This window comes from Homo sapiens, chromosome 2, assembly GCF_000001405.40.
Source record: "Homo sapiens chromosome 2, GRCh38.p14 Primary Assembly".
Lineage (NCBI taxonomy): Eukaryota > Metazoa > Chordata > Mammalia > Primates > Hominidae > Homo > Homo sapiens.
In genome coordinates this window covers 186,422,990-186,567,168 of record NC_000002.12, presented here as the reverse complement: position 1 = coordinate 186,567,168, position 144,179 = coordinate 186,422,990, and the positions used below count along the sequence as shown (strand labels likewise).

At 37.7% G+C, this 144,179-nt stretch overlaps 2 protein-coding genes, 2 long non-coding RNA genes and 1 pseudogene across 5 annotated transcripts, besides 4 other annotated features; 2 read left to right on the top strand and 3 right to left on the bottom strand.

Annotated features, from left to right (window-relative positions):
* Positions 7,139 to 7,188: a silencer, noted in NCBI's record as "silent region_12167". NCBI's record gives its function as "represses an Ori minimal core promoter by ATAC-STARR-seq in GM12878 lymphoblastoid cells {active_cell/tissue: GM12878}" and the evidence as "EXISTENCE:reporter gene assay evidence [ECO:0000049][PMID:35858748]".
* Positions 24,154 to 24,661: an enhancer, noted in NCBI's record as "H3K27ac hESC enhancer chr2:187407235-187407742 (GRCh37/hg19 assembly coordinates)". NCBI's record gives its function as "activates a minimal SCP1, AML or CMV promoter by ChIP-STARR-seq in primed H9 embryonic stem cells {active_cell/tissue: H9 hESC(primed)}" and the evidence as "EXISTENCE:reporter gene assay evidence [ECO:0000049][PMID:30033119]".
* Positions 24,662 to 25,171: an enhancer, noted in NCBI's record as "H3K27ac hESC enhancer chr2:187406725-187407234 (GRCh37/hg19 assembly coordinates)". NCBI's record gives its function as "activates a minimal SCP1, AML or CMV promoter by ChIP-STARR-seq in primed H9 embryonic stem cells {active_cell/tissue: H9 hESC(primed)}" and the evidence as "EXISTENCE:reporter gene assay evidence [ECO:0000049][PMID:30033119]".
* LOC107985784 (uncharacterized) lies at positions 30,842 to 44,023 on the bottom strand. Of its 2 annotated transcripts, none has more exons than XR_007087454.1 (2): positions 43,679 to 44,023; positions 30,842 to 32,008 (listed from the first exon to the last, which is right to left on the bottom strand). It is a non-coding gene; the product is annotated as an uncharacterized LOC107985784 (long non-coding RNA). The 2 variants fall into 2 exon arrangements; XR_001739148.2 differs by lacking the exon at positions 30,842 to 32,008 and adding an exon at positions 32,185 to 32,617.
* Positions 44,024 to 45,569: 1,546 nt separating this feature from the next.
* Positions 45,570 to 46,088, bottom strand: LOC124907920 (uncharacterized). Its single transcript, XM_047446761.1, has one exon. The coding sequence runs from the start codon at positions 45,990 to 45,992 to the stop codon at positions 45,585 to 45,587; it is 408 nt and encodes a 135-aa protein (XP_047302717.1). The 5' UTR covers positions 45,993 to 46,088; the 3' UTR covers positions 45,570 to 45,584.
* Positions 46,089 to 57,807: 11,719 nt separating this feature from the next.
* ZC3H15 (zinc finger CCCH-type containing 15) lies at positions 57,808 to 80,909 on the bottom strand. The gene is made up of 10 exons (NM_018471.3): positions 80,712 to 80,909; positions 71,835 to 71,936; positions 66,876 to 66,987; positions 65,744 to 65,896; positions 64,582 to 64,673; positions 62,955 to 63,137; positions 61,572 to 61,718; positions 61,328 to 61,429; positions 60,333 to 60,456; positions 57,808 to 58,626 (listed from the first exon to the last, which is right to left on the bottom strand). Exons 1-10 carry the CDS (start codon positions 80,784 to 80,786, stop codon positions 58,436 to 58,438), a joined length of 1,281 nt encoding a protein of 426 aa, NP_060941.2. The 5' UTR covers positions 80,787 to 80,909; the 3' UTR covers positions 57,808 to 58,435.
* Positions 78,000 to 78,613, top strand: DPRXP1 (divergent-paired related homeobox pseudogene 1; annotated as a pseudogene).
* Positions 80,800 to 81,279: an enhancer, noted in NCBI's record as "active region_16843". NCBI's record gives its function as "activates an Ori minimal core promoter by ATAC-STARR-seq in GM12878 lymphoblastoid cells {active_cell/tissue: GM12878}" and the evidence as "EXISTENCE:reporter gene assay evidence [ECO:0000049][PMID:35858748]".
* Positions 81,169 to 111,167, top strand: LOC105373785 (uncharacterized). Its single transcript, XR_001739147.3, has 2 exons — positions 81,169 to 81,369; positions 110,318 to 111,167. It is a non-coding gene; the product is annotated as an uncharacterized LOC105373785 (long non-coding RNA).
* Positions 111,168 to 144,179: the final 33,012 nt, after the last annotated feature.

Genomic DNA, 144,179 nt, shown 5'->3' with positions numbered 1-144,179 from the left:
AGGTGGATCATTTGTGGTCAGGAGTTTGAGACCAGCCTGGCCAACATGGTGAAACACCATCTCTACTAAAAATACAAAAAAAATTAGCCAGGCATGGTGGTGGGCACCTGTGATTCAGCTACTCTGGAGGCTGAGGCAGGAGAATCACTTGAACCCAGAGGTGGAAGTTTCAGTGAGCCGAGATCGCGCCACTGCACTCCACCCTGGGCGACAGAGAGAGACTCCATCTCAAAAAAAAAAAAAAGATTTAAATCGTTAATCCATTTTGATTTGATTTTTTATATGGTGAGAAATAGGGGTCTAGTTTAATTCTTCTGCATAAGGATATCCAGTTTTTCCAGCACCATTTATTGAAGAGACTGTCTTTTCCCCAATGTATGTTCTTGGTACCTTTGTTGAAAATGAGTTCAGTGTAGATGAATGGACTTATTTCTGGGTTCTTTTTTTTCTCTATCCTGTTGTATTGGTCTGTATGTCTGCTACTATGTCAGTATTATGCTGTTTGGGTTGCTATGTAATATAATTTGAAGCCAGGTAATGTGATTCCTCCAGTTTTTTTCCTTTTGCTCAGGATGGCTTTGGCTATTCTGGGTCTTTTGTGGTTCCATATAAATTTTAGAATGATTTTTTCTATTTTTATGAAGACTATCATTGGTAATTTGATAGGGATTGCACTGAATCTGTAGATTGTTTTAGGTAGTATGGACATTTTCATAATATTGATTCTTCCAATTCATGAATATGGAATATCTTTCCAATTTTTATGGGTCCTCTTCACGTCCATGTTTTATGGTTTTTATTGTAGAAATCTTTAACTTCTTTGGTTAAGTTTATTCTTAGGTATTTTATTTTATTTGTAGCTATTATAAATGAGATTATTTTCTTGATTTCTTTTTCAGAATGTTTGCTGTTGGCATATAGAAATGCTACTGATTTTTGTATGTTGATTTTGTGTCCTGCAACTTTCCTAAATTTGTTTATGAATTCTAATAGTTTTTGGTGGAGTCTTTAGGTTTTTCCAAATATTAAGATCATATCATCTACAAACAAGGATAATTTGACTTCTTGCTTTCCAATTTGGATGCCCTTTATATCTTTTTCTTGTCTGATTGTTCTAGTTAGGGCTTCCAGTGTTGAATAACAATGGTGACAGTAGGCACCCTTTTCTTGTTCCAGGTTTTAGAGGAAAAGCTTTTAATTTTTTCCCCAATTAGTATAATATTAGTTGTGGGTCTGTCATATATAGCTTTTATTGTGTTGAAGTATGTTCTTCTATAACCAGCTTTTTGAGGGTTTTTATCATGAAGAGATGCTGAATTTTATCAAATGCTTTTTCAGCATCAATTGAAATGATCATGTGATTTTTGTCCTTCATTCTGTTGATTTGATGCATCGCATTGATTGATTTGTATATGTTGAACCATCCTTGGATCCCTGGAATAATTCCCATTTGGTCATGATGAACGATCTTTTTTAATGTGTTGTTGAATTCAGTTTGCTAGTAGTTTGCTGAGGATTTTTGCATTAATGTTCATAAAGATATTGGCTTGTAGGTTTCCTTTTTTGGTTGTGTGTTTGGTTTTGGTATCATAGTAACAATGGCCTCATAAGTGAATTTGGAAATATTCCCTCCTCCTCTATATTTTTAGGATAGTTTGAGTAGTATTGGTATTAGTTCTTCTTTAAATGTTTGGTAAAATTCAGCAGTGAAGCCACTGGATCCTGGACTTTTCTTTGCTAGGAGACTTTTATTACAGCTTCAATCTCATTACTTGTTACCGTTTTGTTCAGATTTTGGATTTCTTCATGGTTCAATATTGGTAGGTTGTGTGTGTCTAGAAATTTATCCATTTCTTTTAGGTTTTCCATTTCATTGGCATATAGCTGTTCATAGTAGCTTCTAACGATTCTTTGAATTTCTGCGGTATTAGTTGTAGTATCTTCTTTTTCTTCTCTGAATGTATGTATTTGGGTCTTCTCTCTCTTTTTCTCAGTCTGGATAAAGGTTTGTCAACTTTGTTTATCTTTTCAAAAAACCAACTGTTCACTTCATCGACATTTTCCATTGTTTTCTTCATTTCAATTTCATTTATTTCTGCTCTGATCTTTATTTTTTTTTTCTTCTACTTTTAGGGTTTGGTTTGCTCTTGCATTTTTCATTCTTTAAGATGCATAGTGAGGTTGTTTATTTGACATTTTTCTACTTTTTTGATGTGGGTGCTTATAGCTATAAACTTTCCTCTTAGTACTGCTTTCACTGTATCCCATAGGTTTTTGTATACTCTATTAGCATTATCATTTTTTCAAGGAAAAAAAATTTGAGACAGGATCTTGCCCATGCTGGAATGCAGTGAGTGGCAAGATCATGGTTCACTGCAGTCTCACTCTCCTGAGCTCAAGTGATCCTCCCTCCCCAGCCTCCCAAGTAGCTGGGACTACAGGAACAAACCAGCATGCCCACCTAATTTATTTTATTTTAGTAGAGGTGAGGCCTCGGTATGTTGCCCAGCCTTCAAGAAATTTTTTAATTTCCTTCTTAATTTCTTCACTGACCCACTGATCATTTGGAAGCATATTGTTTAATTTCCATGTGTTTGTATAGTTTCCCAAATTAATATTGTTATGGACTTCTAGTTTTATTTCATTGTGGTATAAAATATTTGATATAATTTCACTTTTTAAAATTTTTTAAGGCTTGTTTTGTGACTTAAAGTATGGTCTATCCTTGAGGATGATCCATATGTTCAGGAGAAAAATGTGTATTCTGCAGCCATTGGATGAAATGTTCTGTAAATATCTATTAGGTCCATTTGGTCTATAGAGCAGATTAAGTCCAATGATTCTTTGTTGATTTTCTGTCTGGATGATCTGTCCAATGTTAAAGTGAGGTGTTGAGGTCTTCAGCTATTATTGTATGGGTGTCATCTCTCTCTTAAGCTCTAATAATATTTGCTTTATATATCTGGGTGCTCCAGTGTTGGGTGCATATATATTTACAATTGTTATATCCTCTGGCTGAATCAACCCTTTTATCATTATTGTAATACCTTGTCTCTTTTTATGGTCTTTGTCTTGAAATCTATTTTGTCTTATATAAATACAGTGACTTCTGCTCTTTTTTGGTTTCCATTTGCATGGAATATCTTTTTCCATCCCTTTATTTTCAATCTATTATGTTTTTATAGGTGAAGTGTGTTTCTTTTGGCAACAGGTCATTGAGTTTTGTTTTTTCATCCATTCAGCCACTCTATATCTTGTGACTGGAGAGTGTAGTCCATGTATATTAAATGTTATTATTGATAAGTAAGGCCTTACTGTTGCCATTTTGTTATTTGTTATTTTGGTTGTTTTGTGGTCTTCTCTTCTTCCTTCTTTTGCTCTTTCCCATCTTCCTTTTGGTGAAGGTGAGTTTCTCTGTTGGTATGTTCTAATTTCTTGCTTGGTATTTGTTGTATGTTTTTTGATTTGAGGTTATCATGAGGCTTGCAAATGTCTTGTAACCCGTTATTTTAAACTGTTGACAACTTAACCTTGATTACATAAACAAACAAAATAACAAGCAAAGAGAAAACACTTTACCTTTGTCCTCCCATTTTTAAACTTTTTGTTGTTTCTCTTTGCATCTTATTATACTATCTATGTATTTAAATGTTTTTGTAGTTATTATATTTTTATAGGTTCATATTTGAGTCTTCCTACTCAAGGTATGAGCAGTTTACACATCACAATTACAGTGTTATAATATTCTGTATTTGCCTGAAGGCTTACTGTTACCAGTAAGTGTTGTATCTTCAGATAATTTCTTATTAGTTGCTAATGTCTTTTTCTTTCAGATTGAAGAACTCTCTTTAGCTTTTCTTGTAGGATAGGTCTGGTATTGAGAAAATCCCTCAGCTTTTGTTTGTCTGAGAAAGTCTTTATTTCTCCTTTATGTTTGAAGCATATTTTTGCTGGATATAATAACCTAGAATAAAAGTTTTTTTTTCCTTCAGCACTTTTAATATGTCATGCCACTCTCTCCTGGCCTGTAAGGTTTTCACTGAGAAGTGTGCTGCCACAACTATTGGAGTTTTTTGGTATGTTATTTGCTTCTTTTCTCTTGCTGCTTTTAAAATCCTTGTTTTTTCTTTCTTTTTTTTTTTTCTTTTTCTTTTTTTTTTTGATATGGGGCTTCACTCTTCTTGCTCAGGCTGGAGTGCTGTGGCACAATCTTGGCTCACTGCAACCTCTGCCTCCCTGGTTCAAGTGATTCTCCTGCCTCAGCCTCCCAAGTGGCTGGGATTATAGGTACCTGCCACCATACCTGGCTAGTTTTTTGTATTTGTAGTAGAAATGGGGTTTCACCATGTTGGCCAGGCTGGTCTCAAACTCCTGACTTCAGGTGATCCACTCATCTTGGCCCCCCAAAGTGTTGGATTACAGGCATGAGCCACCTCGCCCCGCCTAAAATCCTTTCTTTATCCTTGATCTTTCAGAGTATAATTATTAAATTTCTTGAGATAATCCTATGTGGGTTAAATCTGCTTGGTGTTCTACAACCTTCAGGTACTTGAATATTGATGTCTTTCTCTAGGTTCAGAATGCCCCCTGTTATTATTTCTTTTAATAAACTTTCTACTCTAATTTCTCTCTACCTCCTCTTTAAGGCTAATATCTCTTAGATTGCCCTTTAGAGGCTATTTTCTTGATCCTCTAGGCATGCTTCATTCTTTTTTATTCTTTATTCTATTGTCTCCTCTGACTGTATTTTCAAATAGCCTGTCTTCAAGTTCAGTAATTCTCTCTTCCGCTTGATCAATCCCACTGTTGAAAGACTGACCTCAACAGTTGATGCATTCTTATTTGTCAACTGAATTTTTCAGCTTCAGAATTTCTGCTTCATTTTTTAAAGTTATTCCAATCTCTTGGTTAAATTTATCTGCTAGAACTCTGAATTCCTTCTCTGTGTTATCTTGAATTTCACTGAGCTTCCTCAAAACACCTATTTTGAATTCTCTCTGTGAAAGGTCACATATTTCTGGCTCTCTGGGGTTTGTCACTGGTGCCTTGTTTAGTTTGTTTGGTGAGGTCATGTTTTCCTGTATGGTCTTGATGCTCGTGGATGTTCTTCAGTGTGTGAGCATTGAAGAGTTAGGTATTTACTCTAATCTTCGCAGTCTGGGCTTATTTGCTCCTGTCTTTCTTGTGAAGGCTTTTGAAGTATTCACAGAGAATTGAATGTTGTAACGTAAGTCTTTAGTCACTGCAGCCGTATGTGCATTAGGACACACCCCAAAGCTAGTAACACCCTGACTCTTGTAAGCTTGCAAAAATATTGCCTTAGTGGTCTTGGGTAAAACCCATGAAAATTCTCTTAATTACCAGGCAGAGACCCTTGTTCACTTCCCTTACTTTCCCCTAAATAAACAGTCTCTCTGGGCTGAACTTCCTGGAGTCGGGGGAGGGGTAACACAATCATTCCTGTGGCCATCACTGCTGTGTCTGTGCTGGGTCATACCTGAAGCCAGCACAGTACTGGGTCTCGCCCAAGGGCTGTGGTAACTATTGCCTGGCTACCACTGATGTTTATTCAAGGCCCTAGGGGTCTTTAATCTGCACATGTCACAATTCAGTTATCTTTTTTCAAAATCTAAGTTTCCACACACAGCACTGAGATAATTCAGTTTTAATAATGACCTCTTTGAGTGCTGTATCATATTTGGAGGAGAGGAGACACAATCTGCCCTGACTAGGAAACACTTAGAGATACAGCACACTCATTTGATCACATCTTACTACCCGGCATCAACCACATAATTCCCACATTTTATTATTCTATGTGTTCAGTAACATTTTGAATACATTATGGAAGACCCATAAGGGAACATAATGAAAAGTGTGGGAAGAACAACATGTAGAATTAAATGCATGGAGATTCTGTGAACGAAGAGATAAGTACCTGTAAAATAATGCTAATCTGTGAGAAGGGCAAAACAACAAATTTGTCATTAATAACAACCTTTGTGGTTCCTTGCACTGGAAACTATATTATTTGAAAATGATATAGTTACTAAATGTCCAATACAGCAAACCTCATAAAAATGTTTGAAATTAAAAATCTAGCTCCATGACATGAATTTGGTCCAAAGTAATGGTGTTTCTGTGATGTGGTTATTGACAATACCATAGAGCAATAAACCTGACCAAATGCTTTCTCATTCTCCATCATTGTTTGGTTTGCACTAATCATCTATAAATTGCCTGTTTGTCAGAAATGGTAGAATAGTTAGGGAGGAAAAGAAGAGAGCTAACTGGAGCAGGATCCCCATTTTTTAAAGCAGTAAATACCTTCAGTTCTCTTCTTAAACATCACCTCCATGTCTCAATGTTCCATCTCCAACCCAGACTCCTACTCCAGTCATGCAAATAACCATACAAAACAAATGACAAATAGATCAGAAGTTTAATTGAAAAACAAGACATGTGTCATTCATTGTCACAGCCACTGATGGATCTGTTCACTTAATAATTCACAAAAAATCTTTCTGTTGACCTTACCAATTTCAACACGTTTTTGGTTATAACTTGTTAATTTCCCATAGAAAAGCAAGGATTTTATTTTACCTCAACATGTGATTTTTAGTGATATGCTCCCTCCAAAGAGACTTCACCACATCAAAAGGGTGACGTTTTCCTATGGAATTCATTAGTTCAGGTTTTATTTTATTATTTATTTATTTATTTATTTATTTATTTATTTATTTTTATTTTTTGAGACAGGGTCTCACTCTGTTGCCCAGGCTGGAGTGCAGTGGTACAAATACAGCTCACTGCAGCTTCGACCTCCTGGCTCAAGCATTCCTCCCACCTCAGCCTCTGGAGTAGCTGGGACCACAGGTATGTGCCACCAAGCCTGGTTAATTTTTTTAAAGTTTTGTAGAGATGAGATCCATGTTGCCCAGACTGGTCTTGAAATCCTGGGCTCGAGTAGTCTCCCACCTCAGCCTCCCAAAGTGGTGGGATTACAGGCGTGAGCCACTACCCCCAGCCTAGATTTTGATCAGTAGGAAGCTAGTGTGTCTTGATGTTCAGAAAATACAGCATGTGACTGACAAAGCTGAGTTTAGAGCTCTAGTTCTGTCACTTTCTAGTTGAATGACCTCAAGCAAGTTACTCAACCTTTCAGTGATTATGGTTTTCTTTTTCGGTTGTTCTATCTGGTCCTTTTTAAAATCCACCTGCTCTTTTTTCATTGTAATTATGTTCCATATGTTTCTCTTCCTTCATTCATGTGTTTACATATTTTCAAAATATTTATTTAATAACTTATTTCATATTATTCTGTTTTCTACATTCTTGGATGTACTAATTTCCCCCAGTTACAGTATCTGCTGGCTCTTGCTTATGACACATTATTTCCTTGTGTGTCTTAGAATTCATCAGGGTTTTGCTTCTCTTAGAAGAAATTCTTGTTGCCTTATTTATAGAAGTGATTTTCAGAATGCTCTTTCATTTGTTTCTACCAGGCATCCCTGATAATCACTGCTCCACAACTCAATAGTTCAGGCAGAGATGTTTCCTTGCTCCCTTCTGGGGACCTATATGCAGACTTTTTCTAGTTCTCCTTTCACTGATGGTGGGGACCTTTGTGAGACTTGGTTTATATACAGGTCTCAGTTTCAAATCTTTAACTTGTCTCTTGTTTCTTTTGAGTTTTAAAGTCCAAATCCCTAAATGTTAAGGCCTATTTCTTCTTAATGCCCAGAAGTTTCCCATTCCTTTTTGCAAGCTCACCTTGGTATTTACAATATAATTTATTTTATCTTGTTTAACAGTTCTAAGTAATGGTAGGAAGGGTTCTTTATTAGTTTAGGCCACCACACCCCCAGAACCATTTTCTTATCTCTGCATATATGAAATACAGAATATGATGGCATGTACCACACATAGTTTTGGTAAGGTTAAATAAGATAGAGATTTACATGCTTAGGGAAATGTCAAGTACATAATTAACTGCATAATAAATGTCAGTCTTTATTGTCTGGATGCTATCACTGGTATTGTTAGGGTTCTCTTGGAACTCATCTCTGACACAGCTCTTAATATTTTATTAGATCAACAATTTGTTGGGTCTGCTACGACTCACCAAATTAACTTGGCAATGATCTCTCTACTAGATGTAACAGGAATTCTGGTTGTCATGGTTGGCTCTTAGCAAACTGGAGAGACCTGGAGGGTTAGGATCTACCAGTATGCCTCACCTTGTAAAGGTGACAAATTGAGAATAAGCAAAACTAATCACTAAGAGATGGAGGAGAGTTAGTAAAAAACTAGTAAGATTCATTGCTAATTAGGGCCAGTTTTTAGTTTCCAGAATAAAGGGACAGATATCAGAAGCTAAAGTTGGATACTGCAAACTTTGTCTAATGAAGGCCAGTTATCCAAAGCCCAGAATCAAAGCTGAGTCATACTTAGGGAGTAGAGGAAGAAGCTTTCAAAGTATGAAGTATAAATGATGGCCTAATAGGACACGCAGCTTAAGTACTAAAGGAATTTCATCTGGAAACAAGGCAAAGTAGAGTGTGAAATGGGGATAGCCCCTGAGAAGTAGTTTTGAACAAGTAGGAAAAGTGGGATATGGACTTCCAAAATATGACAACAGTGAAAGCTCCCTGCAAAGGATGATGCCTAGAGTTAGATACCTGGAAGTCCAGGAACTTCAGGTACCTAAGACACCCAAGCAAAATTTATCCAAGTAAATAAAACACACCACATGAATTCTTAGGGAGAATACCTGATGTTATATAGGAATATCTCATCTTATTGGGCTTCATTTATTGCACTTCACATATATTGCATTTTTTACAAATTTAAGGTTTGTGGCAACCCTGCATCCAGCAAGTCTATCAGTGCTACTTTTCCAACAGCATTTGTTCATTTTGCAATATTCTTGCAAAATTTCAAACCTTTCCATTATTATTATATCAGTTATGATGATCTGTGATCAGTGATCTTTGATGCTACTATCATGATTGTTTAGAGGCACTAAGAACCCTGCCCATATAAGTGATCTTTGATGGTACTATCATAAATGTTTAGAGGGACTAAGAACCCTGACCATATAACACTGTGTGTGTTCTGACTACTCCACCAACTGGCCATTTCCCCACCTCTTTCCCTCTGCTAGGGCCTCCCTATTTCCTGAGACACAACAATATTGAAATCAGGCCAATTAATAACCCTACAGTGGCCTTCAAGCGTTCAAGTGAAAGGTAGAGTCCCATGTCTTTCACTTTAAATCAAAAGGTAGACATGATTAAGCTTAGTGAGGGAGGCATGACAAAAGCTGAGACAGGCCGAAAACTAGGACTCTTGCTGAACAGTTAGCCAAGTTGTGAATGCAAAGGAAACGTTATTGGAGAAAATAAGAAGTGCTACTCCAGTGAACACATAAATGATAAAGTGAAACAGCCTTATTGCTGATATTGAGAAAGTTTTCATCATCTGGATGGAAGACCAAACAGCCATACTATTTCCTTAAACCAAGTCTAATACAGAAGAAGGTACCAACTCTCTTCAATTATATGAAGGCTGAGAGAAGTGAGGAAACTGCAGAAGAAAATTTGAAGCTAGCACAGGTTGGTTCATGAGGTTTAAGGAAAGAAGCCATCTCCATAACATAAAGTGCAAGGTGAAGCAACGAGTGCTGATGTAGAAGCTATGGCAAGTTATCCAGAAGATCTAGCTAAGATGATTGAGGAAGGTGGCCACACTAAACAACAGATTTTCCATGTAGAAGAAACAGCCTTATATTGGAAGAAGATGCCATCTGGGACTTATTATGTCATCTAGGACTTATTATAGCTATTATCTAAAGAGAAGAAATTAATTACTGGCTTCAAAGAACTGGCTGACTGTCTTGTAGGTGTGATTGCAGCTAGTGACTTCAAGTTGAAGCTAATGCTCATTTACTATATCAAAAATCCCAAGGCCCATAAAAATTATGTTAAATCTACTCTGCCTGTGTTCTGTAAATGGAAGAACAAAGCCTGGATGACAGCACATCTGTTTATGGCATGGTTTACCGAATATTTAAAGCCTATTGTTAACACATACTGCTCAGAAAGGGTATCTTTCAAAAGATTACTGCTCAGTGACAATGCGATCAGTTATCCAAGGGCTCTGATGGAGATGTACAAGGAGATGAATGTTATTTTCATGCCTGCTGACACAACATACATTCTGTAACCCATGGATCAAGGAGTAATTTTTACTTTCAAGTCTTATTATTTAAGAAATACATTTTGTAAGGCTATAGCTGCCATAAGTAGTGATTCCTCTAATAGATCTGGGTAAAGTAAATTGAAAACCTTCTGGAAAGGAGTCACCATTCTAGATGCCATTAAGAACATTTATGATTCATGGGAGGAGAGCAAGATATCAACATTAACAGCATTTTGGAAGAAGTTGATTCTATCCTTCATGTATGACTTTGAGGGGTTCAAGACTTCAGTAGAGGAAGTAACTGCAGATGTGGTAAAAATAGAAGAAATTTGAAGTGAAGCCTGAAGATATGACTGAAATACTACAATCTCATGATAAAACTTGAATGGATGAGGAGTTGCTTCTTATGAATGAGTAAAGAAAGTGGTTTCTTGAGATGGAACCAAGATATATATGTATGTATGTATATATATATATATATATATATATATATATATATATATATATATATATATATATCCTGCAAAATAATTTAACAGAAAGAAAGAAAGAAAAGGGTGGGGCAGAGGGAGGGAGGGAGAAAGAGAGGAAGGAAGGAGGGAGGGAGGCAGTGGGGGAGACAGAGGGAGGGAGAAAGGGAGGGAAGAAGGAATAGAGGGAGGGAGGAAGGAATGGAAGGAAGGAAGAAAGGAAGGAAGGAGAAAAGAAAGAAGGAAGGAGAAAAAGATATATGTTTCATATATATATTATAGAATATATATATCAGATATATTATAGAATGTAGAATATATCAGAATTTTATATGATATATATATTACATCAAATATAGAATGAAGAACTGGATAATCTTAGTTGAAACAAACATATGCCTTGCTTCAGGGGTGTTACAGTAAGATCAGAAACAGGGACATAAATGAGACCTATTTCTTTAAAACAGAAATCAAATTAATTCCATTTCATTCTTAAAATGTTGAAATCCTAAACATAGTTTTTGATGTCCTACACGATCCTACAAACCTTGATGCCTGTGTCATAGCCACACTGTCCTTCTCTAGAACCTCGACTTTGCTGTGTCCTCTTCTCTCACAGGGCCCCTCCTCATCTAGGAAATGTCTAAACTCCTGCAGGTCTACCCTTCAAGGAAAGCTGCCCTGGCCTCCCTCACTGGGCTACTTCTTCTCTCTCAGGTCCTTATAGATAGGACCATCAGTCTCTCTTTTGAAACACTTGTCTCAATTGTAAATCAACACTCCTTTGTATAATATATACTTTAATAGTATAAGTTCCATTAAGGCAGGCACACTGATCTTTTTTGCCAGTGAGGCTGCAGGCACCTGACTCATGGGTTCTTGAGAAGAAAGAGCATTGACTCAATGATTGGAGAGAAAGGGAAATTCCTTAACGTCTAGCTCCTGAGTTAGCCTCTGTTTGCCTAAGATAAAATTTACCACACTTACAAGTTATGTGAGACAAAAACAAAACAGAAAAACAAAAACAAAAACAAAACCCCTCAAACACAAACAAGCTTAAGAAAGAAATTTCTTGGCTTACGTAACTGAAAAATGCAGAAGCAGGAAGGGCTTGGCTTCTGTCTATCTCTTGACTCAACTTTAATCTCCATATTACCATCTATGTGAGATATGCTCAGGCTTCATTCTACGACTCCTTGTGGTGATGAGAGAGCTGCAAAAGCCTCATATTCACAATCTTTCTGGTTTGAGTCCAGCAGGAAAGGAGTCTGCTACCTTGATGCCTCTAACAGTGTGAGTCTCGTTACTATGATTGGCCTGCTTGTGAGTTAGTAATGAGCACCGTATAAAATGATACTCTGTTTGGCCATGTCTGTATCACATAATATGCTTCAGAGCTAGAAGTGGAATTAGCTGCCTAGGAAATTAGCTGCATAGACTGAGAGTGCATAGGGAGTTAATTCCCACGCATAAGTTGTACGCAGATATTGGATAAGTTTACTGCACTTCCCATTATTTTATCTTGCCATGCATTGCAGGCATCACTGAAATGCTGCTACATTACACAGTGGGAATCTTGAGAAAACATACCCTTGCTTTGCCATTAGGTGTGAAATTCCCTTATGGGTAAAACGGTGCTAGTAATTGTTCCACACTCCAGTTTAGATATCTCTGCAGTACTGGGCTATGCTACTTATTTTGTACATAACCCAGACTGATTTTTAGCGTTCATCTTTATATATACATTTGTCCTAGTGCCTCATTATACTGCAAGCTGCTGTAAGGCAAGGGTCTAGCTGGGTTCCTCATGAAATGTCAGTATGAATAAGTGATTTTGTTCAATGATTCATTCACTTAAGGGCTCTGTTTCCAGTCAGATCTGACACAGTCAGAAACATTTGAGCTTCCAGTAGCTTTCAAACAGGAATTATAATTCTTTTTGGCAAGTGTGAAATCATCATAACTCATGTTCTTTAGAAACATATTTTGAACAACATCCTGCTGACTGGAAACATGTATATAATCCCTCAACAGAGCAATTGCTCATTCAACACTGACATTTTACATGGAAACCAAATTTCAAGTAATTAAGTTTGACTGTTTACCAGTGTGTTTTTAGCAGATAGGCCTATGCTATTACACTTTTGAACACAGACAATATTTTCAGAACAGGAAAATATTTTTTTCTTTCATTTTTATTTTTTAAGTTTAAATGTTTTATTTTAGCTTGTAAACAAAATCTTTGAACATAGGAATAAAATCATATACAAGGGGAAAATCTGTCAATTACGCTAGTGGTGATTTATCTACCTTTAAAAATTATACAAAAATGAATAGTTCAAATCAATAGCATGATTTTACAAACCTAAAACATTCTATGGTGATAGATCATTACCTAATCTTTATGAAATTAATCTGTGTTACAAAAACAAAATTCCATTAAATTTATTTTTTAAACTTTTATTTTAAGTTCAGGGGTATATATGTAGGTTTGTTACATAGGTAAACTTGTGTTATGGGGTTTGCTGTACAGATTATTTTGTCACCCAGGTACTAAGCCCAGTACCCGATAGTTATTTTTTTTTCTGATACTCTCCTTCCTTCAAGGAGCACCCCCCAACAGTGTCTGTTGTTCCCCTCCTTGTGTCCATGTGTTCTCATCATTTAGCTCCCACTTGTAAGTGAGAACATGTGGTATTTAGGTTTCTGTTCCTCCATTATTTTGCTGAGGATAATGGCCTCCAGTTCCATCTACGTTCCTGCAAAAGACATGATCTCATTCTTTTTTGTGGCTGCATAGGATTCCATGGTGTATATGTACCACATTTTCCTTATCCTATCTGTCATTGATGGGCATTTAGGTTGATTATATGTCTTGGCTATTGTGAATAGTGTTGCAATGAACATTCACGTGCATGTATCTTTATGGTAGAATGATTTATATACCTGTGGGTGTATACCTAGTAATGGGATTTCTGGGTCAAAGGGCATTTCTGTCTTTAGGTCTTTGAGGAATCACCACAGTCTTCCACAATGATTGAACTAACTTATACTCCCACTGGCAGTGTATAAGTGTTCCCTTTTCTCCAAAACCTTGCCAGCATCTGTTATTTTTTGACTTTTAAATAAAAGCCCTTCCCACTGGTGTGAGATGGTACCTCATTGTGGCTTTGATTTGCGTTTCTCTAGTGATCAGTGATGTTGAGCTTTTTTTTTTCATATGCTTGTTGGTTGCATGTATGTGTTCTTTTGAGAAATGTCTGTTCATGTCCTTTGCCCACTTTTTAATGGGGTTGTTTATTTTTTGCTTGTAAATTTGTCTAAGTTCCTTATAGATGCTTGATATTAGACCTATGTCAGATGCATAGTTTGCACACATTTTCTCCCATTCTGTAGATTGTCTGCTTACTCTATTGGTAGTTTTTTTTGCTGTGCAGAAGCTCTTAAGTTTAATTAGATTCTATTTGTCAAGTTTTGCTCTTGTTTCAATTGCTTTTGGTGTCTTTGTCATGAAATCTGTGCCAGGACCTATGTCCAAAATGGTGTTGCCTAGGTTGTCTTCTAGGGTTTCTACAGTGTTGGGGGTTGCATTGAAGTCTTTTATCCCTCTTGTGAACTCACCAATTTAAATGTTGAGAAGTATCTATTTAAATCTGAGGCACTGAACCTGAGCTCTGATCCTGAAGGCAGGTGTGTGTGTGTGTGTGTGTGTGTGTGTGTGTGTGTGTGTGTGTGTTTGACAGGGAGAGAGAACACAGAGAGACAGAACGACGAAAATTGGCCAGCTGTCTGAAAAACATGGAATTTGGGGGATACAAGAAAGTGCCAAGGGGCAAAAACCAGGGTCCAACCCAGGCATGAGTTTAAGAGAAATAAGCAGAGAGGCTGAACCGGCAAGTAAAATAGGAAACATTATTATTATTATTATTACTAATATCTATATAACAATTACCATGCACTAAGCACTATATAAGTGCGTTATAAAGAAAAATGTATTCTCTTTCTTTTTAAGACTACAGCTTTAATGAAGGTAGAAACTATAATTATTTTATGTAGGTCCCTTGTTCAATAAATATGCATGAATAATAATGACACGGGATTTGCCAAAATAAAGTGAATGGAACAAGGGATGAAGGGTTGGGGGCAGACCAGGAGACATTCCCTGAGCAGCCAAGTAAAATTCCTAACTTTTTATGGGGTGTCCAAGGCCCTGGCTGTGGCTGAGGAGGGGCTCTTAAAGTGTAGCAAGGCATATTGGATTCTGCCCCGATTTTATCCAAATTCCAAAGATAATTTAAACTTTTCATTAAAGTAGCTATCAAAATGCAACTGAATGACTGTGGCACTATAAAAATGTCTGTGTGTGTTGCTCTCCCCACCCTATCCTGCTTCCCCTACTCTACCCCACCCTACCCTACCCTACCCTAGTCAGGGTACTCTGGGATTTCTAAAGTGCATGTAATCACATATCGTCAACTTGCACCAGTGCTGGGGGGATTTATTATCTCATGTTAGACATGTGTGAGGGTGAATTTCTGGAGCTTTGTACTGGTAGTAGCTAACGTACTTAGCAACCGCCCTCAGTAACTGACTATCGCATGTACCTATTTCTTTTCATAATACGTCGCTTTTGATTAGTGCTGACTCAGTGTGTCCCAAGAGACAATCATTTCAGTCTTCCAGGCCTGAATTTAATCATCAAGGGATTTTTAAAATTCCTGTGTTAATACCTTCATTCCACACAGCCTCTACCATGTTTTCTTAGCTAAGCAAAGAGTCTTAGTAGTAAACTGAACTTTTTAGAAAATAAAACCAACACTACATGGGTTGGGGAATGAGCGAGGCATCTGTAGACAAGAGAATTTTATCACTTAAAATAAATACACATTTTATGATGGAAAAACAGTCAATGAAAAATAGAACTGGAGGATACTATTTGTTACTTGCAGAAGGCTATCTAGATTCTGGAAAGCAATCTGGGGTTTTCATTAATGATGCAACTGTCTAAGGTTTGACCGCACAATAACAGACATTCTTAATCTGAAAACTGTCAAAGCAATAATAACCTATTTATGACAAAGAGAAACCTTGAGTTATTGAAATTTCTGGGGGCAGGTAAGAGGTGTGTGGGCTGGGGAGGTTTATACAGCACAGACATTTGAAAAGGGTCATTAATATTTTTCAGCTTACAATGGTTCTAGAGGAAGACTGTTTTTGAATTCACACTTACTAGCTGTGTGAACTTGGATAAATTTTAAAGTCTTTATCAAAGTTTATTTTGCTGTAAAGTGAAGATATAATAATATAGTACATGTTTCGTCTTTATAGGTGTGATAATTGAGTTAATACAATGAAAAGGCTTAGAAAGATGCCCTAACTCACTGTAAAATTATGTTGCCACCGTCACTCTCAGCATTATTATATTAATGTACATCTCTAGATTAAATCACTTTTTATCTATTCCTTGTTCCATAAATCTGGTTGGGTGTTAGTTGAAGATAGGCTGTCCTTTCAGCTTTCACCATCTTCATCAAGGCCAATCCTCATGTTTCTATATGGAGGGACTTCAGCTGGACCAATACCTCAGATCTCTCTTCCCTGTCACTCACTTCTCTTCTGGAAGAGGGGTGACTTATTTGATTGGTGGGTTTGGGAGAAGGAACTGGGCTGTGTGGTCAGTGGATCTGTCATTGTGCCGATCAGGTACATTCTGGTCTGGGTCTCCACTAGGCAGTCAGGCCTGGTCCTTGGGGAAGACTTTGGCCTGTCTAGCTCTTCCGTGACAGGGTGGATGATAAGCCTACTATTTTAGAGTTACAATATCAAGTCATTTAATCACATTTTCCAACTGAGTCTTTTTTTATCAATAATAAAGCTGATATTTCTCTATAAATCTGACTTCAATATGTTTTCCTCAGTTGGGTTTGACCTAGAAGAAAAATAATATTTTATTTATTGGGTTTCCAAATTTTCAAAACCTATTGTGTGTAAGGTTCTGAGAGGTTACTACAGATAATACACTAATGACTAAGACATCATCTCTTGCTTATAGAGGTTGCTATCTAGTAAAATGTATGATGACTTTTCATAAATACCTATAACACAAGATGAATAATTAAAACAAGAAAAGCAAAACAAAGTGTTATGAAAAATTCAAAGAGAGGAGAAATGACTGCCATGCAGAGGCATCAAGAAAAAACTAAAGAGGGGATGAAGAGAGGTTGATTAATGGGTACAAAATTACAGTAGTGGTTCGGTGGGGTGGCTCACTCCTGTAATCTCAGCACTTTGGGTGGCCAAACAGGGAGGATCACTTGCGGCCAGGAATTCGGGACCAGCCTGGTCAACATAGCGAGATCCCATCTCTACAAAGAGTTAAAAAAAAAATTAGCCAGGCATGGTGGTGCATGAGTACAGTCCCAGCTGCTTTGGGAGGCTGAGGCAGGAGGATCCCTTGAGCCCAGGAGGTTGAGGCTGCAGTGAGCCATGATTGTGCCACTGCCTGGGTGACAGTGAGAACTTGTCTCAAGAAAAAAGAAAAAAATACAGGTAGATAGAAAAAATAAGACCTAGTGTTTGATAAGTAAGTAGAGTGGTGATAGTCAACAATAATCTACTGTATATTTCAAAATAGCTAGCAGAGAATAATTTGAATTTTCCCAGCATAAAGAGAAGATAGAAGTTTAAGGTAATGGATATCCCAATTACCCTCATTCAATTATTACAAATTATATGGATGTATCTAAATATCATATATACCTTGAAAGTATGTACATCTATTAGGTATCAATTTGAAAAAAGAAAAAAACTCATGGAAGAGATGATGCTATGGTTTGAATGTGTCCCCCAAAGTTTATGTGTTGGAAACTTAAACCCCAATGCAGCAGTACTGAGAGTTGGGGCTTTTAAAAGTAATTAGGTCATGAGGGATCTGCCCTCAGGAATGAATTAATGTCATTATCCTGGAAGTGTGGGCTTACTATAAAAGTAAGTTCAATCCCCTCTTTGTCTTTCTGGCCCTCTCTTTGCCTTTCTGCCATGGGATGATACAGCAAGAAAGTCCTCTCAAGATGCCAGCCCCTGAATCTAGGACTTCCCAGCCTCTGCAACCATGATCCAATAAATTTATATTCATTATAAATGACCCAATTTGTGGTATTGTTATAGCAGCACAGAACAGACTAAAACAGATAATATTTAATATGGGGTGGGAGAAGCAAAGTGCAATGCCACGAAGGCAGAAAAGCATGAGTATATATGTTAGGGGAGGGAGGGTAGTGGGGAGATAGTTGTGGAGAAACAGTTTATTCTGGCTGAAATTTAGAATATAAGTAAGGCAGTAAGGAAGAGGCTGGACATTTTTGGGCCATATAATAGAAAGCCACAGAAAGATTTTGAACAGGGAACTAACTTTAGAGTTGCGTTTAATGGATACTAACCAGGGAATGGTATATGACACAGATTCAATTAAAAGGTTGGGTGATGAGAGTAATTGGTGTAAAGTAGAGATTCAGTTCCCTAATTCTAAACCATGATATATCAGAATAAAGCACATAAAAAAGATTTATTTTAGAGGAATATATTAGTCAGTGTTCTCCAGAAAAACAACACAACCAGTAGGATATGTGTCTATCTATCTATCTGTTTACAGATATATGTCTCCTACTTCTTTCTCACACATTTATACACACATAATTATGGAGGCTGAGAAGGTCCAAAAACTGAAGACTCAGGAAAACTGGTGGTATAATTCAGTCCAAGTCTGGAAGTCTGAGAACCAGGAGAGTTGATGGTGTAAATCCTAGTCCAAGGACCACAGAACATGAGATGTCCAGCTCAAGCAGACCGGCAGGAAGCAAAAGAGAAAATTCCTCCTTCCTCCACATTTTGTTCTATTCAGACTCTCAGTGGATTGGATGATGCACAGCCACATTGGGAAGGGCAATCTACTTTACTGAGTCTGCCGATTTAAATGGTAATTTAATCTGGAAACTCTTTCACAAACACATCCAGAAGTAATGCCTCCTCTGTGCATCCTATGGCCAGTCAGGATGACATATAAACTTAACCAACACAAGTGATAAGACAATTAGCTCAGACTTGGATATTGAGTTTGAAATGCCAATGGGACATTCAAATGAATAACTCTAGACACTTCTGGCTCCATTCTATCCTTCTAGTGGTGGAGAAATAGACTGTAACTCTTTGTGGCAAGAATTGCAAATAATTTCTTTTTGCCATTTTTAATATCTACCACACAAATTCTGCGATTTATTTGCTCTACAACCTAGAACATTTAATTTAACCTTTCTTAGCCTGAGTTTCCTACTGTGTCAAAAGGAAAACCTCATAGATTTCTGAAGGTTAGATAACACATGTACTTACCTTGTACAGGTCCTGGAATGCGGTAGGTGCTAAGAAATGGTAACTATGACCATCGTCATCATCCTTACTGAGACAGGTTCAAATACTGTCTCCATCACTTACTAGCTATGTGATATTTAATCTCTCTAAACATTGGCTTGCTCATCTTCAAAATTAGGATAATAAGAATAACTACTACAATGGTTGTTGTAACGCTTTGTGAGAAATCTTTGTATAGAACCTCTTAAAAGGCTAGTACAAGTAACTCCCACATAAAATTGTTGTGAAGATTTAATAAATTCTTAAATATAAAGCATTTAGCCTGATGGCTGGCATATATTCCAAGATTCAATAAATGTTAGCTATCATTGCTATAATTACTACTACTACAATTATATTAGATAGATAATTGACTGTCACTTCTCCATTCACTATGGGTTCTTTAAAGAATCTTGTCAGTACCTATCTCACCTAGAAAACTGGATATTAGATAGCTAGATATAGCTATTTTAAAATATAAACTGAAGATATATAGAGGGTAGTTTTCCATGTGTATCAGGAACTTAGGGGTGTCTGGGTTTTAAGTATATCTATATTTCAAATTTAGTTTAAATGAATTTAATTTATTTCTTGTAGATACAGGGTCTCACTGTGTTGCCCAGGCTGGTCTTAGACTGCTGGGCTTAAGCAAATCACATACCTTGGCCTTCCAAAGTGCTGGGATTACAGACATGAGCCCCTGCACACAACCTTAGGTACATTTAGAATGGTATGCATATAGATACTTAAGAATCTTGAGGGCGTATAGGGGGAAAGGTGCACTGATGAGCCTTACTTGATGTCTGTGCTTTGCAGATGGAAGAAGGAAGAGAAGACAGGAAAGAACACATAAGGAAAGATTAGTGATCCAGAAGTAGATCCGGAATGATACCAGTCACAGTACCAAGGAAGGAAGAAATTAAAAGAAACAGGGGAGTGTTCAACAATGCTGAGTGGTACACAAAGGCCTGAGAAAAACTGTAGGCTTTGCCAATTATGGGGTAATTGGTGACCTTTGAGAGAATAGTTTTAGAAAGAGAACCAAGGGTGGAGTTAAAATTCCAAGGATCTGAGGAATGAGTGGGTGGTAGGAAAAATGGAAGCTATGATGGTAGCCTACTTTTTAAAGATGTTTTCCAAAGAAGAGAAGAAACAACAGAGGGCAGTAACTTGAGAGGGCAGCAAGTCAAAGGAAGGATATTTATAAGGAGAGAGAATATTTTTAGAAACTCAAACAGAGAGCAAATTAAAACACCATCAAGAGAGGCCCTTGGTGGAATAAGATCCTAAAGGAAGTGAAGAAGAATGGGAACAGAGCCCAGGTTGAACCTCGTAAAGGGAGGACTTCCATCATCATTAGAGGCATGAGTAAAGGAAAGGGGCGAACAGACTAAAATTAACAAGATATACTGAGATGGAGAGAATGAAGCTGCACAAAGTCTACATCTGATATCTTGAATCTTACTGGGAAATGAGAAAGTGATTGGTATATTCTGAGAAATTACCAGAAATAGGGTGGGAGCTGAAGGACAGGAGGGCTACATGGAAGGTTGAGAGTTGACTGTACCTGAATATAATAATTTCTGGGCAGTAATGAGAGCTTAGTTAAAATTAGACATATTAATTGCTGTAGACGCAGCATATTCATTTTCCCTAAGAATGTTAAATGTCCAGAAAGTGACAGTAGAGAAAGCATATTTTCTTTATATTGAGCTTAAAAATGCTAAGACAGGAATGAGAGAAAAGAAAAATGGCAAGGGATGCTGTGAGGCGGTGAAGAGTGTATTACTGTCAGGAATTAGCATATTATTTACATTAAAAATAAACTCAGAGAAGGGAGGATAAGCTGAAGAAAAGAGAGAGTTCAAGACACAAACAAACACCATTAGGATTAAAAACAAGTTCAGTGATGATGAAGAAATGGAGGATTTGAAGTTGAAGTCAGCCTGTGGATTTCCAGAGATCAAAATCTTGGAAGTGAAACCACATCAAGTGAGTCTGGGTAGGTCTTGCCTACAGGTGTAAGTCTGCTTCAGGAAGTCCAGAAAGCAGTGAGGAAAGACTGTTAGGAATACGACCCAGTGCTTACAGACATCAGCTTTGCAGTCAGAATCCCAGCTCTACCACTTTCTAGTTGGGTGACTCTGTGCAAGTTCCGAAACTTTTCCATGTCTGATCCTCATCCATACAATGAAGGTCACATTATTTCCTGGCTTTTAGAACTGATGTGAGGATTAAATGGGATAATGTATGTAAAGCGTCTCACATTTGACACCTAATAAGGGCTCAAAATATAGTTTTTATTATCTAGTGTTACTTTCAGTATCTTCATGATTCATATGTCAGTGTTTATCCAAGGGAGAGTGACATGGATTAAGGTGCAGAGGAAGACTGTGAATGGGGCATAAAAGTCTATGAAGAAGGTATCAGGTTTAGAGGTTAGTGGATGACTGGGCAAAGAAGGCTAGAAACCTAATAAAAATGCCTGCAACAGACATTGATGACCTTAAAAAAGGAAATCCTTTTTAGGTAGAACAGAGTAGAACGGCTCCCAAGTTTAGTGCCATTGGATTAATGATATCCTGAAAGACTCAGATTCTTTCTCTGCTTGTTTGCTGGTCCTCTTAAGGCTATGTTCCGTCACGCTCTCCATATTATGCCTGCAGTTTTAGATATCCTTAGGGAACAAGTTTTGGGGATCATTAGTGGATTCCTCTAGAATGTGAGGGTGCTAGCACCTATTTATTTATTTCAGTTTGGAGAATAAAGCAGCAGAGAAGTATTATTCCATATTTTGTTATACAAATGATGCTGCAGTTAGCAGCCTTATAAATACTTCATTATGCATATGTGAAGTATTTTCTAGGATGAATAGGAAGACATAGAATTGCTTCCAAAGAGCACACATTTTAAACATTGTAGATACTTACAAATGGCATTATCACTTTACACTCTCACTAGCAGTATATTAAAAAAACTAAGGATTACCCACTTCCTACTCATATTTTGATAATATCAAACTTTTAAATATTTGCTAATCTGGTACACAAAAAACCATGTCTCATTGTTTTTTCAATGCGCATTTTTCTGGTTACAAATGGGGCTGAGTATCTTTTCAAATGTTTGTGGATCATTTGCATTTAATTTTTAATGAATTTCCTCTTCATCACTTTTGCTTGTTTTTCTATTGGATTGCTTACGTTTTCTTAATTTGTAGAAATTCTTCATATAGTCTGAATACTAATCCTTTGATTGCTATTTTCGTCTATCCTTTGCTTTAGCTTTGTTGAAGATGTCTCCAAGAAGGGAAACAACTTTTAATTTACAAGTAGGAAACAACTTTTAATTTGCACAAAACTTTTTGTCCTCTTGGATTCTTAGGCTGTTTAACTGGCAGTAACTGGTTGTTTGATTTCCAGAGTCTACTTTGCTCAAAGTCAATTACAGGAAGCTCTTTATACAGTGTCATTTAAAGGATAAGGAGAGAAAGCCTGAACTGCTAAAATATACTTCAACCCAGGAGTCTGATGCCATGACTGGAATTCCCCAGATTAGTCATTCCTGAGGGACTTTCTGGAATGTGAGATTTTAACTGGGTGAAGGGTATTATTATCTTGTTGAAACAGGATGTTAGCCTATCAACACATTAACAATGATTATGTTCTTCAATGAAATGTTTTTCCTTTTTTTTTTAACTGAGTAGAGAAAGAACAGAGCAGGAATGAGATGTACAGATAAAGTAAGCAAAGTTTGAAACACAGCACAGGGCCCTGTTATTTGAAGAACTATTACGGAAGGCTCTGGGCAATGAGGAGGCAGTTTCAGGGCAAAATTTCTCTGTTTTAGGAAGAAAGAAGGGAGACTAAAAAGAAAGATGACCAAAATAAACTTTGAGTTTTCTCCCCTCAGCCTGGAATTCTTTTAATCCTCTAATACTCAGGTTACAATATCAAAATATAGTGGTTTTCCACTTAAATTAGATGTGCGTTTGATTATTCCCTTATTAAAGCAAACTTAAGCAGTTCTGCAGCTATGAGTCAACAGATCCTTTCAAACATTCCTCACAAAAGTCCTGTGATAGAGGAAAGTCATTTAAGATTTAAAATGAGAGAATTACAAAGAAAGTGGCATAAAAGACTTGTCCTTTGCCATGTGTTAAGTTGCAAGTATTATTCTAACTTTGTAAGTGGTTTTAGTCTCTGAGAGAAAAATATTTAATGAAAGCAGATGTTGATGAGTCACATTTAAGCTCTTATAGTTTAAAACACATTTTTTTTTTTTGTATATGGAGTTGTTGCTTGGAAGGTGGCTGGATAAAGTCCTCAACCCACACACTAAATGATGAATTTTCTTGTGTTGTCAGTACCAAAGAAGTTGGACTAGAGAGTCTGTAGGAACACTTCCAAATCTTGTATCCTACACTTTGTCAAAGGAGATTTATGGCTGGGCGCGGTAACTCATGCCTGTAATCCCAGCACTGTGGGAGGCCAAGGCAGATGGATTACCTGAAGTCAGGAGTTCAAGACTAGCCCGTCCAACGTAGTGAAATCCTGTCTCTACTAAAATTACAAAATTAGCCAAGGGTGGTGGTGCATGCCTATAATCCCAGCTACTTGGGAGGCTGAGGCAGGAGAATCGCTTGAACCCGAGAGGCGGAGGTTGCAGTGACCCGAGATTGCGCCACTGAACTCCAGCCTGGGCAACAAGAGCAAAACTCTGTCTCAAATTAAAAGAAAAAAAAAAAAAAGAGCCGGATACGGTGGCTTATGCCTGTAATCCCAGAACTTTGGGAGGCCAAGGCGGGCAGATCACAAGGTCAGAAGATCGAGACCATCCTGGCTAACACGGTGAAACCCCGTCTCTACTAAAAATACAAAAAATTAGCCGGGTGTGGTGGCGGGCACCTGTAGTCCCAGCTGCTTGGGAGGAGGCAGGAGAATGGAATGAATCCAGAAGGCGGATGTTGCAGTGAGCCGAGATCGCGCCACTGCACTCCAGCCTGGGTGGCAGAGCGACACTCCGTCTCAAAAAAGAAAAAAAAAAAAGATTTATGCCTTTTTTCCTTTTGCCCTAGTTATGTAGCCATGAAATGATGTAACCATGAGATGATGTAGCCACATGATGAAATAGCCCCCAACTCTTTTCTCCTGCGGCTACTTCTTTAAGTCACTGTTCAGACATTCACAGTGAAGAAGTTAGGGAGAAGAAGAAAATTTTCAAATTGTGAGTGTGAGAGAAATATTGATTTATTATTTAATAAATATTTACAGATTGGTTAGCATGTCTGAGACTAACCACAGGTGGACAGACTAACCAAATAATCATAAACACAATCTCAGACAAAGTTAAGTACTATGAAGTGTCCTTATAACAAAGGACTTAGGAGTCAAAGAAAACCTTCTCTCAGGAAGGACCAACATCTGTGCTAAGATCTGAAGGAGGAGCAGGGGTTAAAAAATGAAAGAGTAGGCCAGGCGCCGTGGCTTACACCTGTAATCCCAGCACTTTGGGAGGCCAAGGCGGGTGGATCACTTGAGGTTAGGAGTTCAAGACTAGCCTGCCCAACATGGTGAAACCCCGTCTCTACTAAAAATACAAAAATTAGATGGGTGTGGTGGTGCATGCCTGTAATCCCAGCTACTTGGGAGGTTGAGGTAGGAGAATTGCTTGAGCCCGGGAGGCAGAGGTTGCAGTGAGTCGAGATCTCGCCACTTAACTCCAGCCTGGGTGAGAGCAAAACTCTGTCTCAAAAAAAAGAAAAAAAAAAGGGTGAAAGAGTGGGTGAGTTGGCAATGGCAAGAGCATTCCAGGCAGAACAACAAGCATTCATAGGGCTCCTGATACAGGAGACAGCATAGTGTGTTCAGGTAACTTGGAGAAAGGGTGATGCAACCCCAAGGTAGTTAGGAGGATTTGGTAATGACTCGGATAACTGGAGATAGTTCCCTCTCAGATTCTTTGCTACTTTCTTCCTGTCTCTCCCTCTCTCCTAACGGAAAACAAACACTTCAGCCAGGCATTGTTTTAAGCACTTTATACATATTAACTCAACCCTAACTCAACACAAACCAACCAGTATATGTCAGAGAATATGAACTCAAGATCTTACCTGAGGCATCTCTGCTTTGTCTTTTTCACCCCTCAAACACTGAGCTATCCTTAAGATAACAAGAGAGTTTCTATAGGGACAAACCCAAGGCATTTAGTTTTTGTAGGGACAAGCCCAGGATTATTTGCGAGAAGGCCAAAAAAAACCCACACAAGAAAAAAAAGAAAAAAAAAGGTAAAAAAGGATGTAGGTATGCAAATGTGTTTTAGTCATGCTGAATCCCAAGGCAAGCTACACTTAGGAAGAAAACTACAAAAATACTATAATCCATTCATGTGTTATTTATTTAATTGTGATGTATAATATTTGAGTGTATATTCTGTCAAGTATGGTCCTAAAAATCTTATAATGTGTATGTTTGGTTAATCCTGACACCCAAACCTATTATGCCAATTTTACAAAGGAGAAACCAAGAGAAAATTCCAAGGATGCACAGCTAGTGGTAGTGAAGAAAGGTGGGAGCTGATTCTGAATAGTCTGGCTGCAGAACCATGCTTTTAAGCACTAGACTTCGTTTGCTCATTTGTATGACCAAAAAATGCCTTGTTACCTCATAAAAAGATTATCTTCTCTCTTCTCTAAAAGAGGGCCTTATGATATTTTAGGAAATGAAGATCTTCTTGACAAATATGAGAGTCACTGAATTAACAAGAAAATAGAGAAACTCTGATGGAACTCTGTAAAAGCAGCACACACTGAAACTGCACTTTCTTTGACAAAAGATTGCAAATAAGAATATGGAAGTAATTTTGTGGCCAGTGAACACGGAACACTTAAGTTATGCAGCAAGCCGCCATGTAACTCTAGACTTCTGAAACTGGTAGTACGAAAACAGCTCTAAGGCTGATTTTGAGCAGGGATTATAGTCAATCCTGCAACACTAAACCAATTACAGCAGAAAAAACCGAGACTATTTTCAACAAAGTTGCAGAATTTTCTGATTTGCATTAAGTGTTTGTCATTTTCTTGGCATGTTTCTCCTTTCATCATTGAAGTATGAGAGATTATGTGTTTAAAGTCTGCCTCTTTCTCATTTGGGTTTGAATAAAATTCCACAGTGTTCTTTTGGATGAAGGGGGTTCCCTAAAGTTAAAAGGAGTTTCCTCCACTTTTATTGAGATCTAAAGAAGCAGACTTGCAGTTCATCATTCACCAAAGAAGCAAAAACCAAAAAACTATAACTAGACATATCATATTCAAACTGCAGAAAATCAAAAGTTTAAAAAGAAGTCTTGAAATAAGCCAGAGGAAAAAATTACCTTACTTATAGAGGAGCAAAGATAAGAGCTACATCTGACTGCTCAAAAACCATGCAAGCAGAGTGGAGTAAATATTTAAAGTGTTGAGAGAAAAAAAACCTCACTGACCTAGAACTGAATACTCTGCAAAATTATTCTCCAAAAGTGAAGGAGAAATACTGTCTCAGACAAACAGAGTTGAGGGAATTTGTTGCTAGAAGCTCTGCCATGCAAGAAATGTTAAAAGAAGTTATTTAGAAAAGAAGGAAAATGATATGTCAGAAGCTGAGATATAAATAAAGAAAAGAACATCAAGAAAGCCGGGTGCAGTGACTCATGCCTGTAATTCCAGCACTTTGGGAGGTCAAGGCAGGCGGATCACCTGAGGTCAGGAGTTCAAGACCAGCCTGGCCAATATGGAGAAACCCCGTCTCTACAAAAATACAAAATTTAGCTGGGCATGATGGCGGATGCCTGTAATCCCAGCTACTTGGGAGGCTGAGGTGGGAAAATCGCTTGAACCCGGGAAGCAGAGGTTGCAGTGAGCTGAGTTCACATCATTGCACTCTAGCCTGGGTGACAGTGAGACTCCATCTCAAAAAAAAAAAAAAAAAGAAAAAGAAAAAGAAAAAAACATCAAGAAGGAATAAATATAGTTAAAACTTTCATTTTCCTTATTCTTAATTGAGCTAACAAATATGGTTTGTTCAAAATAACAATAGTAATAATGTATTCAATTATGTAGCAAATCAAATCCAACAATGTATTAAAGGAAATTATAGACCATAACCAAAGAGAATTTATCCTAGAAATACAAGGCTGGTTCAACATTTGGAAATCAATTAATATAATCCATTACATCAACATACTAAGGAAGAAAAGTCACGTGATTATATCAGTAGATGCTGAAAAAGCATTTGACAAAATTCAACACTCACTCATAATAAAAACTTTTAAGGCTGGGCGTGGTGGCTCACGCCTGTAATCCCAGCACTTTGGGAGGCCGAGGTGGGCAGATCACGAGGTCAGGAGTTTGAGACCAACCTGACCAACATGGTGAAACTCCGTCTCTACTAAACATACAAAAATTAGCCAGGCATGGTGGCATGTGCCTGTAATCCCAGCTACTCAGGAGGCTGAGGCAGGAGAATTGCTTGAACCCAGGAGGCAGAGGTTGCAGTGAGCTGAGATCATGCCACTGCACTCCAGCCTGGGCAAGAGAATGAGACTTCATCTCAAAACAAAACAAAACAAACAAACAAAAAAACTTTTAGCAAAAAGGCAACAGAGAGGAGCTTCCTCAAATTGATAAGACTATCTACAAAACACTTATAGTTAACATCATACTTAATAGTGAGAAACTAGAAGCTTTCCCACTAAGATCAGAAACAAGGTAAAGATGTCCCCTCTCACCATTCCTTTTCAGTACCATACTGGAAGGTTCTACCAAAACAATAAGACAGGAAGAGGAAACAAAAGGTATTATGATTAAAAGGAAGAAATAAAACTGTCTTTGTTTGCAGATGACATGAATGTCTAGGGAGAAAATCCAAAAGAATCAACAAACCTCCTCCCTACTCCTGGAACTAATAGGTAATTATAGCAATGTTGCAGGACAAAAGGTTAATATATAAAAGTCAATTAGTTTCCTACATAACAGTAATTAATAAGTGGAATTTGAAATGAAGAACACAATACCAGCTGGGCACAATGGCTCATGCCTGTAATCCCAGCAGTTTGGGAGGCCAGGGTGGGTGGATTGCCTGAGGTCAGGAGTTTGAGACCAGCCTGGCCAACATGGTGAAAGCCTGTCTCTACTAAAATACAAAAATTAGCCAGATGAGGTGGCAGGCACCTGTAAACCCAGCTACTAGGGAGGCTGAGGGCAGGAGAATTGCTTGAACGCAGGAGACAGAGGTGGCAGTAAGCTGAGATCGCACCACTGCACTCCAGCCTGTGCAACAACAACAACAACAAAATAAAAATAGAAACAAAATAAAATAAAAACACAATACCATTTACATTGGCACCCCAAAAATGAAACACGTAGGAATATATCTAACAAAATATGCACAAGATCTGTATAAGGAAAGCTATAAAACTTTGATGAAATCAAAGAACTAAATAAATAGACATTCCATGTTCACAGAAAGGAAGATTCAATATGCCAAGATGTCAATTCTTCTCAACTTAATCTATAAGTTAAATGCAATGCCAATCAAAATCCCAGCAGAAGATTTTCTGGATATTGATAAACTGACCCTAGAGTTATATGAAGAGGCAAAAGACCCAGAATGGCCAACATAATGTTAAAGGAGAAGAACAAAGAGCACTGATTATAAACGACTTCAAGATTTACTACAAACCTAGAGTAATCTAGGCAGTGTGGTACTGGTGAAAGAATAGATAAATAGATCATTGAGATGGAAGAGAAAGTCCAGAAATAGACCCACATACATATTTTTACATTGCCAACTAGTTTTTGACAAAGAAGCAAAGGCAGTAAATAGCGCAAAGATAGTCTTTTCAATAAATGGTGCAATAAATGGTTCAATAAATTTATTTTATTTAATACATAAATAAAATATCTGGAGAGCCACATGCAAATATATACATATATATGTGTATATATATATATATATACACACACTGACCTTTAACCCTTCACAAAAGTTAGATCAAAGTAGATCATATGCCAAACATAAAATGTGAAACTATAAAAGTCTTAGATGATAATGTAAGAGAAAACCTAGATTACCTTGGGTATGGTAATAACTTTTTAGATGCAACACTAAAGGTACAATCCATGAAAAGAGAATGGTAAGCTGGACGGCACAAAAATCTTCTGCTTTATGAAATACACTGTCAAGAGAATGAGAAGAGAAGCCACAAGAATGTGGAGCAACAGGAACTCCCATTCGCTGCTGGTGAGAATGAAAAATGGTACATCCACTTTGAAGACAGCTTGGCAATTTCTTATAAAACTAAACATATCATATGATCCAGCAATTGTGTTCCTTTGTATTTACCCAAATGAGTTAAAAACTTATGTGGGAGGCTGAGGCAGGAGAATGGCGTGAACCTGGGAGGCGGAGCTTGCAGTGAGCCGAGATGTCGCCACTGCCTTCCAGCCTGGGTGACAGAGTGAGACTCCGTCTCAAAAAAAAAAAAAAAAAAAAACAAAAACAGAAACTTATGTGCACACAGAAACTTGCACATGGATGTTTATAGTAGCGTCATTCTTAATTCCCAAAACTTGGAATTTTGACATTGGAACCACAATGTCCCTCAGTAGGTGAATGGATGAATAACCTGTGGTGCATCCAGACAATGGAATATTATTCAATGCCAAAAAGAAATGAGCTATCAAGTTATAAAATGACATGAAGGAAACTTAAATGTGTATTACTAAGTGAAAGAAGTCAATCTAAAAAGGTTACGTACTTTATGATTCCAAGTATATGACATTCTGGGAAAGGCAAAACTATGAAAACAATAAAAGGATCAGTGGTTGCCAGGAGTTAGGTGAGAAAGACGGATAAATAGGAGAAGCGCAGAGGATTTTTAGGGAAGTAAAACTACTCTGTGTGATACAATAATGATGGATACATGTCATTATACACTTGGCTGGGCATGGTGGCTTATGCCTGTACTTTGAGAGGTCAAGGTGGGAGGATCCCTTGAGGCCAGGAGTTCAAGACCAGCTTCAGCAACATGGTGACACGACCCCATCTCTACAAAAAATGGAAAAAAAAAGTTATCTGGGCATGGTGGCATGTGCCTGTAGTCCCAGTTACTCGGGAGGCTGAGGTGGATCTCTTGAGCTCAAGAGTTCAAAGCGGCAGTGAGCCACGATTGTGCCACTGCACTGCAGGGTGGGTGAAAGAAAAATACCGTTTCAAAAACAGACAACCCCCCCAAAACCCCATGTAATTATACATTTGTTCAAACCCATAGAATATACACCAAGTGTGGACCCTAATGTAACCTATGGACTTTGGGGTGATAATATGTCGATATAGCTTCATGGATTGTAACATATGTACCACTCTGGTGCAGGGTTTTGATAGTGGAGAAGGCTGCACATATGTGGGCTTAGCAGGGAGGTATATGAGAAATCTCTGTAGCTTCCACTTAATTTTGCTGTAAATCTAGAACTGATCTGAAAAATAAGGTCTGTTAAAAATAAAACAAAACCAGAAACAAACAAAACAAAACAAAGAGCCTTCCTGGACCTCACATCCCTTCCAGTCACCATCTCATTTTTCTGCTCCATCTTACAGAAAAATTCAAGAGTTGCCTATGCTAACTAGTTGTCTTTATTTCCTCTCTTCCCATTCCCTCTTGAGTCTGTTCCCACCAGGCTTTTGCCCTCACGATTCCACTGAAATGTGGGCAATTCTCAGTCCTCATTTTACTTGAAATGTCAGTAGCTTTGACACCATGATGCTTCATCTTTCCTGATCCACTTAACTTCACTTGATTCCTGGGACACTCATTTACCTCCTCCATTATGGGCCACTCTTTCTCAATTTCCTTTGTTGGTGTCCCGTGATGTCCCTAAATGCTAAGTATCAGAGTGCTTCTACCTCAGTCCTTGGTCTTCTTTTCTCCATCTACACTTACTTTCTTGGTGATCTCATTCAGTCTCGTGGTTTTAAATCCTATTAAGAACTGAGGACACATAAATTCCAAATACCTCATTTACTGGGTTGTAGTGAAGATTAAATGAATTAATGTTGATTAGGCACTTAAAACTGCCTGGAACAGAGTAAGTACTTTATATAATCAGCTATAAACTTGTAAGCTGTCTAATAGGCACCGCAAGTGTCACAAGTACAAAATCAAGCTTCCAATTGTTCTCCCTTAAACTCCCCCTCCTGCAGACTTTTCTCACATACCTTATTATTGCTTCCCATCATATTCCACATCTAGTCTATGAGAAAATCCTAGTGGTTCTACTTTCAAAATATACACGGAATTCAAATTCTTCCCAATAACTTCATTACTACATCCTTATCCAAGGTATAACTATTTTCCACCTGTTTTATTGCAAATGTACTAACAAGTCTCCCTGCTTTCTCTTGTTTTTCTGTGGTCCAGTTTAACATGGTACCCAGAGTAATTCTTATAAAATGTGAAATCATGTGACTCCTTTTCCAAAATCCTCAAATCTTACTCAGGGCCATAGCCAATATCCATGCAATGCCCTATAGGGCCCTATGTTAACTGGCCTTTTGATCTTTCTCTGATCTCATGTCCTGCCACTCTGTGTGATCACTCTGCTTCTGTCACACTAGCCTTCTTGCTAGTGTATTTGCCACTAGTGTGTTATATTAGGTTGGTGCAAAAGTAATTGCTCTTCTTGCCATCACTTTTAATGGCAAAAATATTATATTAGTGTGTAATATATCATATCAAGTATACTCCTTCCTCCATTACCTTTGCATTTGATTGTTCTTCCCACAAGATAATCTGCCCAAATATCTGCTCATCCTCTCTTGCTTTCTCCAGTGTCTCTCTCGAAGAATTTTCCTCTCTCTCCTGCATCATAAGGGCCACGAGGGGACAACCCAGCCTGTGCACTAAGCAAAAACTACAAAATCAGGTTCTTAATGAGATCTTCTGAGCATAGATCAAGACTTGCCTATTGATAGATTCAGTTACAGGAGGCAATCATGCCCTTTAGAGTTTATTATAATATTCAGCAAGTTCTTCAAACTTGGGAGGTCATATACATGAAAAATATCATTATTAGTAGTATATTTTAATCATAATTTATTGTTATTTTAATGTGGTAGAATTGTATAATGATTCATATTAGAAAGAAACATGTAATTTGTGTAAATAGAGGATAGAGAAATTCATGGCTTAATCTTTTCTTCTGGAAACATGATTATATTGTACAACATCAAAAGAAGTGAAAGAAGAGAAGGGAAGGAGATAAAGAAAAGGGTGCAGAAAGTTATGAACAATCAGGCTTTGTGCTAAGTGCTTCAAATACATTTTCTTCTTCAAAACTCAGCATCCCCAGGGCGAGTCTTTTTCTCCTCATTTTACAGATGAGGATGGTCAGAAGGTTACGGTCATCCAGCTATTAAGGGGGAAGAGTCAGGATTTGTGACTAGGGTTGTGTTACTCCAAAACCCATCCTCTTGCCATTTTACCATCCTGGGTTTGGTCTTTAAATTTTCCTACAATAAATAAGTATTGTTTATTGAGTCAGTGAGTGAAAGAAACCAAGACGAAAAAAGAGTTCTTTTCAGTCTGCAAATGTCAAGGGTGATAATATGTAGCTGTGTTCTTACCATCCAGCTTAAAATCTTGCAACTTAGGCTTTCATAAAAATATGAGGAAGGGAAGAAATTTTTCATCAGCACTTAGAATGTATTAAAGAACTATGAAATGTTACTGCACACAGTTACAATATCCCACCTCTTTCCTGGAATCCATTCTATGATGGAGAAGTATATGAATCAACTATAAATAGAATGCATTAACTCATCTGTTCTTGCCAGAAGCAGTGAAATTTAGTATCTAGGGTAAGGGGAGGTTTAAGGGTCTCCCTGAACTTACTTTTCAGTGGGCAAAGAATTTTGAAATAGTGTATGTCTAAGAAACTATGATTATTCACTGTATTATGATTCAGATTTTGGCTTAAACTGTATCATATTAGAAATATTTCAAGAAAAACAATGTGATATTGTCTCTGGAGAGATTAACCTTAAGCTACAGGAAAAAAAATCTAGTTAATTCATTCAAGTCAACATTGTTTACTAAGTGCCTATTTGTACTTTGAACTCAGCTGGATACTATGTACAAAGAGAGCATGGTGTACTCAAACTATTTCATAGTCCTAGAAATCCTTCAGGGACCCCTCTCCTTTTGTGAGCTCCCAGGCAATTCAAAAGCTACTTGGGATGAGTTATATCCTGGGCACAAAGAAGTAACTTAAGTTGGCCAGCTCCACTCCTTCACAGAGCAAATAGAATTGAAATAAGGGCAGGGTGTTCTTTTTCAGTTCTTTGCCTAACCAACCTAAATATAATCCTTTAAATATCTTCTAAAATAGTTTGTCTTACACATTAATTATTTTTTGAATCTATATCAAAATACATATTTCCAGTACTTAGAGATACTTAGAAATGGATACAATAATTTCCCAATAATTCTTCTGGATACATGTGTGTTTAAAAAGTCAACATTCTGTTTTTTTATTGGGACAGGTGATCTGTAAGGTTTATTGTTGACATTCTAGTTACTTTAAGTTTGATAGCCATGTTTTCCTTTTAGATTCAATGTTTAAGTCATTTGTTGCTGAAACTGTCCTCACCTCCATTCAATTTTTGTGCTGTGTCAAGAACATGTTGTAATCTATATATATCTTTTGCCTTTTGTTTCTGTTCTCTCAAGAATTTGCAATAATAATTACTCTCCATTTGGGGCCATTAGTGTGTTACTGTGCTACCCTTTCATATAATAAGGAAGTTGTTCATGGTGTTGTATCATACAGTTAGGAGTTTCCAAGAAAAGGTTTATTCAATTCCAAATCAACCACACCTTTCAATACACACATACAGCAGTGTCTGTACGTAGATGGGAAAAAGACTTGGAAAACAAGACTACAGTACTCTTGCAGGAGAAGGAAGATGACACACTGGCTATGAATTCTTACTTCTGAGGCCAAAAGGGCCCTTCTGCCTGCACTTTTATACTCTCCAATCCACTTTGGGCTTTTGAGGGTCCAGGTTCAAGAAACCCTTATCAGTTCTGGCAGCCTTGCCTTGCTTGTATGGTTTCTGGAGTTTGGGTGGGGCATCTATGCTTGTTGTGAATGTGAGGCAATTTTCAGGGACTCTAATAAGCAAGGAATTATGACTACTACATAATTTTATTCTTTAACAGTTATGGGGCATACTACTTTTGTCAGTTTGTGGTCTGTGCATAAGTTGGGCAGCATCCATGGAAGAGTATAAAGAGCAAGAAAAAATGTTTCTCTCTCCTTACATACAATATGTTGCGATACATTTTCAAACATGTAACCCCAAAACATATTTATGGGAACATCTTCCACTCGAGTGGGAAATATTAAGCTCCAATATTATTTTGCTATTCTTCAGAAAGAAAAGCCTAAGGTAATGGTTGAAAGACCTAGACAGTTGATAGAAATTAATTTGGAATTGAGGTAAACACTGGAAATATGTTTTTTCATTTTCATGTTGAATATATGAAATGATTAAATAGTAAATTTTCTAGGCCAGGTGTGGTGGCTCACACCTGTAATCCCAGCACTTTGGGAGGCCGAGGTGGCAGATCACTTGAACCCAGGAGATCAAGACCAACCTGGACAACATGGTGAAATGCTGTTTCTACAAAAAAATACAAAAATTAGCCAGGTGTGGTGGCACAAGCCTGTAAGTCCCAGCTACTTAGGAGGCTAAGGTGGGAGGATCACCTGAGCCCAGGAGGTTGAGGGTTGAGGCTGCAGTGAACTGTAATCATGCCACTCCGGCCTTGGTGACAGCAAGACAGCCTCTCTCTCTCTCTCTGTCTCTCTCTCTCTCTCTCTCTCTCACACACACACACACACACACACACACACACACACACACACACACACACACCATTTTCTACGTTAATACTGGACATGTATAGCTTACTCTGTTGTTTTAAATTTTTCATTTATCATGTAAATTAGACAGTATTGTTTAATTCTTTCCTCTGGGTTATCTAAGTCAATAAATATAAGATAATTTGGTCAATGTAGTTAAATCTAACTTTTGTTCTATGTTTGGCTAATGCCTATCAAATTATAAGCATATTAGACCAAGACATTATTAATAACTATTATATTTGAAAGTTATTGATGAGCAATTCATTCAGATTCAGAGGAAGCTAGGGAAGGTGGGATATATAAGCAAGGAGAACATCATTTTGGGGTTAAAAATCTGGGCCTTTTTGATGGCATAATAGTCAATAAAATTAACTCAGTTATTGCTTGGGTTTGATGAAATTGATTGCTAAAGATCACCATTTCTGGCAACATTGAGGACTCAGTAATGGCAGGGGCTTCTTAGCCACTATCATATTTTAAGAAGCAGGAGCTGACTAGCTTTGTTGTGTGAGCTATTTCTTGAAATAGCTCAGGAATGAGCTCTACTATAGTCTTCATTCCCCTGCACAATCCACCTCAGAACCTCTTATCTTACTCTCTAGCTTTATCTAAAGGAAAACTGTATGACATTTATTTATCTTTAAAAGCCTTAGCAGCATCTAATAATTTGATCATTTTGGAAGAATGCCAAGCCAAAAACATTCCTTTAATTTTAGCAATAATTATTTGACTGTGAAAGCTTGGAGTTTTGAAACTCTTAATTATTGTTTCCTTAGGTCTAGAATGTTTACAACTACTAAATCAGAAATCTCTTACCACTCCTTCTTAGCTTCATGTTCCAACTATACTGAACTAGTTTCAGGGCCTTTACATAGCTGAGCTCACACTCCTGTACCTCTGCTAATGCTGCTCAAACACCAACCTTCACTTACTCATTTGGGCAATTTTAACTTGCACTTCAAGTTTTAGTTAGTGTTATTCCATCTTGCTCCTGCTTTGCTTAGATGCTCCTCTCACATGCTCTCATAGCACACATGCATATCTCTATCGCACAGTATTAAAACCATTTGGTTTTCTGTCTTCCTCATTAGGCCAGGGCTTCCTGGAGACAGGATTTTTTTCCCCCCGTTATCCCCAGTACCCAGCACAGTGCTTGGCATATAATAGCTGCACAAGAGTTTGTTGAATAAATGAAAGAAATAAGTTGAGATCTTAACAAAGGAACAAAACTGTAGAGATTTGACTACTTTTTCCTTCCATGTTTGAAAACAACAACAACAACAACAAAAACAAACTAGAGTCATTGCTAAGTAGACACAGCACTCAAATGGCCAGTTTCCATACTGATCTCTGCTCCTAAAATTATTTCAAGTAAATTACTCTCTGTAGCAACAAGTTCTCCATGTGAAGCAAGCACGCTAGCTTCACACCATTAACGTTATGTATAATGGCAGTACATTATTGATGGGGCACTTTGATCATTCTAATTAAAAAGTTCTAGTTATTAGAACTGCTGTAAGGATGTCACACTGAGAAAGAAGGAATGAGTACATATAGGAATGTAACAAATTCATTTAATGGCTAAGCGGCCTGCTTTAGAAGTTCACTGGTGTCATTGCACAATCCTTTTTGTCACAGAGTTTGGTATTCATTTTGAATGGATCTGTTATGCCTTGGTCCAATTAATTCATCTTGCAGATCCATTGCCCAAAAATGAGTTGCTGAATAGACTCAAATATTCTTCTAACTAAATCACCGTAATGTTGATTTTTATATTGGTAATTATACTAGCCTCACTGTATTCAAGCTTAGGTTAGGGATAAAGAGCTACTCATAAATAATGCCCTTAGCAAAGCTCTTAAGACAAATCAGGATTGGAATTCTGCTTCTGATGCTTACTGGCTCTGCACCTTGGGTAATCTTCTTAACTTTTCTGGGCCTCATTTACCTTTTATGTAAAATGGGCATAACAGTACTCAGATCATAGGGTTATTGTGAGGAATACATGAGATTATCACGTAAAGAATTTAGCATGATGCCTGGGACACAGTAAGTGCTCAATAGACATAAATTGCTCTCCTCCTCTCTTCTTCCTCCTCCTCCACGTCATCACTACTACTGCTCCTTATATGACTGTTATTTTTCCTCAATTCCATTGGGTTTGAGCTCCAAGTAAAGGAAAATCAAATCTAAACTTAATAATTAACAAAATCCAAATTTAAAAAAGCCCTCAAAGTACTTTAAATATCCAGTAATTAATTATAATATCTCATTTGTATAATTATATTTACAATAAAATGCAAATTTAAATATATATTCCTTATATTCATGCTATATAAATATTTTAGAAATTTAGGCATAGTCCCATGAATGTTTCTGCCATTCAACTTATTAAAATGATGTCAATACAGTTTTTAAGATAGGAAAGTAATGCTATAATGTAGAACAAAAAAATTCCCAATCACAATGGAGAAAAAATATTAACTGAGTGTTTATGAGTTGTGGGATTTGGTGACTTTTCTTTTTTATACTCTATATTTTTCAAATTTTATATAACAAAACATTTTAAGCTTTTAATACATTTTTAGGCAGTAAACATATTCATCTTTTCGCATATATATGCAAATATTACACAAATATAATTTTGTATTTTAGAATACATACTCCTTATAAAAATGGTATGAACCAAATAGGCATGTGTAAAACAGAAAGTTAATTCAACAATTCAACATATGAAAATCAATCAGTGTAATACACCACACGTTAACAGAATGAAGGATAAAAACCACATGATCATCTTGATTGATGCAGAAGCCTTAAAATTTTTTTTTTTGAGATAGGGTATCACTTTGTCACTCAGGCTGGGGTGCAGTGACGCTGTCAGCTCGCTGTAACCTCAAACTCCTGGGCTCAAGCAAAGAGAAAAATTTTGATCAAATTCAATACCCTTTAATGATAAAAATAGTCAACAAAATAGGAATAGGTGAAACACAGTACTGAAAATTATAGCCACAGCAGTTAGACAAGAAAAAGAAATAAAAGGCATCCATATTGGAAAGGAAGAAGTAAAATTATTTCTATTCACAGATGACATGCTCTTGTATTTAGAAAACCATAAAGACACCACCAGAAAGACCTGTTAATAATTTCAGCAAATTTGCAGGATATAAAATCAACATATAAAAGCCAGCTACATTTCTTTCTTTCTTTCTTCCTTTTTTTTTTTTATTTTTTGAGACAAAGTTTCGCTCTTTTTGCCCAGGCTGGAGTGCAATGGCATGATCTCGGCTCATCGCAACCTCTGCCTCCCAGGTTCAAGTGATTCTCCTGCCTCAGCCTCCCGAGTAGCTGGGATTACAGGCATGCGCCACCACGCCCAGCTAATTTTGTGTTTTTAGTAGAGATGGGGTTTCTCCATGTTGGTCAGGTTGGTCTCGAACTCCCCATCTCAGGTGATTCGCCCGCCTCGGCCTCCCAAAGTGCTGGGATTACAGGCATGAGCCACCATGCCCGGCCTGCCAGCTGCAATTCTATACTCTAATAATAACCAGTCCAAAGAGGAAATTTAAAAACAAATCCCATTTGCTGTATCATCAAAAAGTATAGAATACTAAGGAATAAACTTAACCAAGGAGGTGAAAGACTTGAACACTCAAAGTTATAAAATATAGCTAAAAGAAAGCAAAAAGATACAAATAAATGGAGAGACATCCATGCACGTGGATTGAAAAACTTTAATTTTGTTAAAATGTCCATACTATCCAAAGCCATTTACAGATTCAATGCAGTATTTATCATAATCCCAGTGGCAAGTTGGGTGTTGTAGCATTTGCCTTAGTCCTAAATTCTTGGAAGGCTGAAGTGGGAGGATCACTCAAGCCCGAGTTCGAGGCCAGCCTGGGGAACAGAGTGAAATCCTGCCACTAAAAACCAAAAAAATCCCAAAGGAATATTTTTGAAGAAACAGAAAAAAAAAATCTTAAAATTCATATGGAATCTCAAGGGACCCCAAATAGCCAAAATAATCTTGAAAAAGAACAAATTTGGAGGATCCCACTTCCAGATTTTAAAACCTACTTCAAAGCAACAGTAATCAAGATGATGTGGTACTGGCATAAACAGATATATAGACCAATGGAACATAATAGCCCAGAAATAAACCCTTGTGTATATGGCCAAATGATTTTTGACAACGGTGCCAAGACTACATAATGGGGAAAGGACAGTCTCTTCAACAAATGGTGTTGGGAGGACTGGATAACCATATGCAAAGAATGAAGTTGGACCCTTACCTTACACTATATGCAAAAATTAATTCAAAAGCGATTAAAGACCTACATAAGACCTAAAACTATACAACTCCTAGAAGAAAACATAGGTGAGAAGCTTCAGGACACTGGATTTGGCAAAGATTTCTTGGATATGACATCCAAAGCATACATAAAAAAACCAAAAACAGACAAATGTGTCTATATCAAATGTAAAAAAATTGTGCATCAAAGGAAATAACTGAGAGCAAAAAGGCAAGCTATGGAATGGGAGAAAATATTGCAAATCATATATTGGATAATGGGCTGATATACAGAAAATAAAAGGAATGTTTACAACTCAACAACAAAAACCAAATAACTCAATTAAAACATGGGCAAAAGACTTGAATAGGCAATTCTCTAAAGATATATAAATGACCAACAAGCATATGAAAATATGCTTGACATCACTAATTGAGAGAAATGCAAATCAAAACCACACTGAGATATAACCTCACACCCCTTAGGATGGTCACTATCAACAGAAAATAACAAGTGTTGGGGAGGATGTGGAGAAATTGGAGCCCTTGTGCACTGTTGTAGGGAGCGTAAAGTGGTACAGCCATTATAAAAAACAATAAAAAATTAAAAATAGAATCCTCAAAAAATGAAAAATAGAATGTGATCCAGCAAATCCACTTGTGGGTATATATCAAAAAGAATTCAAAGCAGGCTCTGGAAGAGAAATTTGCACACCCATGTTCACTGCAGCATTATTCACAATAGCCAAGAGGTGGAAGCAATCCAAATGTTGGAGAGATGAGTGGATAGAGAAAACATGGTATATACAAGCAATGAAATACTATGCAGCCTTAAAAAAGAAGGAAATACTGTCACATAGAACAACGTGGATGAATCTCAAGGACATTATACTGGCAAAACAAGCCAGTCACAAAAGGACAAATACTGTATTACTCCACTTATGTGAAATATCTAATGTAGTCAAAATCATAGAAATGAAAAGTAGAAACGTAGTTGCTAAGGGATTGCGGGGAGGAGAAAAATTAGGGTTTTATGAGTTTGGAGTTTCAATTTTGTAAGACGAAAAAGTTTTAGAGATCTGTTGCACAACAACGTGAATATACTTAACACTACTGAACAGTACATTTAGAAATGGTTAAGGTGGTAAATTTGTTAGATGTCTTTTACAATAGAAAAACCTGAAAACAACAACAAAAACATGACAATCAAATTCTCTATAGTTAGACCTCTTCTGCCCTATAAACACCAAAGACGACTACTGTTAACAGGCCTGTAACTTCTAGATCTTCAGAAAAAAAGAACATACCAGACACACATACACACTATACACTCACCTGGCTTGAATGCAGTGGCACATTCTTGGCTCAGTGTAGCTTGAACCTCCCAGGCTAAACGATCCTCCAACCTCAGCTTCCTGAGTAGCTGGGACCAAAATAAGCTGGCTTATTTTGTTTATTTTTTGTAGGGATGAACTCACTATGTTGCCCAGGCAGGTCTTGACCTCCTAAGCTCTAGTGAACCTCCTGCTTCAGCCTCCAAAGTGCTGGGATATTACTCTGTTGCCAAGGCTGGAGTGCAGAGATGCAATCAACACACTGTAACCTTAAATTCCTGGACTCAAGTGACTCTCCTGCCTCAGCCTCCCAAGTAGCTGGGACCACAGGCATGAAACACCACATCTGGCTTTTTTTTTTTTTTTTTTTTTTTTTTGTAGAGACAAGGTCTCACTACGTTACCCAGGCTGGTCTCAAACTTCTGGCCTCAAGTGATCCTCTTGCCGTGGCCTCCCGAAGTGCTGGGATTATGGGTGTGAGCTACCACACACAGCCATACTTGTCTTAAAAAAAAAAAAAAGGCCAGACACAGTGGCTCACACCTGTAATCCTAGCACTTTGGGAGGCTGAGGCGGGCGGATTGCCTGAGTTCAGGAGTTTGAGAACAGCCTGGGCAACACGGTGAAACCCTCTCTACCAAAATACAAAAAAATTAGCTGAGTGTGGTGACGTGCACCTGTAGTCCCAGTTACTCAGGAGGCTGAGGCAGGAGAATTGCTTGAACCCGGAGGCGGAGGTTGCAGTGAGCCGAGATCGTGCCACTGCACTCCACCCTGGGCGACAGAGCGAGACTTCGTCTCCAAAAAAAAAAAAAAAAAAAAGAAACGCTCAACAGAACATCATGGTCATCTTTCCATGTCAGTACATGGAAAAATCTTTTCTCATTCTTGTAAACGGCTGTGTAGTATTTTACTGTATGGATGTACTATATTTGGCAAAGGCAGTACTGTAAGTCTCAGAGTCTTAATATTTCCAAAGGAATGGTCCCTTTGATGAAAAAATTTTAACAAATATTAAAAATATTAATTAAAAAATTAAGTTAACGAATATTCTTTGCTTAAATGTACAGCACTAAGGGAGAGGGCACCATCAAAGAATGACAGAATGCCTGCCCTTGAGGAAACAACATTCTTATTACAAGAGCCAAGATACACACATAAACAAGGTAGAAACAGATTCTTAATTGCCATGTGAATTTTGAATCCCGTTTTGGGGAATCAAAGTCTTCATGGGAATACATCTTCAAAACATTCAAGGATAGGAAGGATTTAGGAATGTGAACACTGTCAAAAGGGATGTGAGAGAGAATATTTCATAAAGTAGGAACACATAGACATAGAAAACTACAGTGTATGGGCTTGGCGTGGTGGTTCATGCCTGTAATCTCAGCACTTTGGGAGGCCGAGGAGGGCGGATGACTTGAGGCCAGGAGTTTGAGACCAGCCTGACCAACACAGCGAAAACCATATCTCTACTAAAAATACAAATATTAGCTGGCTGTGGTGGCAAGTGCCTGTAATCCCAGCTACTTGGGAGGCTGAGGCACAAGAATTGCTTGAATCCGGGAGTTGGGGGTTGCACTGAGCTGTGATTGTGCCACTGCACTCCAGCATGGGTGACGGAATGAGTCTGTCTCAGAAAACAAAACAAAGCAAAACAAACAACCCTACAGTGTATGTGATAATAGCTACTAATACCTCAGTGCCTATGTACTAAGTACTTGCTGCTAAGTACTTATATACCAGCCTACTTTCTTTACATATAATACCCCATTACAGCTTCACAACTGAGGAAGAGACATTTTAATCCCTACCTTACTAATGAGGTAACTCAGGATCAAAAAAGTTAAGCATTACATTGTGAGTTACTTGACTAAAGAAATAAGAAAGTAGGAGAGGGAAGCTGGGGCCACCAGAGGAGAGTTTGAAGATTAGGCCTAAATATTTAGATTGTATTTGGTAGGCAATTTAGAGCCATTAAAGAATTATGAAGTGGGAGACCTCATGATTAAAACTATGCTTAAGAAGATAAATCCAGCAATGCTTTGGATGGATCGGTTACAGGAAGGGAAGGAAAGGAAACAGGTTAAATTAATTACAAGTACAGTGAACATATGCCCAAGTTTGCAGAGGACAGTTCCAATGTATACCAGTTGTCTAATGTAAGTACTAAAAGAGTTTTCTTCACTCTCCATAGTGTCCCTTCCACACTCAAAAAATGTTTCAGTTTGGAAGATAAATTACATGTGACTAATTATGAAAGGAGATGAGAGCCTGAGTAATACAGGATAGTGGCCATGTGAATAGAAAAGAGGATGAATGTAGGAGAAATCTTGGTTTGGCAAAATAACCAATAGATATTTTTTAGTCCACTTGGCTGGATAATAAAATCTTAATAACAGGGGGAAAAAAAGAAAGAAAAAGGAGGAAAAGATTTAGGAAAGAAAACAACAACTTTAGTATGGAATGTGAAGAACTGGCAGGATATTCACGTTGAGCTGTGCAGTAAGTAGCTTACTGGACATGTGAGGCTGAAGATACAGTTGTTCATATGGAAGCAATTATTTAAATCATGAAAGTGAATGAGATTGCCAAGGGATAGAGAATAATCAAAGATGGGAAAGGAACACTTCTTTAGAAAAACCCTCAAAGTGTAAATACCAAATGAGGTTAAAGACAGTTCTATAATTACTTAATCATCTTGAGCCCAGTGAAAATTACCAACGGCCCACATGGAATGCTGTGTTTGAAAGGAGCTGGCCGGGATACCAAAGGGCAACTTCACAGTGTGCTTCCTGCTTATCATTTCATGACATTTTCATCACCATTTTTCTTGTGAATGTGAACTCCTGAGGGTCATGTTATAAATGTATTCTTAGTTCAAGACTAGATGGATTGATACAAGAAGGTAAATACAGCAGTAATTGATGTGGGCCACTCAAGTGTCTACATTTTCTGTCACTTTCCTGTACATTAGCACATCTGTAATAATATTATCGTTTCCCACATAACTTACCTTAGACTGTCAAGCTGAGGGTTCTCCCTCATCAGTGATGACATGAAGACTGAAAAACAGAATTTATCTCGGTATTATCAATGTACTCACAACAACACGGTACATTGCCAAGTCACTTAGTGTTCACACGAGAAAGCCCATGACTTACTGTTTCATTTATATAGAGATGTAACTCTCACCCAGGAAAGGCAAAGTACACCTTAAAATTACTATATGGAATTGATCTATAAAAGTATTTTGAATTTAATGGCTGCTGTGAATGAGAAAAAAGTGCATTTAAAAAATTCAGGCCAGGCTCGGTGGCTCATGCCAGCACTTTGGGAAGCTGAGGCAGGCAGAGCACTTGAGGCCAGGAGTTCGAAACTAGCCTGGCCAACGTGGCGAAACCCCATCTTTACTAAAAATGCAAAAATTAGTCAAGTGGGGCCGCATGCCTGTAGTCCCAGCTACTTGGAAGGCTGAGGAACGAGAATCGCTTGAACCCAGGAGGCAGAGGTTGCAGTGAGCCGAAGACTCCGCCACTGCACTCCAGCCTGGGTGACAGAGCAAGACTCCATCTAAAGAAAAAAAAATTAAAATTGTATAAGGCAAATTCATATACTTTTGCTCAGAAAACAAAGCCATATGGAAGCACATCCAAAACAAAACTTCACTTAACTGTCCGGGAAGTTGAAATTAAGCAGTAGGAGTACTGGCATGCCTTCTGTGCTTGTCTCTCTTTTTAAAATAACTTTGATGCTTCAGTAAGTACCAGTAACATCCATAATTTACTACAGTCCAACAGAAAACACTGACTTTGCAATTATTTACCTATTTTTTTCCCCTCATTTAACAAAATTCTTTTTTTTCAGTGGAAAAACAGTTTTAAAGTAGACTACATATTTCCCCATGTATCTGAATACAAATGGTTCAGCCCACTGGGGTTACATTAATAAAGCAGTATAATGAATCTTTTCAAGCAACTCCAATACGTTCCAAACCTTAAAACTACTGTCAAAAAGACATAGTGCAGTAACTCAACTATAACTCTCTGAGAAGCAGACAATGTGTTTTTAATACCTGCTTGGAAGAGAAATATGTATGTATACTACAGTTAAGAAATCAGATTCTTTTTTTTAATAGAGAAAGAAAAGTGGGCCCAGGGGACCGGTGCTCAGCATAGGGAGGACCCGCACCGGCACCGGTCTCTGAGTTCCCTCAGTATTTATTGATCATTATCTCGACCATCTCGGAGAGGGGGATGTGGCAGGACAGTAGGGTAATAGTGGGGACAGGGTCAGCAGGAAAACAAGTGAACAAATGTCTCTGTGTCATAAACAAGGTTAAGAAAAAGGTGCTGTGCTTTGATACGCACATACATAAACATCTCGGTGCATTAAAGAGCAATATTGCTGCCAGCATGTCTCACCTCCAGCCCTAAGGCGGTTTTCTCCTATCTCAGTAGATGGAACATACAATCGGGTTTTACACTGAGACATTCCATTGCCCAGGGGATGAGCAGGAGACAGATGTCTTCCTCTTTTACTAATCCTCCTCAGCACAGACCCTTTACGGGTGTTGGGCTTGGGGACGGTCAGGTCTTTTCCTTCCCAGGAGGCCATATTTCAGACTATCACATGGAGAGAAACCTTGGACAATACCTGGCTTTCCTAGGCAGAGGTCCCTTCGGCCTTCCACTGTGTTTTGTGTCCCTGGGTACTTGAGATTAGGGAGTGGTGATGACTTTTAACGAGCATACTGCCTTCAAGCATTTGTTTAACAAAGCACATCCTGCACAGCCCTAAATCCATTAAATCTTGACACAGCACATGTTTCTGCGAGCACAGGGTTGGGGGTAGGGTTACAGATTAACAGCATCTCAAGACAAAATTTTACTTGGTACAGAACAAAATGGAGTCTCTTATGTTTACTTCTTTCTACATAGACACAGTAACAGTCTGATATCTCTTTCTTTTCCCCACATTTCCCCCTTCTTTTCGACAAAACCACCGTTGTCATCATGGCTCGTTCTCGATGGTCGCTCTCTTCGGAGCTGCTGGGTACACCTGCAGACACTGTTGATACAGTCTTCAAAGCTGCAAGCAGCATGTTCTCTGGAGTTTGTGTCACCTTTGTGTTCTCTAGGCTTTTTTTTAGCTAACTGTGTCAGCTTCTTTAATTGTGCCCATGTCGGCGGCTCCGCCTTCTTGGTGGATGGCAACTTCATCTGTTCTTCTGACATCACCATTCTGTTCATCTTGTGAGCCGATGGTGCTCGACTGCGGTGTCTCTGTCTCCGTGGAGGTGCTTTTCTTTGCATCTCCGACGGGTTCATTGTAGAACTTCAAATGTCACAAGGCTGACTGTAGACGTACTCGGGAATCTCGTCGACTTGTCCTCAATGATCATGCTCGAGCATACCTTCAACCTAGAGAAAAGCACCCACGTTGGGCACCAGATGAAGGGGTGGCCTGCCCCTCCACACCTGTGGGTGTTTCCAGTCGGGTGGGACGAGAGACTGAGAAAAGAAAGAGACACAAAGTATAGAGAAAGAAAAGTGGGCCCAGGGGACCGGCGCTCAGCATACGGAGGACCCGTGCCACCAAGAATTCAGATTATTTGCCAACATTGTGAAATGAATTCATGCAGTTGTGAGAATATGCAAAATGTAGAATTTATTACTCATCAATGCAAGCAATTTTTTCCAGGTTGGCACTGGGCCTTTCAAATGTAAAACTGATAATTTTTAATATGGTCACACGAAGCTTGTTATTTCAGTGATAAGCTGTGGAGAGTTGATAGTTGACTCTAGCTAAAATCTTGCCAGACACTATGTTGTTTGACATTAGCTAAATGATTATACCAATGATGTGTTCAGGGCTTGAGGCAAAACAAAATGTCATCTTATTATTTTCCTTGAATTTCTAGAGCTTAGTTTTTAAAGTTTAGATTTTGAACAAGTTGTCATTTAAAAATGTTTTCCCTGTTTTTACAGTAGTCTTCAGTATGTGGACAAGTAAATGAACCAAGGAAACAAAAGTGGTCAAACGTGTCTCAATATTTCTTGAGCTCTAATATCCAATTTAAAGCAATAGTTTTAATCTGAACACCTGAAAATAAAAATGAGACATAATGATATATCTGTATCTTTTCTGAGGTCATCCACTGAATATTTCAGCTCCTATAAAGTTCTATAGGGTTTTAAATGATTTGTTAGTAGTTACTGTGGCTTCAACATAAAAGCAACATATTTAGGGGAATCACTTTAAACAGTGAAGTCAAAGGAAACATGTATTACAACAAAAACACTCTTTATGCAATTCAATAGACCTCTTTATTAATTTCTCCTACAGTTCTTGACGTTTATATTACATCTGTTATTTTAGTGAGATTTTAATATTTCATACTCCATTCATATATAAAGAATTTCTACTCAAATGCTTAAAGTATCATTCATGTTGGCCATTAAAAAAGAATCTTATTAGAAAAATCAGATTATTCTTTTCAGGTTGTCTTAAACCTTAAGTTTCTCAATATTAGCAAAGCTATTTCTGTCAAAAGTAGAGTAATGTTGATTAAAAACATAAGCTACCTGGGTAAACATGAGGATCTAGCTGTGAGGAATTAGCTGGGGGTTCTGTAGTACTCAATGCCTATTTTAGAAAAAGGATCCAATCAATAACCTCAACTGCTAGGTTAAGGAACAAAAGCAAATTAAACCCCATGTAAGCAGAAGAAAAGAAATAAAGATCAGAGGGGAAATCAGTGAAACAGCAAATTTATAGAGAAAAATCAGTGAAACCATAAGCTGGTTCTTTGGGTTGATCGAAAGTTGACAATTACTTTTGCACCAACCTATATAAATTTCAAGCTTTAACAGCAGAAGGGTCAATTTCTATGTTTAATCAAAAATAACTGTCTATGGGACTATTGAGCTGGTTTCAACAGCATTATCCTGATACAAAAACTACAGATTAATTCATCAATTATGAACATAGAAACAAGTACGCTAAGTTTTATCAAATCAAATCCAACAATATATAAAAAGAAAATGTATCAGGATCAAGTGGGGTTTATCCTAGGAATTCAGGCTGTTTTCACCATATTAATAAGTTTTTAAAAAAGCCATTTGATCATCTCAGTAGATTGAGAAAAAGATTTGACAAAATCCAAAATCCATTCTTGATTAAAACAAAATACAAAGCAACCCCCCACTAAGTCTCAGTAAACTAGGAACAGAAAAAAAACTTCCTCAGTGCATTTATGATATACAGCTAACGTCATTACTTAATCATGCAAGACTGAATGCTTTCCACTTAAGATCACAAACAAGGCAAGAATGTTTGCTCTCATCACCAGCACAGTACGGCAGAATTTGACCAACTTTTTCTGTCAGTCTCTGTGGCAACTACACAACTCTGCCATTGTAGCATGAAAGCAGGTATAGACAGTGCATAAAGAATAAAACTGTCTATAAGTTCGCTGACTCATGCAATAACATAAGACAAAGAAATAAAATGTATTCAGATTGGAAAGAAAGAAAATCATCTTCATTTACAGAGGAGTTTGTCTATGTAGAAGACAATGTTGTGAAATCAACAAAAAAGCTACTAGAATAAGTGAGTTTAGCAAGGTAGCATGATAAAATTAAAATGCAAAAGTCAGCTGTATTTCTATATACTAACAACAAACAATTGTGAACTGAAATTTAAAAAACCATTTATTGCTGAAGTGATTTTAAAAGACCTAAATACATGAATATACATATGGGTCAGAAGGCTCAATATTAACATTGAGACATTGTATTAGTCCGTTTTCATACTGCTATAAAGAACTGCCTCAGACTGGGTAATTTATAAAGGAGAGATTTAATTGACTCACAGTTCAGCAAGGCTTGGGGGCCTTAGGAAACTTACAATTCTGGCAGACGGCAAAGGGGAAACCTTCTTCACAGGGCGGCAGGAAGGAGAAGTGCCCAGTGATGAGGGAAGGGCCCCTTATAAAACCACCAGAGCTCACGAGAACTCACTCACTATCACAAGAACAGCATGGAGGAAACTGCCCCATTATTCAATTACCTCCATCTGTTCTCTCCCTTGACACGTGGGGATTATGGAGATTACAATTCAAGATGAGATTTTGGGTGGCAACACAGCCAAACTACATCAGATGTCAACTCCATAAATCTGATCTACAGATTTAATGCAAACTCAATAAAAATTCCTGCAGTTTCTTTTGGTAGAAATCAATAGCTGATTCTAAAATGTACACTGAAATGCAAAGAATCCAGAATAGCCAAAGTCACTCTGAAAAAGATTAAGAAAGTTGAGGACTCATTCTGTCAGATTTCAAGACTTAATTATTATAAGGTTGTAGCCATTAAGACAGTATGGTGTTAGTGTAAAGATGGACAAATAGAAAAATGAATCAAAACAGAATTAAAAAAACAAAGCACCATTGACTGATAATCAGTTGGTTTTTGACAAAGGTGCAAAGATAATGTAGGATAGTCCTTTCAACAAATGGTTCTAGAACAATTGGATTTTTACCACAAGGAAAAAAGTGAACTTTGATCCAAACTTTGATTACATACAAAATTTAACCCCAATGGATTACAGATCTAAATTAAAACTGACCACATCCACTGAGGGTGTGGAACAATTGGAACTTTTTTTGACACAGGGTCTCACTCTGTTGCTCAGGCTGGAGTGCAGTGGTGCAATCTTGTCTCACTGCAATCTCCACCTCCTAATTCAATTGCTGTGCCTCAGCCCCACCCGGAGTAGCTGGGATTACAGGTGCACCACCACACTTGGCTAATTTTTTGTATTTTTGGTAGAGATGGGGTTTTGCCATGTTGGCCAGGCGGGTCTCGAACTCCTGGCTTCATGTGATCCACTCACCTTGGCCTCCCAAAGTGCTGAGATTACAGGCGTGAGCCACTGCACCCAGCCTGGAACTCTTACAAACTGCCACTGGGAATATAAAATAGCACAACCACTTTGTAGAACACTAGAAATTTCTTAAAAACTTAAAACATATGAATCAGACATTCCACTCCTGTAATTTACCCAAAAGAAATGAAACCATATGTTCATACAAAGATTTGTATGTGAATATTCATATTAACTTTATTTGTAGTAGCTCCAAATTGGAAACAACACAAGTCCATCAACAAGTGAATGGACAGTGTCAGATCCATACAAAATACTACTACTAAGCAATTTACAGGAATGTACTGATATCTGCAATAACATAGATACATCTCCAAATAATTATGCTGAGTAGAAGTAAAATGAAAAGTACATATTATATGATTCCATTTATATAAAATCATTAAAAAACTATAAACTAATCTATGGTGACCAGTGCTTGTCTGGAGTTGGTGGGTGGTTGGTGTTTGGGGAGGAAAGGATTACAAAGGAGCATCTTTTGGGAGGGATGAATATGTAGATTATATCTTGTTACGATTTCACAATAAATATATTTGTCAAACACCAAATTGTACACTTTGAATATGTATAGTTTATTGTGTCAAATATACCTTAAAGCTGTTTAAAAAGTTTAGTAAAGATCTATGAAAAGCTATTTTGTTTCACCAGAGGAATTAATCAAACATATCTCTCAATTTACCTCTTTGAAATTTGGTTTTACACTTTTAGATGTTAATAAGTCACTATATAAGCTCCCATTTTGAAAAAGAAAAATATATTTCACTTAAAACTGTGGCCAAAATTTCCATGTAAAAACCATTGCAAAACAAATCCAAAATATTGTTCTGTTTCTCATAGAGGGCTCATTCTCATTTCTACAGTCAAGTATGTTGATGCTCATTTACTTATGCAATTAAGCCAGATATAAAAATGTAGGTGCAAGTATAAACCTGTTAGCCGCCCTTAAGTTTGTTATCTAGGCCTCTGAAATCCTATTGGCTCACTTTAATATTTTTCCTATGCTTTTACTGTTTGCCTCTGGACAAGTTCTGGCAGTGAATTTTATGTTTGGTCTTCTGATCTTCAACTATCAAAGGGAAGAGATGAAAAAGATGGACAATCTTTTCAAAACTGTTAGCAGTAGGCAATTCTGTTTAAGAATGAGCAGTAATACATTACATTATACATTTAAGAATCTTATTGAAACCTTAAAAAAATTATATTTTTATTTGACTTCCAATAAACTAGTTAGCGTTCTAGGCAGCATACAAAGTTTCTGTTAAATTTTAATGGGTGTTATTTCTAATAAAAACTATGTAAATATAGATAAAATAGAGACAAGCTTAAGATGACTGACCACAAAATACTATTTTTAAATGCTAACAGGTTAAATCCATTCAGGAAAACTTAAATTCTACTTTTGCTGTTTCTTACTCCCTGAATGGCACTTTTTTTGCTGGGGGCAGGGAGTAGCAGTAGATAGTTGCCATTGTCTCTACCTCCTCATACTAATTCTTTTTAATTAAAATGTCCAGTAATGCTCTGAAAATCATTTTTGGAACATTTAACTATTCAGTAAAAAGATTAAAAATGACTTAATAAGTATACTTTTCTAAATGTAATAAAAATTATATTCTACACTGTACTTTCATAGCACTTCTAGTTTAACATGAAAAATTTCAGGGTGCTTGCTGAAATGACAAAGCACTTTGGTATGGCTATCCTATGCTAAAATTCTTTCCTTTGAAAATTCAAACTCAGTATTTCTAAAAAATCAGCAAAAGAAGTACACTATCTGGTATTCTCTCTTCAACAGAAGTTCACCTTATTTAATCTTGTATTTCTTCGTATAATTGTACAGATTACATAATCAAACTGGGGGGGGGGATGACATCTGAACAAGGAATATTTGGCTCTTAATTTTTAGGATTTTATTGTAGTTTATCCCTTATTAGCGATAGTTGATTGAAATTAATTGCCAAATGCCTCTCTGGTGAGTCATATTCCGCAATTTTGAAATAGGGAGGTCAGCTAACTCTGTGTGGAAGGGAACTGTGCTACCTTTTAAAAGTGTTATATTTTACATTAATGCATTCAGAGTGATTTAAAAGGCATTCAACATGATTATTCAATATCAAGAATATTTTGTTATCTCTAGCTATAGAAGTCTTTGAGATTCTCCCTTTCTTTTACATGCACATGACACTCACATGTAAAGAGTGAAAAGTACATTTATGTACTTGCCCAGAAGAAACCTTTGATTTTGTGCAAATGGATTATCAAGAGAACTGATTCTTTAAATGATATTCACTTGTTCCTTGCATTCCTGTATTTTTAGATAGTATTATTTTTGTACAGTAGCATGCTGTATATGAACACAGAGGTATATAATCATTAGCATGCTATAGAACTATGTTACTGTGAATCCCCCCACAGCCTTTTAAACATTATGAGGTGGTAGTTCACTTTTTCTCATCTTCTTATAGACAACTCATATGTGTTAATACTTCTGTCTCTTCTAATATTGATTCTGCTTTCGTTTTTTTAATAAAGGGTAAACCTTCACCCTTTATACAAATTTTTTTTTTTTTTTTTTTTTTTTGAGACGGAGTCTCGCTCTGTCGCCCAGGCCGGACTGCGGACTGCAGTGGCGCAATCTCGGCTCACTGCAAGCTCCACTTCCTGGGTTCACGCCATTCTCCTGCCTCAGCCTCCCGAGTAGCTGGGACTACAGGCGCCCGCCACCGCGCCCGGCTAATTTTTTGTATTTTTAGTAGAGACGGGGTTTCACCTTGTTAGCCAGGATGGTCTCGATCTCCTGACCTCATGATCCACCCGCCTCGGCCTCCCAAAGTGCTGGGATTACAGGCGTGAGCCAGGGCGCCCGGCCAAATTTTTTTTTTTTCTTTTTTTTTGAGATGGAGTCTCACACTGTCACCCAGGCTGGAGTGCAGTGATGCAATCATGGCTCACTGCAACCTCGAACTCTTGGGCTCAAGCAATCCCAAAGTGCTGGGATTACAGGCATGTGCCACTGCATTGGCTTCACCTATCATACCATTTGGATTGTTATACATGTCATCAATCAACAACTACCTAATAAACCTGCCAATTAAATAATTCTTAGTTGTTATCCCTAATGTGAATTAAATATATACAAATATTTAAATATAATAATTAAAGAGAACTATTTGCTGCCAAAAACCTTCTTGGAAGAGAGAACAGGGGTGGGAGTGGTGTGGGTGTCAAGGTATAGATGGAATCTCCTGTACATAAGGCATATCATACATCTAAGAGTCCTTAAAAGCTGCATTTTAGATAGTTGAGGCTTTGCCCTTCCATTTAGAAGGTTGCTCTGGGAAAAAGTATTAAAAAAGACCAAGTAATTTAAAAATGGCCATGATTAGCTTGAACTTGATTATATACTTCTTCTTAGTCCTAGTTTTTCTTAAAACTAGACTGAAGATATCAGTGGTATCTGACAGGCTGACGATATCAGTGATTAAGTTTCTTCCCTACAGGTGTAGAAATAGGTCTGGAGTGTAAAATAATAATTAACCACAAATATACACAATTATCTATTCAATCAAAAAAAATTTTTTTTAAGTAAATTAAAATTTTTCTTTTCCTTCTAAGGTGAGTCATTAGTGCAATAAGTGTAGGAATAGATAATAATTCCAAACATATCTGAAGAAAATGGTCCATGGAGTGAATCACCAATGTAGTTAATTAGTCTGTATACAACTGACAATGTATCTCCACAAATTATCTAGTTTTTCAATGAAATATTCTCAAAATCAATTTATCAAAGAAGATTTAATCATCCCCTTCCCTGCTTTTTTTTAAAGAGATAAGGTCTCAACTATGTGCCCAGGTTGGAGTGCAGTGGCTGGTCACAGATGCAATCACAGTGCACTGCAGGCTCAAACTCCTGGGACCAAGTGATCCTCCCGCCTTTGAATCCAGAATACCTGGAACTACAAGCACATGTGATTGCACCTGGCAGATTTAGTTACTAAAATTTTTACTTTCAGTACCTATTCAGCACCGTGTAAAAATTCAGGAATGAAGATTCCTAACACATTGGATTCTACTTCTCATGCATTACATTTCTCTTTTAAGTGAAATATGTCCAATATATACAATAATGCACAATCATGAAGTGATCCATATAATTACTATATTATATACTATACTTCTAACTTGAGAGGTTTTAAATACTTTTAATTATAAATTCTTTGATATATTTCCATACATGCTGTAAAAACAAGGTAATTCAAAATACGTAATCATCAGTTAAATATGGTAACATAAAAAAATTCTTAAGTCATATTGATGATCTTTGTCACTGAAATATACAGTTTCCTAAGACTTAGATAAAAATATAGTTTAAAGGAGTCACAGGTGAAATGAAACACATTTGGAATGAAGCTGATATACGGTCCTTTGAAAACACCCTAGAGATTAATTGGCAAAAAAAAGTAGTTAGTATTTCATTGTCTTTTGGTTTATAATATAAGGCTAACTACATAGGAATCAGGAAACTAAGTCCTGATGCTTAAGTCCCATAAGGACTAGTTAATTTTACATGTATCTGTTTGAAAACCAGATCAGCTGTAACAGAAATGTATGCCTCTGGGGACTGAGTACAAAATAACCACCTTTGTCTGAAAAATGTCCATCATATTATCTTCACAAAGAAAATCTTTATTAAAAAAAAAACTCACTCAATGAAACTGAATGTAAAATACTGGAAAGTCTAATTGAAAAGGCATCTTTGTTAATGGTCAGGAACTTACTAGTTCTGCCTTATATAGTTGTGATTTTCTCATTCTAACATGTATACTCAAATCAGGCTGAGACCATGTCTTAAACTGTCATATAGTTCATGCAATCTATAGTGCCCAATACAAGTGCTGTACATGTGGCAAAGCACACAATATTAATGAAATTAATGAAAACGAATCTCCTTTTCTTTCGACATTAACAAAGAGTAACAATCAAAAAATACAACATTAAAAGGAGAAAATGTGAAAATACATTTTGTACTATTATTTCATTTGGGTTTGTTTCTAAAGTACTATAAAATTTTGCAGATGTTGTCAGATTCTAGTTAGAGTTCAGCTTCTCGTAATTTCTACTAATTGAAAAGTAAAGTGTTATCTTTATTCTCAGAGAACACCTATCATCAGTAAGATATATGCTTAAAAATAGAGACAAAAACCCAAAACACAAGATTTTGGGAGTTTATCCTCTCATCTGGTATGCCTTGAAACGAATTTATTACAACATATACCTGAGTTCATATGATATGAATGGTGTGCTAAGTACCTAGAAGCATTAACATAATATTGTATGTGGATATATATATGTATCAGCATCACAGTCTTATACTTAGGTAGAAATCTCTTCTGTGATTCTGAAAGTTCTTTATACAAAGTTAACTACCCAGAACAAGAAGAGAACTCATATAATAATTCTACTAATTATCTGTATGAACGTCTGCCGTAAGTTCCCTTTGTCCACTTTATGTGTTAAAACCTGATAGATGCAATGCTTTCTCAATGATCTGATCCTGTAATCTCACTGCTATCACATTCTGAATCACTTAACGGTCAGCGCTGAATAATACACATTAGAAATATATTGTACCATTATACAATTTATATCAGTCCATTTATATCAGTATGATGGGCTTACAGCATCTGATATACCATCTGTGCAAAAATAAGGTAAAATTCACAATGTAACTTCAGTCATGCACCGCTTAACTAAGGGATATGTTCTGAGAAACACATTGTTAGGTGATTTCAGTTGTGTGAACATCATAGTTACATAAACCTAGATGGTAAAGCCTACCATCTACCACTATATGAAATATATGAAATAACCTATTTTCCTAGGCTGCAAACCTGTACAGCATGTTACTGTACTGAATACTGCAGGCAATTATGACACAATGGTATTTGTGCATCTAAACATAGAAAAGGTAAGGTAAAAATACAGGTACTATAATCTTATGGGACCCCTTTGTATATGTAGTTCAGAGGCAACTGAAACTTCGTTACGTGACACATGACTGTATTTTAAATTTAGAAAGATTCTGGCAAACATGGGATCACTATAGGCTGTAATGGTTATTTATATATAAATGGGTTTGGAAAAGTAGAGCCAATTTCAGATTAACTGTACCAATACTGAGTAACTATACTGAGAATACAAAAATTATTTCTTTAAACCTCTGAAATGTACTATAATTTTAGAAGCAGATTTATTTTTGTACTTTGATTGTCTCAGATTAAAATACTTTTGCATTCTCTGTGCACGTATTGTCTTAATAATGGAAGAAATTTCAGGGCAAGGTAGAGGAAGGCCACCCAGTAATTAAAGACTTGCAGGTATAAAAAATTACCTCCACATTGAACCATTTTGCTTTATATCTATACACTTACTAAAAAACACCTTGACTTTTGAGATCACATTATTTGCTGTAAGATAATACTGTTTTAAACACACCTAAAGTCTTTCAGCATCCTTTTGTTTATATGGCCCTACTTTATATACAGGATAAAAAAAAAAGCCCCCAAACTTAAGGTCGAAAGCAAGGGTGTCCAATCTTTTGACTTCCCTGGGCCACACTGGAAGAACTGTCTTGGGCCACACATAAAATATACTAACACTAGCGATAGCTGAGATTAAAAAAAAAATTGCAAAAAAAAAATATCTCATGTTTTAATTAAGTTTACAAATTTGTGTTGGGCCACATTCAAAGTCATTCTGGGTGGTATGTGGCACACGGGCCTCAGGTTGGAAAAGCTTGGTCTGAAGTAAATGAATTCTAACTTTTATTTATAAGATAAATTCTTAGAAAATGTTTTAGATGACTTCAAAATAGAAAAAAGGTTTAAGCTCTTTAGACTATTCTGAAAATGTTTCATTATTAAATAATGCAGTAAGTACCATTTAAACTTTCACAAAAAAATGGAACAAATCTTTCATGAATAAACTTTAAAACTCAAGCTTTTTAAAAAAATATATAAAGTATATATAGGAAGTATTTAAGTACACTTTCATTGTAGCTGGAAATAAACTTGGCTCCTGATGTTCTATATTTAAAAACTGTCAGTTGTATAGTACTAGTACTAAACAGCTAGGAAGTCAATTTCTTTATCAACTTTGATGTTATCATTTGACAAGATTTGCAATCATAAATTTCTTAGGCTTTACAACTTAGAAGTACGTTAGTGATCATTCAGTCTTTTTTTTTTTTTTTTGAGATAGAGTCTTGCTCTGTCGCCCAGGCTGGAGTGCAGTGGCATGATCTTGGCTCACTGCAACCTCTGCCTCCTGGGTTCAGGCGATTCCCTTGCCTCAGCCTCTTGAGTAGCTGGGATTACAGGCATGCACCACCATGCCCGGATAATTTTTGTATTTTTAGTAGAGATGGGGTTTTGCCATGTTGGCCAGGCTGGTCTTGAACTCCTGACCTCAAGTGATCCGCCTGCCTTGGCCTCCCAAAGTGCTGGGATTACAGGTGTGAGCCACCATGCCCGGCCAGATCATTGAGTCTTAACCTTAATACGCAAATAAAGAAACTAAGATTCAGAGATTTAAAAATCATATAATTTATCGGAGGCAGAAATGAGATTAGGGTCCAGCTCACCTGACATTTTAGTGCTGTTATCTTAGTTGCCTTAAAATCCATTTATATTCGCAAATAACAAAAGCAACATATTATTTGAAAATACAAAACATAACAATAAAAAAGGTGTAGCTAGTACTAAATATGTCATTAGCAAATTGTGTCCATTTTAAATGTATTATCACCCTAATTTTTCAGGGGCTCTTAGTGCCAAAGACCCTCAGCCCAAAGTTTTCTGGTGAATTTGTTTATACTTACAGTAGTATGTACTATTTTAACACCATGAATCTCAACAAACAATTCTTAAGCATTACTTGATTCAACTGCAGGTGATATTTAATTTGGTTGATGTTGTATCAATTCAGAAGTTACTCTTTTATATAACATCTCCTAAAGTCTCTTTTTGGAAGCTTAGTATTTGTGTTATTAAACTCATTGTAGTACTGTCAAGTACTCTAGATGCTTCTGTAGTAAATATTAAGAAAACATGCCTATGTGATATTATAACAGGTATTTAAAATTCTCAAGCTAGAAATGTTAAATTTTTCATAGAAAAACTTAAAAAAAGGCCCATATTTGGATTTTAATGTATGATGGTCTTTATTTACAACTTTATTGGCAAAAAAGAAAAGGGAAACTTTTAAACAATTTAACACAGGGCATTGTAGCTGATCCTGTCAGATAAAAGAAGTTCCATTTTAAATGTCCATCTAATTGTCCAAAGATACACAATACTGAATCTGCATACGCAGTTTCCTTTATGAAGTACAGTGCTCATGTTTTAGGCAGTCTTCTAAACATACAAATACAGAGGAAATTAAATCACTCATTAAAAACTGTGTCAAATGAAGGGTATTTTAAATATAAGTTTGTTGTTTCTGGTAATAGCACATGCCCAAATGAAAACCAAAAGATGGAAAGGCAGATACACTTCTTACTTGGGTGGACAGTTACAACATCAATCATTTTCTGCAATGACCATTATATTTTCAATTTATCATGAACTACTCTGAACTTACTATGAGATGTAGCCAAAGTCAGAAGAGAAGATGTAGGGACAAGATGCCTTTTTTGCAGGAGGTTAACTCCTCCAGAATCAGCATAGGAAATAAACATCCTGTTGATTCTAGGTGGAAAGAAATTAATGTAGTCAATTTCAACTCGTGCTGAGCTGACTTAATTTTTTCAGCGATGTGTTTGGTGTCATTCTTCTAAATCAAGTGTATTTAATTCTTCTTCTAGTTCATCCAAATCCTCTCCAGTGAAAAGATTTTCATCAACAGGAACAGCATCAATGGCTCCATTTTCCGTTCCCTCCCTCTCGTTGTCCTCTTCCAAGTCACTTCTTTCACCATTTTCAGCCCTACCTCCAGAAGCTTCACTTAATTTGTTTTCTAAATATAAAAACTGGAATCAGTAAGGCGTAGAAGCAGAAAACACCATTCCACATTAGCAATAGACAACATAGACTGATACTACACTTCCTCTTTTCCTTTTCTCCATGAAAGCCATTTCCCCAGAATTACTCCAGCAAGAACTGATCATTCTTTTCTGAGCTTATCTGTGCCAATTATCTATACCTACTATAAAATACTGTTTTTCACTGTAGCCATTTGACTACTTAATGGTTTATACATTTGAGGGCAGGATCAATCTTCTACACCTCTGTGTTCCCTACATGACCTAGCAATTAGATTTTAAATAGTCAATTTCCATATAATATTTTATTTGACTAAATGGTTATGGAAACCAAAAAAATGTTTGTAATATAAGCAGCTACTTGGCTTTTGGTTTTGCAAATAGTATTTAAATCATGCTGTTGTAATGCTGTGATTGTGACAGCAGAAAATCTTCATCATGTAATCAAATTGTTAAAAAAAAACATAGTGCTATACAGCTACTTTTTCTTATAGGTTATAAATAACTGAGAGAAAAAAAATGCTGCCTTTTCTTGTTCAATGCCATTGACAATTACACAGACATTTTTTAACAGCCTAATTTAGATTTTAGTTATTTCAAACATCTCTGATGACAAAGTCTTGGGAATTTTATAATCTCTGAATTATTTGCAGTTGTGCCTATTGTCACCAAAGCCCCTACTTCTACAAAGAGCAAGTCAATCTGAATACTGGCAAGATAGTGGTTTGCTAACACTCTCAGATCTTGGGAGGGCAAGCTGGTTTTTCAAGTTACAGCTTGTGTGCTTTTATTGTAAAAATAATGTTCAGCCTTTTCTGTCTCAGCTTTTGCCTTAATGGGCATTTCTTCTGCTGTTTTCTCCCAGAGCAAGCATGCCAAACTTTTACCCCTTTCTTCAAGTACCTAACTCAAGGCACAATTAGACATAAATTATACCAACAATCCTAGACAGCCTTCCCTCCATTCTCATACCTAACTCATTATTTATACTTTCATGTATTGCTTCTATAACTAATCTTTTATCATCAACTTCTCCTCCTTACCAGATCCTCTTCCTCTGAGCTACAGATACATTTAGGTTTTCCATATCCTAAAAAGCCCTTCCCATGACCATGTCTTCCCTCTAAACATTAAGAGAGAGAGGACTGTATTCATTTTTCTTCTCACCGTTATCATTGCAGTCTCAATGAAACTGGCACCCTATTCCTATAACCAATTACAACCAGTAACTTATTTATATTCTTTTTCATCCTACTTGCTTCTTTGGAAACTTGTTTCTTGATTTTTCTCTGACCTTCTCAATGTCTTTCCTAAGCATTTCTTCTTTTACTTACCCCATAACACTGATGTTCTGTAGGGTGTTCATGTCTACACAATATCCTAGACAGTGCACTTTTGATAATCAAAAAATCTCAAACTCATGAGGTCCCGAAGTGAACTCATTGACTTTAACTCCAAGCTCATTTTTGTCTCCTTCTAGTTTCCATTAATGATTTTAATATACACCCAGCTGCTCATGTCTACAGCCTTTCACTATTTATTACTGCTTTTATTTATGGTCAAACCACACATTTATGTTACCAATCTGGTACCTGCACACATCTAAGTTTGCCAAGCCTGGTATAACCCCCTTTAGATAACTTCCTAGTTCTTAAAATTAGGCAAAAGTTAGCATACTTACCATCTTTATCTGAAGTATATGTGCTGAATCTTTCAAGACTGGCTACAGTAATACCTGTTTCATCTACATCTCTTGGGATGTACAGGCTTAAATCTATGTCATTTACACTCACTGAATCATCAACCTTTAACAACATATAGAAAAGAAAGTTGTTACAAATAAGAACAGTTTTCTTTTACTCCTGACATTTATCTTAATGAGCCAAAATTATCACTGATCCAAGTGAAAACAAAAGACCAATTACTGGCCAGGTGTGGAGGCTCACACCTGTAATCCCAACACTTTGGGAGGTCGAGGTGGAGGATCACCTGGGCTTAGGAGTTTGAGACCAGCCTGAGCAACAAAGCCAGACCTTGTCTCTATAAAAAACAAAAACAAAAGATCTATTTTCAAAATTATTTTTTCTAAACTTCGTTTAAAAAGAATAGCAAGGTGGTATATGAAACTTCTTCCTCTGCCATCACATTTTTATATATAGAGTACAATTTTTTTCTTTCAACCCAGAGGCCAGAATTTTGTAAGTACACAAAAAATCAACAGTAAGTTATCTGTTATTACTAAATCTGTCAACAACCAAATGACTGTGCTATTGTCTCATGCTCCCTACACTGCAGTTTTAAATTAGTGCACTTGTCCCATAACTTTTAAGCATAAAATATTAACCAAAAAATAACTCTCTCTTTTAGAGGGAGGACAAAACATACTTTTTACAGGTAATACATATAGCACTCAACCACATACTAGGCACTGTCCTAAGCTGTATAAAGAACTACTAATTCATGAACTCGATTAATTCTCACAAACTATGATGTAGAGATAATCATTATGTCCATATTAGATGAGGGTGGAGGCCTAGATTAATTTCCCATGGTTGGAGTAAGGATTTGAACCCAGGCACTGTGGCTCTGATGTTGGTGGCTCTTAACCATGTTGTGGTATTTTCTATTGTTTCTTTCAATTAACATAAGGAGATGAGGCACAAAGCTTCCTCTTACCTCATCACCACCTGTTCCCTGGGTGTAGCGGGTATCATCTGCTTCCTCATCATCATCATTGACCAGTTCAGGACGAAATTCAAACACTTCACGACCACTGATCTATTGAGACACACAAATATATCAACTCAGGACAAAAATCTAAACATTCCTTGTCACTGATGAAATAGAAACAAAATCTTGCATGACACAGAAATTGAAAATGGAAGAATAAAGAATCAGTTTGGGTGAGCCTGAGACATACCACTAGTGCTTTCCCTGCTTTGAAGTCAGCTTTCCTTCTTTCCATATCTTGTTCAAGTTTATCAATCTTTTCTTGTCTTTTCCTTTTCTTCCAGGCAAGAAAAGATTCTAGAGTGATTTTGGTAACATTTGGACCTAGGGCAGAACGCTGCAATGGTAAAGAATTAATTTTTTTTCCACAGAAGTCACCTCAAATAGTGCTTAGTTGCAGTTATCTCTTAATGTGATTAATTCCTTGCCCATGACTATCCTGAAGATATTACATTGGAATAAGCTAATTTATGTATTTTTTTACTTTACGTGGCAATGAGCAAAATGAGTATCCAGAGATACAAACACTAAAAATATATTATTCTGAGCTAGATTTCTTCTCACCATTGAAGATGAGTAACTTGTCATAAGAAATTGTTTTAACATGAATCAATTGCTGAAAATAATAAATATATTATAAAAAGCACCATAACAATATCCAAGTTTCATTTGTGTTCCTGAGAAGATGAGAAATAAAACTAAACAAACAAACAAACAAACAAACACCTACTCCTCAGGGCCAATAATCAAATAATAAATATATAGAACAAAAAATTTGCTGAACACTTGCCAGGTATTAAATGCTTTACACACACTATGCACTGATCCCCACAAATAGGTGAACAAAGGGTAATGGGGAATTTACCAAAGATGAATAGCTAACAAGTGTCAGAACCAGTATACAAACCATCTCAAATATACCTGATTCTGAAGTCTACATTTTCTATTATAGTGTGTTATATCCTGAGTGAGACACTAAATAATAAGGCAAAATGGATATAGTTTTTAATATGCAACCCTAAATCTAATGTTTCTAATAATCTCAAAATTTTCATAGAATAAAACTGTGTTTTGTACGGAGCCAAAGACAAGTAGCTGAATATCCTCTTCAGACTCATTCCCTTCTATAAGCAGAGTGAGTGTTTTGAGTCCAGAGCTGATAAAACATATAATTTAAAAACTAGAGTGTTGTCTTCTTCCGTACATATGCTAATAACTAATATACTAGTGAAAAAAGATATCAGGGCGAAAAATCTAAAACTATAAAAATTCAACCAATCTGAGAACTAAGCATTTTTAGTAACTCAATCTTACAGAAATAATTTGATAAGCCATTAGCTAGTACTTAAAAGACTGTTTCACAATCCTAAAATTAATGTCATGATTGGCTAATGTTTATGGCTAGGTTAACATTTTACACATACAAGAATAATTAAAGTAGGGCAACTTTGGGAATAGATCACAATATTTTTTTTTTCCTTTCATAAAAGGCTATTGCCCCAAGTGGTAAGTATTAGAATTTCACAATAAATACTGCTTTCAGTTTTTATGGTAGGAAAAGGATACCAGTTACCTCTCTCTCAATTAGATCTTCTAATGAAATTTCATCTTCTTTCTCTTCTTTCTTTTTATCTTTTTTCAACACAAATCCAGGAGGAAGTGCATGACGATACATGCAAATATCACCCCCTCCAGGGCATACCCAAAACCAGCCATACTTGTTGTTTTCAATAGCTTCCAGGAAATGCTTGCACACCTATAGAGACAATATTATTCACAAGCGGTGGCTCAGTGTAGGCCATTTCCAAGGTAAATGCCTGAGTATATGGAACAAGTATACACACAAGTACGTTATATTACACAAGTACATTCTATTCATTTCTGCACATAAGGGTGCTCTGTCTAGCCTCTATTCTGTGCAGAAATGCAACAGAAGTTTATCTTAAAATATGTAGAACAATGGCAAATTCCCTTAAAGGGGAATCTATACAGTTTTCATTTGTTCTAAATTCTAAATCATACGAAAATGACTTACTTGTTTCAGTTACCCTTTGTAAATGTACGCCCCCGAATCAGAATATACAATTAGCTATAAAAAATAAAATCAGGCCAGGCGTTGTGGCTTACACCTATAATCCCAGCACTTTGGGAGGCCGAGGCGGGCGGATCACCTGCTGAGGTCAGGAGTTCAAGACCAGCCTGGCTAACATGGTGAACCTCCACTTCTACTAAAAATACAAAAAATTAGCTGGCCGTGGTGGCACATGCCTGTAACCCCAGCTACTTGGGAGGCTGACGCAGGAGAATCTCTTGAACCCGGAAAGCAGAGGTTGCAGTGAGCTAAGATTGCGCCACTGCACTCCAGCTTGGGCAACAAGAGCAAAACTCCGCCTCAAAAATAAAATAAATAGAATAAATGATTTTCTTTGGTTTGATCTTTCCTAAATAAAAATGAATCACAAGCAGTATACAGGAGCAAGGTACAAAAGGAACACAAAGAGAGTGACCCTTCACAACATGGATAGAAGATACAATTGTATTTAAGCCTCAAGTATTAAGCTTTGCAAGTAAGAGAAAATTAACAAACAGTATCCGCCCCCAAAAACAAACATAACAGATGTGTATGAATGTAGTATTTAGAATTATTCTAGCACAGCAAGACTTTTTACTGTAACTTCACTATAAATATAGACATAAATGCAAAGTTTGAGACATCAAGAACCAATTTTTAAAGGTACATTTCCTGGAATTAGAGCCACTACCTACCAAAAATTCATTTTGGAATTCATATGTAGAAATATTTTAAACCTTAAAATTTAAAAATCTATCCCTATTAAAACTAAATACATTATTAAGTGGGTTAGTTTAACAGGCCTCCTTCCACTCTGTGCAAAAAAATAGGGATTTTTGTCTGGATATGTAATTTTGTTTATCCATATTTGAGAACGTTCACCTCAGAAAATGGCATTTAAAGGACTTCAGTAACATAGTTTTATTCTTGTTCAGCTATTTCTGAACAAGAATCTATAAAATCTAACTTGTAAATTCCAAAAATAAAGCTTCGTGTACCTTATCTTGATGAAATCAAATTTTCCAGTAACTTACAGAATAATCTAATAGAAAATAGCAGCAAATACCTTGCCACATAATTCTCCCTAATGATAAATATCACAGCAACTCAATTCAAGAAAAGGACATACTATTTGAGTTTTTGGTTTTTTCTTTTCCGCCTCACCGTGCTTCTTGTTCACTACTTCTTCCAGCTTTTTCTCATCCCAATTATCCATAGTATCTAAATAAAGAAATGAAGATTAAATACTGTAATCTTATCTACTACTCCCACAACACATATCTCCTTAGACACTAATGCTGTGTTATAAGACTCATGGCTTAACACATTTTTCTTTTTCTTTTTGTTGAGACGGGGTCTCACTGTTGCTCAGGATGGAGTGTGATAGCATGATCACGGCCTACTGAAGCCCTAACCTCCCTCAATCAGCCTTGATTGACTGAGCTCGATCAATTCCTCCTGCCTTAGCCTCCCAAGCAGCTGGGTCTACAGGTATGCAACACAATGCCTGGCTAATTTTTCTATTTTTTTGTAGAGATGGGGTCTCATTATGTTGCCTATGCTGGTCTTGAACTCTTGGGCTCAAGTGATTCTTCCTGCCTTGGCCTCCCAAAGTGCTGGGATTATAGGCATGAGCCACTGCTCCTGGCCTCACGGTTTTCTTAAAACACCAAAGGCAGAAATAAATAGTTTTAAGATTATTCACCAAGGCCGGAGCAGTGGCTCATGCCTGTAATCCCAGCACTTTGAGAGGCCAGCGTGGGCAGATCACGAAGTCAGGAGATCAAGACCATCCTGGCCAACATGGTGAAACCCCATCTCTACTAAAAATACAAAAATGAGCTGGGCGTGGCGGCACGACCCTGTAGACCCAGCTACTTGGGAGGCTGAGGCAGGAGAATTGCTTGAACCTGGGAGATGGAGACTGCAGTGAGCTGAGATCGTGCCACTGCACTCCAGTCTGGGCGACAGAGCCAAGACTCCGTCTCAAAAAAAAAAAAGAAAATTATTCACCAAAGCTTCCTAAGTACTTTGGATAAATGAGCAGGTAGTACTGAAGGAAAGGGTGACAGACAATTCCAAAATAAATCACTGTTTTTTAAAGTATCTTCATTTACTTAAAGGGCATATTATGGTAATTTTCAGATTTTATAAAAAATAATAAACCCAATTAATTATTTTTTATAAACAGTCTATTAAGATTGAAATGTTCTTCAATTTAATAAATATCTTAGTAGCAAACCGAAAGTATTCAACATTTATTTTTAAGAGAGTGTTTTTAAAAAAATTACCTTTTTCAAGTTCTTCATCTCTTGCATCAATGTAAACACTTCGCTTTTCACATTTTCTCTCCAGAGTCAAGTCATGGGAGAACTTACACTTATCTCCTTTAGTACACTGTCCTTGCTTGAAGAATGCACATACTACAGACTTGGGATCTGCACCTATGTCAAATGGCATATGGTATTTGTATTATAATCTGCCAGGCTGTAAAGTATAGATTCTACCTGAAATATGATGAATTTTGGTTAACTTATTTTCCATTCACTGATGTGAGAGGAAAACGGCACTTATGGGTGATTAGCAAGACATTTCTTTAAAGTTCTTTTTGTAGCATTTATGTCTACTTTTGTTTCTTTTATTCTGACTATGAAAGGTGGCAGAGAGTGGGAAACCAAACAAGAACATAGGCTATTTCACAGGCTTTGTCTAGTTGATGTCAATAGGGCAAGAGGCAAAAAGGAGGCCAGGCATGGTGGCTCACACCTGTAATTCCAGCACTCTGGGAGGCCGAGGCAGACAGATAACGAGGTCAGGAGATCGAGCCCATCCTGGCCAACATGATGAAATCCCGTCTCTATTAAAAATACAAAAACTAGCTGGGCGTGGTAGTGCGTGCCTGTAATCCCAGCTACCTGGGAGGCTGAGGCAGGACAATGGCTTGAACCAGACAGTCGGAGGTTGCAGTGAGCTGAGATGGTGCCACTGCACTCCAGCCTGGTGACAGAGCAACAATCCATCTCAAAAAAACAAAAACAAAAACAAAAACAAAAAAAGGCAAAAAAGAAATGAACATACATGACAGAACAGTGCCAAAAACTTGGGACGTACAGTTTATTCAACTATGGCTTTGCTTACCTACTACCAAAGACTGAATGTTATAAATCAATTAGCAGTCTATTAAATTACTAATTTTGCCTTAAGTGTGGGGTGCATGGCTGCAGTTCAGCTGTACAATGACACAGATGTGAACATATACAGAGGAATCATAAGCAACCCACTGACATAGGTAATTTTGATGGAGTAACATTTTCATTCAGACATAACTGTCTCATTATCTAAAGAAAATAAACATCAAAATAAATAGTTTTTAGCATAAACTACATTTGATAAAAAATCACACTTCTGAAATTTTAAGTTTACCTTTACTTATTTTTTGAGCAGCAACTACAGGTTTGAACAGCTCATTTAGCTCCTGCAATTCTTTCTTCTTGTCATCCTTCTTCAATTTCTTTTCAGCTTCACTCTGTGCTACCTATAATATTCCCAGGTTTAAAATGTAAATTTGATTGTTTACAAAATTGTTTTTACTACAAAGTTAGCATTACCATAACAAGACACTTGCATATTTACAGTCCTTACCTTTTAACATCAGTGTTATAATGGCCTTACAGAGTCTATTCAATGTTGTGGTTAAACTATTAAACAAAATTGTAATGATGGTACCATGCCTAGTTAAAAGCAAAAGCTTACAGCAACAAGCATTTATTAAGCACTTACTACATGCTCAGCATTTTTAGCAAATAGTTTTCACCTGCAATATTCTTCTGTGAAAACAACCCACTCCCCAGAAACGTACAGGTTCATTTTGAAGATGAGACAAGCAAACATCCTGAAATGTACAGTCCCACATGATAATGAATTATACCACCCCAAAAACCTATATAGTGCCCTCATGGAAAAACACTGGGTTAGGTCAATGTAGGATATTAAACAAAACAATTCAAAACAAAACATGACATATAACATAGTTCCAGGCACACGATTTACATACCTAATATGATTAGAGGATTCATCCAAACATTTATACGTCAGGTCCTATGTTAGATGACAGAGAATACAATGAAAAGACAAAGATGCTTATTTAAAGAAGCTCAGAATCTAGCAGGATGACAGACATGTCAACAACTGTAACATAGTACATAGTGCTCTGGGAACAAAGAATGCCCATATACCTGAGAAAACTAAATTGAGCCAATAACCTTATGGATGAGTTTTTCTTGATGGGCAAGAAAAGAAATACAGAAAGAGCCAGCCAATGCAAAGTTACAGGGACTAGAGGAATAAAGTATGAGAAACATCAGTAAGATGCTTAGATTGCATCAGTAGCTTGAACAGAGTTCTCTCAACTGTTTAAAGTAACCCAATAACAAGGTCAGGTCACATTTTATAAAATATCAAGAGGGCAAGTTTTGTAGAGGATGGATTGGGAATCCAAGAATAAAGGCAAGAGGCTGCTGCAACTGCTGTACACAATAAAACACAAGAGCTTAAAATGAGCATTACTGGTAAGGATGGAGAAAAGGAGACAGAGCTGATAGGACTGACTGAACATGAAGTATAAAGGGGGAGGAATCTAGGATTATCATGTATATGGTTAGTGCCGTTAAACAAGACAGGGAATACAGGAGGAACAGGTTTCAGGGTAAGAGGTGAAGATGAGCTTAGTTTTAGACATACAGAGTGCAAGATGCTTACAAAGCATCTGGGTAGAGCTCTTTTGAAGGCAGATAGACATGCATATTGATTCCACTGAAATCAGAGAGGGTCTGCTTTGAGATAAAGACTTTAGAAATAGCAGCTTACAGGTAACAATTAAAACTTTGGGTATATGGTACTTAAGGAGAGCATAAAAAAGTGGCAAGAGTAAAGGACACTTCCTTGAAGAAAATCAACATAAAATGGGACAAAAGAACCTAAAAAGTCCAATAAAAAGACCTAGAAACATCAAAGAAGCAGGTAGAAAACCAGGACAAAATGTGTTCAAGAAAGAGGAAATTTTAGGAAAGGAATGGCCAAATGCTATAATTAGGTCAAAGACATCCCAAATCCTGAATATGACTCTATATGGTGGATGTGTTTAAACACAAAAAATGTTTTGAAAGAAAAAATTTAAGTCGCTTAATTTTTAATAGAAGTATCCTTTGCTCATCAGGCCCATCTCAAACATTTGTGGGGCAATGTTTGAGCAAGAATACAATGGAGGTCTACAAGCCATTTATCTAAATATTTAAAATTAGAAATCAAGTTCATGATGAATAAAATATGGTCTGTAACCCTACTCGACAAATATACCTTATGACCTGGAAGGACAGGTTCAAATTTAAAATGCTCAGACTCCATGGAGTTCCACACTGAAGCATGGCAGCAACACAAGAGTTAGCCCTGGGCTCTTTTTTCTCCTCTTCCCACCCCGTTTCATTCCATTTTGGGTGTAGGGGGAGGTAAAGGTGCAAGAAGGAAGGAAAGGGTATGGATGCAGGCTCTGTTCAAACCCTTAGCGTACACTGTTCTCTTGGCTACCTCAGACATATTGGTAGCACAATGGACAGAGATGGGCATGGTGGAGAGGCCTTTGTAGGCAGATAAACCAGGGTCAGAATGTTGTAGGAAGAGATGTTGCAAAATCTGGGTGGGTACATCCCCTTGGCTTCAGTGACTCCTTACCTGAGGGGAGACAGCAGTCTGGAGAAGACACATGTATCGCAGGGCCTAGACCAGGATACCCCCTGTCCAGCTCTAAGAGCAGCACTACTGCTCATTTCCGATGTTATATATGATGGGTAGGTACCCCATGTTCACAGATAAGTCCAGTTATCCACGCAAGTATCAAAAATATAGTATTAAATATACTATCAAAGCTAACTACCAGCACACACATTTCATAACTTTCCCAGGTTTATGAATTCTGATATCACCACTCAAAACACTTTCCACTAGAAGAAAAAGTTGGGGAAGAGAAAGCAGGATTGAAAAAGGGGCTAAGTGAAGAAAGTGAGTTCTTCTTACATATTGATATCTATATTCACCAGAAAATTTACATTATTTTCTTATTTAACCACCAGAAGAATCCAACAAAGAATAACTGCACTTCCACAGTACAGATAAAGACCAGGGTTGCTATTTAAGGATCATGTAACAAAAAAGATAGGAAGATTCACACCCAAGTCTATCTCACTGCAAGGTCTCAGCTGATCTGCCCGCCCCGGCCTCCCAAAGTGCTGGGATTACAGGCGTGAGCTCTAAACATTAATTTTTATTAAACCGGGCTATTAAGTTAGCAGTTTGGAAGAGCAATAGTTTTAGATTCTAGAATCAAGCTGGGAAAATGGATGTGAAAGGAAAGTGTTGGGTCACTGATTTGCAGACAGCATGAGCAAGAGAAATTTACTTATCTCACAAATACATATTAGCAGATTTTTAAAAAATCTGTAAACACATGAGAAATTCTTTCTTCTCTCCTACATTACAAAAATGTGTTTCCAGAAGTTAATGAAAAGGAGATAAAAATGGTGGAAAAATGTACTTTAAAAATAAAGATCCATGTCTATGAAATCTTTACAAGTGAGAGGTCTAAAGAACCTGAAAAAAAAAGGGGCTACATTTTTTTCAAATGAGTTGCCAATGGATAAACTCATTTTAAAATTCGTATGAAAGAATAAATGCCTAAGAACAACCAGGAAAAATAGAAAAGGTATACCATTTTGGGGAAAAGACTTGCCTTGAGACTTTAATGTACAGTCAAGCACAGAATTAATGACATTTAGGTCAATGAGGGACCACATATGACAGTAATCCTGTAAGGTTATAATACCATATTTTTACTCTATCTTTTCTATGTTCAGACACAAATCATTACTAATGTGTTACAACTGCCTACAGTATTCAGTACAGTAACATGCTGTATAAGTTAGAAGCCTTGGATCAATAGGCTATACCATATAGCCTAGGTGTGTAGTAGGCTGTAATATCTAGGTTTGTGTAAGTACACTCTATGATATTTGCACAATGACTAAATCGCCTAACGACACATTTCTCAGATTGTATCCACATCACTAAACAATGTATGACTATGACTGTAGGATAATAGTGGTATTTCAGTTGGATAAATGATGCTGGTGTAAGCAGCTATTCATTTAAAAGAAAACAAACTTAGTCTGGGCATGGTGGCTCACGTGTGTAATCCTAGCACTTTGGGAGGCCAAGGCAGGCGGATTGTGAGGCCACCCTGGGTGACACGGCGAAATCCCGTCTCTACAAAAAATACAAAAATTAGCTAGGTGTGGTGTCATGCGCCTGTAGTCCCAGCTACTTAGGAGGATGAGGCAGGTGGATGGCTTGAACCCAGGAGGCAGAGGCCGCAGTGAGCCAAGATCACACCATTGTATTCCTGCCTGGGCAACAGAGTGAGAACTTTAAGATATATAAAATAAATTCATATGACATAGACTATAAAAATAAAATAATTACAAATGATCTAGGAAAAACATGCAGAATCCAGTGGCAGGGGAGACCTTATAACCATATTTTTAAAAAGCTAGCAACATATCTAGCAATATTAAACTCTATATATACATGTAAGTTAAAAATTGGTGCATGGCAAAACATAACTGAAATATCACCAATTATCTGCAATGCAGACAAAAGGTATCTCATAAATTGACAAGAAAAAGACAACCAATAAAGCAAATAATTTCAATAGGGAAGTCATAGAAGTGCAAACCCAAACAGCTAACAAGTATACAAAAGATACTCTCCAGTAGCGAGGGAAACAATGTAACAATAAGATATCACTTTATACTTATCAGATTGTAACACATTAAAAAGAACTTTAGTATCTATTGCTCATGTACTACAAATGAAAATGTGAAGTACTACAGCCTCTATGGAAAGTGATCTGGCAAATTTATAATGTTAAAATTAGAAATCCATTTCCCTTGATCTGGAGTCTGTTACCAGCTAATTTATGCCACAGAAATAAAAGCATAAACACATGTAAGAACTCCTGTATTTCTACAGGTGGTCTTAGTGTCAGAAAGCTGGAAACAAAGTGATCACTTATGAACAGTGAAATAGATGAATATAACACACCTGTACTGTAGAACGGCATGCAATCATTATTAGAATAAATGAGAGTTATATCAAAATGGCTTGGACAATATCCAAGAGGTACTGCTGGTAAGGAAGGCCAAGGTGCAAAAACATTTCAAGTAGGATTCTGTTTTGAAATACAATTATATAATAATACCAGACATTTTATCTGAAACAGAGGCTATATTAATATTACATTTATAAAAAGATATGGACATTTAAATTACTTACCTGACGTGGATTTTGTTGACCAAATTTAACTTGATGTGTGACAGCCTTGATAAACTTCTGTTGCTTTGCTCCTTTCTTATTCTTCAAACCGAAAGTTTTGTCCTACATGAGAAAGAGCACAGAAATATCTTAGCAATTTATGTTACCATATATATCCTCCAATGATATCTAAAAATCATTATTTTTATTGATAATTATTCTTTACTAATATAAAAACATGCAAAACACTAAACATCAAGTCAAGGCAATATATGACCTTAAATCATCACCCAGATTCTTTACAATTCAATATGTACTCAACATTATCATCATTAAACCTGTTATTCTATGAAGCTTTTTAAATTTTATTATTTTTATATATATTTTTTATTATACTTTAAGTTCTAGGGTACATGTGTACAACGTGCAGGTTTGTTACATATGTATACATGTGCCATGTTGGTGTGCTGCACCCATTAACTCGTCATTTACATTAGGTACATCTCCTAATGCTATCCCTCCCCTCCGCCACCCCACAACAGGCCCCGGTGTGTGATGTTCCCCTTCCTGTGTCCAAGTGTTCTCATTGTTCGATTCCCACCTATGAGTGAGAACATGAGGTGTTTGGTTTTTTGTCCTTGCGATAGTTTGCTAAGAATGATGGTTTCCAGTTTCTATGAAGCTTTTTCTAAAGCATATTTTGGATATCAGTTCTATGGGATGTGCAAAGTTCTTATATTGGGATAAGAAGTCCTGTAGTTAAATACATTTAGGAAAATGCTTGATTAAAAGGATTCTTAATTCTTAAGCACAAGGTATCTTACAGCCCTTATCAGAGGGAATATAATAATATGCAGCACCTCCAAATCATCCTTTGTAGCAGAATCCATTTTTACTCAGAGTATCTTGAGAGGTTATACGATACTGAACACATTTTTGGGACTACTACATAAGAAGAGGAAGATACATTCAGTTCTGGACTGGTTTTTTAGTTAATAAATGTTATCCTCTCAAAAACAATTAAATTTAATAAAGAAATCAAACTACTGAAATGTATACATTCCTAGTTATTGCTAAGATGGAAATACTAAAAGTATGTAAATTAAAAGCAACATTTTCTTTAAATCTGGAATATTAATACAGTAACTTGGTAATATTCAATATAACAGCAGCTATCACTTATGGAATGCTCATTATGTGCTAAGCACTAATGGTGATCCTTGGCTATCTACTCATATTTAGTAAGTATGCAGTATGGGGTTGGGGGGAGAAAAACATTAAAAAAAATAAGTATGCAGTACAAAAACATATAGAAGCCATTGCACAAGTATGAGCAAGCGTGTGTGTGGAGGGGAGCAGTGGTCTGTAGTGGGCTGAATTTTGGAATGTCCCCCAAAATTCAAGTCCACCTGACCATAAATTTGACTTTATTTGGACGTAGGTCTTCACAGATGTAATGAGTTAAGATGACATCATACTAGATTAAGGTAGGCCCTAGATCCAATAACTGGTGCCTTAATAAGGACCACACAGGCACAAAGTGAAGGAAATGTGAAGACAGAGTGACACTGCTATATAAGCCAAAGAATGCCAAGGATTGACAGATGCCACCAGAAACTAGGACAAGGCAAGGAAGAATTCTTCCCTACAGTCTTCAGAGGGAGGGAGCATGGCCCTGCTGACACTAATTTCAGACTTCTAGCCTCCAGATCTCTGAGAGAATAAATTTCTGTTGTTTTAAGTGACCCAGTTTGTAGTCATGTTACAGCAGTTCTAAGAAACTCATATAGCAGGCTTGACTAGTGAGCTTCTCCCTAAGGTGAATGTGTGACAAGCCTGACAAGAAACCAAATGCTAATATCTGAAATATTTTTTCTGGGTCTTTTCTGGTTCTCTGGAGAAAGATCCTCCAGCTGGGAGGGCAATAAGTCTAACTGTAAACAAGAGAAAAGAGCAGGTAGAAGGGGTCTCAGTTTACTGTACAGACTTACTAGCTTCCATTTTCAGGCTCACATCCCACCTCCTCTGTGCTTAGTGTTCCAGAAGCAGAGAGGCCTGTTCTCTGCCACCTCCCACCTCCAAGAAGACCCCTCCTGTTTCTTGCAGAGGTAGTCACCTGGCTGAGCTGTAGTAGATAAGAATTATTAATTACTCCTAACACTTTTAACTTCTAGTTTTCAGCCTCTTGCCTTCTGTATTACCTAGTGCTTCCCATTGTTGAGTTTTTTTTTTTTTTCATAATTTTGCAGAGGAAATGCACTTGCTTCTTACAGGCACACTCCTAGACAGGCACTCAGACATAACCGCTCTGCTCTAAGTCAGTTACCAACTCATCCATCTACTGCCAATCTTCATATGCTGAGGTCCAAGATTACAGATGTCTTCTAATTTCAAAATAGAATTTGTATTTCTTTCTCATTCTCTTGTTTATGGGTGGTTTTAGAGAGGAAGAAGAGGCAAAAAGGTCTTCTCAAAGTAATTTGAGACCCTCTGAGTGGCATTTAGTATGAAACAAGTGGCCATTTTATAGCCTTTATTTTGCTATTATTTCTAAGGGAAAGGAAAAGTAATAATGAGTAGAAAGAATAATAGATACAAAATACCACCACGTGGACAAGCTAGAAAAAGAAAACAATAGTACTGAAACAATTAGTATTTAAAAACATACAACATGACATAATGTTTACAGCAACCTCAAAATCAGTAAAAGATCTTTCAATAGTCTTAAGACAAAAAAGTACAGAGGGTTTTGCTTCTAAATGGTTATCTCTCATTGGGAAATATCTCTTTATTCATGACATCTATATCCATATACCAAAACTTTGCTTTCCTCTACTTAAATGCTTGTTTCATGATTTAACATCCCAACATGGTATTATACAAAATTCTACATGAATTTTCTACAGCCTATGTGTATGAAAAAAGGTAAGAAGCACAAACAAGCTGGATGTTTCTGCACTGAGCCTTTTACGGATGGCTTCCCTTGTTTCTATAAAGAAAGTTTAACACTCAATTCAATTTGAAGAAAGATGGTCAACATAATGTGATACATACAGATGAACACAGTGCAGCAACTAAGTATAAAATGCCATACTTTTCCTTTACAAAAAGTGAGCTCTCACGGGAGGGAGAGGAGGCTCTAGAAAAAAATATGATCAGGATTAAACAGCATCTACAGGTGCTCTGCCAGAGAAAATAAACTGCGGTTCAACCCATGCTCCATCTGTAACTACAGAGAAGAAACAATGAATAAATAAGGCCAAATAGCAAAGCAGATACTGCCAGATAGACTTAGGAAAGAAAAATGTCCCCTAAGGGGACCTGGCCAGTAAGAAAAGAAAGCACTCACAATGGCAGTTTCTGGTAAAGGTGTATAAACTCCCGATCCCAGAAGAAGAAAAAAAAAATCAGGTTTCATTACACTGCTCTGGCACATAAATAACCAGTTTAAAGAGATAATAAGTGAGTTGTGTTCACCTCTAAGTTAGAGCTCAGAAATTAACATTTTTCCACAGAGAAAGGGGACACTTATTTATCTAGTATTCACTAAACATAAACATAACCCCTGAATATATACTTTATTGAATCCTCTCAACAATTCTATGATACACAGAAACTCAGAAATGATAAATTCATTTGAAGTTAAGTCATTAATAAGGGGCTGGCTGTATAGTGCAAGCATTTAGAAGCATAAACTCTGGAGCCAGACTGCCCAAATTTTAATCCCAAACAGAGCTGGGTAAATTACCCTCTTTGCCACAGTTTCTTATTTGTAAAGTGAGTCTCACTTAGGGTTGTTGTGAAAGTTAAAAGATTTACCTCAGAGAGACAGTGGTGGACAGCAAGGACTCTAGAGGCAGACTTCCTGTGTTAGAATCCCTGGCACAGTTACTTGCCAGGTTAGTAAACTTGGGCAAGTTATTTAATATCTATGCCTGTTTTCAAAACTGCAAAAAGGGTAATAATACATATCCCACTGAGAGAATCAAAGGAGCTAGTATATTTATCACTTGTAGTTGGCTTGTCTCTCTTCTCTCCTTCTCCCCAAAACACTGAGAACCTTGTCTGGGCCAGTAAATGTTAACTATTAAGTGACAGATGATATTTGAACCTAGGTATATTTGACTCCAAGCAAATTCCTTCTACAGTTTTTAATAAACTACTTCCCAGAGAAACCTCATTAAGTTATTGGGCTGGTTGGTGCGCAATAACCTTTCTAAATATCACACTGCAGATCTGAGATACCAATAGCACCTCTTGAAAACAGAATGATTTGCAATTTGGAGAAGTTCAAAAAGGCTTCTTCCTGAGTTTAGGACAGAGCCCTACCTAAAGATTAACCTGAATTACAAGGTAGAAAAAAAGGAGGTTACAGTCAACCCCAAACCACAGTTAAAATAAAACTAGGAGAATAATGGTCCTCATTGGATTAATAAGGTCCCAAAAGTTAACATGATAGTAAAGGAACTGCGTGTTTATGTGTGTTTCAGAAGACAACTTGGGACATGAATACAGAGGAGTCTCGAAAGAAAAGGATGACTTCCTGAGGCTCCAAGAGCCTTAACACTCAGTAAATTCCAGGCTTCACTTAAAACTTCCCTCCCATCCGTACGTAATCCCATTCCTTTTACGGGCCAGCCTCCACTGCTTAAATAAGATGTTTGGAAAAAGGGAAGCAGCGGAAGGGCAGGTCAACACTGAATAGTGCTCCAAGATAATGGAGTCTACCCTCTTGGGACATTCGGGTAGGCAGAAGCTGTCACGGTTTTCCCTCATTAGTTTTCTCCCAAATGCACTAATGTATTCTTGTTGTCCATCCATGCAATATATATTATGCAACTGGTTAATCCAGCTTCAAGTAATCAACATTTGATTTTGGCTATTGGTAGCTGTTCTACACTGGCAACCAATTTCTCTTGCTCCATCTTTCACGACACCTGGATCCTGTCTCTATAGGTCCCTATTACTATTTCCTTGCTGATACAAGTTCTTAGCTGGGTATCTTTTATTTGCTTGCCCTAAGTCCAAGATTATTTCCTTCTTTCCATATTCAAACTTTCTATTGCTCAATACTGACTCCATTTGTCACTAAATTTTAGTTGTAAGAAAGCAAATGGTATATGCCATTTCAGACTAATGTGTTAATTTCTAACAGAACCATAATCCTGTTTGACATATTCATTTCGGAAAGTATTAATACAAATGAATTCATAAAGTTTTGGGGCATTTGAAGAGGCAAATAAAAAAAATGGAGGCAATATTAAAAAATGGAGGCAATATTAAAAAATGGGCAGGAACTAAGCACTGTATAGACTGTGCAGATCAGTCTGATGTCCCCTAGTTTTTATTTATAATACACTATCAAAATAGGCAATAACAATAGCTGCCATTTACTGAATATATACACCATATGGCAGGCACTTTACATGTATTATCTCATTTAACTCACGGGAACTAGCTGCATTTTGCAGATGAGAATTGCATTCCAGCTAGATTTTGTAACTTGTCTAAAACTATAGAGCTAGTAATTTGAAACATGGGACTCAAACCCAGGTCTCTGACTCCAAAGCTAGTGTTCCTTTCATTAATTTATGCTATCTGATGTCTCTTTTACTTCCTTAGAGTTCCCAAAACCTGCATGTTGATTTTTCCACAGTGAAGGTCCATAGAGGTGGCAGCAGAACAGGTACAGAAGAGGAAAGAGGTAGGTAGGACAACCATTATTTTCAAGTCTATTGAAACGTGCTGCTTAAAAATACATGTTTTAGTTAACTATTAATTTTGAGCAATTTAGAATTTCAGGTCATACAGCTATAAAACCTCCCAAAGTTAACCAGATTCTGAAATAAGTATCAGTCTTTATATGTCAAAATAGACTATAAAAAAGTAGTATTTCCCCCTCCAAAATTATAACAGTCACAGAGATCAATTATCTTCTTGGAATAGTCACTGAGACGTGCTAGGCTTTTAGGGAAGTTTAAAAAAAAAGTTGCCTATATAATGAAGCAGACTATATCATTTCCTAACCAGGCTGAATAACAGAATAGTCTCTATAAATCTAATTTCACAAATGCTGTAACTTAACACTACAATTCAAAATATTGTTGTACCTCTCCAGTAGTAGCAAATATCAATGTTGCACATGAGTCTGACAAACTTTGTTGCAGTATTTTTTGAAAAAGCTCATCAGGTCCCTGGACCAGAACATAAAAGAACATCTAGATTACAAGATGTCAGGCTAGGAGGACCTTCTTAAAGGCAAGTGGACACATTTCAAAGGAAACAAACTATGATCACTGAGAAACAAATGGAATATTTGAACATCTTGTTCACTAAGAACCCATACCCAAACCTCAGTCTTCAGAAAGAAATGGCCTCAAAGACATACATCCAACGGTACTGCAGGTTAGGTTAAAGAATGATAGCACAAAACACAAGAAAGCAAAATGCAAGCATATTCAGCAAAAGCAAGAAGCTCAACAACTGCAATTAACTGAGGGTGTAGTCAAGACCAGTCCTTCCCAGAGAAATAGACACACCACCCAGATCCCCTAATGATGCCTATCCTGTAGCTCTAATGTATACAGATGATTGGACACTCTCATGCCAACTCAGCGTATGCCCCAAGGTTAAGGTCCCTACAGATGACTCCATTAGCCACAAAATAATCCATTCTGGCTGCCGAGATTTTAACAAACACCGCCTCTAACCCATTTTGGAATCCTAAGTTTGTTTTTCAAGCGTCAATTATAACGTCTTTTGGTTCCTCCAAGTAGAGAGAGACACTAAACACAAAAGGTGACATATTGTAATGGTTCCCATACAAGAGAATACTTTTCAGCAATAAGGAACATACTAGAAATATACACAACATGCATGGATCTCAAAAACACTGCATGGTGTGAAAGCAAGAAGAAGGACACAAAGGCTACCTACTGTATAATTTATATGAGTTCCTAGAGTGGTAAAAACTAATCTATCCTGTCAAAAAAATTAGTGGCTGCACGTGTGGAAAGAATTAAATAGAAAGAGGCACAAAACAAATTTAGTGGGGTGATAGAAATGTTTCAAGTCTTAATTAGGGTGGCAGCTACCTGGGTGAATAAATTCCTCAAAACACATAGAACTATACATCTAGAACCTGTACATTTTATTTTACATAAGTTATACCTCAACAAAAAATAAATTAAAAAAATAATATATATTAAATGTAGAAAACACAAAATCGGGCTTAATTTCACCACTTTGTTGTTGTTAATATTTTTAGTTAAAAAGTGCAGTTGTCTTATTTTGCATTTTTCTTTGGAGATACCTTCATTATTGAAACTAAAATTGCTTTCTCTTTAGCTAAAAAATAATTTCGTCACAAGATGACTAGAATCATAACATATGCATCATTTTAAAAGTTGATGGATACTATAAACAACTTTCACACATAATTCCTTAAAATAAGAATACTAGTCCTACTAATTAAAAATAAAACAATTAGATATAGAGAAAGCTCTACAATGCATGAAGTATAATTTAAATTGTCTAAATTATTACATAACATTTAATTTCAATGGGAGTTTTACTTCGTATCAGGGTCCAATCTCGAGGAAAACGACATCCCTAAAATGTCCTTGGTTTTCATAAAAGTGAATGCCATCCGATCAGCAACCCCTGAAATTTACCTAAGTGCCACGAATCCAGATTGTTCAAATAAGGTAATAGAAAACACAGATGTGAAGGTAATATTTTGTTTTTAAGTGTCTGGCTATAGTACTTCATGACAGTTTTAAACTGTACAAATTGGCAATAAGAATACCAGTTCTCCTCCAAAGTTGGAACCTGGCCAAGTATAGCAAAATTCTTAAGCATTTTCTTAAATCCAATGAGCAGACTTTACACCTTATGCGGTAAAATGGTCATGGCTTTTTCTAATTATATCCAAAGTACAAGAGGTCCTATTTAATTATGAGGAGGATTAATAGCAGAAATCGAGGGAAGAAATACCTCGTTGGGGTCTGTATGGTATGTTTACGTAATGTCAAATATGGTTCATCTTTTAAGGAAACTCAATTCAGTTGTTGGAAAACAAGTGCACAACATGTAAGAACGTCAATAGCGTTCCTTGGCCATTAAAGGGCTACAGGCTCAATGTGTTAAACGAATATATATACACACACATATATACACATATACACACACATAGATGTATACATATATACACGCGCACACACACACATATATCTCAAACTGGGTTACGGGACTTCACACAATTAGTGACACTGAAACCTAATCTCTTTTAAGGCGTTATCCTATTTAATCCACTTCAGAATGTAAGTACCAAGCTCTGCGTTCAAGACCCTGGGTTGTGACGGAAAGTCCTTCCATTCTTTATGGGACTTTAAACATTTCAGAGGTGGATCGAAAAAGCCACCAAGTCGTAATTTGTTGGTTCAAAAGAACTAACAGTACCATCCCTGGGTGACGGGTAAAGAAATAACGAACACAAAGACTCGTCATGAGTCGGTCTTCCAGAAAGACGCTGGCCCGAGACCGTTCAGCGTATTTCTTCACACATAACCTTGGAAAATCTCCTCAATTCTGAGAGGACTAGCGAAGGATAAAACCCTGTGCCAGTCCCGAGGGGTCATTTCGCACCCGGGTGCATGGGTGGGTGAACACGGGCGTGTGGGCGGAGAGGCAAAGCCCAGGTGCGGGGGCGCCAGCAGCGTCACTATAGTAATGAGAGAGCTAGCGTCATCAGGGGCTGGAGAAGGGGCAGTGGGCCACACAGGCCTAAGGGAGGAACACGTGGCCCGAGGAAGCGAGCCGGCTCCCAGGGAAGCCCGGAGCGGGGAAGTGGCTTTCCGGAGGGCTCGCGGCGTGAGTGGGGGAGGGGTGGGTACTCACTTCGATAATCTTCTCCTTCTTTTTTTGCTCCGCCTTTTTGCTGCCCCCGGCCTGAGCCTGTTTCTTGGGGGGCATTGCGGAGACAGATGGCACCGGCCAGACTTACGCGCAGCTGAATACCGTCAGGGGTTCTGGCCCTGCGGCAGGACGAGGAGGAAGACCGGGGCCTCACTCGCCGCACCGCACGGAAAGCGAGTCGCTCATTGGCCCCGCAAACGCGGCCTTTGCGACAGGTCGATGTCGCAGAGCATAGTGGGTAGCGAGGAGCGGCTCCCGGAAGCGGAGCTGCGCGTGCGCGCCCACTGCGTCCCACTAGGAGGGGGCAGGGACGGGACGTGGGAAAATGACTACGCGTCACTCGTGATGTCGCGCATCCGATAGGCCCTTTTCAGATGGCAAAAGGCCTGAGGGTGAATCTGGGCGAGCTGGTTGAGTCCATGCGTTTGTGCTTCCTCTCAGTCCACTTTCGCTTACGATGGGGCGACTCTTGTCCATCGTCACCTCACCGGGAAACTTTTCCTGCCGGGCCAGTTAATGGTCCCCTGTACCATCCCCATCCTGAGTGACTACTAAGCAGCCGCAGCGACTCGGGGTTGCTCCGTGACCACGTTACTCAGTTAACCTTCTTGTTCCCTGGAGAGGCGGAGCTGAATGGCCCGTGAGTGTCGCGTGCTTCAGATTCCTGCGAAGGATTATTTAAAAAATGGAAAAAGTTAACTTTCATTTGCAGGGTCCCTTTCATTTGAAGAGCATCTGAGATGGCGTCCCAGATAAGGAGGCACTTGAACTCCTTAGAAGTACTGTATTAAGTTATTTTGAGACTTTAGGAGAGTGCCTAGGTGATTCCTAAAAATTCCTTTATAACGTGAAAGTAACCAAACTTAGTTAGAACTTAGTTTAAGTGCTTGGTAGCTCCAGAAATTCCTTGGCACATTACACACACTATTTCATTTAGTTATCACAACGACACTTAGGTGGGAGTTGTTACTGTTTTCGTTTTATAGATGAAGCAGAGAAAGGAAGAAAGATGCCCAAAGTTATATTAAGGACAGAGCCAGCAATTGTAATCTTGGCAGTCCGGCTTCAGCCTATATGCCTATTACCTAACATTACAAACTTAGATCCTGTTTGAAAAGGTACTTGAATGATGAATGGGACCCATTGATATTTGTACAAACGAAAATACTATTTTTTAAAAATGTACAATGCTTAGCTGTTATTTTTTAAAATGATTATTGTTTAAACTATTTCTGTTAAGAAGCATTGTGGAACCAAGAATCATCTTTATAGATAAAAGTTTTTTTATCTTTTTCATTAATTTGAATAGGGAGAAAACGATAAGCCCCCCTACTTAGTCAAATTGATTATTTGCTTAGTAATTTTCTACGTAAGATAATGTCAAGGAACCCCAAGTATGTTTTGTGTGTGTATGTGTGTGTGTAGAAGAAATGTGATAGCTACTAAAAAGAATTGTGTCGAGAATGGCAGGTGTATGTTGACACACTTTTTTTCATTTGGGCTCATATTGGCAGGTTAATGGGCTCCCCCCCTTTTACATATTTTCATCTTTATTTTTTGTAATTGTCATAGTTCTTGTCAGAGGATGGAGGGATGCAGCCAGCCCCCTCTTTACTCAGTATTATTATCCATTTGATTATTTGGGGATCGTCTCCTTTGAGACTTTGTTTGCATATGGAATGTAGTTGTCTTAACTTCCTACTTTTAGTGCCCCAAAGATGCCCTTTGGGCCTTTGATTTTGAGTAATTTTACTGATTATTATTATGAGGCAAATGAATTATAAGTAACAAATATGGGGAAGTTACAAAGAATCTAGAGTCTCATAATGTTATGATAATGGCTCCAGTTTCATGGTTCATAACTTCTTCTGTCTCCTGACCTTTGCTTTCGGTTTTTTCCTCTGAAGTGTAGCCCAGGTAGAGAACAAAGATCCTTTCTTGCCTCAAGTGGAAAATACACATTTCTGAATATAGTACATGCTCTTATAGCACTCTCCCTCGTACACTATTTCTTCATACATTTTAGAAATAAGGAAGTCCAACTCATTGAATTCACTACTTTTTGAAATAAGGTACATGGTTTTTCCTGGTCTCAAATAGCAAATGGTAGCAGGGCTGGGACTTTTATGTCTTCTACTGCTATTTTTATTGACCTTACAATTCAAACGAAACTTTCACAAAACAGTGCTTAGAAGGCATAGTCCAAGGGTTACAATTCATATACCCAAGAAAGCAGGGCTATAAACTTGAGCGTCAGGATGAGTGAAATACATTAGGAAGTTGTGGGAACAGTGTTAAACCTGAGGTAAATGCCCACCGTAAAAGAACTAAAAGAAAAACTGTCAAACCTGACTGCTTCGATTTGGTAGACAGGCTGTGAATTTACTGCCTTGGATATAGCCATTTGGATAACTTTACATTTATTGGAATGTATCAGATGTAATAGATTAAGGCAGTAGATTTTGTACTGAATAGAAATTATTGTTTGCTATCCAGCATTCTAATGTCCTTCTGTATAGGAAGGAAGCCCTATGTCTCAGGCTTTTAATCTCAAGAAAACAAGACAAAGACTCAAAGTGTAGGAATTTTTCAGGGCATTAGAGTGCATGTATGGTATTACCAGTCCAGTGGCGGCAGGCCAGTGTGGCAAGATCCATACAAGTCCTTACTTCATTCTTTGCTATTATTTCTTGCTTCTTTTATTTCCCAAGCCTGATTTTCCAGGCTTCCTATAGATTCTGTGAACAATATTTCCATAAACATATTTGAAGACATAGCTAGAAGGTGGCCATCTGCAAGCCAAGAGAGAAGCCTTGGAAGAAACCAAACATGCTGACACCTTGATCTCAGCCTACTAGCACCCAAAACTATGAGAAAATAAATTTCTGTTTTTTAAGCCACCCAGTCTGTGGTACTTTGTTATTGCAGCCCTAGTAAACTAAGACAGACTCTGATTGATAATAGACCAAACTGTGCTATGGGGTGGTGGGCAGAGACAAGACTACTAGTTTATCTAAGTAAATTTTTGTCATAAAGATAGGACTCATTTGGCCATATAAATTGCTGATCTGTTTTATGGGTTAAGGCAGTACATATTAGGAAGTATTTTGATTTAAATAGTGAATGCTTCAAAATTCTGACATATAGTCAGTCTCCTTTAAGACTTTTTTCCCTCTGAATTAAGATATTACAAAAGATTTGCTAGTGTTTCAGTAAAGCATATAAAATGTCTTTTACCTTGTCAGTTTGAATTTCAATACTGTAAACTTTCACTCCAGCCTACACTGATGTAAAATTTTCTTAAAGTAGGTGACTTAAGTGGGTGAATTCTCTGTTTCTATTTGAAATATTTCTTGGTACCATTATGATAATAGTTATTATGGCATTTGTCAAGAAACCAAGATGTACGATTTCCAAATATTTTTTGCCTCGTTGACACTTAAATCATTTCCAATGATTTAAATCAACCATGTCATTTCCCTAGTAATAGTTTTTTAATGGCTTCTTATGTCTTTCTAAAGGGAGTGTAAGGGATTCCACATCTTCCTCAGCCTATAACATCTGCTTTTTATCTTCTGTTATTTCAGTTCTTACTCCTCATTTTAGGCCAGCTTTTCCTATTCCCCACCTTCATATTCCCTCTCTACTCTTATGTGCCTTCGAACTTTTCATAGTCTTATGTGTATACCTCCCCCCTCCCAAAAAAAAACCTATCTACCTTCCATCTAGGTATCATAACTAGAAACTTTGGTGAGTCATCTTTGATTCTTTTTTCAACCTCCAAATCCAGTCAAGTCAATTCATAGTGATTCTATATCTTAAGGAACCTCTTTCAAATTATTTCCTTCCTACTTTACTATCCTATTTCAGGGCCACATTTTTACTTGGACTATTGCAACTGTTTCTCTTGATCTAATTTCTTCACAATGCATTACTCCAAAAGTAAATTTTCAAATGTATGAATTTGATAGTGTCACCCTATTTCATAACTTCTTTGAAGACCTCCCATATACATATATACAGGTTTTAATTTGCATTGATGATTATTCCATAGCTACAATAGTTAATTTTCTTGTAATAAGCGTAAACATTTTTCATACATTTATATAGTCTTAGAAGACAAAATCAAAACCCTGTAAGGAATTTTTTTTTCTTCTCGGTAAGTTTGTAAACTGAGACATGATATTTTATTGTTTTCCCATAACGCATTGCATATTTTCTTAAATATAGGTGCTTAATAAATGTATATTTTAGTGGTTCTCAAATTATGCTCATATGAAAGAGTTCAGTAGGTTGGACTAAGATGATCTACTAAATTGAATGATGATGTATTTCTAATTAACAGAAAAATATTTTTTTTCAATTTTAAGCTTTTTTCCCTCATAGTCATTCTTAAAAAATTAGTAGATTGCTAGCATTTTTCACCTAGCAGATTAAAAAAAAAAAGAAACAGTAATGGATCAAATATTTCATGTGACTGGAAAACCTATATATTCAAAATAATGTGGGGACATTTATGTAAAATATGGTCTTATGTTACAGTCTTTTTGGTGAAATTAAATTTATTAATATATTTTAAATTTTTCCATATAACACCACAAGTTCCAGGTATTTGCTACCTGAAAACATTTCAGAACCACTGTTTTAATGGATTGAATACCATCTCACCTTATAGCTGGATTTAGTGTCATTTATCCTTGAATCCTAAAACCTTTGAAGTGGGAAAGTTGTTCCTAAAAGAACTATCAAATTAGATTCTTCTTATGAAAGCTAATTTTCCATTTCTCTTTTATGACACACTGTATAAAAGGTCATGTTTTATAGTCAAAATATGTGGGTTAAATTTCTTCCCTTCCACTTATATAGGTGACTTTAGGCAAATTGTTGGACACTGGTAAGCTTTACTCTTCTTATATATAAAAGAGGAATAATACTGTTCCTAGCTCATAGGGCTATTGGAAGGACGAAATGATATAATGCATGTCAGTCACTTATTAGAGTACTTGGCACATGTAAACACATAATTAGTGGATACTACTATATAATTCAGGTCATAGTGTAAAGAAGTAAGGAATTCAGCATTGATACATTAATTTCTAAATGAGCTTACTCCAGTAAATATGGAGAATATAAAATCAGGAGATTGGGTGACTGAATGTGGGAGCTGAGGGGAAGAAGTCAGAAAGTAGAAGAGGATCCAGGTGGCAAGCATGGGCAAGTGATCAATGTGGGTGCCAGGGAGGTTACATAGGCAATGATTGGAATGTGTGGCCAGGGCAAGAAATAACATATCCAGTTTTGGCTCTGCTGAATTTATGGTCCTAGTGCGTCATTTATGTGGCAAAATCCAATGGTATATATTTGACTTGTAAACTCAGAAGAGAGTTTAGAACATGGTGGCCAATGGGAATGGATTACTTTGAAAAAGATTGTAGAGAGCCAAAAAAGAATAAAAATGTGAGGAACAATGTTTAAAAGGTAAATACAGAAAAAGAAGTTTAGGGAGGAAAGTGAAAAGAGGCAACTGTGGCAGGGACCCTAGGGAGAAGAACTTTTTGGGTAGTAGAGTATCAACAGGGCCTGGTAATTTTGCCTTGAGTTGGCTTAAATACGGCTACTTACTCATTCCACATTAGGATGAATCATACTGGACATCCAATTTAAGACATGGCTATCTGAAACAAGTGTATATTTCCAACTCTATTGACCTATATTTCTTTTCTTACATATATGGATACTGCCATCTGCTGATAACTGGCATTTTTGAGGGGTCTTTTTTGTAATTATGACATTGTATTTAAGGTATCGTTTCCCTTGTTCCCTTTTTGGATATATTCTTCCCACAGGTCTCCACATGGCTGACTCATTTTCATCCTACAGATAGCAGCTCAGGTGGCAATTCTTCTAAACAGTTATCCCTGACCACTACATCTAAACAACTTCTACCCTCTGCTCCTAGTTAATATCTATGTCATCATGTGTTTCACTCCTTTAATTTTAGATTTATCTTAATTTGTAATTACTTTGTGTTTTTATGTCTTCATTTCTTACTTGGGTATCTCTTGTCCCAGAATATAAGCTTCATGGGAGCAGGAACCTTGGCTCCCATCAGGTGCCTAATGCAACCTGTCTCTTAGAAAGAGCTCAATAAATGTGCTTTTAAAAATGAGCGATGGTGGCCGGGTGCAGTGGCTCACGCCTGTAATCTCAGCACTTTGGGGGGCCAAATGTGAATCACTTGAGCCCAGGAGTTCGAGACTAGTTTGGCAACATGGCAATACCCCGTATCTACTAAAAACACAAAAATTAGCTGGGCGTGGTGGCACATGCCTGTAATCCCAGCTACTTGGAAGGCTGAGGCACGAGAGTAGCTTGAACCTAGGAGGGGGAGGTTGCAGTGAGCAGAGATTGTGCCACTGCACTCCAGCCTGCGCAAGGAGCGAGACTTGGTCTTGGAATAAAAAAAGATGATGAGCGAGAACTAGAGCTGGCTGAGAGTTCTTGCCCCATTTGTGCTATAAGAGTATATTTAGTTTTGGTATTTATCTTATCTTTTGAATATGAATTTAACAAAATCTTCTGTGCCAAGATGTTATGATCACCCTGATACATCTGGGGATTTTTCCAATAATAATGGTGATGTGCTATTTGTCCCTAAGTCCAAGATTACACAATAAAGGAACAAAATTAATAGATGGCACTTACAAGGATAAATGTCTTTAACTAGGTGTATGCATACATTTGTAGGTGCCTTTTCTTTTGAGTTCCCCTGATGATGCCTCAGCTGCTTGTCATGGAATGTGGGTTTGTAATAGTGGGGAATGGGAAATGGGCAATGTGGAAAGGAAAACGTTGCTAATATATTTACTTGTGCTCTGGACGCGAAATAGCACTTCGTCTTCTTCAATGATGCAGATTAACAACACAAAATGAGAAAAGATTTCAAAAATTCTGTGAGAGAGGTCTTTTCCAGCAGCAGATTATTCTGGAAGTCCTGGAGGGGGCCAGCAATTGTCACTAGCAATTATATTTTCTGAATTAAATAATGGAAAACAGTCTGAAACATTTATTCATGTTCATACAAAGACAAAAGGACAAAACGTTTGAAACTGAATCAGTCCTAAAGTCATTCACAAAGTATAGGTTAACAAAGATATGCCATCAGTATATGGAAGATAATGTGGAACCATAGTAGATGAAATGACTTCCCACCTAGGGAAGTCAGAGAGAGCTTCGTGAAAGAGGTGCTATTTGAACTCTGGAAACAGGAGTTTCCCTAGCAGAGCAGAGAGTAGTGGGTATTGCGGGCAGAGGAAATAGCATGTGCAAATATGTGAATGTGTGCAAGTACATGTCATTTTCAGGGAATGACAATTATTTGGTGAAGGTTTGTTGAGACAGTGATGAGATGAAGCTAAAACATATTAGGATCAGATTTTAAAGGGCCTTATATATCATTTTAAAGAGCTTGGGCTCTTTAAACTGGTTATTGGTGAGCCATTCAAGGCTTTTATAGAGATATATGAGCTCACATCTATATTTTAGCCAAGATAAATATGACAAAAAGTAAATTAGAATGGGGAGAGACTAGACGTAGAGAAATCAGTTATTAGGCTACTGCAGTAGACTTGGAGAAGAATGATGACAGCCTGTACAAAGATGGTAATGATGATGAGAAGAAAATAAATAGAGAGTTATTTAGAAGGCATAAACAGTAGGGATAAATCCATATCAAAGGATATGAGAGGTAAGAAGGAGAAGTAGGAATTGAGGATGATTCATGTTTTCTAACGTGGGTAATTGGATTGAAGATATAAAGAGCCAAATTGGAGCAATGGGGAAGAAAAACAGAAGTTTAGTTTTGGACAGATTGTATTGGCTTTCTAGGTGGAGATGTAGGATAATTGGTAGTTGAAAATACAAATATGGGTTTGGGAAATGTATCGAGGCTAGAAACTGATTTTAGATTCCTCTATAATATAGATGACAATTGAAACAATGGGAATAGTTGAGATCACTCAGGGAGGGTGAATATGATGATAAGAGGGCAGAGGTAAGACCCTTAAGTAGCAGCAACATTCAGGAAATAAAATGTAGAAGTCTGTGGTAGTATAAAATACATTCATAAATTAATTGATACTCTTAAGAGGTGGAGCTTAATTCCCCTCTTTTTTAGTGTTGGGCTGGATTTAATGGCTTACTCCCAATAAATAAAATTAAAGCAGAAGTAACAGTGTATAATTTCTATGGCATAAAAAGTACTGTAGCTTTCTCTGTGTCTCTCTGGCTCACTCGCTCACTCTCTGACTCTTTCTGTCTCCCTCTCTCTCTTCCTCATTGTTTGATCTGGTGAAATCTATTTGTAATGTTGTGAAAACACTCAAGCAGCCTGTGAAGAGATCCATGTGGTGAGGAATAAAGGCTTCTTGCTAATAGCCAGTGAGGAACTGAGACATCTGTAAAAAGCTAGCGACAGACTAAGACCTTTACCAACAGCCACATGGGTGAACCATTGTGGAAATGAATCCTCTAGTCCCACTCAAGCCTTTAGATTACTGTAGCCCCAGTCAATATTTGACTGTAACCTCATGAGAGACTCTAAGCCAGAAGGGTGTTTTCCCTTTCCCGCAAGACATTTCTTTATTTTATTTTATTTTATTTATTTATTTTTTTATTATTATTATACTTCAAGTTTTAGGGTACATGTGCACAATGTGCAGGTTAGTTACATATGTATACATGTGCCATGCTGGTGTGCTGCACCCATTAACTCGTCATTTAGCATTAGGTATATCTCCTAATGCTATCCCTCCCCCCTCCCCCCACCCCACAACAGTCCCGAGAGTGTGATGTTCCCCTTCCTGTGGTCCATGTGTTCTCATTGTTCAATTCCCATCTATGAGTGAGAACATGCGGTGTTTGGTTTTTTGTCCTTGCGATAGTTTACTGAGAATGATGATTTCCAGTTTCATTCATGTCCCCACAAAGGACATGAACTCATCATTTTTTATGGCTGCATAGTATTCCATGGTGTATATGTGCCACATTTTCTTAATCCAGTCTATCATTGTTGGACATTTGGGTTGGTTCCAAGTCTTTGCTATTGTGAATAGTGCTGCAATAAACATACGTGTGCATGTGTCTTTATAGCAGTATGATTTATAGTCCTTTGGGTATATACCCAGTAATGGGATGGCTGGGTCAAATGGTATTTCTAGTTCTAGATCCCTGAGGAATCGCCACACTGTCTTCCACAATGGTTGAACTAGTTTACAGTCCCACCAACAGTGTAAAAGTGTTCCTATTTCTCCACATCCTCTCCAGCACCTGTTGTTTCCTGACTTTTTAATGATTGCCATTCTAACTGGTGTGAGATGGTATCTCATTGTGGTTTTGATTTGCATTTCTCTGATGGCCAGTGATGGTGAGCATTTTTTCATGTGTTTTTTGGCTGCATAAATGTCTTCTTTTGAGAAGTGTCTGTTCATGTCCTTTGCCCACTTTTTGATGGGGTTGTTTTTTTCTTGTAAATTTGTTTGAGTTCATTGTAGATTCCAGATATTAGCCCTTTGTCAGATGAGTAGGTTGTGAAAATTTTCTCCCATTTTGTAGGTTGCCTGTTCACTCTGATGGTAGTTTCTTTTGCTGTGCAGAAGCTCTTTAGTTTAATTAGATCCCATTTGTCAATTTTGGCTTTTGTTGCCATTGCTTTTTGTGTTTTAGACATGAAGTCCTTGCCCATGCCTATGTCCTGAATGGTAATGCCTAGGTTTTCTTCTAGGGTTTTTATGGTTTTAGGTCTAACATTTAAGTCTTTAATCCATCTTGAATTAATTTTTGTATAAGGTGTGAGGAAGGGATCCAGTTTCAGCTTTCTACATATGGCTAGCCAGTTCTCCCAGCACCATTTATTAAATAGGGAATCCTTTCCCCATTGCTTGTTTTTCTCAGGTTTGTCAAAGATCAGATAGTTGTAGATATGCGGCTTTATTTCTGAGGGCTCTGTTCTGTTGCATTGATCTATATCTCTGTTTTGGTACCACTACCATGCTGTTTTGGTTACCGTAGCCTCCTAGTATAGTTTGAAGTTAGGTAGCATGATGCCTCCAGCTTTGTTCTTTTGGCTTAGGATTGACTTGGCAATGCGGGCTCTTTTTTTAGTTCCATATGAACTTTAAAGTAGTTTTTTCCAGTTCTGTGAAGAAAGTCATTGGTAGCTTGATGAGGATGGCATTGAATCTATAAATTACCTTGGGCAGTATGGCCATTTTCACGATATTGATTCTTCCTACCCATGAGCATGGAATGTTCTTCCATTTGTTTGTATCCTCTTTTATTTCATTGAACAGTGGTTTGTAGTTCTCCTTGAAGAGGTCCTTCACATCCCTTGTAAGTTGGATTCCTAGGTATTTTATTCTCTTTGAAGCAATTGTGAATGGGAATTCACTCATGATTTGGCTCTCTGTTTGTCTGTTATTGGTGTATAAGAATGCTTGTGATTTTTGTACATTGATTTTGTATCCTGAGACTTTGCTGAAGTTGCTTATCAGCTTAAGGAGATTTTGGGCTGAGACAATGGGGTTTTCTAGATATACAATCATGTCGTCTGCAAACAGGGACAATTTGACTTCCTTTTTTCCTAATTGAATACCCTTTATTTCCTTCTCCTGCCTAATTGCCCTGGCCAGAACTTTCAGCACTATGTTGAATAGGAGTGGTGAGAAAGGGTATCCCTGTCTTGTGCCAGTTTTCAAAGGGAATGCTTCCAGTTTTTGCCCATTCAGTATGATATTGGCTGTGGGTTTGTCATAAATAGCTCTTATTATTTTGAGATACGTCCCATCAGTACCTAATTTATTGAGAGTTTTTAGCATGAAGTGTTGTTGAATTTTGTCAAAGGCCTTTTCTGCATCTATTGATATAATCATGTGGTTTTTGTCTTTTCCCCCAAGACATTTCTAAATTCCTGACCAACAGAAACTTTGAGGTAATTAATGTTTGCTGTTTCAAGCCAGTAAGTTATTGTCTATTTAATTGTTATTATTATTTTTTGAGATGGAGTTTTGTGCTTGTTGCCGAGGCTGGAGTGCAGTGGTGCAATCTCCGTTCACTGCAACCTCCACCTTCTGGGTTCAAGCGATTCTCCTGCCTCAGCCTCCCAAGTGGCTGGGATTAAAGGCGTGAGCCACCAAGCCCAGGTAATTTTTATATTTTTAGTAGATACGGGGTTTCGCCATGTTGGCCAGGCTGGTCTTGAACTTTTGACCTCAGGTAATCCACCCACCTCGGCTTCCCAAAGTGCTGAGATTACAGGCATGAGCCATAGCACCTGGCCCTATTAAATTATTTTAACTTTTATTTAGGTTCAGGGGTACATGGGCAGGTTTGTTATACAGGTAAACTCGTGTCATGAGGGTTTGATGTATAGATTTTTTGTCATCCAGGTACTAAGCATAGTATCTGATAGTCACTTCTCCGGATCCTCTCCCTCCTCCCACCCTCTACCGTCAAGTAGGCCCAGTGTCTGTCGTTCCCCTCTATTTCTATTGGTTCTCATTATTTAGCTCCCACTTACAAGTGAAAACATGCAATATCTGATTTACTGTTCCTGCATTAGTTTGCTAAACATAGTGGCCTCCAACTCCATCCATGTTCCTGTAAAGGACATGATCTTGTTCTTTTTTATGGCTGCATGGTATTCTATGGTGTATATGTACCACATGTTCTTTATACTGTCTGCTGTTGATGGGCTTTTAGGTTGATTCCACATCTTTGCTATTGTGAACAATGCTTCAATGAACATTAATGGGCATGTGTCTTTGTGGTAGAACAATTTATATTCCTTTGGGTGTATACCCAGTAATGGGATTGCTGGGTTGAATGATAGTTCTGCTTATAGCTCTTTGAGGAATCATCACACTGCTTTCCACAATGGAACTAATTTACACTCCCACCAACAGTGTATAAGCATTTCCTTGTCTCTGCAACCTCACCAGCATTTTTTTTTTGACTTTTTAATAAAAGCCCTTCTGACCTGTGTGACTTCGTACCTCATTGTGGTTTTGATTTGCATTTCTCTAATGATCAGTGATGTTGAGCTTTTGTTCATATGCTTGTTTGCCACATGTATGTCTTCTTTTGAAAAGTGTCTGCTCATGTCCTTTGTATACTTTTTTTTTTTTTTAAAGGAAGTAACACTATCTTTATTCTTTATTCACAGATGACATGGTCTTTTTTTTTTTTTTTAATTGATCATTCTTGGGTGTTTCTCACAGAGGGGGATTTGGCAGGGTCATAGGACAATAGTGGAGGGAAGGTCAGCAGATAAACAAGTGAACAAAGATCTCTGGTTTTCCTAGGCAGAGGACCCTGCGGCCTTCCGCAGCATTTGTGTCCCTGGGTACTTGAGATTAGGGAGTGGTGATGACTCTTAATGAGCATGCTGCCTTCAAGCATCTGTTTAACAAAGCACATCTTGCACCGCCCTTAATCCATTTAACTCTGAGTGGACACAGCACATGTTTCAGAGAGCACAGGGTTGGGGGTAAGGTCACAGATCAACAAGATCCCAAGGCAGAAGAATTTTTCTTAGTACAGAACAAAATGAAAAGTCTCCCATGTCTACTTCTTTCTACACAGACACGGCAACCATCCGATTTCTCAATCTTTTCCCCACCTTTCCCCCCTTTCTATTCCACAAAACTGCCATTGTCATCATGGCCCGTTCTCAATGAGCTGTTGGGTACACCTCCCAGACGGGGTGGTGGCCGGGCAGAGGGGCTCCTCACTTCCCAGTAGGGGCGGCTGGGCAGAGGCATCCCTCACCTCCCGGACGGGGCAGCTGGCCGGGCAGGGGGCTGATCCCCCCCACCTCCCTCCCGGACTGGGCGGCTGGCCGGGCGGGGGGCTGACCCCCCCACCTCCCTCCTGGACGGGGCGGCTGGCCGGGCAGAGGGGCTCCTCACTTCCCAGTAGGGGCGGCCGGGCAGAGGCGCCCCTCACCTCCTGGACGGGGCGGCTGGCCGGGCGGGGGGCTGACACCCCCACCTCCCTCCCGGACGGGGCGGCTGGCCGGGTGGGGGGCTGACCCCCCCACCTCCCTTCAGGATGGGGCAGCTGGCCGGGCGGGGGGCTGACCCCCCCACCTCCCTCCCATACGGGGCGACTGGCCGGGCAGAGGGGCTCCTCACTTCCCAGTAGGGGCGGCCAGGTAGAGGCGCCCCTCACCTCCCGGACGGGGCGGCTGGCCGGGTGGGGGGCTGACCCCCCCCCACCTCCCTCCCGGACGGGGCGGCTGGCCTGGCAGGGGGCTGACCCCCCCCACCTCCCTCCCGGATGGGGTGGCTGCCGGGCGGAGACGCTCCTCACTTCCCAGACGGGGTGGCTGCCGGGCACAGAGGCTCCTCACTTCTCAGACGGGGCGGCTGCCGGGCGGAGAGGCTCCTCACTTCTCATACGGGGCGGCCAGGCAGAGACGCTCCTCACCTCCCAGATGGGGTGGCGGCCGGGCAGAGGTGCTCCTCACATCCCAGACAGGGCGGTGGGGCAGAGGCGCTCCCCACATCCCAGATGATGGGCAGCCGGGCAGAGACGCTCCTCACTTCCTAGATGTGATGGTGGCCGGGAAGAGGCGCTCCTCACTTCCCAGATGGGATGGCGGCCGGGCAGAGACGCTCCTCACTTTCCAGACTGGGCAGCCAGGCAGAGGGGCTCCTCACATCCCAGACGATGGGCGGCCAGGCAGAGACGCTCCCCACTTCCCAGACGGGGTGGCGGCCGGGCAGAGGCTGCAATCTCGGCACTTTGGGAGGCCAAGGCAGGCGGCTGGGAGGTGGAGGTTGTAGTGAGCCAAGATCACGCCACTGCACTCCAGCCTGGGCGCCATTGAGCACTGAGTGAACGAGACTCCGTCTGCAATCCCAGCACCTCGGGAGGCCGAGGCTGGCGGATCACTTGCGGTTAGGAGCTGGAGACCAGCCCGGCCAACACAGCAAAACCCCGTCTCCACCAAAAAAATACGAAAACCAGTCAGGCGTGGTGGCGTGCGCCTGCAATTGCAGGCACTCTGCAGTCTGAGGCAGGAGAATCAGGCAGGGAGGTTGCAGTGAGCCGAGGTGGCAGCAGTATAGTCCAGCTTCGGCTCGGCATGAGAGGGAGACCGTGGAAAGAGGGAGAGGGAGACCATGGGGAGAGGGAGAGGGAGAGGGAGAGGGAGCCTTTGTCTACTTTTTAATGTGGTGGTTTTTTGCTTGTAAATTTGTTTAAGTTCCTTATAGATGCTGAATATTAGACTTATGTCAAATGCATAGTTTGTAAATATTTTCACCCATTCTGTAGGTTGTCTGTTTACTCTGTTTATAGTTTATTTTGCTGTGAAGAAGCACTTAAGTTTAATTAGATCCCATTTGTCAATTTTTGCTTTTGTTGCAATTGCTTTTGATGTCTTTGTCATGAAATCTTTGTAGGTCCTATGTCCAGAGCAGTATTGCCTAGGTTGTTAATATGGTTCAGCTATGTCCCCACCCAAATCTCACCTTGAATTATAATAATAGCCAAGTGTCAAGGGTGGGGCCAAGTGGAGATAATTGAATCATGGGGATGGTTTACCCCATACTGTTCTCATGGTAGTGAATAAGTCTCACATGATGGTTTTATAAAGGGGAGTTCCCCTGCGCAAGCTCTCTTGCCTGCTGCCATGTAAAATGTGACTTTGCTCCCCATTCACCTTCTACCATGATTGTAAGGCCACCCCAGCCATGTGGAACTGAGTCAATTAAACCTCTTTCCCTTATAAACTACCTTTATAAACTGTCTTTATTAGCAGCATGAGAACAGACTAATACTGTTGTCTTCTAGGGTTTTTATAATTTTGGGTTTTACATTTAAGTCTTTAATCCATCGTGAGTTAATTTCTGTATATGGTGTAAGGAGGGGGTCCAGTTTTAATCTTCTGCATATAGCTAGCCAGCTATCCCAGCACCATTTATTGAATAGGAAATCCTTTCCCCATTGCTTGTTTTTGTCAGCTTTGTTGAAGATCAGATGGTTGTAGGCATGCACCCTCATTTCTGGGCTCTCTGTTCTATTCCATTGGTCTGTGTGTCTGTTTTTGTACCAGTACCATGCTGTTTTGGTTACTGTAGCCTTGTAGTATAGTCTGAAGTTGGGTAACATCATTCCTCCAGCTTTGTTCTTTTTGCTTAGGATCACCTTGGCTATTTTTTCCCTTTTTTGATTCCATATGAATTTTAAAATAGTTTTTTTCTAGTTCCATGAAGAATGTCATTGGTAGTTTAATAGGAATAGCATTGAATCTATATATTGGCTTGTGCAGTATGGCCATTTTGATGATATTGATTCTTCTTATCCATGAGCATGGAATGTTTTCCTATATATTTGTATCACATCTGATTTCTTTGAGCAGTGTTTTATAATTTTTATTGTACAGACTTTTTACCTCTCTGGTTAGCTGTATTCCTAGGTATTTGATTCTTTTTGTGTCAAGCCACTAAGTCTTAGGATAATTTGTTACACAGTAATAGATAATTAACACAAAGACATTGAAGAAGACATTGAAGAAGAAAAGACAAGGAGTTAACAAAGAAGTAGAAGGGAGATAAGGAAAGAGTTGTGTTGAGAAAACCAAGAAGGAAGAGTTTTCAGAAGAGAAATGGTGTCAAATCCTATAGGAAAATGATCATGATACAATTGAAGAAGCCCTTTGGGTGTGGTTAGAAGGACACTGGGTGGCTTAAATGAGATGAACTTGATTGGAGTTGATGGTGATGGAAGCCGTATTATAATGGGTGGAACAATCAAATAGAATGTGGGAACAGTAAATATAAATGACTTAAGGATATTGGCTGTTAAAGTAGATTGTGGGAATGACAAAAAGTAAGAAAAGATATATTTAAGATTGTGGGGAGCTTGAATGTGTTTATAGATTGAGAAGTTGAAGGTAGCCTAGATGCAGAAATTATAACTGAATTATTGACAAAGCACAATCAGGGAGGGAGAAGAAAAGATAGAGAACATAGAGAGAGGTGTTCTCGTTAGGAAAGTGAAGAAAGTACCAGTCTCTGTGAGATAAGAGGAAATGGAGTATGAATGGACAAAAATATAGGTATTTGTAGGTAGATGTAAGCAGAGGTGAGTTTCTTTCAATAGTTGACTGTTTTTTTTGAAGTGGTCATTGGCCAAAAGTAAGGGGGCAGGGATTGTAGTAACTTACAAACTTACTGGGATGCATTCTGAGCCCATGTAAAGTCATCTTTCCCTCCTTTTGATCTATCTTTCCACAGTCTACCTTTTCTCTCCTTTCCTTTCATCTCCTATTGAGTACTGCTAGAGAAAATCATCCTAATTGGTGTTTTTAATATATTTAAATATATCCTTTTCTATGTGTTCTTGTGAGGAAAGGACTTTTTAAAAAAGGAATATACTACTAACTTTTGTTAGAGGAAAAACATTTTTGTTACTTCATTGAGGCCTACAGAATAGGGTGGAGGAAGTAACACGTTGATTCATTACTGAATGCCTTATTGAATGCTATAGCCCAATTTTCTGTGCGACTTTCTGACTCCTATTTATTACAGAAGATAAATGGCCTACTAACTCAGAGTTTATTGCCTGACTTACCTGCAGTTTTTTTTCTTTTAACCAACTACAATAAATGTACAAGTAAATTGGAGGGAGAATTGGGATATATTAATTCAAATGTCAAGTGCAAACAAGACCCAAAAATCTACACAGCAAATGGTATCCTGCAGTTAATGGTCTCCTTTTCACATTGTGGGGCAAAAGTAGCACACACAGATTTGGAAAAGCCATTGTGTAAAAGGAGACTAAATAAATGCAACAAACCTTATTTCATGGCTTTGATCAAGTTATTAATTTCCTATGGAAATGTACCAGATCCTCCAAATAAAATAATTTCAGATGAAAAATCAGGGAAGTTTTTCTGACATTTATTTGCAAATCCAATTTGTAATTTGTGTTTTACTGCCATATATCAAGGCTAAAACTCAAGATACCCTTTTTGTTGGTTAAATAGAAAGTAAGTTTTTAAATTGCTGTAATAAGAAAATTAGTTTTAATGGCTATTTGTGATATCGTTTCCTGGATAACTACAAGAATCATATAATGAGTTAAATGTTTCAAGGTGTATTCACACATCTTACCTAGTATGAGTTCTGAAAACTTGGTTTTGAAGGTATAGTTATGATAATCTCTGTTTTTGTTAGAAAACTGAGGCTTACATTAATTGTCTAGAGTCACTTTTTAAGTAGAAGAGCCAGGACCCTCTTCCTACTTCAAAGTCCAGGTTTTTAACTCATTAGGTAGCACAGACTTTGCTAGTGTTTGGTTTTCAGTTTGACCAGTATTTATCAACTTTCTTCTTGATACTCTGCTTGATATACCTTAGTGAAATTGTTTTCTTAAAAAGTGATTAACTTATAACTGCAAAAATTTTTGTTTTGTAGTTTTAAATTAACTTAGAAAATTATACATTTTTCTGTCCATAAAGTTTATTTAAAAAAACAACTCCAGTTTTTGCATATGATATTAACTTGAGATATTAACAAGATATAACAGTCAATTTTGCTGATTTCAGATGTTAAATTTCTTAATATTAAAAACATCATTTTTACTATGTAAAAACTGTGATTCACCATTTTTACCATAGGGGATGGGGAGTAATTTTCCTTCTTATTTGTATGGGCAAACATCTTCTATACATAATTTAAACAATTCTTAAAATGATCTCCTTCAGCAAGCTTTTTCAATTGCCTTTTTTTTTTCCCCTCAAAGTCGTCTCTGGCAAACACTGCGTGACATCATATTTATTATCAAATCAATCAAGTATTGTCTTCTCATATTTCACCTGCATGAGTCTTTAAGTTTTGGGTTTTCTCCATATGCTTTTTTTTGAAGAAATCTTATTTCCTCTCATGGCTTTATCTAATAACTGCATGTAGGTGGTTCAGAAATGATTACATGTAGACTCCTTGGTTTGATTCCTGAAGTAGCAGCTCCTATTGAATCAGTGCCACTTGCCAGAGTCTTAAACGTGCTCAACCTTTATTAACTATTCCAAATGGTAGTTAGTGAAACCTTCTCAAATAGAGTTAGTTATTTTCCTTTTTATAGTCTTATGTTCCTATATTTGCATTATAGATATTGTATGCCATCTGTTTTCCTATTTATCTCCCTCATCAGACTGGTTCCTTAAGGGTAGAGGGCCCATGTCAGAGTCACATCTGCTTCTCCTCTCCTCTTAAAGTAACTGGTACACACACATTCAACATATACATTCACTGAATAAATAAATGAGTGTTGAGCAACTATTCCATTTGTATTAGTTCTCAATGGCAATGTAATGAATTCCCCGAAACTCATTGGTTTAAAACAACAAACATCTATCATCTTCTACTTTTTGTCTGTCAGAAATCTGGTCTTTGGCCACAGGTGGTGGCTCATGCCTGTAATCCCAGCACTTTGGGAGGCCGAGGTGTGTGGATCACAAGGTCAGGAGATGGAGACCATCCTGGCTAACATGGTGAAACCCTGTCCCTACTAAAAATACACACAAAAAAGTAGCCGGGCATGGTGGTGGGTGCCTGTATTCCCAGCTACTTGGGAGGCTGAGGCAGGAGAATGGTGTGAATCTAGGAGGCGGAGCTTGCAGTAAGCTGAGATTGCCCCACTGCACTCCAGCCTGGGTGACACAGAAAGACTCTCTCTCAAAAAAAAAAAAAAAAAAAGAAAAAAAGAAGTCTGGTCTTGGCTTACTGTGACTTCTGGCTTTCCGGCTGCAATCAAGGGGTTGCCAGGGCTGTGATCTTATCTGAAGACTTGAATAGGGGAAGATCCACTTCTAAGTTCACTTAAGTGGTTGTTGAAAATATTCAGATCCTCATGGACTATTAGACTATCTTAATCCATTTTCCAGCTGTTTTCTATTAAGAGAGACATTAAAGAGATTTGAAAAATTGTGTAACAATGCTACCTTTCTTATTACTTTATTTTTCTGGAAAATATAGTTATTTTTCATAAAATATGCTCTTATGTAAATATAAATGTACTAAACATGTCAACCTATTTAATAGGTTTACTACTGTTATTTAAAAATGAATAAATATTAATGAAACATTTCAGAATTAATTTCTAATATGGCAAGTATTGAGAGATTAACTCTCATAAACAGAAGCTCTTTGGTTTCCCAATATTTTTAAGAGTTCAAAATGGTCATGAGAGCAAGAAGTTTGAGTGCAGCTGTTATAAATAGTAAGCAACAAGTTGATCTCATGGCCTGGGTGGCTGTTCTCATTTGAGCAGGCTAGATTTGTCTGTCTGTCCTGAAGAGGTGAAAAAAAACTTTAGGTCTACTTCCCTTGTTTGCAGAGGCTGAGCCAATTTTCATTACACAGGTAGTCTTAGTCTATTCCTGCTGCTATAACAAAACACCACAGACAGATAATTTATAAATAATAGACTATAACAGAAATTTATTTCTCACAGTTCTGGAGGCTGGGAAGTCCAAGGTCAAGGCACCAGCCTCTGGTGCTCTTTGCTTGTTGTTGTGTCCTCACATGGCAGAAGAGACAATGCTGTGTTCTCACATTGCAAAACAGATGGAAGGGCCAGGCAACTCTGTGAAGTCTCTTTTATAAGGGCATTAATCCCATTCATGATGGCAGAGACCTCATGACTTAATCATTGCCCAAAAGGCCCAACCTCTAAATACCATCAACTTGGGGTTTAAGTTTCAAGGTGAATTTTTGTGAATTCAGTGTGAATTCAATGTGAATGAGGAATACAGACATTCACAGCACAGCAACAGTGTTCTTATCAAAGTCATGCTTGTGGTCTTTCATTGTGTGGTTAAGATCAGTGTTGTACTGCAGCTTGCCATTTGACTTTTGACATTTTTTGTAGCTAGTATTGGTTCATAAAAGTGGATTGATAAATTTTCAGAAATTGTGTGCCCCAGCCATGAAAAAGCCATTATTAAAAAACTAAAATTATTCAAATGTACAAGAAAATAATTTGTATTGTTAACAAAGGTAATACATATCAGCATATCCATGCTCTTGAGGTTATGTCTATTGTATCTATGTAGTAGGTATATTACATAATTATGTGCTACTGAACATCTCTTTCCAACTCTGTGTTCAGTGATGTCACATGGTTAGCTTGAAATCAACTGCAATGGGAACATTTACAACATGGAAGCAGGCAAATCCTACAAATTAGAGTTCTTTTTCCCTCCTCTTTCCCACAGAACTTGTTGGTTAACATATCACTGAATATGATCATTTTTTGATACATTGAATTTTGTTCCTCTAATGTTTATACTCCATTACTGGTAGAAAATTTTGTCTTTGTTCTTTCTCAAGACGAATTTTTATTACTTGATAGAAAGGAGATGTTGCTTGTCAATAGCTTGCCTTCTTGGATTTTGTTTAATGGAGAGAGCTTCTGAAAAATATTCAGGATAGAGGAGAAAGCTGAATTCCTTTGATGGAAATGAGTGAGGGAAGATTAATTCTCCAAAACTGAGACTAGAGGTTTATGACTCCCAAGAATAGTGGTGATCTACACTATATTCCCTGACAGTAACCGCAGGAACTGGCAAGACATTTGAGTGGTTTTACTTTGTGTTTCTCCTGGGCCCAGGGCAACGGGACTGTCTGCTTTGACAAATATTCCTGCACTGAGGTTTGACATAGGATGAGCAGAGCTGTCTTCCTTTAGGGACTGACTATATTACTCTGTTTTATGTTGCTTATAACAGAATACTTGAAACTGGATAATTTGTAAAGAAAAGGAATTTATTTCTTATGGTTGTGGAGGCTGAGAAGTCCAAGGTTGAGGGGCTGCATCTGGTGAGGGTTTTCTTACTGGTGGGGGCTCTCTGCAGAGTCTCAAAGTGGCACAGGGTGAGGGGGCTGAATGTGCTAACATGGTAGCTCAGGTCTTTTTTCCTTTTCTTATAAGGCCACAAGTTCCAATCCCATGATAACCTAGTAATCCATTTACCTTTTAACCCATTGATTCATGAATATATTAATGTATTTATGAAGGCAGAGCCCTCATGACCCATTCACCTCTTAAAGGACCCACCTCTCAACACTGCCACATTGTGGATTAAATTTCAACATGAATTTTGGAGGGTACAACTATTGAAATTATAGCAGGGACTAAGTGACCTTGGAAAATGAGATATCAAAGGAGAAAATGATAGTGAAAGATGAAAGGGTGCTTGTGACCTCTTAGGACCTAGGTTGAATTTCCTGCTGGCCTGTGTGATGGACACTTGGAGTTGGAATTAATTTGATTTAAATAAAATAAAAGAAATTTGATATTTCTTGCATACCTGTTTGTAGGAGAAAATACCATTCATACCTATTTTATCCGTGAGGGTTCTCCAGGGAAATAAAATTAATTAATTAGTTTCTTTATTTTTGAATTGGTTCATGTGTTTTTGGAGGCTGATGAGTCTGAAAATTTGTAGGGCAGGGCAGAAGGATGGAAATTCAGGCAACAGTTGATACTGCAGTCTTGAGGCAGAATTTCTTCTTCTCTGAAAAACTTTAGTTTTGCTCTATAAATCTTTTATTATTATGGTTACCTGTATATTTGCTTTTGTCATCATAGACAAAATAAAAAGGATATCAAAATGTCTACAAGGGAAAAATAGGGAGAATAAAAACATCAAGCATTTGCTAGTGCCAAGTTTTGTAAACTAAAATTCTTTTAAAAACAGATTTTTTCAAAAACAAAATTGTATTTACTTAAGGTATACAGCGTGTTTTTTTTTTTATTTCAATAGCTTTTGGGGTACAACTGGCTTTTTGTTACATGGATGAACTATATGGTGGTGAATTCTGAGATTTTAGTGTACCCATCATCAGAGTAGTGCACATTATACCTAAAGTGTGGTTTTTTATCCCTAGCCCCCTTCCCACCCTCCTACTTCTGAGTCTCTAAAGTCCATTATATCACTCTGTATGCCTTTATTTACTCATAGCTTAGATCCCACTTATAAGTGAAGGCATATGGTTTTTGATTTTCCACTCCTGTGTTACTTCACTTAGAATAATGGCCTACAGCTCCATCCAAGTTGTTGCAAAAGACATTATTTCGTTCCTTTTAATGGCTGAGTGGTATTCCATCATGCATATATACCACATTTTCTTTATCCACTCATTAGTGAATGGACATTTAGGTTGGTTCCACATCTTTGCAATTGTGAATTGTGCTGCTATAAACATATGTGTGCAAGTGTGTTTTTCATATAATGACTTTTCCTTTGGGTAGATACCCAATAGGGGGATTGCCAGATTGAATGATTGATCTACTTTTAGCTATTTAAGGACTCTCCATACAGAAAAACAGATTAATTCTTTAAGCATTCACAAACTTTTTTTTCTCTAATTTTACAGAAATCTGCTGTGACTGTTTCATGTGCTACATGTCTGTTTTATTCTCATTCCTCTTATTCCCCTAGCATTTTTTTAAAAAAACACTGATAATAGTTGGTATTTGAAAAACTCCATCAATCAGGAAAAAATAATTCTTATAGACAAGGAGACATGCTATTATATTTGGAATAAAATTGAAAGCAAAAATTATATGAATCAATGGATGTTACAAAGGGACATAAATGGATTGTGTATTGCACCTTTCTTTCTGCAGCCGCTTCCAAGGTCCTTCTGTTCTTCATAATAAGACAAAAATAAAAGTTTAATCAATAGGAATGAGCTTGGTTCCGAGATAAGAGTTAACCTTGGATTTGAATGATTCTATTGATTTGGCATTGTGAACCTGAGGCAGGATTTCATCTAAGGATTGGGGTGTACTTTAGTTTAAAATAAGTGCTTCTTAAGTTGTTGGCAAATAGACTGGAATTGCCAATAAACTTGGCTGAGACGGGCTCAAACAATAGCTAATCTCATAGAAAGATAATAACTCAGATAAATATAGGAGTCAGAAAATGTTCCCTTTTAAAAAAATCTTTCTACACTGTAATTATCAAAATAAATATCACCAGTTATGAGAAGTGAAGCTAACCAAAATACCTCAAGGACACTTACGACCTTCACTGTGGAAAATAGGAGCATAGTTTTAATCTTTTCTTTCCCTTAAGAACTATATTCTTCTTTTTACCTACTCTCACTTTCAATTTCTGTAATCTAAAATATCAAATTCACCTGCAGGAAAGTCATGTTTTTGACAACTTCTTAAACAACTTGTTTAAGAGGTTCTGGCCCTGAAACCTTAGATAATGATAGTGGTTAGTTGATTAGGCATAAGGGTGTGGAGGGCAGGGGGAAGACGACACAAAACAATTGTAACCTCACGCCCACTCCTCCCTCCCCTTCCCCAATTTCCCATTTGTCACACCACCCCATTGTAGATCTAGTTCAACCAATGAAATAATCAGCTTATTGCAGAGGGAAGGAAGTTTACTACTGGAAATAATGCAGGTTTGTTTTAAATGTTTTGATGAAGCTCACTGAGGTTTTAATTCAAGTCGATAGTATATTCTATTTTGTTTTATTTTATTGCCTGCTACAGATTAGGGATGCAATGTTGAATAAGGTGTGGCCTCTATTCTTAATTTAATGGTAGATCTAGACATGAAGTAGTTACTATACAACATGGTAAATTCTGTAACAGAACTCTGCAAAGTGTTCTGAAACTATAGTGCCAAGAACAACTAACTCTGCTTTAGGGTAACAAGAAATTAATTTAAAGAAAAGTAGGTCTTATAGTATTTTGGAAATGTGTTGACATAGTAAAAACTAATTTAAGGGAAAAAAGGCCTCTTCCAAAAATAAGAATCCAAAATGCAAGGATATGAGAAAACAGATCAATTGACCTAATATCAGCAGACACAGGCAGGTATAACAAAAATGAGATGTGTAACACCCTATAATTACAATACGCAATTGAGGGAAGCCTAGGTGTGCATCTTTGCAATCCCTGGTCAAGAGAAGAAACCAGCTGGGTTAGACGGCTCAAACCTGTACTACCACCAGCATTTTGGGAGGCCGTGGCTTTCCCTACAACATGGCAGTTTGCTTCTTATAGGCCAATAGGTGAGTGTCTGCTGCTGCTTTGAGTGTCTTTTAAGAAATCATCTGATTAGGCCAGGCCATCCAGCATAATCTCCCTTTTGATTAACTCAAAGTCAACTAATTAGAAACCTTAATTACATCTGCAGAAATCCCTTTATCTTTGCCATACAATATACCCTGATTGAAGGGAATGATATCCCATTCTATTCACAGAAACTGCCTACCCCAGTGGGGAGGTATAAAAGGATGTGGACCAGTGGAAGCCATGTTAAAATGTTGTCTACCATATGTTAATCATACATTACATACATTTTTTCCTATTCTAACAAAGACGCTGAGAAATTTTATACCTTAATAGTATTTAAGCCTTAGATTTTATCACAGCACTATCCAATAGAAATATAAACCACAAATGTGAACCACATATATAACTTTAAAATTTTTAGTAGCCAAATAAGAAAAAGTAAGAGAGCAACAGGTGAAATCAATTTTAATATATTTTATTTAATAAATATAGCCAGAATATTATCATCTCAACATGTAACCAATATAAAACATTATTAGATATTATATATATATATTTTTAATACAAGGTCTTTGAATACCACATCTCCATTTTGGCTGGCTGCACCTCAAGTGCTCAATGGCCACAGGGGGCTCTTGGCTGCTGAATTTAACTGCACATGGCTATCACATGCCTTTTCTCTTTTTTTAACTTTTATTTTAGGTTTTGGGATACAAGTGAAGGTTTGTTACATAGGTAAACATGTGTCACAGGGGTTTGTTGTGCATATTACTTCATCACTCGGGTATTAAACCAGTACCCAGTAGTTATCTTTTCTGCTCCTTCCCCTTCTTACACCCTCTCCCATCAAGTAGATCCCAGTGTCTGTTGTTTCTTTCTTTGTGTTCATAAGTCCTTATCATTTAGCTCCCACTTATAAGTGAGAACATGCAGTATTTGGTTTTCTGTTTCTGCATTAGTTTGCTAAGGATAATAGCCTCCAGCTCCATCTATTTTCCCACAAAAGACATTATCTCATTCTTTTTTATGGCTGCATAGTATTCCAAGGTGTGTATATACCATATTTTCTTTATCCAATCTGTGATTGATGGGCATTTAGGTTGATTGCATGTCTTTGCTATTGTGAATAGTGCTGCAGTGAACATTAATGAGCGTGTGTCTTTATGATAGAATGATTTATATTCCTCTGGTATATACCCAGTAATGGGATTGCTGGGTGGAATGGTAGTTCTCCTTTTAGCTCTTAAGGAATTGCCATACTGTTTTCCACAATGGTTGAATTAATTTACACTCCCACCAACAGTGTATAAATGTTCCCTTTTCTCCACAACCTTGCCAGCATCTGTTATTTTTTGACTTTTTAATAATAGCCATCTGACCGGTATGAGATGGTATCTCATTGTGGTTTTGATTTGTATTTCTCTAATGACCAGTGATGTTGAGCTTTTCTTCATGTGCTCATTGGCTGCATGTATGTCTTCTTTTGAGAAGTGTCTGTTCATGTCCTTTGCCCACTATTTAAGGGGTTATTTTTCTCTTCTAAATTTGTTTTAAGTTACTTATAGATTTGTCAGATGCATAGTTTGCAAATATTTTCTCCTACTCTGTAGGTTGTCTGTTTACTTTGTCAATAGTTTCTTTTGCTGTATCACGTGCCTTTTCAACAATATCCACCAGGTGTCACAACTTTACAGCTCTAAACCAGCAACATCAACACTGTTCTTTTCTTGGTGACAAGAGTTAGGATTCTCTTTGTATTCACATATTTTCTACTTTCCACATATTTGGTATTTCACTTGAAGTTTTTGCCTAGATAATTAAGAAATTAAGCAATGTGAATTTTACTACTTAAATAATCAAATTTGAATTCAAAACTACTTGTATATCTGACACACCATTCCTTAATTTTTCTGTAATTTCATCCTAGATGATCTGCCTGGTGAGAAGGCAAATAATTGTGAATTACATGAACACTCAATTCTTAACAACATAATAATAATTATTTTAAAGTTAGATCATTTCAAATACCCAAGGAGTTTTCACAACCTCAGAAGCAATTAAATGGTTTTCTTTTTACTATCTCAAATTGTTTAATAGAACATATTAAAAATAGAAACCCAAAGTTTTAAAAAGTAACAAAATGTTCTATTACAAAACTGCACACTATTACTGCAATCTACTAATTGCCAAGGGAGGTTTCTACTTCTCACATACATAGTGAGCTCTGATGGGAGTATGATGTTTGCATTTATTCACAGTTATTACTATAAAAACAGACTTATTTAATTTACATTTGGTTATTTGTAGGTTGTGATACAATTTCCTTTTATATGACAGAAAAACTGCCTTTGTTTTTAATTTTTTTGGTTTTTACTTTTATAGTCTTTCACGTTAGGTATCTTATAGGTAAAATTAAATATATATTTAGAGACTGAGTCTTCTCAAATACTTTCTTCTTTTAGAAAATCATTAATTTATAGAATTTTAAAAAGTATGTACAGATGCCATACAGAATCAATCATGAATGGAGAGAAGATTGAAATGTGAGTTTTTATCACTAACTTCCGTAAAATGAGTGTAGTTTAGTTTTATATCAATAATTAAGCGTTCTCTTTGTCCTATTAGTTTCAACCACATGATATCTGTAAGATGAAAATAAACTTGATTCTAGTGAGAAACCATAATTATTTATCTCTGAAGGATTTGTACTGTCAATTAGGTTCAGAAGAAAGGAATCAGACTTGGCATCTTAACTCATATATTAAAGAGAGAAGTGACTAGTGTTGTAGCCATAACTATAGAATAAGATGGAAAAATCATTAAGTGAAACTGTGCAAATAATGTTTTAAATAAAAACATAAAATCTAAAATTAGGATAATGTATACATTTATTTGCCTCCTGTTTGAATACACCTTTTAAAAACACATCCAAGAAAAATTAACCACATATGTAAGTCATGTTTCTAAGTGAAATAATCAAATACATACAATTAATATTTGTTTGCTGCTCAACTATTCACACCTTTTTTTGATTTCTTTTGTGAAGAAATTTTTTCAAAGGCTGAGGGTTTGTTTATTCTTTTTGAAGCACAATGCTCACACAGTCCAAGAGATGGCAGCCAATACCTTTTGTAAAACAAATGACTTGTGTTGATACTTCATCATGGCAAATGCAGGTACTTTATTTTAATAACATCATCACTGAAGCAATTATTAAAAGAATGTAAATTGCTGAAATTCTAAATGAAAATCGCTGAAATTCTGAATTGTTAAATTCTAAATTCTAATTTTTGTACGTGTGCTTTAAAGAGATTGCTCAGAGAATTTTTCAAGGTAAACTGAATAGATTTCTCTCTCTCCTTTTTTTCCACTGAGTTCAGAGCAGTGGTTTCTGCCAGATTAACCTAGATTTACTTATAGAATAGTAGACTTAAATAATAAATTATAATATCGATAATTATTTCAGAATCATTAAAATTAAATACATAAAATACTAATAACATCATTTATTAACAGAATGTTTGCCAGAACTGATGACTGAGTTTTTTTTGGAATATCATAGTTACTTTTTTTGTTAGACTCCTAATTAAAATCAAGTCATTTTTATGACAGATAGGAGGGATTCTTCACAATGTAAGAAAAGCAAAGCAAAGTGAATATTTTATTTCTACATTTGTTTTAAGGACGTATTTAAATTCTGAATATATTACTTTGTGTAATATTAAGCTGCTTTGTTATGGGATTCTACAGGCTAAGGGAAGGCATTAAGGAAAGCCATTGCCTTGTTTTAGGCTATCTAATCAATTACAGTAATGGATCCAGGAACTCAGCTTTCCTAAATTCCAAAATTCAAATACAGAACCCTTTATATTAGTGTGTTAGGTTTGTAATGTTGTACAACAAATTTCCACAAACTTTACTGCTTGAAGAAACAGCCATTTTATTATCCCACACTGCTATAGGTCAGAAGTCTGACCATGGCTTAGCTGAAGGTCCCAGAAAGCTAAAATCAAGATTTTTTTTAGCTGTCTTCTTGTCTGGAGCTCATGTGGTTGTGGCAAGATTTAATTTCTTGTGGTTGTAGTACTGAGGTCCACATTTCCTTGCTGACAGTCATCTAGGGGCTGCTTTCCACTCCTAGAGGCCACCTGCATTCTTTGCCCTGTGGCCCCCTCTATATTCAAAGCCAGCATCAGATAATCTCCCTGACGTGGAGTCCTCTGATGCTTTGAATCTCTTTTATCAGGAAGAACCTGTTTCCTTTTTAGGGCTCGTGTGATTAGGCCAGACTCTCTGCGATTGTAATCTTTCTACTTTAAGGTCAACTGATTTGGGAGCTTAATTACATCTATAAAATGCTTTCACACTAGCACCTAGATTAGTGTTTGATTGAATGAGAGAAGGTGTTTGTATACACCAGGGACTGGAAATCTTAGAATTCTGCCTACCACAACCAGACTGTAGATTGTAAACACCATTTTACTTAGAAAATACATAGACCTTTTCACATTGGAGTGGTTAATTCATCATTAGAGAGGGGCTTTATTCATTTTTTGGTGTTAATGCACCACTTATTTTCTAAGTAATTTTATTCATACCAATAGCTCACCAAAGAAAAGAATGATAAAAAATAATCTGGAATGACCCGTAAAAATAACTTGCAAATACAACTGAGGATTTGAGACCCCTAATCTTGCAGATAACCAACTTTTAAAAGCTTTTTTCTAGTACCACCTCGGAACTACTGGGAATTTATGTCAAAAACAATGTCACCGGAAAATTTCTCCAGTACTTTTATAGTCAGATTTGGGAACAACTGTAATCTTAATATTATCTTATTTTAACTTGTCTGAGGCCCCTATTACCTAGTAGTACAGCCACAGCTAAAACTTTGGTTTCCAGACATTCAGGTCTAATTCTTTTTATATTGCCTACTGTGCCTGGTCTCCCATCAGTGGGAGAAGAGAAGGCAAATCTACATCTCTCCAAAGATTGCTATAAATGGATACTAAAGGGCTGGCAAACTCTCACAACTACCTGTTACTGGTATATTTTAATTGGAGACTTTCTGAACTAGAATTCTGTTTCAGCTATCCATTGCCACAATAATGCTATGAAATAAGCAACCACAAAATAACATAAAACCACAAAATGACATAAAATATGCAGTGATTTTTTGCTTATGAATGTATGCGTAGGCTGGTTGGGTCTACTTAATGCTAGCTGGGCTCACTCATGGGTTTGTGGTCCAATCCTATTTGATTAGCAACTTAAAAAAAATTTAGTTTATTTATTTATTTAGTGATAGGGTCTTACTCCATCGCCCAGGCTGGAGGTGCAGTGGTGCAATCACGATTCACTGCAGCCTCGACTTCCCAGGCTCAGGTGTTTCTTCCACATCAGGCTCCTGAGTAGCTGGGATCACAGATGCATGCCACCAGGCTGACTAACTTTTTTTTTTTTTTTTTTTTTTGTAGGGACGGGGTTTCTCCATGTTTCCCAGGCTGGTCTCAAACTCCTGGACTCAAGCAATCTGCCCACCTTGCCTCCCAAAATGCTCCTCCAAAAAAGGAGTGTGCCGCCACACCCAGCCTGAGCAACTTTTGTTTTTAAGGTAAGCACCTAAAGATAAACAGTTTGGATTTTCATGAAGGAAGAAAGTGAATACTAGAAATTACAGTCTGATAAATGGATCATGAGCAAAATGTCGAGGGTCCTGTTAACGAAGCCATGCAGAGAGGCATAATTGTCCCAAGATCCATTCATACCAAGTTAGCCTTTCTTATGTCCACCTCCTTACCCCTTGCTATTAGAGGTTGAAAAAGAATATTCCATGCTGCAAAGTGCATGGTGTGGTGTACAAAAAAATCCTGACAAAGTTGAAATTTGTCTCTCCGATATGAAAAAGACAAAAGCAACTTAATAACCATAATGTTTTGATTGCATATAAACATATGACAACAATGATCATCTCCAAGATTAATTTGGATGTAGCCTAATGATCACACACCCTAATCATAATGTCTTTTCAGAGGAGAACATTTAAAGTAACAACCAATTACTTAATGATATTATTTTTGTCTCATGTTGATATATTTATTCAACAGACCTTTATTAAGTTCACTTCCTGGGAGCCAGACTGTGATGGATGCTGGAGATATAAAAATGAATAGAACCCTGAACTTTGAAGGTTCAATATCTAGGAGTGGTGTTAAAAACCTGAGCAGTTACAGCAATATTATAAGTGTTATCATAATCAAATGAATTATGTTGATAAAATACTTATAACAAATATAATAATAATAAATCTACAAAGGGCAACAGGAATACAGAAGAGGCAATAGTTAATTTTGTCTTGAAAAGTTGGAAATTTTGGAAAAAAATCCAAAAAAATAGGAAATAAGGCATGAAACCATGTAGGAACATTTTACTGAGTCTTGGAGCATGAATTGTAAAAAGAAACCTGTAACAGCAGGAAAAGGACCAGCCTGTGAAAAGTCACAGCTTGAGATAGATTTATGTACTCTGGCACTGGCAGATGATTTAGTCCTGCTAGAAAAATGATGTGCATCATGTGAGGCAGAAAGGGTGATGGGAGTTGTGGCTAGAAAGCAGGTACCAACAGTAAGCTTGTTAAAGAAATGGGCTTACCTAACAGTAACCTTGTTAAAGAGTTGGGCTGCAGATATAATAATGTTAAGATAGAATTACTGTCTTTGAGGACAAGGTAGTAGGTAGTAGAAGGGCCTTATATACTAAGGATCTTATTTTATCAGAAATAAGGAGCCATTACAGAATTTTAAGTAGAGGAATGACGTAGTTTAATTTCTGTTACAGAAACATTACTCTGACAGCAGAGAAGAGGTTGAGTTAGAGAAGAAGATGGGAGGTAGGGAGGATACTAAATTTGTGTAAGTGAGGAGTTGAACTAAAGCAGTGGAAGGTGAATAAAGAAGAGGGAGGGAAGGAGAGGTAAATTGAGTTTGGAAAATCCTCTAGTCTCATTAACTAATTGAAAATGGTAATATAATGGCGAGGAGGGAATCTCAGATAACTACTAGCTTTCTTGCTCAAGTGACTAGTTAGATGATGGTGCTACTAACCACGTAGCTGGTTATATACTCTACTGTACATAGGGAATCTTATTTTTGGTATAAAATAATAAATTTATTTAGAAGATGGCTGATTTTGAGGTATTTGTGGAATATACAAAAGGAGCTGTTCAATACTGGAAAATACAGACCTGGAACTGAATATAGACTTGAGTATCATCACCATGTAACTGGTTATTGAAACCTGTAACGTTCCATTACTTAGAGGCCTTGCAGAATTGTAAAACAAATCAAAGATAGAATCAAGGTGAGTGTGTCCATTGAACATAGAATATGTCCATTGTTCCATAGAACATTGGTGAAAATGTTCTGAAGCCTAATGTAAATGTTTCAAATATGTATGCTTCATTCAGTATTTATGCTTCCTCTTCTTAATATGGAGCTACCGACTTTAAATAGTAAAAAAGTTAATTTGAAAAAAATCCAAATAGGAGTAACATATTATTTCTTTCAAAACATATTTTTAACTATAAATTGAAAAGTATACTCTAGGCCAGGTGTGGTGGCTCACGCCTGTAATCCCAACACTTTGGGAGGCTGAGATGGGCGATCACCCGGGGTCAGGAGTTTTGAGACCAGCCTGGCCAACATGGTGAAATTCTGTCTCTACTAAAAATACAAAAATTAGCCAGGTGCAATCCCAGCTACTTAGGAGGCTGAGGCAGAAGAATCGCTTGACCCTGGGAGGTCGAGGTTGTATTGAGCTGAGATCGTGCCACTGTACTCCAGCCTGGGTGACATAGACTGTGTCTCAAAAAAAGAAAAAAAAAGAAAACAAAAAAAAAAAAAGAAAAGTGAACTGTAAAATGAAAATTGTGGAAAAAATTATTATATTAGTATTTTGTTTAATTTTTTTTTTCTTTTAGAGACAAAGTCTTGGTCTGTCATCTGGGCTGTGATCATAGCTCACTGCAGCCTTGAACTCCTGGGCTCAAGCAATCCTCTGCCTTAGCCTCTTGAGTAGTAAAGACTACAGGCTTGAGCCACCATGCCTGGCTAATTTTATTTTATTTTTGATTAGATAGGATCTCACTATGTTGCCCAGGGTGGTCTTGAACTCCTGGTCTCAAGCCATCCTCCCACCTCAGCCTCCCAAAGTGTTAAGATTTACAGGCACAAGCCACCATAACTGGCAATAACTATTTTTCAGTGGGGTTAACGGTCATGTCATTGTAGCTTGTGAAGTCTCAATATCTAAGCAGTATTTTACAGAATTTTATAAGGCATAAAAATATTTCCAATAGCACCACTTCAAATTGTTCTTCCACAGTACATTTAGGATTTTATTTAATGAATAACCTGATGTTGATTAGTATAACTGGTGAATACTGCATTTATTTCCTTCTTAAAGATTCCTGTGTCTCTGCAGGCTGGGTTAAATCCCTTTTCTCTAGCTTATATATGACTGGAATATCCTTTTATCATAGCACTTATATTATTACTTTGAAATGCTCTATTTGCATGTCTATCACCAAACACATCCTTATATGAGTAATGTATAAAACTGAAATTCAATTTCATGAAATAATATTTATATTTGTAATAGGTAATGTATGCAGATATTTTCCATCCCATTCCATTGTCATTCCTTCCTTTCCATCCCATTAGAAACATCGGTGCAACCTAAGATACTGATTTAACAAATTTCTAATTGGTGTCAAGCTGTGGTTTGAAAAAAAAGTCCTAAGGCATATCTCTCTGATCCTTGTATCTCTGGTGTTTAGCATATAATCTAGTACTGTTTATTGATGACAGATGCGTAGAGCTTTTTGAGTACTGCAGACGTAAATTCTAAAACAGGAAAAAAAATGCTGCTTCCACTGTGCTTAGCATAGGATTTTCTAAATTCACATTTTAAGTACTATTGTGTGCCACAAGCCATAAATTGTGTTAAAAATAAAGAGCTGTAAAGCCTTATTGCATTGCATTATTGTAATCCTACTAATACCAGTATGATTTATCCACGTGCATCCAGGAGTAACATACTGACAGATTCTCAATTAACACAAGCATTTCTGAGCTTCTAGTAGGCAGCTCTCGTGTATTAAAAGCTTTATCACTTTCAACATGGAAGTAGCATACAAGCTAAATAATTAGAGTATGTAAGAAAGAACAAACTTTTATTTAATATTACTTAAACATAAGGAAAACTTGTACATTTAAAATGACTACCCAGATATAAATCAAGACAAAATGATTCTTTTGTAAAAGAAATAACAAAGTCTTCAAAAAAACCTGAAACAATATTGAATAAATATTTAAAAAGTTAATAAGTATTTGTATTTATAGTGTTTTTATGAAGTTGAATATACAGATAGGTAAATTAATACCATAAAAATTTGTTATGGAACTCATAATACATATATTTACATATATATGTATTTTTTCTAGTAACCTCCCTTGTTCTCTTGCTGTTACAGCTAAATTTAAAAATTTCAACCTATTTCTGTCAAGCTTTGTTCCAATTATATGACTGAGAATGCTTTTGCTTCAATTACCAATGATCTAATCGTTGTCCATTTCAAAGGATACTTTATAATCTCTCTCTCTCTCTGTTTTTTTTTTTTTCCCCCAGATCTGTTCTCTTTGATACTGTGGTCAGTCTTGAAATTTTCTTCTTCCTTGGCTTCTTTTCTATTTTTTTTTTTTTTTTTTTTACATTTTACTGATAGTTCCTCAATTTTCTCCCCAGGTACTTCCTCACTTGCACCTTCAATTTTTGTGTCTATTCTTGTTTTAAATAGTCTTCATAGGAAATCTTACCTAGTTTCAAATATTGTTGGAACTCAGATTTCTAAATCTATGACACCAACACAACATCTCTTTTGAAATGCAGATTCATACATCTATCAAACTCCCTCCTAAATATAATTCCCATTAAGTGTATTGAAGTTTCATCAAACTCTACATATCTGAAAAATAGTTATTTCCCTCACCTTGCCCCTCACTCTAATATGAACAAATGTATTTCTTCTATGCTACTTTAATCATTATAGATTTTTCCTCTTTCACCTTTCTCTCATGTAATTATTGACTGAGGTGATTTTTTTAGATATTAAATATTTCTTGAATATCTCCACATCTTTATTCCTATCCTGCCCATATCAGCTAGTATGGCCAGGAAAACAGAAACCACTTTAGGTAGAAGGTATTTAATACAGGAAATTAGAAACAACATGGTTGGAAATCAGAGGCAGGAAACATCAGAAGAAAGTGGTCTGGTATTTAGAGAACCCAGAAATGCAGGAATCATAAAGTTGATGCCAATAATCTCAACCTCCTGCAGGATGAAGTGAGTTCTAAGAGCTCTGTACTCATTATAGATCTTGGTCCCTCTAAAATACCCCTTGAAGCTTTGTGGGATCAATTCCTATACATTCAGAAGCTATGTCTGTCTGTCTGAGGGCTTTATCTGGCTGTACAGACATGCTGCATGTGGGGCAGGACATGAGTATCAGAAAATGAATGCCCCAGGAACAACCTTCAACCACTGAGGATCAGAAGTTGGTGAATGAACATGGCACCTCCTTACCCTCAGTGGAACAATTCTGAAGTCTAGTCTATATAATCCCTCCAAGGGTTTCCAGCAGGATTGAGCCTCAGTTGACTACAGCTGTAATCCATATGTCGATGTCATTTTATTGGCTTTCTTCCCTTCCTTGTGTCACTTTTCCACCTCTTCTGCTTCTGGATGAACTCCAAAATAAGCTACCTGCTCTCAAGTCTTGTTCATAGTTTAAGATATGATTTATGCATTGCTTTTGGAGGAGGACAATGCTTCTCTTTCTTTTCAAACTTCCACATTTTATGAGAGTGCATCTTCTTGGCAGAATTTAACTCAGAAAATTTCTTGCAAGTGTCTGGCAAATACAGTTTTTAGGCTCTTAATTCTTGTGATAGAGGGAAGTATTTACTTAGAAAGGCAAGGATGACTTTGAATATCTTTGATGACATATTCATGACACCATCAATGTATATTTTAAAACATGCAATATGTATTATATTTATATGGCCCTTGGGATTATATATTATCCCATTGAGTATCAACACACATTATCTAGCAGAGCCCACATCATCCAAATTTGAACTATACACATTTAGGCAATAATAACTATGTCATGCAGCATAATGCAACTATATCTTAAATGTAAAAATATACTCACCATCTCCCCAAAAAGGAGACACAAAGCATTTCTTGTAGGTGCTAATTTCTCTTCTAGCTTACTCACAATGTCACCAGGATATTCTGTAAACTAAATGCTAAATTGAAACAATTCATTTTGTTAGATGTTAATCCTTAAAAAAGCCTACAAACCTTGCATATTGTCTTTCTAACCCAGTTTTCCATTCTCATTCCACACTGTGCTTTGCCTCTCACTGCTTCCTGCAGCCATGCAGGCTTTCCTTGACTTTATTGTGTTCCCCAAGCTGGCTCTACCCCAGACGTTGCACATGCTCTTTCTGATGTTCTAAGTGAATGTAACCTTTTTTTTTTTTTTTTTTTTTTTTTCGAGACAATCTCTCTTTGTCGCCCAGGCTGGAGTGCAGTAGTGCAATCTCAGCTCATTGCAACCTGTGCCTCCTGGGTCCAAGGAATTCTCGTCCTTCAGCCTCCCAAGTAGCTGGGACTACAGGCGTGTGCCACCATGCCAAGCTAATTTTTGTACTTTTAGTGGAGACAGGGTTTCGCCATGTTGGTCAGGCTGGTGTTAGACTCCTGGCCTCAAGTGATTTGCCTGCCTCAGCCTCTCAAAGTGCTGGGATTACAGGCTTGAGACACTGTGCCTGGCCCCATCTTCTTCTTCAATTAACTTTTACATCTTATCACAAGGACCATTTCCTCAGGAGGCTTCATCTGACCCTGTGATTAAGCCAAAGTCCCTTAATGTGTGTGTTTACATACATATATATGTATGCATACATATACATAAAGCATCTCTCTCTCTCTCAGCATATATATATATATATATATATATATATATATATAATTTCATAATGTTTCATTTTGTACTTCTTCATGATTGGTTGGTTGATTATTTTTCTTCTCATCATATGTACCTTGATAACATGATCATTTATATTTGTTATATTTTTGCTATTATACCCCCAGCACTGAGTATAGTGTATAGTGTCTAGTACATGTAAGAATCTCAATAAATTTGTTAAATGGATAAATGCAAAGGATATTTTATGAAAAGAATTATAAGGATTACTGACATTTGCATCATAAACTGTATGATGTTATTATTACATATTACCTTATCTTAGAATTATATTTTTCTCAAGACGTGCTTGTTAGTTGTGATTCTCAGTAATTCCAGAAAGGATACTTTTACCATTTTATCATCACTTAGTTGTAGTTTTTAAATTAATACTATTTTTGGGTTTAAATTATAAATCATTGATATTTTATTGTCATTTTATCAATGACTTACCAATTTTCAGTGGTTTACCTAATCCAATAGAATGCAGCAATGCATACGAGCATTAGCAAGAATTTTGATCCATAATATTGCAATAGTTAGACTTAAAAGCACAAATCGATTCTTGTGTAAAATGAATTATTTATAGCTCTCTTGCTGAAGAATGTACATAATGCTCCCAAAATTTGTTTGTAAATCAAATTTCAGATAAATTAGCTGTGGGTGATTGTCCCAGTTTAATTGGTTTCAGAATATTTGAGAACCATTTCATTTAGAGGGGTTTAAGTTGTGTCTTATTTATCTTTGTGTTCCCCAGATCTAATAGAAATCTGGGTGCTTACTAGCTGGATCATATTTCAAAGGCCAGTCCAAGTTTATGGATTGGTACATGTGGTGACTCTAATTTGGCTTAAGTAACACTCTAATTTTCTTCTGAGTCAGCAATCAAGAATACAAAGGTTATATACCACCAGTTGGATATACATGAATGAATAAGCTCCTCCATATTTCCATAGTTTCTCATGGAGATGTGCCCTTAGTCTATCACTATTAGGTTAATCAGGATATAACACATCATAACTTGAAAGAGACACACAGTATATGTTCAGTGAATTCAAACTTTTTATTCCTTATTCTATAATCAGAATGAATTTTCCATACTTTTACTAGTAAACATATGTAATACTGTACATACAATGAGTACATGTAATAGTGTGCATGTATACATTAATACTATATGTAACAGTTTAGTGTTTATGATTTTAAAGAAGGCATTTCTTATGGATACTAGTCATTAATAAATACTCTTCATTGGGGAAATAAAGTGCATACTTTATTGTTTGTGTGTGTGTGTGTGTGTGTGTGTGTGTGTGTGTGTGTTTTTGCGACAGCATCTTGCTCTGTTGCCAAGGCTCGAGTGCAGTGGCATAACCCTGGCTCACTGCAACCTCCACCTCCTGGGTTCAAGCGATTGTCCTGCCACAGCCTCCTGAGTAGCTGGGACTACAGGCTGGCCTGTAGCCAGGCCATGCCTAGCTAACTTTTATATTTTTAGTAGAGACGGTGTTTTGCCATGTCGGCCAGGCTGGTCTCGAACTCCTGATCTCAAGTGATCAGCCTGTCTTGCCTCCCAAAGTGCTGGGATTACAGGCTTGAGCCACCATGCCTGGCTTTTTTGGTTTTAAGTACATGTCGTTTTGATTAACTGAAATTATACTTTTGATTACATCTTAGTTGATTGAAATTTGATGTGATTGTAAAGTTGTAAATGTTTATACTTTCCTTAAAACTCACAGAAGATATAGTTTGTATGACTGAATAGATTTGGGCATTTTTAATGTAATTTAAATAATTAGATAAAGGGCACATCTGGAACATAAGGATCTACCATAACTTGAGGATGGTACTGGATTGAAAATACAATATTGGTGGGAAAATTTGATAAACCTTAACACAATTTTCTTCGCCAACATAATGCCATGTGAGTCAAATAAATTTTTTTGTTTTCGATTGTTTTTACGTTTATTTTGAATATTCTATATTGCTTATTTCATGGTATATAAAGAAATTGAGCAAGATATTACAAGGTTTATTTTCCCCTTTGGATTAAACTTTAAAGCATAATACTTAAAGTAATAGAAAACTGACATTTGTAGCTGTCTTTTGTGCCCCTGTGTATGTGGTCTGGTCTAGACATGGAGGTCAATATTCTCAGCAACCTTTGATAAACTCTTCATTTTCAAAAATACCCTCTGAAGAAGGTACCAGAGTAGTCTTTACACATAGCCATCTGTTTTGAGCCTCTATAATGTAGAAAATATAGGAAAATATTTTTGCAATTTTGGGGTCAAATATTTCTTACACAAGGCACAGAAAGCACAAACCATAAAAGGATAAGATGATAAGTTAGACTTCATAAAAGTTGAAAACTTATGCTCATCAAAGAAACACCATTAAGAAAATAAGTAGGCATTTATATTCTTGAGAAAACATATACCATACATAGATTTTAAAAAGGATTTTATCAGAATATTTAAATAATTTCTAAAACTCAGTAATAGCTTTTGTGTTTAAACCTATGGTCTTTTTCAAATTATGTTTGAGTATTGTGAGAGATGTATTTGAAGTTGTTTTTTCCCCTCATATGGATATCCAGTTGTTTCAATACCTTTTGTTGAAATGACTTTCCTTTTGGTGTCTTTGTAAAAAGTGACTATATAATTGTGTGTCTATTTCTGGACTCTTAATTCTATTCCACTGACCTATTTGTCTATCCTTATGCAACATTACTGTGTCTTGGATACTATAACTTTTAGAATAAGTTTTGACATCAGGTAATGTGAATACTCCAATTTTGTTCTTATTTTTCAAGATAATTTTGGCTATTTTGAGTTCTTTGTATTTTCATATAGATTTTACAAAGTGTTTTGTCAGTTTGCACAAAAAGGAAACTGCTGTGCTCTGCTGGGGCTCCACATCTTTGTGCAATGATTTGGAAGGTGCCTCCAGATTGAACCACTGGTGATTGTGGGACTCACCTTATGGTGTACCCTTATGTCACAGGTTATAGTTCTCTGATACCTGTTGTCAAACATCTCACTTTGATGCTTCATATATTTTGTAAAGTTTTATAGTTGTTTCAAGCTGGATAGTTAATACAGTGCCAGTTATTCAGTCATAGTTGGAAACAGAAATTATACATAGAATTTTACACCCAGAATTCTATACAAAATGTAGGAGAATATTATATAGGAAATATGACTTGTTCTTATGTTTTTCTTCAACAGTTCAGAAATGTAGATTGGAACTATGATAATATAATACTATGTAAACAGAAAGTGCTATTTAACACAGAAGTTTAAAAACATCAAGTGAATTTTTGGTTGAATAAATGGATATTGTTTTGCCTGATCAGAATTTTATTTTTTGTTTATTGACCACTTAGGTTGTCATTTGAACAATTTCTCTTTAATTTTCTTAATTAATTAAAGGTGGACAATTAACTCTTTTGGGAAACTTTAGAAATGAGTGTGGCATTTTGATGAAAAGTCTGTTTTAAATCTGCTTTACGTAAATGCTCTTTTTTTGTGTTTGTGTGTCTTTAGTACCAATTGCAACAGGCCATTATTCAATGGGTCCAACAGTTTGAGAATGTAGTGGATGGCCCAGCTGGATTTCAGTGTGTACTATACCTGTGTAATTATGGGGAAAATATCTCTCACTTGAGACAGAAATTTAATTCCATTATTTGAAGCCATGAGATTAGATATTTCCTATGCATCAGTTAAAATCGTCTAATTTCTAAAAAAAGTATGTAGAGTATGCAAGGATTTGCCTTTACTTAAGTATTTATGACTTTATTTTCTTTGTTTTTGTAGAGACAGGGTCTTGCTCTGTTGCTCAGGCTGGAGTGGAGTGGCGTGATCATAGCTCACCACAGCCTCCAACTCCTGGGTACAAGGGATACTCCCAGCCTCCCAAGTAGCTAGAACTACAAGTGTGTGCCACCATGCCCAGCTAATTTAAAAATATTTTTGTAGAGATGAGGTCTTGCTATGTTGCCCAGGCAGGTTTGGAACTCCTGGCATCAAGCAATCCTCCCACCTCAGCCTCCTAAAGTGCTGGGATTATACCTTTGAGCCATCACGCCCAGCCTATGACCTTATTTTTATCAATACACAATATATTTAAAGGTCTTAGACACACACACAAATTTACAAAAACACGCAAAGAATTATGAAGAACTGTCAAATGTTAAGTTTATTAAAGTGTGGCAAGTCAGTTGATTTGGCTTGAAGTATGATCAAAAGTGTTTTTTGATAGTTTCTGAAGAAATCATAATATTGTCAACTTAGGGAAATAAAGAAACTTAAATATATTAGAATAACTAAACATAAACTACAATTGTTTATTGAGTTACTAAATAATCCAGAACTTCTATGGGCCACAAAAGTATTATTCTGACATTCTAATGGTTATTTTATTCTTTGTTTAGTTTTGGCAGCTAACTATGGATCCACCTACATGTCAGTGTTAAGGCATTGACTCTTTCCCTCCCTGACCTAACTCCCATACAGAGTTACGCAATATTGAAAATCTTTTTCTCATTGCGATCATATACAATTTTGTGCTCCTTTACAGCCAATGGTTCCAGCAAGGGAATGGGAAATATGAGAGCACGAAGATAATGGGTTTAGGAGAAAATTTGAAAGTAAAATAAATAGGTCCTTGTGGCCAAATTAAATAGGACCTCGTGAATTTTAAATTCCCTCAATTTAATGTTGAGGAAATGAATAAAAAAAAGAAGAGAAGAGATAGTACATTCTAACTTTCACCTATTTGTTTATTCATTTACTTAACAAACATTGATTGAGTTTGTACTATGTCTCATTTAGCATGTCAAAGCTCTGGGAATAAAAGATGACTGAAACAGGATTCTTTTCCCTAGGAAGGTCACAGTCTGATAGAGGAGGTAAAAACACATCCAGTCAACTATAACACAATGTGATATATTAAGCTTTTACTCTGCCACCATTATATTTAATGTACTGAGGGAAGACAAATGAGTGAACAACTAATTATATTGGGGAAAGTATTTGGGAAGACTCTAGAGAAGATGTAACAATTGTCTTTAATATTAAAAAATGATCTTTCTAAGGAGAGATATGTGGCAAAGATGGTTCAGGTAAAGAATGGAGGGAGCAATGTAAAAGGTGTGAAGTGCAAGGCATAGTTGGAAAAAGGGAAATCATTTGGTATAAACAAATTTAAAGAATATGTTGAAGGAGTCATGGAGGATGAAACTGAAAAGCTAAATTGTGACCAGGTTGCAATAATGTAAAAATGTTTGAATTTTACCTTGTAAGTTACTGACAATCATGAGAGATTTCTAAAAGGGGAGTAACAGGAACAGAGTTATACTTTCATTAATAACTTTAGGGGTAGGATAGGTTAGGGATGATTAATAGTATAGGCAAGATAGTGGAGCAAGAAATGATGGGGAAATGGGTAAGGCATAGGATAGATTTAAAATACAATTTGAAAGTAGTTACCTATTGCTGCAAAAATAATGACCTCTAAATGGCTTAAAATGACAAGAAATCTTTATGTTCTCACACCCTTCCTATGAGGCAGGAATTCAGGAGCAGCTTAGCTGGTTGGTCCTGGCTTCAGTTTCTTCATGTGGTTGCTGTTACATGTCAGCCAAGCTGCAGTCATTTAACAGCTTGACTAGGGCTAGAGGATTCTCTTTTAAGATGGCTCAATCATATAGCAGAAAAGTTGGTGCTGGAAATTGGCAAGAGGCTTAGGTTCTTTGCTCCAAGGACCTCTCCATAGGGCTATTGGAGTTTCCCCCAAATGCATGATGAGCAGCTTCTCTCAAAGTGAGTAATGCAGGAGAAAGAAGGCTTTCGTGACTTGGCCTCGGACATCGCACTCTGTGATTTCTGCAATATTCTATTGGTATCACAATTCAGTTCTACCTAGTGTAGGGAAAAACACAGGGGTGTGAATTCCAGTGCTGAGGTTCACTGGGAGCAGTCGTGGGGCTTGGCTCCCACAACTTTATCCTGAACATGTCAATCTGTCTCTTTGTGTGAGTCAGTTCTATAGTTTTTTCATAAAGGCAGGAATTGCTACTCACAATAGCAACTACTCTTATTGCACTGGTCTATTCATGAATGCATAATAAATGCTTCTGTAATTTCTAGCAAGTGAGAAAGGTGCGGTGAATTTAGCTATTGTCCAGACTTCAGGCAGCAGGGAGAATGGGATTGGCCGCTGTCATTGTCACAAAGCTTGTTAGCCCTAGACAACAGAGTAAGTGGGAGAGAGATTCATTTTAAGCAACATCCAAGTAACAAGAGTATCTATAGGGGAAAATACATGCTACTTTGATCTTTTGCTGAGATATCTTTCCCTTCTGTCTCTGGGCTAGGAACCTAGATTGGTGCAAAGGTCAGTTTCTTATGGCAAAGGACAGGATGAAGGTGTCATTCTAGGCTTTTAGAATGTGTATGTGTTTATGCATGCGCTTGAAGTATTTTAAACACTCTTCTTATGTGTTTTAAGTATTTAAAATCCAGGAAACAAGTGATATAGTGCTCACTCTTTACTCTTGCTCTCCTAACATGCATATTTTATCTATTTAAAGCTATTTGGAGATCATTTTCCACTCCTGCATTTAAGAGTTGTATGTATATATATATGTACTTTCTCTTTCCATGCCCTTAAATTCTCATTTAGGAATACCTCTTGGACACTCAGTCATTCTTACAGAGAAAATAGTGAGACAGAGTTTTAAAAATATTTATTTTCAAATGTGAAATAGAACCTATTATATGAGTCCATTTTCACACTGTTATGAAGAAATACCTGAGACTGGGTAATTTACAAAGAAAAGAGTTTTAATTGACTCACAGTTCTGCATGGCTGGAGAGGCCTCAGGAAACTTAGAATCATGGTGGAAGGCACCTCTTCACAGGGTAGCAGGAGAGAAAATGAGTGCCTACTGAAGGGGAGAGCCCTTTATAAAACCTTCAGATCTCGTGAGAACTCACTCACTATCACGAGAACAGCACTGGGGGAAATCTGCCCCCATTAATCAATTATGTCCTACCAGGTCCCTCCCACAACACATAGGGATTATGGGATTGCAATTCAAGAGAAGATTTGGGTTGGGACACAAAGCCAAACCATATCACATGTTCTAGAGACATCTCTTAACGGTTACACAAAAACCTAACTGAATAATTGAGGTCATGCCATCCTGCAATAAAAATGTTAATAGGCTTTTAAACACATTGAAATGTGCATTGTCCAGATGCTTTCAGGCATAATTGCAATGACATTGGGATCTTATTCTGAGTTGGCAATGTGCTGCAATTATTTTTTTAAGTCAGCAGCATTTAATTGATTTGAAGATTATTCCTGTGTTTGATATTTGGATGAGATTGACAAATACCCATTTTTCTAGAATAACGTTTTAATGCAAATTTTTTATGACAGAGTGTCTGTGATGCCAAATGTTGCTCTTATTTTCCACAAGAGAGCATAATTATGATTTTACATCACTAAAATTATTTCACATTTTTGATTAAAGTTGGCTTGCTTTCTGTCAATGCAGTTGAAAAATGAAGTTTATTGATATATTGTAAAAGTATTTCACTGGTTAGTGTTTCCACACAGAAATTATCAAATAAAACAATGCCAGTGAAGACTGTTTTGGGCAATAAAGTTTAGAATATATGTATGTACCTTTTTCAAACAACGTGAATGTCATCATGAAAATTACAACAGTTTATTAAGGATAGCTTTTTAAAGTGATGTTGTAGAAAGAGACTGGATAAGACACAAAAACGATGAGAAAAACACTTTCAGTCCTAAATTCATTATTTGTTAGTGTGGTTTTTAAGTAAGTCATTTTACATCTTTACTTTCAGTTCTATCCTGTGTGTCTTGAGATTAATAAATGTACTTTATAATCATTGTGAGGATTAAATGAGCTAATATATGAAATAATTTTAGTATACAGCCTAGAAATATTAGCATGTGATAAATATTTATTTCTGTTTCTAAATTTTCTTCATTCTTGCCTTCTAGTTGAAAAGTATATTAGATAATGGGTAAATCTAAGAAAACATGTTGCAACAAGAAAAAAATTTTGTGTAATTGTGTGTGCTCAGTTATTTCAGCTGAGGAACTAATTTTGCCAGTAGATGTAATTTGCTTAGGACTAAACAAAAGTTTATCCTGTGAGCTATTTTGAACAATTTTATTATAAGAATTATTTATTTTATGGAAGAATCTTATATAAAATATTTAAAGTAGGATCCACATGGCGGCCAACAAGATTATAATGATAATATTAATAATAAATCTGAATTCCTTTATATGAGACGAGATTGGCAATTGTCTTCAGCTCCCAACATTTCCTATTGTCTTAGTGGCCACCTTTTCTCCTTTGTATTACCTTAATGGTTCATGTAAATATTTGTTGTTTGTGATTTCAAGCATCAGAATAAGCTTCCATCCTAAGGATTTATCTTTGGCAAGATAATTTCCTTTTCCTAAGTGGAAATTGCCTGCTAGAGAGTCAGCAATAGTAACACAAATTCATATACCTGTCTTCATCTACTATTTTCAAAAGCCCAAAGAAACAGTAACAACAACAAAAACAATACCTGATTATACCAAAACAGAAAAGAGCAAAACAAATCAACTTTGACCTAAATAGAGAAAAATAATCCTCCCTCTTTTTTAGCTTCAGAATGATAGCATGCTTCCTAAAGCCCTACCATAAATAGCATTATTTTCAACATGGCCAATTTTCTAATATACCAATACTCATATAAAACAGGGATCTTAGAAATCAGCAGTTTCAGTTCCAGGTCTTCTGAAAGCTCATATAATTCTTCTGAATTTTTACCGACAGCTTTGGGGATTGTACTTTTGATGGTAGGGCCAGCTTTTCTTACAAATTTTTCCTTTCCTTTAATTTGAAAATAATATTTACTACAAATGCTTTGGTTTCTTATTATAATTGCCATCATACAGTTAATGAAAACTAAATTTTATTATTATAACACCTAACTATGAACCTCAAATTCAGACTGTCTTGGTTTGTTTTTTTGCAAAAGTGGTGTAAGTTCCCCAACAATCTGATCATTGAATTTATACTTACTCTTTACCCAAAGTTAAACATATCTTAATTGGACAGTGTCCTAATAAAATAGTGTTAGGTATTATATCCAGTCTCTCAATGCTCATCAGGATTTATTCTCATGCTTATTTTACTATACTTGCTTTTCTATTTTTTTTTTTGCCTTTTTAATCTTCTCATGTTTGCCTTCAAATGAGTAAGAAGATGGAGTGTGGGTGATAAAATGAGAGGAGTCCAGGTGTTTCATTAATATGAAGGACATTCCACTACTTAAAAAAAAAAGTTTGTGATTTGAGATCAAATGGGGAAGATAAAGTTGAAAAGTGCTGACATGTTATCAAATCATCAGCATTATGAAACAGCAGGTACCAGAGCCGTTCTAGATATTCATTTATGTTGACACTTTTAGGACACAAGGGAGAGAGTGTGGCTGTCAGTTATCTCATTTTGTTACTTTTGTAAAAGATCTGCTGATTCTTTGGGTATAGCTCTGGTGTCATTTCAAGTTTTTCCTGGCTCTAAGCATCACGTCATCGCCCTGGCATCCTGTGCCTATCTCTAACTGTACTATTTCCTTTCTTCTCAATTTATGTGACTTTTTTCAAGATACTTCAGTATTTTATCTCATTAAGCAGCAACAACATTCACATTCATGTATAAACAGGAAATAATTTTGTTCCTTCATTTCATCAAAAGCCATGTGTTGAAGATTCCTTTATTTTCTTTTTATAATACTCCATTATGTGTATATACCATATTTTGTTTACCCATTCATCTATAAATGAACACTTGGGTTTACTTGTGTTTCTTTTCTTTTTTTTAATTATACTTCAAGTTTTGGGGTACATGTGCACAACATGCAGGTTTGTTACATATGTATACATGTGCCATGTTGGTGTGCTGCACCCATTAACTCGTCATTTAACATTAGGTATATCTCCTAATGCTATCCCTCCCCGCTTCCCCCACCCCAGATTCCTTTATTTTCTAATGCAGGCACTGGGGTATAAAACCTAATAAAATATGGTACATAGACTGAGGAGAGTGGCCATTTCTTCTGCTGTCCTCTGTCTCCAAAGAAATGGAGGAAGTAAAAACTGAAAAATAACAGACTGATCAGCGCCACTGGCCAGGTCTGTCGGTTAAAGATTAACCCCCACCCTAACCACTTGTGCTATCTATAGATCACAGACAATGGTATGGAGAAATACTTGCCTTGCTCACCACCCCCACCTAGTCATGCACCCCATGCTTGCTCAATCTATCACGACCCTGTCACGTGGACCCCTTAGAGCTGTAAGCCCTTAAAAGGGCCAGGAACTCTTTCTTCGGGGAGCTTGGTTCTTGAGATGCAAGTCTGCTGATGCTCCTGTCTGAATAAAGCCTCTTCCTTCTTTAACCCATTGTCTGAGGGGTTTTGCCTGCAGCTTGTCCTGCTACAAGACAATTCAATGTGCAAGGTAAAAAGTGCTGATAATGACGAGTAAAGTGATACAGGTTACAGAAGATGGGCATTCATATCACTTAGGGCAGTGGTGGTTCTCAATCTTGGTCGCACATTGTAATCACCTGGGGAGGTGCTAAAATCTCTATCTCCAGGCGCTACCCAATACCAGTTAAATCTGAATCTCAGAGGGTGGGGCTCAGGACCCAATATTATTTTTAAAGCTTTCTAAGTGATTCCAATGTGAGACCAAGTTTGAGAACCACCAGTCTGGATATTGAAATATGAATTCCCAGGAGAGTTGAGTCTTGAGGTTTTCTTTTTAGAAGTATGAAGAAGCAGAGAATGTCATAATAGGAAGAAAGGGTATCTTTTTAAAGAGTCAAAAGACTAAAAAACAACATGACAAATTTAGGCAACTCACAAGTTATTCAGTATGGTAAAAGGAAAGACAGTGAATAGAATGTGTAAGGTTTGAGGGAAGGGTAGGCAAAAAACTAATCTTCAAGGACTTTGACCTATTTATTTCCAATATAAATGATTGTCATAGCAACAAGGTGGGCACAGGAAAAAGGAAGTGAGTTTAGTGTAGTGAGAAAGGAATAGAAAAAGAGACATGGAACAGTAGAAGTGGCTGGCTGTGAGGAAGAAATGTAAAACCAAAGTGGATAGGCTAGCACCCCATGGAAGGAGCCAGAAGATGAAATGATCAAAGGAAGAAGGATGGGTTGGGGAATGGGGTAAGACAATTTTTGATTGAGGTAGGTCAGGTTTGATATTCAGTATTAAAACTAGACTTAGAATGAGTGTTTCATTTTGTGAATCTCATGGTGTGGATTGGGGGGGCTGGAAAATAGGGTAGAAGGAACTAGATAAGAAGGTGCATATCCTCTGTTACCTGACTGGAGGGATCTGCGCTCAGTTTTCAGGCATGGAGAATCACCTGGGCTGAGGAGTAGATAGTGAGGTTGCTACTTATTGCTTACTTTAATACTCAGGGATTGAAATCCATGTTTCCATATCTCTTCATGCTCTCTACTCTGCATTTCCCCCACATCTCCTGTACATCAGTCTGAATATGGAGAGGAACCATACACCTATTTCTAAATCCAATTTGCTATTGGAGAAGAAACTCCTACACATGATTGCTTAAACAAGACTTTCTGTGATTCATGGCATGGACACAGCTGAGCATATAGAGAATAGGCTATCATTATTCAAACATGGAGGCATATGGAGATTGATAGTGGTAGATTCTCACTGACCCATTGACTTCTTTTATAGGATTACATAACGAGAACTATGGTTTGCATTTGGAAAGGGCATCTCTCTTACATGGGATATAGTTTGTAGCCATGCAAAAGAGACTATCAATTATTCATAGAAGGTTGTTGATCACACCCTCAGGCTGACTTGCATGAATGAATGGGCTGATTTAACTGATTAACCATAGACAAGTACTGGTAAATACACCAGCAGTCTGTCACCTAGGCTGGAGTACAGTGACATGATCTTGGCTCACTGCAACCTCTGTGTCAGGTTCTAACTGATGTCTGAGGGGAGTCAGCGGGGCAAATGGAGGTAGCTGGAAAACCACTCGAGGAATAGTAGACAGTTTTGACATGGCTTTACCCTTTCTCTGGGCATGAGCAAGCTCTATGTACAGCATCAGCAACGTAGTTATACGTTTTAGAGACAATAGTGGTGCCGAGTCAAGCATGAGCTCATCTGGGTGATCACCTAAGGCACCTCACGTGGCATGGTTACATAATGTGTGGGGTTGTGCACCTGTACTCCAAACCTGCTGAGTCATGCTGTGCCAGAAGGCCGCCTCAGTCTACTCCTGACTAAAGCACAGCCATTTCCCTTACACTCCACCCCCTAGGCTGAGGGCATCCTCTGGGCAGGGGCACATGCCCATAGGGTAGAGCCCTGAATCCATAACCCACAACAACAATACAGAGAGCAACAGCTCACTACTAGGACACCAGATATGCTACTTACGACTATTAGGGCCCATCATTGGCCAGAGCCTAAGGATGCCCACCATCTCTGCAGGGGGTCATCAGTAAGGCTCTCGACTCCATTAATCTCTTGTGAGAAATGTTGCAGGGCTGCTGTCATGTTCTGCCGATTGTCAGCGATAAAGGTACAACATTATATTCCTAAAAGAGAACAGGTGCCTCCTCGGGCAGTAGTTATTATGTCTAAGGCCATTTGGTTTTGCAACGCCACCTTACTGATCTGATCAGTAAGGTGTTAACAGGAGGAGGGCCACTTGGGTGTAATTCAGAGCCTGGGTGGTGTGCTCTGCAAGAGCAGTAACTTGTGCTTATGACACCCACTCCAGAGATAGTCATTGCCAAGGAGTAGAACCACCAGGGGGCTCATCAAACTTGCAAAAACTGAGAGTGTAGTGCTTCCTGGTTATGTGGGTGTCTGGGCAATGTGGGGAGAACAATGGCAGGTACATAAGGCCACCCCCAGGTACAACGTCTAGTTCAGTCTGCTGATAGGTAAGGCCACCTTGTGTCCCCACAGACCCATAAACCCCCAGGGGGCACAAAGTCCACTGGAGCTGACCTTAGTGGGGCTGCTTGTTCTACCACACCTTTGGTGTGGTGATACGTGTTATTTTTTCACAGGCTGTGATGGGTACCCATCCCACATTTGTATTACCCCAGTGTTACTCTATGCACCATGGTGCCTGGGCCAGGGATACTACATGTTCCCCCACTAGCCAGCCTCACCCATCATAAACACTATGGGCCAGCAAGGGGGGCAGGTGCACCATGGGTTTTGCGGCATCCTTTGTCCAAAGCTTGCTGCATTGTATTCCAGGTGTCAGCCATCAGACCCCAAGTCTCCAGCTGTGTTGAGTTATCTGCAGGCCCTGATTGTGTGTGCCAAGGTAAGCCATCCACAGCAGCTGCTTCTGGAAGGGCAGTGCAGATCCATCTGTTGGAAACATTGGTCACCTCAGCATAAGTGTGGGCCCAGTCCACAATGCAGTTGGATCATGTTAACTTATGGTCAAGATGACACAGCAGGCACAGATACTAACAGAGGTAAATCACGTCTCTCAGGCAAAATACAGGCTAACCTTTCATCCCTGAATAACATGCAACCACCCAGGGCTTTTGCCCTGGGCGATGGTACCACACCTTCTCAGCTTGCCATGGTTCCTTTGAGTCCTGTATCTGCACCAGAGTCACAGGGGGAGCTCATAATAGGCCACACAGACAGTACATATATCCCCTGGAGGAGGGTTCCTTCCCTGGCCGTTCCCCTATGAACAGTCAACTGTGGGGGCCTTATTTTAAACACCCAAGGAGTGACATGCAAGTCATACTGTAAGCCCTTCTCCAGGGAGATACAATGGCCAACCACCGGCATTGGTGGAGGCGGGGGTGGTGGTTGCAGGGTCCATGGCCACAGCCAGGTTTTCTGTTCTCCTACCTTCAGGGGCATTGGGACAGGCAACAACAGGTTACCATTTGTCCCCCTACCTGATCGGAGGAGGTCATCATTGGTACTTACCTGCAACTGAATGGGGGCAGGGCCAAGGCTGCCTTTCCATGCCCGTTCATTCAAGGTTTGGAGCACTGGGTCCAGTCTGGAACTCCAGCCCCACAAAGATAGGGTTATGACGTGCAAGCATAACCCATTCTTCAAGAGCTCATTATATCACTCAATCATACCCACAGCTTGCAGGTTGTATGGCACACGGAATCCGCACTTTATGTCCATTTGTTGTGCCCATTGTTGTACTGTTGTCCAGTGAAATGTGTTCCCCTATCACTCTCAACAGCCAGAGGGCGAACATACATAGCACATAAATGTTGCAGGGCCTGGATGGTGCTCTGCTGGTTGGCCGCCCTACAAGGGTAGGGGAACAATAGGCCTGTGGCTGTGTCCACAGCTGTTAGTGCACAGGTATACCCTTGTGACTTCGGCAGTGGCCCTATGTAGTATACTTGCCATCTAGTCTAGGGCACTTGCCCTATCATCACTTGTGTAACACTGAGCATCTGCCTCCATTTAGGGTATGCCTGAGCTGGGCATTTCTGACAAGCCTCCCAAATATCTTGTGTGGGCAGGGACAGACCCCAACATTTATTGACCTGTTGCATCAGTTTACCCCTGGCATGTCCAAGTTTCCGGTGTAGTCACAAGGCCACATCTCGTGTAGGTACTGACTCTAACCATCGGACCTTGGCTGAGACATCTGCCTCATCATTGCCGGGGGTGCCCAAAGGTATACGGCCTGACACATGATAAATAGTTATCTTTATGATGACCCATTTCCCAGAGGTCTTGCCACATGGCTTGGCCCTAAATGGGTTGGTGGCTGACTAGCCACTTCTGTATTTTCCAGGTAGTTAACAACAAGGTTAAGCCTTGATAGACCACCTAGCTATCGGTACAGATTACCATAGGTGTCACCTCCTTGGTGATCACCATCCATACTGGGCCATTCTGGGCCTCCTGGGATACTGATGGACATTTGTGCCCCATTTAGCTCAAATAATAATAACCATTGCATCTGTTGCTCTAAGTTCAACCCATTGGCTACTTTGTCCATACCTGGTTTCAAACCATATGATGTCAGCACTTGGTTGGACTGCACCTTCAAGCAGCAGTAGCACCTCGGCTAGACCCATCTGTGTACCATGCCCTATCAGGAAGGGGGGATGCCCTTCCTTAAATGGTGAAGGCTCAGAGTCTAGATGCGGCTCAGGCCCCATGGTCTTATCTTGCATTAGGACTACAGGTCCCAAGATCTCTTACAACTCTGCTGCTAAGGGACTTGTACTCCACTGCTCCAAGTAGGTGCCCACTTCACCAAAGTGGATGTCTGTGCCATCCCAGTCCAGGAGGTCATTACCCATGAACACACCCATCCCGCTATCAGGTAAGTCATCTGCATGACAACTGCAGCCCATCCTGTCACACTCTCACAAGCCTGAAGGGAGGCATATACAGCTGCTAGCTGTTTCTCTGTCAAGGTAAACTGCAGCTCAGCTTCCTTCCATAGTTGGGGCCAAAAGCCTACTTGCATTCTCAGCCACTCTGTGCACTGCCATAGGCCCCAACCAAAACCATCTGTGGTCACATGCACATCCAGCTCAAACAGGCACCCCTGGTCAACTACCCATAGGATTTGTGCCTGCTGAATAGCCCACTTGGCTGCCAGGAAGGTGGTCTCAGCTGCATCATCTGAATCCCAGGTAGAGTCCTTCTTTGTTAACAGATGCAATGGTTTTTTATCATTTGAGCTAAATGGGGCACAAATGTCCATCAGTATCCCAGGAGGCCCAGAAAAGTTTGCAACTGCTTCACCATAGAGGGCTGGAGGTATGTCTGAACCTTATAAATGATAGCCTCTCGGATGGCCTTTGTCTTACCCGACCAGATAACTTCCAAAAATTTGGCAGATAATCCAGGTCCTTGGACCTTGGATTTATTGACAGTCCAACCACATGCTGCCAAATGTTGCTGCAAGAGGGGCGCTGCTCCTTCTAAATCTGCAAGAGAATCAGAGATTAACATAATATCATCAATATATTGGAATAGGCAGGCCCCTTCTGGACATTGCCAGGTGGCTAAATCCGTGGCAACGAGACCATGACATATGGTGGGGCCAAGCACAGAGTGCTGTGGCAACATTGTAAAAGTCCATTGTCGCCTGTCCCATGTGAAGGTGAACTGTTCTGGCTCTCTGAAGCAATGTTAATGGAGAAAAATGCATTGGCCAAGTCCACTACATAGTGGTAAGGTCCCAGTTCCGTTGTCATACAGTTCATCAAATCCATGACTGATGGTACAGTTGCTTGCAAAGGGGGTGTTACTTTATTCAGTTCCTGATAGTCTGCCATCATCCACCAAGTTCCATCAGGCTTTCTAGCTGGCAACATTGCAGAATCATATAGGATGTGGGTTCCTCGCACTATCTGCACCTTCTCCACCTTTTTAATTGTCTCAGTTATCTCTGTATGCCCATCTGGCAAACGATACTGTTGGGTGGACATAACTCGTTGGGGTTGTGGCAAGACCTGAGGCTGGTGATGTGCATGTCCACACAGCACCAACTTCATCACATGCACTCAGAGTCTGAATTCCCCAGCCATGGTTTGTAACACCAGGCCATGGAAATGGTCCACCCCCAGAATGTATTCTGGTATGAGATAGACACACAGAGTATTTAAATGGGGAGCCAAATGGCAGATACCAAGGTGCAGAGATACTGGTTTTACTGTTACTAACCAGCCTCCATAACCGTCAGTGTAAGCAGGTTTGCCCAGAAACTTATCTGGTTCCCCATAAACAAGGCTGTGATCTGCGCCAGTGTCCACCAGCAGCAACACCCACTGTACATTGGTGGGGAACCAGTCGATTGCTAATTCCACATGTGGCCTCTAGTCATCCAGTGTCCTCCCAAGCTGGGTACCTTGGCCAGCTCCGTAATCAAACAGGAAAGGCTCTACATTTCCGGCTGGCTGCAGGAAGTTGTCTTTCAGCTGAAGCTCCCAGGTGGGACCGGGTCACACAGAAATGTCCTTCCCCTTGGGCATTTTCTGGAATTGGTGCTCCAGGGACAACTTTGTCCACAAAGTTAAGAGTACATCATTGGGCTGCTTATTGATTTTCTCTTGGTCAGCTCTGGCCAGAATCACATCTATCCACATCTGTAAGTATGTCACTTGTTGGGGTCCCCTTTTCTCCCATGGGATGGGGGGGCCCCGCAAGCGGAACATCTTCCCCTTCTTTACTGCACAGACCTCTCGGTCCCACCGATGGCCTTCTACTTCCCGGAGAGCTGCCATAGCAGTGGTCACTTCATGTAGGCAGCACCCTACATATGGGGTGAGGACAGCAGCTAGGGAGCCAAAGGCACTCGGGGGAATGGAACCCAACATGAGATCCCTCATGTGGGAGGTGAAATGTTCATCATCTGGCCCCTGGGTGTTCAGGTCAAACATAGCCTGCCACATACCCATCTGCCCAATGATTTGCACCAAACTGGCATATGACTGCCGTTTAGTCACGGTTTTGGGTATTTCACCAGTGTAATTCCACAGTTTGTGTGGCTTCCCATAGCCATTCAATCAGGGTGTGGTCACCTTGCCCTTGTGCCAACCTCCTGCTCACCTGTAATTGCTGATGGAGGGAGGGGTGAGTCGTGATTGAGGCTAGCTTTTCCATCTCAGAGGTGGAACAGAAAATACTATCTGCTCCCTCTTCCCATAAATGAAGCATCCATGCAGGCAGAGGTTGCCCTAGACCCTGGAGGCACTGCTTTCCTAATTCCCACAACTCAGTTGGGGTAAAGGCAGTATATGAAGTATGTTGCATTACAGTGTCACGTCCCTGAGCCTGCCCTTGGGGCCTCAATGGCTGTTCATGATCTACCTTCTGACAGACCACTGGGTGAGCTCACAATGGGGGTTCTTCCTCATCCGTATCAGAGTGGGAATCTCTGGCTGAGACCAGGGACCCAGGCCTGCATTCACAGCAGCCTCTAATTCCTTTTCCAAGCTCTGTAGCCAGGTCTCCAGGTGCCCTGTCTGCATCTGGAAATCCCCATTCATGGCAGCTTTTAACTCTTTTTCTGAGCTGTGTAGCCAGGCCTCCAGGCTCTGTGCCTGCACCTGGAGGGCCCTTACCTGTGCTGCATCCCTCAGGGACTTGGTGTGTACTTCTTGTAGTGCAGTCAAAAATGCCCATCCAACTCTGCCAGCAAAAGCTCACTGCTTCTTGGTGCTCTGCACTTCCAGCTGCTTCAGTGCCTTCTCCATGCTCATGAGGGACCCAGCTACCAACACCCAGGTTTCTACCAGAGCCCATCTGAGCAGCACAGCTGCCACTGGGTACCACAGCCCATGTTGTGGCCACATGACCCAGCCAGAGGCAGCAGGGACTGAAGGCTCACTCACCTCAGGATCCCGTTTGTGATGCCAATTGTCAGATTCTAACTGAGGTCTGTGTGAAGTTGGTGGGCAAGTGGTGGGTAGCTGGAAAAACACTTGAGGAATTGTAGATAGTTTCAACATGGCTTTACTCTTCCTCTGGGTGTGAGCAAGGTGTGTGTACAACATCAGCAGGGTAGTTATATCTTTTACAGACAATAGTGGCTCTGAGCCAAGCACGAGTTCACGTGGGTGATCGCCTAATGTGCCTCACGTGGTGTCGTTACATAATGTGCAGGGTTGTGCACCTGTGCTCCAAACCCACTGAATCATGCTGCACCAGAAGGCTGCCTCAGCCTACTCCTGACTAAAGCACAGCCATTTCCCTTACACTCTGCCTCCCAGGTTCAAGCGATTCTCACCCCTCAGCCTCCTGAGTAGCTGGGATTACAGGCATGTGACATCACACCCAGTTAATTTTAGTATTTTTAGTAGAGATGGAGTTTCTCCATGTTGGCCAGGCTGGTCCTGAACTCCTGGCCTCAAGTGATCTGCCTGCTTTGGCCTCCCAAAGTGTTGGGATTACAGGCGGGAGCCACCGCACCTGGCTATTGCCCCTCATTCTTTCTCTAGTTACTTATTCACCAGGTCATTTTATCCAGTCTTAGGACATTGATCTGGTTTGGCTGTGTCCGCACCCAAATCTCATCTTGAATTAGTAGTTCCTATAATCCCCACATGTCATGGGAGGGACCTGGTGGGAGGTAAGTTAATCATGGGGGTAGTTACCCTCATGCTTTTCTTGTGATAGTGAGTGAGTTCTCAATAAATCTGATGGCTTTATAAGGGGCTTTTCCCGCTTTTGCTCAGCACTTCTTCCTGCCACCATTTGAAGAAGGGTGTGTTTGCTTCCCCTTCTGCCATGATTTGTAAGTTTCCTGAGGTGTCCCCAGCCATGCTGAACTGTGAGTCGATCCAACCTCTTCCCTTTCTAGATTACCTAGTCTTGGGTATGTCTTTATTAGCAGTATGAAAACAAACTAATACACTGACTGAGCAAATAAATTGTTTATGATGTTATACTCTCCTGAGATAAGAATGAATCATTTTATGTCATAATAATATGATATATTCTCTGGATTATTATAAAAGCTTTAAAGTATAATATGAGAACGTCATTTTTACACTTACATCTGGAGTTATATTTGATTTGCCCTCTTAGATAAACTTCCAAGCAATATGTCAAATTGTTCTTTATCTTATTCTAATAATTAATCTAGTATTTGAAATCAAATAGGAAACATTATTTTCGCTTTGTTTTCTGAGTTTCAGTTTGTAATATACCCAACAGTTCTTCTTCTCCTCCTTTTTTCTACCACCCCTTTATCATAATAATGATACATAAAATACAAAATAGGGAGTGGGAACAATTAGACACTTTTGACACATTCCGTGTTCTACATCAATAAATAGGTTTTAAATGGAATACAAGATGATCTGTATTTCTCTAAAACTGACTAATACATTAAGCTAATCTGAGAAAAATGATGTGGTACACAACTTTAAAGGTTAGCTGACAAAACAAATAGTTGATATAGTTTTTTTTTATTTTTCACATTAAGATGTCATATTTCAAACTAATGCTACACATAATAAATTTCTGAGTTAGACTTATCTTTTTCATGAAAATCTGAAATGCAAGCCATTTATGTCTACAACTGTAAATGTAAATTGCTAGGACATATAATATGTTAGTGATCAGAAATCACCAACATATTTTTCTTTGAGTAAGGGCTCTTGCATCAATAGCCTTTGAAAAATGTATCAATTCCTTGTTTTCCCTGATAAGGAGGAAAGGTGACAAAGAGAACTAGAAGCACATGGCCATTTGGACAAATAAACACATTTAATAAAATGTCTTAGAATTGTACATAAAACCAACAAAAAAATGAGTGCATGCAAAAACCAGTGATACTTGAGTAAGATCTGTAGTCTAGTTCACTGTATTGGGCCATCAATTTCCTGGTTCTGAAAATGCACTGGGGTAATGTAAGGTGTTGCCATCAGAGAGATCTGGATGATAGGTACAAGAGACCTGTACTACTTTGGCAACTTTTTGTTATTCTATAATTATTTCAAGTTGAAAAATTTGAAATACAGAAATAAAAACAATACAAAAGTTAGCAAAGCTTAGAATGTGGTAAAAATATTTACAACAGAAAACCAATCACTTGGTATGTTGTCTTTACATTTCCATAGTTTGTATTTTCAGGTTTATAAGGGCACAATTTTATTTCCAAAATAAGCAGCAAAGCAGCAGATACTGAATAATGTAATGTAAAATTGATTTCATTTATCAGTGTAACTGGGAAGTATTAGAGGTGCCAGATTGATATATAACATCTAGTCAAAGGAAAAGCACCCAATTGCTAATTTCAGTGACTCATATGACAATAAACTCAATCTATGCCAGATTTTTTAATGTTCCTAAGCAACAGCAGTCCTCCAGTGACTTCATTATGATCATGTTAATGTGTGTTTTTACTCAAGGGTAGTTTAAGAAGCAAATTTTAACTACTATGAATACTGGAATTACAAGGGGAAATCCCAAATATCATATTATTTTGATATTATAAATAGTTTTATGCATAATGTCAAAATAGATGAGGTTTACAAATAATATCTAGGGCTTGAGGGTTCTTTTGGTGTAGTAATTCATGAGTTTTCTAACCTTAGACTGGGGATATATTTGTAATTTACTTCATTTCTTGTAATTCATTTCAAGCTGGAAAGACTCAGGTTACACTTTCAGGGTTTCCCAGGTGTAACAGCTTATGATGTATTTGTGATTCTGGTGATAACTCTAAATATTAAAACTTCAAGTCTCATGATATTTATACTGGATCTGGCACTGTTACCTAAAATAGAGAGTGGTTGCCTGCTTACAACAGCACTTCCTACGATTTAGTAGTTAATATCCATTTTAAAAATCCAATCTTAAAACTTTTGAAAGTCCATGTAAAGCTCCTTAGTTTCTAGTGATGAAACCTACAAATAGTAAAGTACAACTTAAATACCAACAAAGTACAGTCATGCGCCACATAATAACATGCTGTACAGGTTTGTAGCCTGGGAGCAATTGTGTATACCATGTAGCCTAGGTGTGTAGTAGGCTATACCATCTATGTTTCTGTAAGTACACTCTATGATGTTCACACAAAGATGAAATCATTTAATGATTCATTTCTCAGAACATATCCCTATAATTTAGCGATGCATGACTGTAATAGGGTAATCTAGAAACATTGGAACTTCTATATTTAAGTAAGGGTTGTCTTTTAAAAGGGTGTTATTTTAGGAGTTTTTATGCTTATTTCAGTGACTCTGCCATTGTTCAAATATATTGGCCTCGTCTATGGGCTTTGCCTATGGGTAAAGACCCCTACTTTTAATTATTGTGGTGAAAATCACAAAGCACAAGACCTATCCCCCTAATACATTTTAAGGGTACTGTACAGTGTTGTTAACCATAAGCACAATATTGTACAGCAGATCTCTAGAACTGTTTCATCTTGCATAACTGAAACTTTATACCCATTGAGCAACATATTAGGGTTCTCCCAGAGAAACAGAACCAATAGTACACACGTATACACACACACATTGACTTTGTAATATATCCAACAGTTCTTCTCCTCCCCCTTCTTTTTTCTACCACCCCTTCTTCATAATAATGATACATAAAATACAAAGGAGGGAGTGGGAGCAATTAAACACTTTTGACACATTCCATGTTCTACATCAATAAATAGGTTTTAAATGGAACACAACATGATCTATATTTCTCCAAAACTGACTAATACATTGAGCTCTGTGTGTGTGTGTGTGTGTGTGTGTGTGTGTGTGTGTGTGTGTGTGTGTGTACTGTTGGTTCTGTTTCTCTGGAGACCCCTAATATGTTGCTCAATGGGTATAAAGTTTCAGGCATGCAAATAAGTATATATATAAATATCACAAAACAGGAGACTTATCCCCCTAATACATTTTAAGGGTACTGTACAGTATTGTTAACCATAGTTAACATAGTCTATGTTAAACATAGTCTATATGTTTAAAATAAGTACACAATACTGGCAATGTATTATTAGATAGCATGGCTAATTTCTAGACTATTATGAGAAATTCTTTTAAAAATTTAAATTATAGATGGCTTAGAAGATTATAGAATTCAGATTAAGTCAACTAGAATGTGTTTTTCTAATCTTGCAATTCTATTTCTGTAATAGCTCCTTTTTTTCTCATACCCACCATAAATTATAGTTTTAAATAAATATTTTAGTGGTGTATTTGTCAACCTTTGGCATATATTTAGTTTATATGACTCTCTCTCTCTCTATATATATATATTTATTATACTTTAAGTTCTAGGGTACATGTGCACAACGTGCAGGTTTGTTACGTATGTATACATGTGCCATGTTGGTGTGCTGCACCCATTAACTTGTCATTTACATTAGGTATATCTCCTAATGCTATCCCTCCCCCCACCCCCCACCCCACAACAGTCCCCGGTGTGTGATGTTCCCCTTCCTGTGTCCAAGTGTTCTCATTACTAGGGGTCAAAATACTAAATCTTACTGTGTGTGTCCATAGGGGAACAGATTTCTTTACTATACACCTAACTTGTCCTATGAGCTGTCAAAGGGCTTAAAGCCTTCAAGGATGTTATGTCTTTACTTAAACATATTAATTAACATGGATATTCCCTAAAAAGCAAGAGAAAAATTCCACTTTTTAAATGTAAAATGCCAAGTGAAATAAAGCCAAGAAAAAAAAGCTGAAAAAGTATCTAGAATTAGGAAGTGGTACCAGTAGTTTTCTTTATGACTGGAAAACATAAATCAGTGTGGTTTGTGGTTTTTGGCTTGGCAGCATAAACATCACCTGGGAACTTGAAAGAAGTGTAGAATCTCAACCTGCACTCAAGATCAACTTAATTAGCGCCTTCATCTTAAAATCTTAACAAGACCCTCAGTAAGCATGTTAAGTTTGATAAGTGCATTTTAAGGGTGCTTTTAATCTGGCAATGGTGAAGTAGGATAGTGAGAAGACTTGTTAGGTGGCTCTTGCAAGAGTCCAGGTATGTGATACTGAAGGCCTGAATGGTATAGTGGCAGTGTGAATGGGGATTGATGCAAGCTGCACATTTCTCTACAATCTCTGGAGATTTTAAAAGTAATTCTTGTGCTTAGGTTCCACTCTCAATTTTTTTTTTAATTTTTACAATGGATCTGAGGTGAAACTTAGGTAATGAGTATTTTTAAAAAGGTCCCCTAATGATTCCAAAGGTGCAGCCAAGGTTGAGAACCAGGGCTCCACTGCTCCAGGGATTGGAAGCTTTTAAAGAAACTATATTATCTAATATTTCGTAAGCAGAGTAAAAGTAAACAAGGATGTGGCATACTAGTAACACAAAAGTGATTTATACAAAAAAGACGCTATTCATTGTAAATGTTTGTGTTAGCTTTTCTTTTTTTTTTTTTTTTAACAAATAGCCTTTATTCATTTGGGTTGTGAATTATCAAATAAAGTTTATCTTCTCCTACAGATTTTCACTGTATGGAAGTTTGTTCATGCCTTAAATACATTTTTAAACATATATTTAGAAACTAAACACACAGAATACATTGGTTTTTATAAATCGTAATTAATAAATTGAAAATTCTCTGTGGGAAATCACAAGGCATGAATATTATATATCTAATTATGAAATGCAAACTTATTAAGAGACAAACATTTAATTAAAAAGTTAATAGAACATAAGAAATATATTTAGGCAGCTGGTTAATGTAGAGTTAAATAATTTCAATGTGACAGCATTTCCTTGCTGTGTTTTACTTTGACTATTATGAATTGTCAATGTTTCTCAATACTAATGTTAGGGCTCAGTATTATTACCCTTCTTTAGATAGTCTGTTGCACATTTCTGACACCCAGCTGGTATATACCAGTAAGCACTTGGGCTGGGATTACTGAGTCTGCATATCTCGTCTACACATTCAAAGTTTTTTGGTTATTCCTTTTACAGGGCATAATTATTCACAAACAGTATTAGCAATATCAAGCAGTGTCCAAAAGTCAGAGTTTCTACTAATTCAAATTTTTTTCTCTGGTTCTCAGATAAACTCATGCTATTTATTTTGTTGCTTAGAGAAGAAAGGAACTAATTTTTTTTCTTTGAGCGCATGCTCTTTGTCATACATTGTGCTAAAAGCTTTACATGCAAACCCTTTGATTCTCATAGCAAACTTGCCAGGTACCATTAAACTCAAGCTTGCCTGACTTCAAGCTCAGGCACTTTTGACTGAATGCATCATCTTTCCTCGTTAAATGTCCTAGAGCTCAAGACAGGTGATACTTAACAATATTTAGCAGAAAATCCTTTTGCTTGCTCTTATACAGCATCTTTCTTGAGGTTGCTAAAGTAGTATCATAAAATGCTTTATACTTTTGTTTTAAATTCTCTAGCCTTTTATTTCCTTCACAGTGTAAAATGAGGAGTCTTATTGTCAGGTTCCTGCCCACATTTCCAGATTCTTCTTCCATATAACCACACCTGCTATGGGTCCTGTCAAAACAAATCTACTTCAGTTCTCTGAACTTGCCTGTGTTCTTCTAAGCTGTTCTTCTGTCCATATTGTTTTTTGCTCTGACTGAAATGCTTTTATTCCTTGTTAATTCTATGACACATTTTTAACCTTCTGTATTAATCTGGGTTCTCCAGAGAAACAAAATCAGTAGGATTTATGTATATTGATAGATATAGATATATAGATTTACTATAAGGAATTGGCTCACATGGTTTTGGAGGCTGAGAAGTTCTAGGATCTGCAGTCAACAAGTTGCAAATGATAGATATAGTCTGAGTCTGAAGACTTGAGACCCAGGAGGGCTGATGGAGTGTAAGTTTCTGTCTAAGTCAAGTGTCAAGGGAGAAGACTGATGTCTCAACTCAAAGATAGTTGGGTAAAGAGTAAATTCTTTCTTACTCTGCCTCTTTGTTGTACTCAGGCCTTCAGTGGGCTGGATAAGGCCCTCCCACATTGGGAAGGGCCATCTGCTTTATTTAGTTTACTGATTCAAACGTTAATCTCATTCAGAATCACTCTCACAGACAAACCCAGAATAATGTTTAACCAAATATATGGATACCCCATGACCCAGCCAAGTTGATACATAAAATTAATCACCACATCTTTCTTCAAGATTTAACCTAAAGGTCACCTATGCTTTACAGCCTTTCCTGAGCATTCCAGGCTAACTTAATTGCCTCTCACACCCTGTTGAACAGGGTAGCATGCTACCCTGTTCAACTGATCTATTTCTTTTTTGAAAGGGCATACAACTAGACTACGTTACTCAAGCTCCCTTGTGCTTTGGTGAAGCCATGCCATCTCACACTTTTCTTCCACACAATCTACTTCTCTCTCTTCTCCTGTCTGTTAGTTGTTTGCTTATACAGACAAGGAATCTTTAGGGGCCATGTATTGAAGATGCAGGTAGCAGTGTTCCTGAACGTTTGCAAGGAAGACATCAGTCACTCTTTCACCCTGCCAAAGCTTCACTGTCCTACTGATTGAATTGTATGTGAGAAATAAAATGTCATCATATTAAGCCACTGGGATTTGTATGTTTATCTGTTATAGCAGCAAGTCTTAATTTACCTAATACACACATTGTGACAGATGTTCTTAATGTCCCACCCCATATTGTTACATGTCCAGCTTTGAGATCCCTGCATGTGGGGTAGAGTTTCTGGCATGCTGATCAATTCCCACTTTAAGCATCTGTGCCTCTGTGCCTCTGTGCCTCACTGTATGAAGGATTTATCTGGCACCATAGAAACTTACCATGCACAGTGACAACCTAGAAGAGTGAGAGAGAGCCTCAGCCAACAGGGGACCAGAGTCAGTGGATAAGATGCTTGAGGCTTTCCATCTACCAGTGAGATAAATATGAAGCATGTTTCATATGGTTCTCAGAGGGTTCACAGTGGGATTTAGCCCCAGTGCCCACAGTACTCTGCTCGTTAACGTACTGTTTATATTGGCCTTTCTCCATTCCCCATCTCACATATACTTCCTGGAATCACATCAAATAAACTGCACCTAAGGTCTTCTATCTAGGTCAGCTTTTGGGGGACCCAAAAGAAGACACATATCTAATATAGCTTATCTCACATTGCTTTAAACCTTTGTGCTTATGTCTATGTCTTCCACTAGATTATGAGACTCCTAAGGGACTATAGTAGGTAGAATTTTAGATGGCTCCTAAGATTCCTGCTTCCTGGTACACATGCTCTGAATAATCTCCCCTTGAGTGTGAGAAGGACTTTTGAATATGATATAGTCACTCTTTTGATTAGGCTACAATATATGGCAAAGATAATGATTGTTACTTTATACACAATTTAGCTGACTAAAGTCAGAGATTCCCCTGCTGACCTTGAAAAAGCAAGTCACCCTTCAGTATAATAATAATAAAATCAAAAAAAAAAAAAAAGAAAAAGCAAGTCACCATGAATTCAACAGGTGCAAAGAAATAAATTCTGTCAACAATCAAGTGACTTTGGAAGAGGTTCCTGAGCCTCAGATGAGACCCCAGCCTGGCCAACACTTTGAAGCCTTGTGAGAATGACCATCCAACTAAGCCTTGCCCTGACTCCTGACCCACGGAAACTGTGCGATAATAAATGTATATTGTTTTAAGCTATGACGTTTGGGATAAT

Bases quoted from the DNA above. Each gene is read 5' to 3' on its own strand.
- LOC124907920 (XM_047446761.1), bottom strand. From the start codon at position 45,992: ATGAACCCGTCGGAGATGCAAAGAAAAGCACCTCCACGGAGACAGAGA.
- ZC3H15 (NM_018471.3), bottom strand. From the start codon at position 80,786: ATGCCCCCCAAGAAACAGGCTCAGGCCGGGGGCAGCAAAAAGGCGGAG. The intron at 64,674-65,743 runs GTAATTTTTTTA...TTCTTTATTTAG, and splicing joins AGATGAAGAACTTGAAAAAG to ATACTATGGATAATTGGGAT. The intron at 61,430-61,571 runs GTATGTCTCAGG...GTGTCTCAATAG, and splicing joins AAGCAGGGAAAGCACTAGTG to ATCAGTGGTCGTGAAGTGTT.